This window comes from Coloeus monedula, assembly GCF_965178545.1.
Source record: "Coloeus monedula genome assembly, chromosome: 1".
Taxonomy (NCBI): Eukaryota; Metazoa; Chordata; class Aves; order Passeriformes; family Corvidae; genus Coloeus; species Coloeus monedula.
The window spans coordinates 47,865,867-48,010,045 of record NC_138781.1 but is presented as its reverse complement, the minus strand read 5'-3'; the positions used below and the strand labels follow the sequence as shown (position 1 = coordinate 48,010,045).

The 144,179-nt window shown below is 40.7% G+C and overlaps 2 protein-coding genes across 3 annotated transcripts; one reads left to right on the top strand and one right to left on the bottom strand.

Moving 5' to 3' along the window:
- Window positions 1-31,457: 31,457 nt before the first annotated feature.
- On the bottom strand, window positions 31,458-94,993 carry SEPTIN7 (septin 7). 2 transcript variants are annotated; one of them, XM_082290151.1, is made up of 14 exons: window positions 94,975-94,993; window positions 92,179-92,281; window positions 58,630-58,736; window positions 52,718-52,818; window positions 51,964-52,098; window positions 48,896-49,013; window positions 47,101-47,193; window positions 45,785-45,881; window positions 43,682-43,733; window positions 42,652-42,777; window positions 38,540-38,560; window positions 35,665-35,800; window positions 32,975-33,114; window positions 31,458-32,425 (listed from the first exon to the last, which is right to left on the bottom strand). In XM_082290151.1, the coding sequence occupies exons 2-14, from the start codon at window positions 92,186-92,188 to the stop codon at window positions 32,386-32,388; spliced, it is 1,176 nt and encodes a 391-aa protein (XP_082146277.1). In that variant the 5' UTR covers window positions 92,189-92,281; window positions 94,975-94,993; the 3' UTR covers window positions 31,458-32,385. The 2 variants fall into 2 exon arrangements, with proteins under 2 accessions (XP_082146277.1, XP_082146278.1); XM_082290152.1 differs by lacking the exon at window positions 38,540-38,560.
- LOC309570468 (uncharacterized protein) lies at window positions 92,170-111,730 on the top strand (the record flags this gene model as incomplete). The annotated part of the gene is made up of 2 exons (XM_082277297.1): window positions 92,170-92,277; window positions 110,844-111,730. Exon 2 carries the CDS (start codon window positions 110,852-110,854, stop codon window positions 111,728-111,730), a length of 879 nt encoding a protein of 292 aa, XP_082133423.1. The 5' UTR covers window positions 92,170-92,277; window positions 110,844-110,851.
- Between the last annotated feature and the right edge of the window lie 32,449 nt (window positions 111,731-144,179).

Below are 144,179 nucleotides of genomic sequence, written 5' to 3'. Positions count from 1 at the left end.
TTTAATTTCTCTAATTCAAGGGTACTAGGGATGCTCAGGTGAACAAGGTATGCTGCTAGAGAACAGACTTCAGCGGGGAAGATTAAAGTGCCCAGCTAATGTCCCAATGGGTCTGTTCCTCGCAAAGTGTTCATTGCAATTAGAAACCTCATCTTCAGAGTGTCCAGAGATAAAAAGTATTGCAAGTGTCAAGTTTCCTCCAGCACATGCCCTGGACGGCACCATTTATCTCTCTTTCTATGCAATTTACTTCACTTAACATACATTACATTTTGCCTCCTGATTTTTGCAGACCTTATACAGACTAAGAGTCTCTTTAGAGAACAATGGATTTGTTGTGCTGGATTTATAGATCAGTACTGATATGATCACTGAAGAGTACCAAATTCAGAAGTCAATTATTATTAGATGATGTACACACAGAGCTACATTTTGCTCAGATCACTTATAAACTCTTAAGAGACATTTTTATCTGTGTACATCTGCAGGTATGTCTACATGTAGATCTCTGCATATATTTGTCTACTTGGCACCTCCATTAGCCTCACCTTAAAGTGTGGTATGCAGCTCCAGCTTCCCCATTTGTTTATCCACCTACCCACATCTCCTTCCCTTTCTCTTCACCTGCCTATCCTCATTCCCGAGTTTCTCTCATTCCCTCCCTGCCTAGGCACCTCTCATACCCCTCTGGACACAACTCTCAGGGGTGCTGTGTCTCCCAAAGCAGGTCTCTACACCTGTGGCACAGGCAGCAGGCATAGAAGAAAGGGAAAATAAAGATATTGCCTCCTGCCAGCTCGCTGCAGTAGCTAACCCACTTCTCACTGGTAGGAACAAAACACAGGCTCTCCCACCTGGTTCAGAACCCTTAGGAAAAACCACATTTTGTTATTTTTTTTCTCCCTATATACAAAGCATATAGTCTCAGAAAGGCCAACAAAAGCAGAGCAGGCAAGCATGAAATGTCTAAGCCAAGCCAAAAATACAGTTGAGCCAAATAAGCTCCCAAATATAACAACGTAAGGAACAGTTTTGTGGGTTTTTTTTCAATCATTATAAGTTTAAAGTGCCTTCCATAAATTTTAATAAAAAACACAGATCAACCTGCGTGGGTGAAGTAAAGAGAAAGAACATATCTATTATTGGCAGACAGCTTTGACTTCAGCTATAGAAGAGCTTGTATCTTTTAACATCCTCCAAAACAGTCACTGAGAGTACAGAGAAGGGGGGAGGGCAGTGAAACAGCTCTGGATTTTCTTCCACATGACTCACTTGCCATTGAATTTCCCCCCTCCCTATCCTGCACCAGTGGTGGTGGGGATACTGCTGCTGCTTCCCTGTGATCCTCTTCAGACACCCCAAAAGCCACAAGCCAGGAAGAAGCAGGGTGTGTAGGAGGACACCACAGCTTCAGCCTTTGCTTCTAAAACTAAAACCTGGCAAGTAAAACTTTAAGTGTAACAGGCCCTTGCTGGCAGAGAGCAGCCAGAGCCAGCTGTGTGCTAGGATGAAGTCCTGGCACTCGGTGGTAACAGATATGGGTAAGCCTTCCCTGCAGCTCGCTGGGAGGCCGGCATAGCTCAGCAGGGCAGGGGGAAAGGTCTGCCTCCTGGCTATAATTAGCAAGTAATTCAGCATGCTAGGAATGGATCGGTGGACCAAAGCGGCTGGTGCCCCTGCACTATAAGCCGTTCAAAGGTTTTATTTCAGAGGAGGTCTGGTCTGGTCACCCTGACAGTGTCCCTGTCACAAGGACTTAGAATTGGTCTGGGCCACCCCGGTTTTGATGTGAACATGAAGGCAGCTTCTGGTTTGGCTTCCTTCCCAGGCACCTGAGACAAGTGAGCCAAAATACCCGGCAGGTGCATCCAGCCCTCACATCCCGGCACACAACTGTTCCGGGTGAGCGGGAGGCGAGAAGGCACAGACTCAGACTCTCAGACTTGCATCTCTGTGCTGAAGGAAAAAGAGGGTCGAGTACAAAGACAGCACACCTGGCTCTGTACCGTTGCTAATAAGCATCTTGGGCAGATAATGGTTCCTGCAGGCTTGGATCTACCCTCTCCCAGGACCTGGTCCCTCAGTCCCATCATCTCACAGATAAAGCAGGTCTCATTGGGATGGTTCTGCAGCTCCTTGCATTCCTGAGACCAACTGGTACCACTGGTACAGTGATGGGGGTTGCTACAGACCACCACATCCTTTAAATGGAAATGGGAGAAGGAAAAAGGAAAAGCAGGCAAATTTCACACCATGCTGCAAACCCAGGACTTGCTATTGACTTTTACCAGGGAAATGTCACTGCTCTGGATAGCCTCACATCCAAGGTGACAAATAGACACATTCATCACAGCTTGTGGCATTGCTTGACCTTTGGGGGAGGCTTCAAGGAATTTTCTTTTCTTTTTTTTTTTTCTTTCTTGCTTGGGAAGCAAGCTATCTGCATGGGAGGGTTTTAATTAGCTCAAAAATGTAATTAAGAAGTAAAGCAGGCCAAGTTTGTCAAGGGAATAAGTCTCATGAAGTCAGCCATATCGAACTCAAGGGGTCAACATTCTTTCTGCATATTTTGTGACCATGTTATGAAATATTCAGAGCAACAAATAGATGTTTTGACTGGAAATAGATTTCACCAAAGAAACATTTCCCCATTTTCGCACCCACTTCACCTAGGACTAAACCAGCAGCAGTTGTGGCTCCCCATCAACTGCAGAGCAAAGCAGAGCCTGAGCAAATTCTTGTACCAGTTTGCATAGCAGAGGCCCCAGATGGCCACTGCCATCCATGGGCTATTAATAAGGACTGTTTTAGAACAAATTATCATTTCACAAGCAACCAGTCTATTTATTAGCCTTATTATCATTACTGCCAGCTGCAAGGTGTTTCAAGTCTGTCATGCATTGCAGATGTGGCCTGACCAAAAGACGCAATGGTGCCAGTGTGGGTGACGAGCTGGTCTCTGTGTGCAGCTTTGGCACTTGGAAAGCTGATGGCACCTGTTTGCCTGCTTGGTTCTTTACAGTAATGACCTGCAGCAGGCATTCTTTGTTGCTAGAAGCAAAAGAGACGGTGCTGTTCAAATTATCTGGGTTAGTCCCTTCAGGTATTGCTCCTTCCCTTCCCAGCACACACTCTGCAAATGGAGCTTGATAACTCAGAGTGTCAGAGCTGCTCCCAGCTGAGGCAAGGCTCCAACTTACTTGTTGCTTTTTATAGATTGAGCTCTTCAAAGTAATGTGTTCTGCATGCTGAAGAATAAAACCACATTAAAAAATAAAGAAGGGAAATTAGGAAGGTATGGCGAGGCAGCATCAGCACAATGTAGAACCTCAAAGGGACCCCTGCTTGGAAGCCACCTTGAAAATTTTTCTTTCAAACTCCTATCACATGAAAAGGCAACAATGGATTGGGTGGGGATTTTTACTATGTGACTTTGGTTAAATGCTAATTCTGTCTTTAACTTCTATTCCCAATTTAGTGTCTTCTGCAAAAGGCTCTCTTGTCCCACCAGCCCCTTAATCCTCTTCACCAGCATTAGGAGGACAAAGGTAGGACAAAAAGCTTTGATAGGACAAAGCCCAGTTTTCAGACAAGTGTTTCTGCCATCGTGGTTCTGCACAGTGAGGGGTGTAATGTGGGATAGGTGAATTCCACCCTTCATTACAGTGACAACAACCTCCTTCCAAGCCAAGGTGGTCAACAGCAGCTGTTCCTCATTCCAGTGACCAGGGCATGATGCTCCCAATAGCCAGGCTGCTCCACATACCCCACTTCGAAATTTGCTGGAGAAAGCAAAGCAACTCCCTTATATCTACCCCTTCATCCTAAAGGCTTCCTACCTACAGATTTTACATCCTTATATGAAGCTTTTCAAAGTTTGGGGGAGAAGCCAAAAAGCAGACTTATAATAGAAGCTCAGCCACAGCCTTTGGCATAGTTTGGCAGCTCTAATCCTATAATAAACCCAAAGCACACGTGAATCTGAAAAACAGAGTGGTGAATTCTCTATTCCTGTCCTCAGTATTTTTAGCAACCAGGGTAATTTTTAGCCTGTGCTTTTCTGTTGGTTTTTTCCCCCCTCTCTTTCGGTGTAAAGATGTTGTCAAAATACAGGCATCGCTAGCAGTGCAAACTGCAGTCACTTGATTCAGACAGACATGCCTGACATTTCAAAACACAAAATGCTCAGCAACCAAATTCCTGGCATGCTGTGAAATGCAAAAATGTGAAACTGTTACCTATGGCAAACATTTTTCCATTTAATGTATCACAGGACAGCAGTGAGGAAATCAATGGGAGAAAAGAGAAAAAGTCAGAGTTTATGTTTTGCAGATAGCTTAACGGAAAGGAATCCTAAATCTTGAGCAAATGTTTGGTTTTGCATTGTGGCAAAAGTGTTTGTTTCCTTAACATGGGGTGATTACAATGCAATCTGCATTTTTGTTTAAAAATACTTCTCCTGCTGTCTGGGCTGCAGTGTAAACAGGATGCACTGAAATGTCAGCCCATCCGTGGGCTCTGCTGTGGCAGACGCATGCAGAGAACCAACGCACTCACACTCAAATCTGACCTGCTTCCCCAAAATAGATCTTCACCACCCTTACAGAGCCACCATTGTCTGATTACAGTTCCCCAGGCATGGGGGAATGTGGGGATGGGCAACTCGACGGTCGTAGTTAGTGTGACCAGAGGGAAAGGCTGGGGGATGAGCCTGAGGGATACACATCCATAACCAAACTGTGCAGGAGGGCATCCTCAGCAAGGAGCCCAAACCTCACTGTCCATGCTACCTCCTCTCATCATGCCATTGGATTAAATCCGTGCGGGCTGGCTACTAGCAGTTGCCCACCCCTGCAGGGTCAACTGACATGGGACTGGATTTGTTCCTTGAACTCCCCACCACAAGTGTCAGGAAGAGATCAAGATGTTTGTCTTTGTTATTCACATTGGTACAAACTTAAGAAATAGAGATTGTCTTGTTTGTAAATTTTTCTCCTTGAAAAAAAAAGTAAGATAGGAATCCTGCAAAGCCCTCATGCACAAGACTGTCTTTGCCAGACTCTAGGCAACAGTTAAGACACTTATAGTTTCCCAGAATCACAGAAATTAAAATTTGCACAGAGAAATGCTGCTAGTGCTGGATCCGGCCTTTCTTTTCTGCTCTCCTCCATTAAAAATTGCAAACATCTAATCTTCTTTAAAAGACAGATATGTGAGTTCAGTAGGAAGCCTCAGCTAATACACAATCAATATTCGACAGACTGCCTGTGACAAGGCCACTATCCCTTAGGTGGCACCAGTGTCTGGCCTGCAAGATCTAACATTTTCCTTGCCATAAACATGGTTTTCAAACAACACACATTTCTCAGGGAAAGCATCATCCCCACAACTTCTCCTGTAACAGATCTTCAGTAATAAAAATGTTCTTTCCTTTGTGTTTTCCTGAGCCCTGATCCAACACAACACTTCAACACCAGGCTGCCTTTAAGAATGCCTCTGATCGAGAGACTATAACCAAGAGGACTGAAAGTGGCCTCCCTGTGACAGGGACTCTGGGCTTCCAAAGGTCCCTTTCAGGTTTCTTAGAAATAAATGTTTCTTGGAGCCTTGACACTAAACACAACCTTACATATTTTGACTAATAAAACTTGGGTTTATGAATTTGCTCAAGTGCTTCAGTATTCCAAGACTTTATTCAGTGCAGGAGTTACACTCGGGTTAACAAACCCCAAATCTTTTCCTACATCTCAAAGGTCTGACAAGAATAGCAGTAGTTTTGATGGGTGCAACCATGTTAAACTGACTCATTATCCCACAAGCTCGTGTCTGCAGGGATTCTTAAAACCACAATGATAACAATCTGGTCTCCAGCAATGGTGTCCAACCAAGCTAACACTGGAAAAGGGGTTTGGGGAAGCCCGTTTCACTCAACTGCCACCTCTTCTCAAAACAAAATTCCCAGAAGACCAGCTGAGTTTTTATGGAAAAGTCAGTTGCAGTTCTCTTAGCTGTGGAAAAATATTTGTCAGCATATCACAGCTACAAGGGGTAAGGATGAAACTAATTGCTTAGAAAATTACTTCATAAAATTAAGTAAGGTCATTTGTTTCAACTCAGTGGGCATAAACTGTCTCTTGAATGAACCATCTTCTGTTTTCTTCTTTCTGGTTAATGACTGACAAAACAGGCTTATTTTTCAGTATGTAGCCAATGACTACAATCATCATGGTCCCTTGAACCAAGTCTTTGCTCTCTGTATTTCAGCCCAGAAATCAATGACCAATGTAAAACTATCACTGATTTTGTTACAGGTGGCTGCAAGTCCTTTGAAAAGAGATTTATCACTGAGATATTCTTGGTCTCTCTCCAAAGCTGCTTTAGACTCTGGTAGTATGAGGGCCTGCTTAACAGATCTGTTTTATTGTGTGCTGCTTGGTTCCATATGCAAAAGTGGTTTGTAACATGCAAATGCATCTGCTAAAATGCAGCACACGCTGAAGGAGGTGAAAAGACCCACACAGAAACAGCTATAACATCAAAAAAGTTTAATGTGCAGGTGGGACACATTCCATTTGAGAGTTGAGAGCCCTCCTGACTTGTCTCTGCTGGCAGGGAGTGGGAAAGGGTGATGACAGGCACTGTTAACAACCCTGTGCTGGGGTCACAAATTTGACCATTCATGTCTCTTCCAAACAGGGAGTGTTGCAATGCTAGACTGTCCTGGAATTACCAATAAACCCCTTTTCTCCCAGTGGCCAACACAGGTTTAGGGGTTTTTTGGTCATAATTTTAAGGTGTGCACAGATGACCCATATAGACATAGATGCCTTGTCATCAACAGAAAAAGATTTATCTGATCTGGTAAGCGCTGTGTGAAGGTCGAGGAAAGCCAGCTGGGATGGCTAAGATGTTTTGGGTGGGCTGGCAAGTCAGGAAGTGCACTTGGACTTCTGCTGACAGATTTCGGCTGAGCTGACAGGTGCTAGCAACATAAGATGAGGAGGTGGCAGCAGCCAGGAACAGTTGATCAAGCAGTGTTTACTGCTTAGAAAGAAAATACAACAGGGGAGGTAGGCCCAAACACATGAAAACCCCAATCTTCTCTTTAACTTTCATTGGGAAAAAAGATAAATTTTAATAAAAAGCCAAACCCACAACCCAGTCAGAACTTGTGTTGGTGTTACTAACACCAAAGTGAATCGACATTTCTCCCACTCAGTCCTGCTTGGAGTACACGACAGGAGTTTTACCATGCCAGACTTTTGGGTTGGGGCCATCCAAACCTAAAACATCCCTACAAAGTGTGAGGGATCTGGACACTGATGGAACGCATACTGCCCAAAATCTCTGCTGCCTCCGCAGCTGACAGGCAGCATCCCAGCAGTGGCAGCTCAGTCCCCATGACCACTGTGGGAGGGCATCAGCTCTCCCTCATCACCCCTGCCTTTCTGGCCCTCCTGCTTGCAGAGCAGTGCTTGAAAACATGCCCTTACCCGCACTCCAGAAAGAGCCAGGCATTCAGTATTGTTTTCTTGCTGAGATTAGGATATTTTCACGGTGTAACAACAAGTCATAGTTTCAGGCAAAGGATGGGCTGCCTCACGACTTTGAACTCTGGGAGCTGGCAAGGCGGCGAAGGTGAGGAAGCTGGCAGCTAACTCTGAGGAATCAGGCTGCCTTTTCCCCTCCTCCCCTCCCACTCATTCCCTGCACCAGATGCTGACTGGTACATGCCAAAATGCCTGCCATCCTCCCAACTCCCTGCCTGCTGGCTAAGGGTACAGCCTTATCAGCTTCCCAGAACTACCTGCCAGCAGGTCTACTCCAGAGACAGCACTCAGCGCATGCTGAAAAGGCATCTGTGCTCGTTCCTCTCCATCCTCCTCCTCCACCTGCCTGTTATATATTGCAGAGGTGACTTTCAGATATACAAAGAGTGCATTAAAAACACACTAAATGAAAATCCTGACAGGGAAGAAGAGCCCCAGAGGAGCTATGGCAACATGGGAATATTAATCATTTCCAATTAAATAAAGCCCAGCAGAACTCTGCCTTCCTGGCAAAGCAGCAGGGCTTCCCCTTTTCTCCTTCCTGCTTTCAACATTGCACAGTTGGGTTGCTTTCCTGCCAATAGAAGTGCTGTGCTCAAGGACACCTTCAAACTATCCCCAGCCCACATGAAGGCAGGCATGTTCAACAGCTTTATAGGGCAGCCCATGACAGCCTGATACTTATTGGGAAGACTTCAGCCAAACAGTGAGACTTCTGTGCTCTTTTGGACGCAGAGAGCCTCAGCAGCAGTTTTGTACAGAGCCCGTTCAGCCCCACCAGCCTTGTAGCATCCAGGGCTGAGCCCTTGCCATGCTTCATGGAGAGGAGCACAAAACCCACCAGCCTCAAGCATTCCCATGACCATGGGGACCACAGGTTAGTCACTGGTCTTAGACTGGGAAGGCTTGAAGGATTTTCTATGATGAACAGAGATACCCACAGTTAAGATAGTTCTAAAGGAGTGGGATTTTTCAAGACTTCTGGGCATTGGCCTAACACTGTCTCCAGGCAGGTCAGCTGGAGTTATGCACCTGACTCTGGTGGAACCAGCCAATGGTTTGTGCTTTCCAAACTCTTTTCTTGAGCTTAGAAACATGCTATCCTCCATCCCAAATATGTGGAACTCTGCACAGCATGGCATTCAGAGGATGGGATTTATTTCCTCCCTCCAAGCCAGGGAGATGTTAACTGCTGAATTCCTCTGGGACCAAAGCCTAGATTGAAACTTTGGCTTGTGAACCAGCTCAAACCCAATATTAGAAATACCAGCAGGGAAAAAAACCTGAGAATGACAGACTCTGTACATGGTCTGTGAGTGAGGAACTTTAGTTCCTTTGTCCTTTTGTTTCAAGGGAACAAGCCAGACTTAGTGCACAGCTCTGAAGAGACAAGGAAAGAAGGCAGCCTGAGCCTGCTGGTGTTCTGCACACAGGGAGTGCAAAAAAAAAAAAAAAAAACCAAAAAAAAAAAAAAAACAAAACAAAAAAAAAAAAAAAACAAAACAAAAACAAAAACCAAGAGGCAGAGCAGGGGGAGAAAGTCCATCTCTGAGCTTACCTGAGATGGGCGTTATGCTAAGGCACCTCTCAGCATTTTGTCTAGGTTTCCTACTCACTCTGAATTAAGTTGGAAGTCCAAGCCTGGATAGCAACACAGAATAAAGAAATAGATTCCCCACCAGACGTCAGAGCGTGACAGAAATGCAGAGAAGAGTCCAGTGTTTTGTCTCCAGCTGTCATCACTGGTGCCTAAAAACAAAGCTTCCCTGAGCTCTACAAACAGTTTTCAGAGTTTACTGCCGTGCAACCTATATCTCCACCTCCAGCTTCTTCAGCCATTCTTGCTATGCAGTTTTATCTGCACAGCAGCATCTCTGCCACCCCATACCAAAGGAGCCAAGTGGCTCCACTCTGTGCCACAGCCTCTGCTGCAATGACTTCCCGCCAGCACATCACAGGGATGGAATTACTAAAGGACACCTCCTGAATATATGGAGGCTGAATTTAGCCAAGGAGACCAAGACAATAATTAAACCAGTCTTGTTAGAGATTTGTTTTAATCATTATATTTATTAAAGATCATAATTTCTGAAGAGAAAATAGACCAGAATGTGATTTTGAGCAGGAATCATGTTCAGGGGGAACATTTCTCCATCAGCTACTGAGGTCACCTCAGTATGCCCTATACCTAAGGGCAACCTGAGACAAGCATTTGTCTGATAAATGCTTGCACAGAATGAGGAGCAGCTCAATTCACTCACACATGTAAGGGGTCAAGATCTGTCAGCCACAAAACGCCATTACACTGAAGGAATACCATATATACTGTTTGTTATCTAAATCCCTCACAAGGGAAAAACAACAGAGAGGGAGGAAGAAGGCCTCTCTGTGTTTTGCCCAGAAAGAGATAGCACAGCCTTGCTCCTGAGGTTGCTTTTCTCCACAAGCAGCAGATCAAGGGCTTTGCACCTCGTGCTCGGCAAAAGCCTGGTTCCAGCCATGCTGGGACATGGTGCAGGGGTGTGGGACAGGAACATGGTGCATGGACAGAAAGGTCCTGCATTGCACAGCTCTTCCTTTCACCAGGAGCAAATTGGCACATCAGAGAGTCACTCTGAGCAAGGATGTAATATTAAATGGATTACATCCACCTTCGCTTGCCTCCACCCCACCCTGCAGCAGCTGGTGGAGAAAAGCAAGGAGAAAGTGGGAGAAGCAGAGGGGCTCTGGAGGGAGGTTGGTACTTGTTACTGTGCCTGCCATCTCTGCCAACCACCACAGCTTGGCCTTCATGTTTCAAAGAGAGCTGTGATTTAAGATGATGCCATTTTGGGAGTGCCCAGCATAAACACTGCAAAAAGACCAAAGTTTCAGGGGGTTTTCAATGTTTTAAGAAAGCCTCCAGATGGCTACCCAAATGAGAAACTGCAGTGTTTTCTCTTTTCTTACTTCATCCTCACTCCTGGCTACCCAGCAAGATCATGCAAGGAACAGATGCACAGAAAAATGAAAAACAGTTGGGAAAACACATATAAAAATACGTGTATAAAAATAGCAGCAGTGTCCATTTTGCAATGCAGAGAGTACAGCTATGTGAGGAATACATTTTGATGCCAGCAAAGAAACTCAGACAATCCTGTTAATTGAGAAGCATCAATACCCTACCCCAGTCTCTTGCTCCCATGACAGGCAACAGCTGCTCTGGCTCCAGAGCAGCAGCCAGCACAGGAGCCCATCCAGCAGAGTAGAGAGACATGGGAAAGATGAGTTTAGTGGTCATTGAGCACCAGCATTCCTTGTGCTTCAGCTTTCCCATCTGTGAAAGGCTTCTCTCTGCTGCAGCACCTCTGAGCTCTGCTGCTGCAGAGCTACACACAGCTGGTAACTCTGGAGGATCACCGTAGTAGCAGTGGCAATACAGGTGGGTCTGATGAGTTCCTGGCTTATTTCTCAGACAGCACACTGTTTTTGAAATAATGACTCCTGAAACACAAGCTTGCTAAACCTTGCTACGGGAATCTGGCTTCTCTCATAGCTTTAAGTCAGCTTAGAAGGGCCTTTGCTTCCCCATATCATGTTTGCAAATCCAGTATCTCACTGCTTCTGATCCAGTCTGTTGGGAAGCACAGGCTGTCCAAGCTCTGCCAGCTGTGCTCAGACAGAAACGTCCTACAAGCAAAGCCAGAAGCTCTGCCTTTTGGGTCTGGCTGCCCCTGCGCTTTTGGTTATGCCAGTCATATACCACCTTCTGCAGGGCTGAGCTTTCCCTACATAAATGGTAAAGAACACTCTGGCCAGTCACCAAATGGCACATTTATCTCACTAAGAGCTCATTCATCAGCTGCAGCTGAGCACTGGCTCTGCTCCAGACCAAGGAGACATCAACCTCCCAGGTTACTGCAAGAGCACCAGCTCTCTGTTCACTGTAGGGTACCTCAAATGTGGGTTTGTAGGAGGTAGGAAGCACATCCCTGGCAAGCCCTGAGGTGCTAATAATGGCCTGAGCAACCACCTCTGTGCTCTCTGCCTCAGCCATTGATGGGGAACAAGGCTCAGCACCTGGAGTTTGTGGTCCTGGGGAGAGGGGACAGCCTAGGCTGGCTCTTGCTGCTGTCTCTACAGGAACCAGACCCCCCAGATGAATCACTGAACTTAACTTTTTGTATTGTTCTCTTAAAATCATGTAAGTTTTTCCTCTCTGAAAGAGCACTTCGAGATGCTGTTCCGTTTCCTACTCTGCAGAAGAAATAAACCACATCATGGTGCTGGCCGGATACCAGCAGCTCTGCTCATGAAGAGAAATGCCTCATTCCTCTTCCCAAATCACATCATAGCTTGGGTTTGTCGTATCCTTACACACAGGAAAATGTGAAGGATGAAATGACACTTCATTTCACCACCACTGCCACAGAGGATGTGACAAGGGAGGCAGGTGGAAGCAAAAATAGCAATTTTTCCTCAGCACAGCAAGCCTGGTGATGGTTGCTACTAAACCCCACACAATCAAAACAGCCTTGCTGACAGCCCTGCCAGTGCATGGCCCCATATACCACTCCACACTCCCTGCAAGGACTGCCTGGGGGTGGTGCGTGCGTGTCCCTGCATAGGGCTGGAGGCAGACAGGTGCACTCCAGCTCCCTCTCTCTTTTCCTAGAAAGGTCTTTAGAAGCCCCCAAATTCGATTTTGTCTGGAATGATTGAGGGCATGATGTGAGTCAACAAATGAGAGTGAAACAAGTAAATGAGATTTGTCAAGGAAAAGACAAGCCAGGAGGACAGGAACAAAGGGCTTGGTGGGAATCAAAAGAAAGCCTCATATCAGGCAATAAATTGATAAATGAGGCACAAAGGGCAGGGGAGAACAACAACTAACCTGTTGCTGCTAATCCAGTCATAGTTTTCAAAGCAGGATCATGAGTAACCAGGCCCGTCAAGGCTGGAACAGAAACCCCAGCTTACCACATGCAAGAACAGAGCATCTTATCTTTGGCAAAGCCAAGGGCTTCTGTTTGTGGCATGTGGGAGGCTGGAGGTCTGGAGTCAGGTGCTGCAGGTACATGCACATGATATGGAGACAGCAGGAAAACTGGCTGGACTCACCTGCAGGACCCTCACTGCCTAGAGGGATGCTCTGGGGGAAAGGGGCTCCCCTGCCAGTTTAGGGCTCGCTAATGCAGCGCTGGGCAGTGTGCCAGGTTGGGGCTGTGATCTGCATGTTGGGGTTTCAGTCTTGCTAGAAAAAAATCCGGGACTTTTTGTGGGGTTTTCAATGAGGTGAGTGTTCATGTCGTTTCCTTCTTGCCCCAGCAAGACTCAGCACAGCCTGAGCTCCCACCCAGCCAGTGGTCTGGACTGTTTCCACAGCTCCAAGTCGTGGTGGAGGCTCTGATCCTGCTATTGGTGGCATGGGGAGCTCTGTGCACACCCCAGCCCTGTCAAGGCCATCCCACAGGAGCCAGCAACATCTTCCAAATTCTTCTTTGCCCATCACAGGCATCTTACAGGCACTTCCAGGGAGCAAAGGGGCCTGTGCAGCTTCTGCCCTATTTTGACACATCCTTAAGGAAGTTTTGCCCCTGCTTTTGTGTTGTACCACGTGGAAAACCTGAAAACACATAGGCCATAAGACTGGAGATGGTACAAAGAGGTGCCTGCAAAGATGATGGCATTCCACTGCTTCAAGAACCCAAAAGGAAGCTGAACTGTGAGCACAGAGTGTTGGCCAGCTGGGAGGGTTTTACAGGCTCCAGGTTTGTTTCTCCCCTGCTGCGCACCGCAGGTTTTGGGTCCCCGAGCAGGACAGGGGAGCAGTGCTACCTGACCCAGTGCAAAGCAGAAGTTTTGGCTTGCTCCAACAAAAGCCAGAGCTCTGGCTCCAGGCCTCAACAGCCCAGGCTGCTGGGGTGCTTGCTGTTTTAGCTGGAGATGTGTCGTATTCATGTGGAAGTGTAGGCGTCTGAGAAAGCAGCCACCACAAGGAAATGAAACCTTAGAGATGCACTGAAGATATTTTTGGGAAGCCCAACATCCCCTTGTCATGCAAAGCAGTTGTGCAGCCTGGCAATGGTCAGGGCGGGTAGTCTTTCACTTTTCAGCCACAGAGTGCAGCTCCCAATTTGGGCTCTGCAGCGTGGCCGGGGTGCACAGGGGCTGCCAGCCTGGCAAACACCTCTTGCCAGCCAGCAAGTTGTACTGCACCATCAAAGCTGTGGGGATGGCTGCCCAACAGACCCTGCTAGCTTCAGGTGGATCCCTCTTATTTAAAGCCCTGAAGTCATCACCATCAGGGCTCTGCTAGCTATGAACTGGAAGCAAACAGGACTCCTGACTGTGTGCTCTGAGAGATGCTGTTGTGCTCTTTTTGGGGTGAAACAGCAGGACACCTCACCAGTTCTAAAGCTGCCTGAGCTCTAAGAATCAGTAAGAGTGCTCAGCAACATTATGCACCTATAGAGAGGGAACACGCCCCTGTGCTAGTTGGTGATATTTCCATTGCATGGACAAAGATGTTCCATTCGGTCTCTCACCCTGTGTCTCAAAAACCCCTGACCTGAGTATCTCTACGTATTTGGCAGAGGTTTTATTTCTGTCCTGAAGGATGGGATAAGAGAGATTTCCTCCAGATTTTAAAGGCTGCAGGGTGAGACAAGGAGAGCCTTGGGGAACAAGGCTGGGGAACAAGGAGAGAGATCCTCAGGTCATGGCTCTGGCACAAGCCTCTCCTGCCTGCAAGTATCCAATTGTGCTGTTTGTCACCATCTCTAAAGCAGTTTTATTTAGGATAAAAACACCCAACTGTTACAGAGCCTCTGGAGACAGGTCACCACCACAAACCCTTGTCCTTCCCTGGGACCCTAGGGCCAAATTATTTGTTTGCCCCATTGCTGCAGGGCAGGGATGGAGGCACAGCTCCTGCTGCCCAGGGAATGGGCAGGCCATGGAGACCAGCCTTCTTTTTAGAAGTCACCCCATATGTCAGGAGAGATACAGGGTTCATTGACTTGTTAAACAGGGTGAAGCTAAGCTCATTTTGCATCACCCACAGCTGGCCAATACCCGCTGGAAGCAAGAGTGGAGAGGCTGATGTTTATTCTCCAACCCCACAGCTATTCAGCTTTGAACAAATGACCCCTCTGAGCAACACGGCAGTAAATTGCTTAAACAAATGCAAAGTTCAGATAGCTGCAAAGAACTTGTCTCACTTGCCAGAAAAATTACAAAACACCAGTGTTTTCTGAAAAGCAAGGCTGTGCAGCTCACTTGCGAGAGAGGCGACAAGATGCCAGGAGCCAGTGAGCGGGGCAGATGCAGAAGGACTCAGACGAGACCAGGGCTGGCTTTGCTGTTATTACTCCCAAGAACAGATGCAAGGTCCCCCAGACCCCTGCATGTATTTGTAGGGAGCAGGGCAGCAGAGGTCCCCTGGGCACAGCAGGTGAGGCAATCATCAGAGTTTCCCTGACCAGATTTGAGGGCAGCTCATTCCATCGCCCTCTCAGTCAGGAAGGGACTCACCTCAGCACGGGGTCTTTCAAAGTCCCGTGTCCTCAAATCAGTAGCAACTTCCCCCACAGTGATCCCAAACCACCTGAAGGAAAGGGCCAGTAACCTGGCCAGCATCTCCAACCTGTATGAAGCCACCTGTATGTGCCCTTGTTCCCCAGTGGGCAGGCACACGAGCATCACCTACAGCAGCACCGAGTTTTGCCACTGCAGTCTTTGAATAGAGACAAACTGCTGCTCCCTTTTCTTTCCATGAAGACTGGGAAAGAGGCATTCTTTTTTTCCCCCTCTGCACAACACCCCAAGCACCTGGTAGCTGCTGATGTTCCAAAAGCATCTTAAAACCATCCCCCCAAGCCAGTGTCTAGGGGCTGTGTTGTGCACAAGCCCAGTAAGTGAAAACCTTGGTAGTCAAAGAGTCACAGCCATCAACACCAGCACAACTGCTTGTGTTCAAAGGCTCAAACCAGTAAGAGAATTTCACCCCAAAATCTCACCCACCCTTCATCATTCAAACTACTATGCTGGAAGCTGTTCTTTTACTGGTTTAATGGGAGGAAAGAAATAAAGAAGGGAATAATGAAGCCCCCAGAGGACAGAAAGCCACCAGGAGTTTGCACAGCCACATGAACCAGCTGGGCCAGATTCAGGTGAAACAGTGGCTTCCTGAGTTCAGCTGCACAGAATTGATCATTCAAGTGAACAGCTCTCACACACCCCTCACTCAGGAGTGCTGCCAAGCCCTCTTCAAATGCTCTTCCAGTCAGACTGTGTTCCCAAGGCTGTTTTTCTGAAAACTTCTTTTCAGCCCCTTTTGCTGGCAGAAAATTGTCACCTTTTACATCTTTCTGAAATGGTTTCTAGGTGAGCCACAAAGCATCTCACCCCACCATCCCTTCTTCACACTGAATAGCTACCCAGACAAACCCTTCTAGCCACATGCCAGCTAACCTACTAAAGGGGGGATTTAAAATCTTAGCGCTCACTGCTTTATTTTATCACTAAACCTCATAACCTGCTTCTTTTTTGGTTTCCATTGCAGGGATAACAACCCACAGGCATATTTAGGAGGTAAAGCATGTTGTGAGAGGAGCTTTAATACAACAGCTTACAGCCCAAATCTTTTACAAAGAAGCACTTGCAGTAAGAACATGAGCTCGTAAGATTTTAGGGTTTAATCTATGGGAAATAAAAATGGGAAGAAATATTCTTTGTTTAAAACCTTACTTTTCTTTCCTCTCTAGAGCATGACTTACCTGCCACCCCTGCTCTCAGATTCTGAAATGCCTTCTGAGGTCCCTGGTACAACAGTACATGGAACAGACCAGGAACACAAACTACAGCAACAAAACAACCTCAAACTTCTTGCCTGGGAAAGGGCCATCAGACTTTTATATTACCTGGCCCCATGACTGGCAGCTGCTGGGGATTCAGCCCCAGCTGATGGAAGTCAGCTCACTATTACCATACCAGGAAGGTGTTGGGATCTCTGTGCTAGGAGAGGATGGATGCCCTGAGCCAGAAAGCAGCAGGGGGACACCCTGGCCCGCCCAGAATGGGATGGGGTTGGGTTTCTCTGTGCCCTATGTCTGCCCATTCCATCTGTAGCCCCTAGAGCAAAGCCCATCAGGAGGCAAGGTCAGCCTGTGTTACCTGATCAGTAAAACCAGGCAGTTGGTAAAATGGCAAATCATGACTGACATCATGATACTCAGAAAGATCTGTGTGCTGGGCTGGGAGCAGGGCTGCCCTACTGCTGCCCTCCTGGGTTGAGGAGGAATTTGCATGTCCTGTCATCCCAAGGATGGGTGTAAATGGGTCTTCTAAGCCCTGCCAGAAAGTGAGAGGGGCAGCAGAAAGGGCTGGTAGAGCAGGAAGGCAAGGCTTGCTATTTCCTGTCAGTGTAGGGAAAGCAGGAACATCATCCTGCTGCCTGGTGTACTCCCTGCCAGCTCTTGGATCTAAAGGCCTTGTGGAGCCCAGAAAAGGTGATGTACAAGGCTTGTGAATGCCATCCTTTTCCCACTGCTGAGCAGGTGGGATAATTAAACAGGCTGTGCTGCTAAATGGTACTGAAGTTGCACGATCTGGAGCAGCGTGACAGACACCCAGCAGGGCCCAACACATCATAAAACTGCGATTGCTTTTTCCACTTCTGCCTGGAGAGAGCACCTTCATGGAGCATGCCCTGATGCCACCTGCCACCAGCACTGCTTTGGCTCGCTCCCTCTTACAGGCAGGTGGGGATGGAGATTTGGGAACATTTACAGTTTCAGAGGGTTGATTTGAACTCTTAGCAAGGTCTGACTTGAGGAAAGCATCGCCAAGGGTTAAGCCATTCAGGCTAAGCATGGGCACACCTCCCCACAGCCAGGCAAGGGCTTGATCTTTGCTTTGCATCTGTTTGTAGGTCGTGCTGACTGAAGCTGTAACATCACCGAGAAGGAAGTCAACAGGAACACAGAGGAAGAGCAGGAAACTCCCGTAAACACCACTGGCTAAAAATAAATGGGAAGGGTGCTGGTTCCTGATTTACTATTCCTTCCTGCGACTTCCCATCCTCCAGGATCATGCCTGCCCTGTGAGAGCGGCTCCCTAGGATGGACAACTTTCCACAGCAGCTGTTCCAAGACAGCAGCCAGCTGACATTGCACAGCATGTAGATGGATATTTTTAAAGTTATTTAAGTTTATTTTAAAGTTATAGTCCATGCATGATAGTTAAGATAACCCGGACGAGCACTGCCAAGAGACCTCACGTCTAAGCACAAAGCAAGGCTGTGGTGCTCTCTCCCCCTCACCCATTATGGGTATCTCAGCTGCCTCCACTGGGAAAAGAGACCTTTTTCCCTGCATGAGGAGCAGGAAGCTGGGCTCCTGAGGAGGTGTTGGAGAGCAGCAGCAGCACTGCTGGGATCTGGGCATCCCGCAACAGCGCCGGGTATGCCCCCAGCTCATGGAAGGGGAGCTGTGCACCTGCTGGGTGAGGGTGAACAGTGGAGAGCAGCTCTGGTACTCAGCCCAAAGACAAGTGACTCAAGCTACATCTTGCTTCACCCAATGATTATCTGGCAACTGGTTTCAAAGGCATTTTTCACAGGCTGTTGCCTCCCTGAGGTAGTAACTCAAAATCCAGAGTTGCTAAGAATATGGAATTCATCACATTGTTCCCTTGGCTGCAGCCCTGCTGACTGGGGAGAGGGACACACTCCTCTTCCAGGAGCTGATGAGAAGCTGACTACTAATAGCTCAACCTTCCAATACTTCTCATTGCTCCGTGCTCCCTGTCAAGCCTGGGCAGTGACCGCAGCAGGAGTTCAACAGCCATCACTGGTGTGGGGCAGCACCGGCGAGAGGCACCTCTTGCCCTTCTCCCAGCCACTGAGGTCTCAGCACAACCCTGCTGCTTCGGGGCTTATTTGGCTGAACACCTACCAAATCTGCTTGCATTATACTGGGGAGAAGCCCAGCTGCTGAGGGGCTCTGAGCAGCTGCACGCGGTGTTTGCAGGAAGCTGGGTTAAGTGATGCCAAGGCCACAGCAGGGTTCCTGCTCTATTTATGGGACTCATCCTACTCAACACAGGTGCCCAGCCTCCGTGCCACATCCAGCCCCTGGCCAAAGGCAGCTGCCCAAAGGTGCTGCCTGCAGCCAGGATCCTGCAAGCCTCCCAGTGCAGGGAAGTGCTGGTGAGACAAGGAGTTGCAGCCGCAGACTGCCTGTTTGCCTGGGACAGCTCCTGCAACTTGTTGGAATAGGATCACACAAGTCTTTTGCCTGCTCTTACCTCCCTGCTTATTCCAGGTTTCCTTCTCCTGCCATCTTTATTTTCTGTAATTTTAGAAAGCAGTTACAACTGAAATAAACTGGATGAAACTTGTGTTTTACAAAAGACTATTCATACCATAGCAAGGATATCCCACAGCTCTCTGGGTTTTCCATGTAAAAGATTTTCCCAATTTTTTACCATTGGTTTCCCTATAATGGGTGTAGCATCCCTCATTTTCCCTTATTTTAGGGAACATCCCAGAAATGTGCAACTTGCATTTGCCAAGCATCTTTCCTCCCAGGCAGGGCAAGTTCCTCTTCACCCCCAGGCTTCCCCTGGGAAGGTCCTGAATGGATGTGCTGCTTCAGAAAAGTGCAGCAGGTCTGGGAGGGCAGAGACTCCCCTACTCCCCTTGTGCTGTGGAGAAAAACCCAGCTTTTTCCTTGAGGATTTCCCTTTGTTATACACATGGGGTGAGTCTGTTCAGACCATGTCTGACCATTACAGTGCTTTTTCTCATATGACACTCACTGATGTTCTAAACCAGCAGGGGCTGGCCCAAGCCCTGTGTCTGCTCTGTTCCCAGCCAGCCTCATGATTTCAGGACATCCTTTTTTTTGGCTGTGAAGATCTTCTGTCAGGATGTATTAAGGCAGAAAGAAAGTTGGAAAAAGGCTGCTCCACCCATGCATCCTCCAACACACAACCCCAGGGCAGCGCTGCTTTCTCCCAGCCCTAGTCCCCCACACCTCCATTTCGGTGCAAGCCAGGAGGAGCCTAATTGCTGACAGCATTGCCAAGAAACCCAACATGTCCAAAACCATTGTGCTGTTTTTAGCATCTTCCATCCAGGAATCTCACAAGTGTGTGACTGAGGAGGTATTTTTACCTTCCTCCCTCAGCATTCCAGGTGGGACAGCTGGTGCCTCCACAGCGTGAGCCAGTCACTGGTGGCTGCCGTGAGCTAGGACCAGCAGCTGGGCCCACTGCCAGGATTGCTGGCTTCCAGGTCCCAGCAGCCCAGGACCCCACAGCTGAACCAACCACCCCATTTCCCCATGGGGTTTAGTCTTTGGGATCAGAGATGCAGCAGTATGCTTGAAATTGTCCCCCAGTGCTTCTGTAAACAACAGCAGAGAAGATTAGGAGGAACAGCAAATGTGGATTAAGGACAAAAATAGTGCAAAATCGTGTGGGTTTTTTTTCACATAAACAGTATGTGAAGGCTGGCCACAGCTCTCCTGCTGTGTAGAGCCCTTTCCCATATGTGCCTGAGCTCCCATACCCAGAGCTGGGCTCTTTTGGGCCCATCCAGATGCAGATCTGGCCAATAAAACAGCAAATGAGAGGCAGGGGTTTAGACCTCAGTAGGCATTCAGCACTCCAAATCCTCCAAATCCAGCCTCCCTGTCCCCATGCTGCTGCCCTTGGTGTGACAGAGAAAGCCATGTATTGCAAAGGTCCTGGCAAGGCTAATGCCTCACAGAAAAATCAGAATAGTATGGCAAGCAGGACCAGGGCAGTGATCACCCCCTGTACTCGGCACTGGTGAGGCCACACCTTGAGGGCTGTACCCAGTTCTGGGCCTCTCACTTTAAAAAGGACACTGAGGTGCTGGAGCATGTCCAGCAAAGGGCAACAAGGCTCTGGAAGGTTAGAAAACATATCTATGAGGAACAGCTGAGGGAGCTGAGCTTTAGCCTTAAGAAGAGGAGGCTCAGGGGGTCCTCATTGCTCTCTACAAGTACCTGAAAGGAGGCTGTGGCCAGGTGAGGGCCGGTCTCTTCTACCGGGCCTGCAGTGAGAGGACAAGAGGAAATGGCCTTAAAATGAGAGTGAGGAGATTCAGATTAGAAAAAAAAATTACTGTTAGGGTGGTCTGGCATTGGAATAGGCTGCCCAGGGAGGTGGTGGAGTCACCATCCCTGGGGTGTTTACGAGGCCTCTGGCTCTGGCTGTGGGTGATGTGGTTTAGGTGTTACAGTGGCAGTGCTGGATGAACACCTGGATTGGATGATCTTAAAGGTCTCTTTCAACCTTGATGATGATTTTGTGATCCTATGAGAGTGTCCCTGCACACCTATTCCTTGGTAGGTACTGCCCAGCCCAGGCTGGATGCCACTTCATTCAGACTGATGTGTAGGGGAACAGAGGGGTGTAACTCATTGGCTTTCTTGAAAAGCATCAAAACAAAGCCAAGTTCTGTGAAAACCCGTGGGGTTTCAATCAGCCCAAACTCTTCTTTGACAAAGTAATGATCCTGAGGAAAAGGATGCAACCTCCTGACTCTCCTCTGGACAAAGCCAAATGCCAGCAAGGCTGTGGCAGGAAGGATGATGCTTTATGCAAGGGTGACTACATAGTTTTGCTGGAGAACAAGAACCTTTCAGTCTTTGGGATATATTAATAAGGATATCTCTATTTTTAAGACATCAGTAAGAGCCACTCGAAGCACTCAGCTTGAACCAGCAGGGAGTTAATGTCCCTGACAGAAATCCCTCCTCTGGGAAATCAGCCCTCAATGAAAACCCAGCACGCCATCCTTTCACGGCGCGCCGCAAATCGGCTCAGCGCGCTGAAAGCCAAGGCGTGTGCCCGTCCTGCGGCGCCCGTGCGGGGCTGGAGCACAGCTGACACCGCAGCCGGGATGCTGCCGGCGGCACTACAGCGATGCCCCGGGACAAGGTGCGCTGCAGGGGCCTGAACCTGCGGTGATCGCTCCTGCCTCTGGCTGCTGCTGCTCCAGGGCGCTGGGAGATGTGGCAGGAAGGGCAGGCGCCAGCCCCTCGATCCCGAATTAGGTCAGTGGAGTTGTAACATCTGGCCCCGCAGCTGCCTTTCTGCGGGGATTAGGCACCGGCGCCACTCAGGCACCGTGACGTAAATAGCCCGGGATGCGGCTTGTGGGGGTCTGCACATCTGTGCTCTCCCCGTGGCCGAGGGGCTCGGGGCTGCTCCGCAGAGGAGGGAGGCTGCACGCGCCTGTCCCATGGCCCTGTCCCAGCCATGGCCCCACGCTCCCCGCAGGGCACTGCCCTCCCTCGGGCTGGCGGCCGGGTCGGTCACCTGTGAGCCATTGCAGCACCATGGGAGGAGTTGCAAACGTGAGCAAATATTCCCGGGAAACTGGGAGAAACTGCCAGTAAGGAGGCATTATCCAAAGAAGCTACACAGGAGATCAGGAAACCGGCTTAGTCACGGGACAAGGCTATGGGCAGGGGGGACACCAGCTGCTGAGGGACATTCCCATTCACCATGCAAAACCACGGCCAACTTTTTACATCCCATCTATAAACATACAGCATCTCTATAAACTCACATAAATAAAGACATACAGGACATTGCTCTTGATTAGCATTTTAAGCAGCATCAAATTTCCTCGTTTCTCAGTCATGAGAAGGCAATTAGGTTTTCCATGTGGTTTTTATTATTTTTTTTAACTGCAGAGCAGCAGTAAGCACACTGTCAGGTGGTCCCTTCTTGACATTTCACAATGCTCCTGCCAGCCTGGGCTGCTCCGTGTGGCTGTGGAGTTCAGACCACTTTAGTTCAGGGTTTTGTCTTTGCCACTCCCATTGGAGCAACCTGAGGGGCACAGAGTAAGATAGGCGGCAGGATCATGACGGGTTTGTATTTCAACCCCCTGCTCCAAGCTCAGAACAGGGTACTCGGGATGCTGTATCCAGCTGGGCTGTAAAACCTCCAGGGATGGAGCCCTCCCAGCCTCCAGAGCACCTGCACAGCCACCGTGGGGCCTCCCTGAACTCACTGCAGTTCACTGACATCCATCAGGGACCAGGGGGAATGTGGTATCCACACGTGGTCTAACAAGTGCCAAGTGGAGGAAGAGAGCTACGGCGTCGACCTACGGCCGTGCACACGGCCGTGCTTCTGCCCAGAGGCGTGGGAGGTGCTGCTCTCCATCGTTGCCAGGGCACCCTGGGGGCTCACACTGCTCCTATCCCACCCCCAGGCCTTTTTTACACCGCTGCTTCCTGGCCAGTCCCTCTCCAGGTTTGCTCTCAGGAGTTAGTCCTTCCCCCTTGCAGCAAGTAGGAAGGAGCAGGTTTAACACCTGCTCCTGCCTTTTCTGTGGCAAAAAATACACTTCTAAGTACACAGAACCATTTTTTTTTGCATGCGTTTTCCATGGAACTGCATTTCTCTAGCTTCATGTGGCTAGGGATTGTCCCTGTAAATCGAAAGACCGGAAGACATATAAACCTGGAATTTAGGAAGAACAATGGTTGGAGGAGGTTTTAAAAGGAAAAGTTTAAGGCAAGTGGAAAAGAGCTGTATGAATCACACACCAGAAATACAACAACAACAAAAGCAGAAGGTAAAATAGAAAGTGGAAGCAGGTCTATTTCCAATGCCCATAGCGATCCTCACTGCTTACAATCACTTTGTGACTTCATAAGTTGGCCTCCTCACCCAGATCAAATGAAATCCCCATAGCTTTCAGGCATCTATTGTTGATCATCTGTCTTTATGGACAGAAATATTTTAGTATCTCTTAAATCAGTGTCATGTGTGTCTCTTCCACAATTTCTGGGAATTTCTGGGCTGCCTTTACTGTCTGCAGAGTTACAGACACAATCTTTGTTGTACCACGATCTTGTGATCTGACATAATTTTCTGGCTGCTTCTTTCTCCATAATAGACTCACTTCATTTTTTAGTTCCTCTGTGTTTAAAATAATATATAACTTTACCTCTGGCCCTCAAGATTATCCATCAATAATAAGAGTTTGAAAGTAGAGACTGAGTATGCTTCAGAAGAACACAGACGTAAGGTGAAGATGGCACAGAAGAAATTACTGGGGTTCTCTGATTAATTAGAAATCGTACCATTAAACCACCCTGTCTGGACTCTGGGCCCTTTGCCTGTATCCTTCTATGCCAGGAGTATCATAATTTTAGACCTCTTCAAGCAGCTTTAATTTAAAAATTAGCTTTAGCCTCTTCTCCTTAGAGATAAACCCCAAGTGTCTTCCCCATCCCACCAGACTGAGACTAAGCAATGTGGTGGATGAAGCTCACAGAAACAAACAGTGAATTGGGTCAGTGAGTCTACAGAAGGTTTTTGAGAAGCTGAGGTTCAAAGATGACTGAGTTGCTGTGGACTATTTACAAGTCTGTGGTCCCAAGGATTGTGATAAAGCCGCTGTATCTTAGGCCTAACCCCTGTGATATCAGAGAGGTGCCAGGATATTTCAAGTTAGGGCTTGAATTCATATTTACAGGTTTTGTTTGTGGCCCACTAAGGCCCACACTTTAGACTTCAGGAGGATGCTGAGATTCAGCAGTGGGAGCAGAAAGCACAGCAGCAGCAACACGCTTTAAACAAGAGACTTGATGCATCATTGAAGGCAGTGTGAACAAGACACACAGAGTCATGCTTTGAAATGTCATCCAGGATGGGTGCCCAGCTTGCATCCCGAACACGTCCCGAACTGCTACCTCCCATCTCAGCTTCGGGACACCTCTCCCTGCAGGGCAGAGCCAGCCTTGGGGCAGCTGAGCAGTCAGCAGTCCCTGTGCCCAACAGGAAAAAGAAGGTGGAGAGCTGGAGCACATGAGGAGGAACCCTGAACAGAGCCCATGAGTCTGAGCCCTGCTCGCCCAGCACAGCAGTCCACTCCCAAGTGGCTTTCCCTTATTATCCCCTTGCTCACTGGAGCAACAAAACCCTCAGTACAAGGAGCTGTTGCAGGCACAGTGAGGAGAGATGAGGGAATGGCAGGAGAGGACAATGGGGAGGTGGAGGAGAAGAGCAGGATGGGTGAGGAGGAGGCAGCTTTTTCACCATCCCACGTGATGTGGGATCATCAGACACATCAGTCACTGTAGGAGCAGGAGAAGAAGAGGCCAGAGCAGGAGGATCAGGGCATGAACACAGGGAAGGCAAGCAGGAGGCTGGGGAAATAAGGGCAGGATGAGGAAGAGGAAAGTCCTGGGGTCACCAAGAGCCTTTGCAGGGAAATGCTGGAAATAGGAAAGTGGAGATGTTTTTCTCAATTGCTAGTTTGAGAAGCCATTAAAACACACTCCTGTGCACATCCTTGTATTTAGGGAAATATTTTTTTCTGCATCTTTCCCAAACCTACTAAAGCCACCATGTAGGGAAAGCATTTGTCAGTACACACGGAGGCATTCCTGTGTGCCCTTGCACACACCACCGATTGACTTCAGGTTACGCTCAGTGACGGACATTCAACCCCCAGGGGAAGGAACACCTTCTCTGAAACAGGAACTATAGCACTAAAGACACTTTCCTACTGTGCTTCTGCAGACTTTCCTTCGGAGGCACTGGCAAGGTTCTCCCAAGAAAGGCAGAGGCTGCAAACAAAGCCTGAGGTTTCTCTTGGTCCAAAAGAAGGAATAATAAACCCTTCATAAAAACCTAAGATGAATTTCATCAGGCAGAGGATGTTGCCACCTGCTGCTTAAATAAGGGCAGACATCAGTTCCCTGTGGTTTGGGTCATTGCTGCGATTTGACTTTTTGTGCATCTTCCAGGGACTAACAAATTTTTTTTTCTGCTCGTAACTCAGGTGCCAGCAACTCCTCTTCCACTGTACTGCTGGCAAACACAACAGACCATGAAGCACTCCCTTCTCTGCAGTCTCTTCACTGTAATCAGGTGAGCTACTGCAGCAAGCAAACATCACCTTAAAAGCCTCCAGATGAGCCCAGCCGTGTACTTAGCTGCCATTTTTTCCCTGGCGCCTCTTAGCATGAGGTGTAAAACCTTTGGAGAGAGCCAAATTTTGAGCACCCAAAAGCAAATTAAAGACAGAAGAGACTTTTTAAATGATTTTCGAAGAACTGTTAAAAAGTGTATGGTCTACACACACTAGGAATAGGAGTGGAACTGCTGCCCTTATTTGCAATTCAAAGAATTAGGTTGTAATGTTGAGAATTAGAGCACACATTCTTTGTGCAGGATTAAATAAAAAGGCTGATGTTCCTGTGAGACAGTAGCTTGGCAGACAATGAGAAATAAAATAAAATGAGCCTGCGTTGCTCTGCAGTCAGAGCTGATGAAACAGCAGCATTGGATTGCTATTCCCCCCGGTGAAACGCCTCTGGGGAAAGATCTATTAATCACAACCATCTGGAAGGGAGCCTCAGCTGGAGATGCAGTTGGGATACTGGCAACAGTGCTGAGCAGCCAGACCAGTGGCTGTGGCCAGGAAGGAACAGCAGAGACTACATCCATCTGTGGGGACAGGGGAGAAATGCCACCAGGGTCCAGTGCAGAGGAACGGAGAACAAAGTCTTGGGAATCATGCTGATTTAATCTGAACTTAATTTCTGTAAGGTTTCCAGACATGATGAAATTACTCTGCAACTGGTTGGTTTTCTGGGGGCTCAACCAGTTCCATGCAGGATCTAAAATTACCAACACAGCAGCAGAAAGGGACAGGAGCTCACACCATGCCAGGTGGCAGGGCAGTCAGTCACTGGAGCTGGCCAAATTAGCTTCATCCACTTTGCCAAGGCCCATTGCCCTGCCTACATCTCCTGCAGGTAAAGAAAATGCTGCTTCTGCAGGGAGGCACAAATCTATGTTTCCAGAAGGAAAACTGAGGAAAACTACAATTTTAGGTGACTTTCCAAAGTTCTCGGAGGCCTTTACTAGCTATGCAAAGGCCTGAATATTGTCAATACAGTTCTCAGGCATGGCACAAAGTAAAGCCTTCCTCTTCACCAGGAACCATAGAATAGTTTGGGTTGGAAGGAAACTCAAAGTCCATCTAGTTCATCACCCCCCTTCCACAGGAAGGGCCACTTTCCACTAGGCCAGGTTGCTCAGAGCCCCATCCAACCTGGCCTTGAACACTTCCAGAGATTGGGTACCCACAACTTCCTTGGGCAACCTGTGCCAATGCCTCACCACCTGCACAGCAAAGAATTTCTCCCTAATACCTAATCTAAACGTACTGTTTGTCAGTTTAAAACCATTATTACCTCTTGTCTCTGTGCCCTTGTTAAAAATCCCTCTCCAGCTCTCTTATAGGGCCCCTATGGGTACTGGAAGGTGCTCTAAGGTCTTCCTGGAACCTCCAGGCTGAACGTCCCCAACTCCCTCAGCCTATCTTCGCAGGAGAGGTGCTCCATCTCTCTGATCATCTTTGTGGCCTCCTCTGGACTTCCTCCAACAGGTCCTTTTCCTTCCTGTGCAGGGGACCCCAGAGCTGGATGCAGCACTGCAGGTGGGGTCTCACCAGAGCAAAGGAACAGAATCCTCTCCCTCTCCCTGCTGGCCATGCTGCTTTGGATGCAGTCTTTTGCTTTCTGGTTTCGCAAGGGCACATTGCTGGATCATACCCAGCTTCTCATCCATCAGCACCCCCAAATCCTTCTCCTTAGGGCTGCTCTTCTGCCCAGCCTGTATTTTGCTTGGGATTGCCCCAACACATGCAGGACCCCAGATGAGTAAAGTCTGGGAAGAAGTGGTTCAGCAGCTCCCAAAGGAGAGAAGGAAATTCTGAAGGTTACCAAATGAGAAGGTCCAGAGAGCAGAAAAGGGATTCCTCTTGCCTCTCCGTACTCTTGCTACACTACAAAAACCTGGTCACCGTGACATGACTGCTTTTTCCATTTCCTTTCATTGTGAAGATTATTGCTGGCAGACCGGGGCAGGACGCATCCGAGAAAACAGAGGAATTATATTCCCTTAGTAAAGCAAAAGCACAAGTTTTATCTCGACCTATGTGGTCGAGCTGTCCCAGAGCAAGCTGAAATATGATCGCCTTCATTAAAAAACTGCCCTGCCTGCACAAAGCAAGCATCTTGGCTGCCTCAGAGACCACTCCAGATGACAGTGCAGAGGTGATATATTACAGAACCAGAGCTGCTTTTCCAATCATGAGGGGAATGGATAAAATTTTTGACTTCTTTTCCTGTCAGTCAGCAGTTCCTTCTCATGATATTGCTCAAAAATCTGTTCCAGTGGTCATCCACTTTTAATAGCGCAAGGGAAGAGACCAGGATGCAGCACGCAGGGATTATTTGCAGCTGCAGCCACAGCAGCAGCACTGCCTGGCACCACAGGCCACTTGCAGGACCCCCAGTGCTGCTGCTGGGTCCCCACATGTAGTCTCAGATGCCCTCGTGCATCCCATCCTGCTCATGCAGAGATGCCCAGGCAGCTGTGCATACCTGATGAATGGACCAAACTCTCCAGTCTCACAGCTATATATTCCTGGGACCACAGGAAGGGAAGGCCTTCTGTTCACTGGGCTTCCTCCCTGCTGCCCAGAGCCAAAGAGAGCCAATATCCTCCATCAAGCCAGTAGCATGGGAACAGTGCTTTTTTCCAGCACCAGCAGGTGTTTAGATCTGGATGTGGGGGAGGAATCCCACTGGCACCCCCTGAAGTTGACTTCTGCCATTCCAAGATAAAAGACACACTTCTAACAATGAACACTTGTGACTAGTTACAAGCAAGGGAAGCTGCCAAGAGGAACAAGCTGAGTAGTTCCGAGCTGAGAAGTAACCATGTGGCAACAGGAAGGCAGGGGTGGGCAAACCCACAGCGTGGAGCAAAGCTCCCTAGGTGCTCCATTCCTGAAGGTGCTGGCACAGGCAGCCCATTTTCAGGAGGAGTAGCGCAGCAGAACCTGGTGTGAGGAGCAGGCTATCCTGATGGCTGACCACCAAACCCAGCAGCCACCCCACAGAACAGGATACTCACCAGAATGTGGGATGAGGCAGGTGTAGGTTGTGAAAAAGGGAGCAACTGCCTTTGCTGAGCCTTCAACAGGGTAAGGTCAGGAAACACAGATGCTGGCAGTGGAGAAACATCAACTGCATTGAGAAAGGCTTGTAAACATTAAGAGCTGGGAAGCCGAGAACAGTGTGCGCAAAAGCAACATCATCAGGTAATTCACAGGGAAAAGTACATCCTTACCTTGGGCACTAACACAGCCTGCCCTCACTACCCACAGAAAAATCAGCCTGACAATGCTGCACAAACAGAAAGATGAACCCTTCATGTATTGGCTTGCCCTACAACTTCAGCTACACTTTCTTCATATTGTCAAAGCATGAACCAGTGACCCAGCCCAATTCTTGATTTCCATATTGATTTATTTGTATTGAAACCTTTAAAAGAATTATTTTAAGCCATTTACATTTAAATCATATAGAGGGGCTTCTCAGGTCAATGAAGACAAAAGCAATCCTCAAACAATTAAGAATCTCTTATGCTTACTGTGGAAATTGTGAAGGGGAAACATAGATCGTTCCCTGAGGTGCCCAACTGAGGAACGGTTTTGGCAGCCTGACCACAAGAATACTCTGGTGACACAGTGTCACCCAAACCAAAGAAGTCCAACATGTGGCCTTTTGAGGAGTCAGGGCATCAACAGCTCACTGCCTACCAAATGGGAAAACTGTAGTGAAAACCAAGAGAACTACATCACTCCCTCAAAACTTTGTATTTTGTGCTGGAAACAGCAGTTATCAGGATGCTGAACCTTAATTGTGGTCAGCCAGATAAGCTACCCAATATGGCAATGTATTTTATATGAGAAGAAAATCCCAAGTTTGCAGTCTTTACTCCTTCATATATAAAAAGATAGATGCATTTTCATACCTATCTGTATATAAAATGAAATATACCTATCCCCCCATATTTAAGTGCAATTGCACATTCAACAGGGCTGTTTGCAGTGCCATGCTTGGCAGGAGCAGGATCATTTTCTCTCCCTCACTACCTCTTTCACAGAACACACACAATGCTGAATAGAGATCTTAATTCTCATACAAGAGCAGCAAAAATTCCAGCCCCACAAGTGCCTGGAGCCTGGACCATGTTGTTGTAGCAACACCTGTTACAGAAACGCTCAGCAGATGCACAGAACTGCTCCTTAACACCTCCTGTTTTGTGCCTCTGCAGAGCAGGTGGTGTTTCCCTACACACTTTAAAGGAAACAGGAGACAAGTCTAGTACTATCCAGTGACACCTGGATGCAACAGGTTCCTGGCCAAGCAGCACACACACCACAAAACCTCTGCTGCATGTTCTCTGAATTGTGACAACTAATTCAGGGAAATTTAAGTACCCAAATATTAGCAAGTTAAATGAGTTTTGGCTTTACAGAAATAACGTATTTAAATTATGTTTTATTCAGTGGAAGAAAAAAGTTACAAACCTGGGCTCTCTCACAGTACCTCTTTAGCTTATAGGTTTTGTACTGGCTACACAGCTACTGTATTGCACAGGTTCACACATCATTCTCAATTTTACTTTTTCAATAAAGAAGTCCTGGAGCAGCCCAAACTTACCACAAAAAGCCAAAGCATTTAAAAAACAAATTAAGACATAACAGAAGACTTCCCCAAAAGGGCAATGCTCTATTTCACAAGAGAAATCCAAACAGATGCTCTGCATTTTCATTAAAATACAAATGCAGTATAATAGACTACGTTGCCCAGAGAAGATGTGGATGCCCCATCCCTGGCAGTGTTCAAGGCCAGGTTGGATGAGGCTTTGAGCAACCTGGTCTAGTCATGATGAGGTGGCTGGAACTAGACCTTAAGAACCCTTCCAACCCAAACCATTCCATGATTCTATGATTAATACAAAAGATCCAATAAGCTTTTACAAGTTTCTGATCATCTTCTGTGTGTGAGAGGCTAGAGAGTAACAGTGGGAAGAATGAAAACAAGCATAGTGAAACCAGGTTTCCTGATATATGAAATCTCTATTTCAGAGCAAATGGGGATGCTAAAGCACCAGCATACACCCACACAGATTGCATCCTCAGTTTTGATGAGTCCAAAAAGCACTTCAGAATCTGCAGCTTCTGTCTTAGATGGTAAATGTTGCCTGGTTATTACTTTATTCAATTTATTGAATTAAACTGAAACTTGAGGGGCAGATGCAGGCAGTGTACATCCTCTGTGATGTATCACAGACCAGACTGTGCAATTCTCTTTACTTGCAAGGGAAAGTGATGTCCACTTACTGATACTCAGTGTCTTCTCTGAAAAACAGATAGGCAGAATATTTGAAATTAGTTACAAGGAGGCCTTTATGCAGACTACTGAGAATGCAATTTCTTTGAGAAGCTAGCTGAGTAAATCATATTTCTGTAATCATAACTCCTGTAAAAGAAAAAATGAGCAGAAACACAGTGATAGCAGGGATAATACAGAGAACATCTGCAAAAAAGAAGAGATATTCTTCATTATTCCATAGGCAAACACAGACATAAGAAGTCCCCATCAGTTTTTAACAACTTACAAATGTGTTGTTTCCCACCCATTCACCAGATACTCATAAAAGCTTGCAGAAGGCAGTAGGGACAGCGGGAAAAGCAGAACTGCCAGAAGGGGAGCTGGTGGGACACAGCATAGGGTGTGCAGGCACTTGGTGCCCTCTCCTGGGCACGACAGAAAGATCCTTGTTCAGCCAAGTCAGAGCATGGCCATGGAAATGGGGTCTCCTACACCTTAAACTGATTCTTCAGATGAATCAAAGACGCAGGTCAATCAGAGAAAAAGTTCACACATTTCCCAGAGAAGTCCTCAGCTGTTCAACTCCATTAAAATTCCTGACACAGCAGCGTGTTACATCACAACATTGTTTATTATGTAACTTTTTACAATACAAACAAAAATACAGAAATGCAGTATATGAATACAGCTAAATGCAAAATGGTGATGTTTTTCTTGAGGCCATATTCCCATTTCTAGTAAAATAAAGAAAGACTGCACACAGGTAGAAACAGGTTGGTAGTTAACTCCACAATTTTGCCTAGAAATGACCTATAAATGCGTTTTCCTGCTACTTACCATAAAATGTAAAAAGGGAGTTAAAGGAAAGTTTTACTCACTGGTTCCTACCATATGAAAGAAGCTATATTCTATTTAGGAGGGCCAATATATGGAAAAATATCTAAATTAAATGTTATTACAAAAAATGAAGCAGTAATGAAATCCTTCTGGCTAAAGAAGTTACTAAATGAGAATAGCATATATTTAAAGAATCCAAAACATAAAAGGGTTGTTATAAAAAGCTTAGGTGCACTGTAAGCTTACAACTTTTGTTTTCCATGTGTCCTTTTAAACAATGGAAGTGTCAAAAATAGGGTCAACTGTGTTAGACTAAATTACATTACTGTATATGCTGCACTGAATGGAATTCTTGTATTATAATAATAGAGAAGCATTGTTTGCATCATATTATGGCAATTTATCCTCACTAAAAACCGTCTAGAGTCCTGCATTTTTAGATATCCTGTAAACCGTCAAACCACCAGAACATGATTGTACAACAGTAAAATGTTTTCTTTTGCATTAAAATGACACCTGTTTAAAAAAAAATGAAAGAAGGTACTTAGAGCTGTTATTTTTCCAAGTACACAACACCCTAGACAACTCAAGGCATCTCATTCTCCATCAAAATTAACAAAAATTTGTCATGCTGTTAAATCCATTATTATGGATACAACTGGTGCAAAATTGGTCAAACGGATCCAACAAACACTGATGTCCAGGCTGGCATATTGGCAACTAATACATAACTGGTGGTCAAAATGATGCACTTAAAATATCTTCCCTTTCTTCTTATTCTTTTCCAAGGTTCTAAAATGACATGAAAAAAAAAAGTTTGTTAAATAATGCATACATGTTCTGATTTTTTCTTTTAATTACTAATATACACCTTTTAAAACAGGCATTTTAATGAGGCCTTACTGGTTGCAACACAATGGATGAAACTTGCTATGTACACAGTACTTGTACTGTGTGAATCAAACAATGCAGTTATCACCAGATTTTCCCTCCCAAGGACTAGGGGAATTAAACATTTTAATTCTCAAAGCTTTAATTCTTCATCCCCCAGAAGTCTGATGCAATCTAGCAAGACAAACACTTATTTTTCACATAGATGTATTTATGTGTGAGTACCATGTTTTTGCAGCTAAAATCTGCTTTAGAAGCAAATAATCTTCCCACTGTTGCTGAAATATGGTCATTTGTAACTAAAAGCAGTTCAAGATTTTTCTTGGCTTTTAAGTGACACCTCCACAGTGGTCAACAACCATGGATGGACCATTATTATCTCAGAAATTGCCTTTTAGCAGAAAGCTACAGAACTTTTACCATGAACTGCAGGACAAGACTCCAATTTACCTGGAAGAATTCTGTTGTTCCAAAATACGTTGTTGAGCCTCCCAGTTTGCTTTCTCGTCCTCAAACTGACGACGCTTTTCCTCCAATTCTTTGTGTTGTGCTTCCAAATTCTTTTTCATTTGCTCATGGCGTCGCTGCAGCTGTAGAAGATTATGAACAGAGTCAGTAAGTGCAGAAAACACAGCAACTTTTGGAACTGTAATAACAATATCAGTAGCTAAACTTACTAATGCAGCAAAATTATATATTATATTTTTCTTTAGAGAAAGTAGCTCAGACTGAAAACTCTAAGGTGATAGGTACTGCCAATAACAGAAACCAAAAGGTTATTAATCCCATAACTTCATTTTACAGTTAACAGAAAATGCCCCAAATGCTGCCCAAGTTACAAATAGGATTTGTAAGCAGCTATGTTTGGCAAATAAAAGGAAATTTTAAAATACTTAGGTATTTGATGCAAACATTAAGCAGCAAATTGCAGAGCATTTGAGTATCAGTAATGCATAAAAGAGCAGCATCTTCGACTTTCTGTGCGGGGTAAAAACCCCAAACATTGATTTCATCCTGCAGCATTAACTATATTGTGGATCTATCTGGAAAAAAAAATTAAGTGGATTAATTTATTCACTAATTAAATGAATCAGTATTATTGAAGAAATGAATAGGCTACACTCCAAAACAGAATAAGAAGTCTCTCCTGCAAGTTGATGGGACAGACTGACAATCAAACGTGTTGTATGTGAGGATGGAAATACTTCTCAGGAAAAGTGATTCCTTTTGTGTGGTGTAATGTTTTGCTGAACTGAGTTAAATCATAGAATGGTTTGGGTTGGAAGGGACCTTAAGGATCATCTAATTCCAACCCTCCCGCCAAGGGCAGGGACATATTTTAATACACCCAGTTGCTCAAAGTACCATCCAACCTGGCCTTGAACATGTCCAGGGATGGGGCATCCACAACTTCTCTGGACAACCTGTTCCAGTGCCTCACCACTTTCATAATAAAGAACTTTCTCCTAATACCTGATCTAAACCTACTTTCTTTCAGTTCAGAGCCATTCCCCTTGTCCTGTCACTCCACACTCTTGTAAATAGTCTCTTTCCATCTTTCTTGTAGGGTCCCTTCAGTACTGGAAGGCCACAACTGGGTCACCACAAAGCCTCCTCTTTTCCAAGCAAAGCAATTCCAATTCTCTCAGCCTTCACTCATACAAGAGGTGCTCCATTCCTGTAATTGTGTTGGAGCAAGTCCAGAGGAGGCCACCAAGACACCGATGTCCTTTCTGTGCTGGGGACCTCAGAGCTGGATGCAGCACTCCAGGTGGGGTTTTACCACAGTGGAAAAGAGGGGCAGAATCACCTCCCTTGACCTGATGTCCACACTTCAGAGAAAGTGATATAAAACTTCCTCTTTCTTTTACACAAACCCTTGAAAACACATTTCCTTTTACACATTTTCACATGGCACTGTCTATTCCTACTTTTCTACATTTAGATAAATACAACTGGAGCTTACAAAGCCATGAATGGTGACGAAAAAAGAAGAATGAATCGCATGAACATAAAGAGCTGGTATCACAGGATACACTCAGTCAAAAAGTCATGAGATAGTACATGAAAGCCAGAAATAATTTTGTTTTTCACATCATAAGGAGAATGTTCAGGCCAGAAGTATAAAAGGGTTCAAAAAGATTCAAGACAGAAATTGAGGAAGGATAAATCCAGTGAATACAAAACCATGATCCTGATAAAACATCTAGCTTTAAAATCCTCAAATTGCTGACTGGTGTAACTTACTATTTATATTCCCCCAAATCTATTCAGTTCTCAAAAAAAAAAAAAAAGAAAAAAGAAACAAACCTAGATTGATTGTTTTTCTCCTCTGATCCAGTATGCCTTGGCTCCCTGCAGTGCCTAAGCTGCCAAGCATTCCAACTACCCTTCCAAGTTTCCCCCTTTTTCCTCAAATATGGAGCCAAACTTTCTTTAGGAACTTTGACAGTTCTGAACTTCTCTATTAGGATTCTTGTGAAAAACTGTTTTCCCAAAACTAAGAGAATTAGTTTTGCTTAAACTTCTAATTATAATAGTCCCTTTAAAAAAATCACTTTCAGAACCCCTTGAAGCCCGTATGAAACCAGTTTCACTGTGAGGGCTTCATCTGGAGATGACAGAAATCAGAGCTAAGTATCCATAAAGTTTGTTCAAATGATACCAGAACACTGACAAAACCATATCCCTGACTCTTCCTTCATCTAGTAATTCTCATTTAGTTGATTTCCTATAGGCATTGTGTCCAATTCCTGAAATACTTTTTCAATACACACAGCAAATTATCATTACTGCATTAGCTTATGTAAGCCATAAAAGTCTCAAGAACTTTTAAAATCACATGGAAGAGTAAGCACAAAATATTCCAAAGAAAAGGGAGAAAAAGAGGGTAAGGAAGTTAAGGAGTATTTTAACAGGCTGTAACTGAAAATAAAAATAGAACGCATGTGAACATTAAAATTACATTTTAAGTTCAGACTTATTTCAGCAAATACAACATGCTGAGAAAGGAGAATGGTGTTGTCTTTACACATAAAGCCAAGTATGGAATCAATTCTGTTGCAAAGTCTTGGCAAAAAGTTCCATCTCTACACTTGTTTGGCCTCAAGTTATATTGGTGTTTAAAACATTTTGATTACCTCAGCTTCAGAGTCCTTCAGTTTCTGAACTTTTTCTTTAACTTTCATCTCGAACACCTGTTCCATTTCCATTTCCATTTTTTTCATTTTGGCTACATGCTCCCTCCTTTCCTCCTCCATCTGTGCCAATGGGCTCCTGCCATAAATCCAGAAGAAGTAGTTAGCTAGTAAGAACTTTTTTCCCTGTCTGTTACATTAGGGCATCTGGAAAAAGCAAGATAAAAATGCTGAAGCAGTAAGATAAATACATCGCCGTAGGCACTGCTAGCTTAAATTCAATTTGCATTGTTACATTAACTGTTTAGATAAGCTTTACTCCAAAAGACATTTCATACAATGTCTTTTCCTCCCCCACAATTGATTTACATTACATTTGGGTTAACAGAAACTCTTGACTTTCTATCTGTAGAACCACCTGGTCATGGGAAGAGAGGAAATCAATGTTATAACAAGAATAAGAAAATTAGCATCTTCCAAGTGATCTTCAGGCATCTTTTCCTTCCCCATAATTCAAATATATACAAAAATTAATGGACGTAACAAGAAAATTAAGAGCGCTGCAGACTAAAGTCCTATTTTCTCCCTAGATCTTCATTGTTCCAAGTGAGGCCAAGAGTCATTTAACATTACAACTGTGTTGAATGCTCTGGTCATAGTTTTGAAGAGAGATCAGTGTCAAAAAAAAAGTTTGGGCAACTGAACATCGGTACTTCAAAGTGTTAGTTGGAAGATTTTCCTTTAGAAATCTATTAATAAACATAATGCATAAAAATAATGTACATTATTTTAAATTTTTCCTATTGTATCTTTTCCTGGATTCTACTGGATTTTTAAAGCTGTATAAGCCTGATATCCGTGTTATGGTGAAATGGGTTTTAAATAGCAAGTTTCACTGTAAGTATCTAATAAAGCAGGATGATTGTGATCTAGTGATGATTGCTACACAGAGTTTTGTTAAAACTCTGCTGTTCCACAAAGAGCAATCAAAACAAATCACTGGCCTCTTGTTTCAGTTTTGGCTTAAAATGGCAAAGTTTTAACTATTGTGTTGGCAAAAATTAAGACCTGATTATATTTGGAATCGTTACAATCAACAAGCAGAGGATATCTAATGTAATGTATGCAAAAGTCACTCAGACCAGCAAATTGTAAAACAGAGGTGGCAAGCCTCAGTCCTACTAAAAATAAGATTTTTATTTTCATTTTCAAAAAAAACCAAACAAAAGACAAAAACCCCAAAGAAATCCTGTTCTGATTCAAATCATGCAGAAAAAGCATTTTGAAACGAGAAAAATATTGGCTAACTTTCAGTGATAACTGAAGCATAGTTAGCAGTATTGCTTTTAATTCAGAATTTGCCACGCATTCTGAAGGGAATGGAGGTTACATATCAAACATAGTTAAGGTCTACTTTGACCATTACTGGCTCATTTTGTCCTTCCTGCTCACCCATTTTCACCATCTAACCATGCAGTGAAAGCAAGCAATGTCATATGAACTCAGGGCTGTATGAATTTTTTTCTTAAATATCAGTATTTTTAAAGCTAATAATTGGAGGGGGACAAGGAGGAAGAAAATGGCATTTCCATTAAAAAAAATTAATATGAATCTGAATTAATAGTTGCAACATTTGGATTTGTGACTAAAATGCTGTATAATATACAGAACTGAAACTAATCTTCAGTTTAATTTTTATTTCAGCCCTTCAAAAGGCCAACTGCTAGCAACTTTTTTCAAGGAAAAAATTAATGGTTAAGCACAGGTGAGGTATGATAATGCACAAAAATACTAAGAAAGTGAAGGAAGAGGTGAGAGGTGAGTAGCAGTACTTGTGGAAGCTAAGCAGCTGTCAAAACAAGACTATTTTCTTTTAGAAATGTAAAGTTCTCAAATGCAACTGCTCTTCAAAAATTAATCTACAAAGTAGAGTAAATACTGACAAATCATTGCTGCAGTTTTAACTTGAAAAGGGAGCAGAACAGTCCTTTGATTGACAACTTAGTAATCCAATGGGTATGTCATGCAAGCTGTGTTTGAGAAAGCGGTAAAAGTCTGGACAGAAAATTTGATTAACTGACAAGAGAGCATTTACAGCTGAGAGCTTTACAAGATAGGACACAACTGGCTTTGTTAGGTCTTAAGTATGTGACACGGGTAAAAGCACATCACCCTGTACTTGAGGACAAAATTATACAAGAGACTTAAACAAAAAAAACCAAAAAAACACAAAAAAAACCCCAAGTTTTTTCACTGAAGGGGAAAAAACCCCACAAACCACTAAATAAAGATGTAAAACCTTTAACTGATTTCAGAGGACATGTGCTCTAGTAACAGTCCTCTAAGTTATTCTGCAAAAATTAAAAATTATTCTAGATATGTGCAAAGTGGAATCTCTGCAAGCAGGTCATAAGATAAAATCATAGTCAGAAATTACTGAAGTTATTAAATCCCCAATTCAATGAAGAATTGTAAATTTACAGGTAAGGATGAAAATTCCACTAATTCTTTATAAGTATCTATATAAAGATGACTAAGCTATGGATAGGAACTGGGGGAATTCCATAATTTATGCACTTCTATTGATTTTTGAAATTTGACCAAATTTGACTTGAATCTTAGCTAAAAGGCTTCTAAAGAGGATGGGTTTTTACAGAGGTATTTGTCCCTGTAAGCATTTATAAATTCCTAAAATTTATGGCAGCACAGCTTTAGGGGAAAAAAAAAATAAACAAACCAACTGCTAGGGGAAAAAACAATGCCAAGAGCAGGATACGAGGAAACTGTTCTAAATTTGAAACATCAAACAGTGAAATCCTTTTTGTGTTTATAGAATTTTTGTCTTAAGTTTTTTGGAAAAATTTAAATGACCACTTACATGCCTTCAACTGTGTCAAATCTAAAAAACAAAAAATACAGAGGCTTAGCTTAGCATGCTTAAATAAAACCACAAAACCAAAAAGCAATAATTAAAAAAGTAAATTCAATATTAATAGATTCCTAAAGCTAATTATGTGCTTCCCCCAAAAGCAAATTTTTCATACTAAAAGGAAAAACTGTTAGTTAAAGCTTGTTATATTTATTTCAAATTCAGCTAGTTAATCACTACACCATGTCAATGCTAACACAGGTTTGATGTGCAGATGCTTTCAGGAATAGCTTTCCTACAACATCTATGCTTTTAAAGAGATTTTAAATATTTTAGTGACATGAACCACCACTTGCTCTAAACAAGTTTTCGGAAACCAATGCCACCTGGAGGCTTATCTCCTCGTTTAGAATTTGTCAGCTAGCAGAGGCCGCCCGGGAATGTTCTGGCGCTGCAGGAAGAGCACTTGGCTCCCACGGCCAGCAGAGGTCTCAGCGGCGGCTCGGCTGCAGTGCCACCTCCTCCGGGCACCGGGATGCTTCACCCAGGGTGCCTCGGCTCAGGGCAAAACGGGCTGAAAACAAGCTCTGATCTCACCATCCTGTCAGATGGGCTTCATGACATTAGAGCTGTTTCACAGAACTCGCCAAGAATACAGGCAAAAGGAGCTGGAAGTGGTCCGGGTTTAGCAGTCAGAAGGACCTGAGCACTGTGTAATTTGTTACCCTGGATCGATGATGGATAAGGCCCATCTTTACAATGTACAATATGACATATAAAAGATGTCATTTCAATAAAAAATATACGATTTTCACTGACGATAGCAACTTCATACAGCAAACCAAAACTATTTCCCAAATTACAACTTCTAAATTTCAGAGCAAATGCCAATTTTCTCACATCACATAGTACAGATGCAAAATTACAATTGCCACATAATTTAAAGAGACAAGTTATCTACATATGTGAAGACTACCCTTGACATCTTATTTTTTTAATGGTTAGGATGATATTGAAAATTGGAAAAATCAGACTAAACCTAAAATACAAAAAAGGTCCATAACCATGGAAAACACATGCTTTGGATCCCTCTTAGGTTAACAAGTTACCTACAGAACAGTCAAGTTTCACCAAATCAAAGGAGGCAAATCAGAGACAAAATTATTAACTGGATAGAAAAAACCTATCTCAATTCATCTGCACAGTATTATTAAAACTTCTAACACATACTAGTATTTGTTTTCACATTTGCATTTTTGTCTAAAGAAATATGTTAACAGCTGCATGAAAAACTGAGATCTGCTAAGATCATAAAAATACAGCTGTTTTAAAGGTACAAAAGGTCAATCCAGCCTCCAACAGCTGCCAGCAGGAGATACTTTTGGAAAAGTACAAGCACCACTGCCTGTATGTATATCTCCTGGTATGTCTGTCCTCCCAGTCTCCAAAAAACCAGCAGCTTAGAGTTTCCAGAGGCAGGGGGTGTATCTGTGTTTAACCATATGCTTGTAATACCAGCAGGCAGCATCAGAGCACGTCTCCATCCTCACACAGAGACACAGGATCTGTCTCCCATGAAAGAATCGACACTGCCCCATTTTGAGACACAGATACTTCTTCCAAAAGGCAAGCAGGCAAGCATAAAATTCCTAAGGGGAGGCACAGATAAACTGTTAATATCTGTTCATCCCCCTCAATTTCCAGGAGGCACACGGTTATCAGGAAAATTCCTTTTATGCTGCTTCAACTATACTAGATTAAAAAACCAAAACTGCAAAAACACACTGAAGCCTAAAAAGCATGTTAAAGCTTAAAAAAAATTGCTGCAACTCAACATACAGTTAAGGTGAAAACAGAAAAATAGCATCAGCTGCTTCAAAACCAGCACATGCATTCAAGAATTTCATGTATTTACTTATTAAGTCACCCTGTGTTCTGGGGAACAAACTCTTACAAAATGTTCAAAATACTCTTTGTAAGTTTGCAAATAGACTTTGCCATCTTTAAGATGGCTGAATCAAACTGCAATAATTTACTGATTCTCTTGAACAAAAAAAAAAACCCTGACAGCAAAGAGCATCAGTTGTATTTATTCATGTCTGAGCTACAGTACTGCAGTGTTCCAAGTAACAGATTTCTAATGAAGAAAATAGTTCCAGAAGGCACATTCACCTGGAAATATTCAGGTGGGACAGCACAGTGATCTGAAGTGACAGGAGATGCAAAATAAGCATGCTTCAGAAAGCAAAATAATTCCAGATTCTCTTAGTGTAGGTTCTGGCTCCAATAAAAAGGATCAGCAATGCTATCAGAAAGTGAGTGGGGTGGAAGGGTGAACGAAGGTCACAAAGAGTTTTAAAACCTACTCATAGATGCATTTTTGTATAAAATAACATCTTATTGTGTCTGCAACATGGGAATAAAAAAATTATTAAAAAAAAAAGTCACTGTTCTTTCTAAGAATGCAGAATAACCAGTCCTTACTTGGATGAGGTAACAGACTGAGTTTGTAGGTGCAGACTAACACAAAACAAAAAACGGTGAAAGTGTTATCACTGAAATTCAGATTTTTCAAAGTCTAAGGAAAACAAACTAAGATTTTGAAAGGTATATAAGAGACCCCAGTATTTAACAACACAGAGAAAAATGTAAACAACTTCCTTTGATAATCCCAAATAACAATGGGGAAAAAAGTTAATAATAGTACAGTAAAAAGCATAGTAATAGCAAGTTAGAAGTCCTGGAGGAAATGCAGAATCTTCTCTTCTGCACTTCTATTACTACATTTTCACCTGACATACTTGCTATGTGCACTCAGAAGCCTTGAGATATGAGTCAGGGATAACATGATGGCAAGAAACATAACAGTGAGAAGAAGTAACCACAGTGTTATGGACACACATATTTGAAAACCAGTATTTTTAAGACTTGACCTCATTAGAAACTCTACTTAAATTCAAGTACACTTCTGAAGAGTTGCTATAACTGACATAAACTATTACATTTTTTGTCAGTGCTGAGCAGTGAAGTCTCATGTAAGCTCACACTAGATGAAACTAAGTCATGTCCACTTAAATCATTCCCTCCTAGCCACTTTCAAAGCATTAACAGAGTGTAGAATAGACATTTCTTTAGTGAAAAATGGCTCTGTAGCTGTCATATGGATGAAAATAGCAGGTATTTCCAACTAATTTCAGGAATCTTTTTCAGGAAGAAGAGTTGTAACTTTGCATACCAAGCTGATAAGAATAGTACCCTATATTTCCATAGAGAAATTTGCACTTAAATATAGTACAACAAATAAGAGCATCACTAATCATTAATTATTTAATCACTAATTGCTATTGCTACAGTTACTACATGCAGAGCAGGACATTTAAAAGTGTAGCTATTCTCAAACAGCACTATACAATTCAGAATACAGTAGAGCCTACTTTTAAATCTTTCAACAACTTCATCAGGTTGGCAAATAACTTCTTGTGAGAGGTTAATAAAAATGACATATCAGGGTTTGAAAACAGCAGCTAAAAAAGTGCCCAAACACTGCGTTGCAACTCACTTCTCACAAAAGATAATGATGTCGCAATAATTTCCCTGCCATGGTAAGCAGCCACATGAGTAGCCAGAGCAGCATTTCAAAGATGACAGTAGCAGGTCTGCATTTTCAGAGTTTCTAAACAAATATGAACCCATTCTTCTCAAAAATACCCTTGACACTGAGTATTGATCATTCACGCAGAAGAACCAATAATTCCAAAAGTAACATGTAAACCAAAATAGAAACACTAATGCACAAAAACTTAGCAGTACCAGAGAAATAAAACTCCACGTAAATGTAAGGGTTCTCTTCAAAACTGAATCTATTAATTAACATGTTCAGTGAAACTAGTGTAAACCTCAGTGAAGGAGGAAAAACACCCAAATTACAAGTAAACAAGAGGCATATAGTTTCAGACACAGCAAAGAGACAACTGACTGAAGGCTACAGACATACAAACCCACCACCACCTCTCCCCAAAAAACCCAAAACTGAAAATACCACCACACATTCACAAAACCAATCCAACAAGAAGAGGAGAGTAAAAAGATTAAAGTGCAATACAGACTTAACAGGAACTTACTTTGTTAGCTGCCCCTTATTTTTGTTGTTGTCAACACCGTTGTATGTAACAGCTGCCAGTTTTCTGCTTCTGTAGTTCTCATAATGTACATTGTTAGTGACATCCTTCAAGTCCTGCATATGAGTTCTGTCAATAAGTGTAATTTATCAGCTTAGTGCACAAATACAAAACACTATCCGAAAAATCAGTCCATGTTCATTTTGCAGATTGACTTGAATTGAATTATATCCCTCCATTAACATCCCATTCCTCATGATGTTGTTACTCTACTATTTGAACCACAGCTGTCAAGACAGCAAAGGCACAGAAATTCCACATTATTTTGCACTGAACTATCTAAAGCTTGCAATATTCCAAACACTAACTTACAGGGCCAGTCTTTGGAAAGTTTGAGTTCTGTGGATAAACTTGCAGGTATTTGATAGGCAGATAAGAAAACTGTGTATTACTACTGCAGTAGGTGAGAAAAAGCATGCCAGGCAAGAAACAACAAGCCAAAACTTCCTAGTTCCTATCTTTTAATTCTACAAAAGCTAAAAATGTTAAGCTCAAGACTAAGCTAAAAGCATTAGTTTCTTTTCACAATTTTCCATTGTCAGCCTGGAGAAAAGCAAAGCTCAGTAATCAAACCAACAGTTGTTACAGCAGATGTCTAGTGGACTACTGGGAGCACAGGACTCAGGACCTAACACAACAAAGCACAGGTAGTCTTGCTTTAGGTAAATTTTCAGTACTAAATCTTTTAGAAAATGCCTACAACTAAGTACAAATCAGCACTAACACGTAACTCAGGTTCCTATGGACTATCACAATATTCCAGAACAAGTAATCACAAAAAATTCACTATCAACATCACTGCTTGCTAAATATGTGGTTAAACAAGATACCATAAAATGTAAGATAACTGTTTGCAATTAAAAAAATGGGAATTCATATGAACTCACTATCTCAAATTCTTTTTTCTCCAATATACGATTTCCCAATCTCTCAGGCATACCAGAGAACTTAATGTTACCTGTCAGTTACTTACCTTATCAACATGTTCCTCAGAATTGTGAAGTCACAGTGTTCACCATTTTCAACTGCAAGAAGACATAAGCTTTTGTTGAGATGTCAACCAAAATCTGTGCCTTACACAGAGGTAAAATGTCATCCATCTACATTCATTCCACCAACAAATTACTTCTACAGCCTTTCCTTACTCAAACATGTGTTAGCAGAAGGAAAGCATTAACAATATAACTGTATTAATGTGTCTAACTAGCAGAATTCCTATGCTCCCCTAAGCCATACTGGCAAACTGTACTCTGAGTCAGTGCAGCAGAATAAGCTACCACAACAGAAACACAGTTTTGCCAGGTTAACTGTTGATCACTTGGATGCCTACTAGTACAGCTGTGCAAGGATCAGACACTAAGTGAAGACCTCAGTCTAGATACAGCTATACCCAAAAACCTTTAAAAGACAGACTTAACCTGTTTCTCCCTGTGCAATAAGTTGCAGAAGTCTTTATTTTAATTTTAATATAGCTTTAGCTCTTTATTAATGAAGCAAAGGAAGGTTGTGTGTACTGTGAATTTGATGCACCTACCTACAGATCAAGAGAGAACTGGCAGCTGTCATTAGATGCCACCTATTCCACTGAGCCTATCATCCCACTAATGTAGAAGAGGCTGATGCTGTGAGTGGCATTTCCCTGAGAGATCATGAAATGACACTGGATAAAAATGCACATTCCAGAACTCCCTGATGTGCAGACAGAGAAGGCAACACACAAAGCTCTTAGTGCACACAAAATAAAGGCACAGGGCAGGTTCCAATGTGCCTCTGAAGTTAAGACAAACATTTTCACGGGGAGGAGAGAAAAAAAACAGGATGAAGGAATTAAAATAGCCCAAGTAAATTCAGTGAGTCCTACAGAAAAATGCAGAACATTGCCACTTTGTGTGTTCATTATTGCATTATTTTAATCCATGGTGTTACAGAGAGTGGTAAATTCCGCTCAGATGGTACATGAAGTCATACTCTCAAAAAAGCAGCATCTTGGTCCTTAGCTGACAGACTGCAAGCCACTCCAAGAGGTTCCTTTTAGTTAGGCTAGCTCTTCCCTTCCAAAAGTCATACAGTCGCGAACATGAAACCTTTCAGAAATTTGTTTTGAAATAAAGAAAAGCAGCACTATTTTGCACATCTCCAAATGCCAACACAAGAGCCTGAAATAAAGCTTGATCCTCTGTGATGCAGCTGGTTTTTACTTTCTGCCAAACCTCATTTCCTGCCAGACATGTACTTCAAAGTGTTACAGCATTCCTTTTTAAAGTACTGGTCCATACACTACTTGTTGGCTGGGGTTTTCTTCTGTTTTATACTGCATCCAATTTATAGTCCATTGCCCTTGGAAGGCAGAAATAGCGAGGAAAAAAATATTCTCCTTATTCAATACATGCACACCAAAGGAAAAAACTCAATGATCATGGAAAAACAGTCTAAGAGTGATTGTTTTACTACAGAGCATGGTGCAAGTCATGCCATGTGCCATTTGAAATATATGAATGGCATTAAAGCACAAGAAATGGTTGCCAGAACATGCAGTAATCTTCAAGTCTCTATAGCAGTAGAAAGTAAGTTTTAAACAAATTAAAAAAAAAAGAGAGAGAAAAAGAAAGAAAAAAGTATTCTATTCATTACCAGGTACCTTTCTGTTGCTACACCCCAGCACTTAAGACTCAGATGTTTTAGGGAAAACTGAATTTGAATTTATGACAATAGAACTGATCAAATTAATATTTATAATGTGACTACTGTAGAAAGAATAATTTAATACACAAGTTTTAGATGAAGATAATTAAGGTAAGAAAGCTAGAAAATAACTGTAATTTAAGCCACATCATCACCTGCAGTGAATTACTACAGGTTTTACAATTCCTCACTGAGGCTTCAACAGAAATCTGCTTGCAAAGTTACGCGTTGCCAAAACCTTTACCTTGTTCCAATAGTGTCAGAATAACAAAATGATATATTAAATTCATTTCCAGATCAAAGACCATTCAAATTAAGCATTTCAAACATTTAAAATACAGGCTCATGTCTAGTAAGTTTTAAATGGATTAAAAAAATCACAAGAAAGCCTTACCTTCTGCAACACCCCATGGGTACTGCCTTCCTCTAACTCTCTTGCCATTGACTTCAATGATCGTATTACTACCTACCACAGCAAGAGGTAAACGGTCCTACAAGATAAAGTACGACTTTAAAAATCAAAATCTACTGCCAAAAGATACTGAAAGCATGCCCATGTATCAACTTGACATAAGCCAGGTCAGTGCTGTAACACTGCAACGCAGCTACCCCAGAAGTGCAAGAATAGTGATGTTTATTGACCTCTGCCCAGTTGAATGACTTATATATACACACACTCCCCTTCTGAATTCCTTATGCTGCTGGATTCTGTAAATCTAGTTAAGAAACAGACACCACTGTTAGTAAGCTAAGCAAGAGGCAAACCATTTCCTATTTACTCAACTGCACCATTATTTACCAATTCATATTCCCACTGGCTACTAGGGCTGCTACTTTAACTAGATCTTGTACCCAGTTTTCAAAGGTTTGGCAAATAACTAAATCAAGTTCTTGTTCTCAGCTAAACCAAGAATGCCTCCAGTCTAACAAGCAACAAAGGAGCCAAGAGCAGCTTCAAGGGGCAGAAAGGGACACGGTACAAAGCTAAGTACTCTGCACTTCTGCCTTTGCTTTTATTCTGCTCTTCTCTAGGCTTAGTCCCAGAACATCTTCCATTTTTGTGCTATTTGTGTTTATCTATCCTATGAGATTTCCCCAGTAACAAAAAAATTTAAAAGATCTTACAAGCTGTTACAGCTACTGAACAAACAGAAGCAAGGCTCAAGAAACATATACAACATGGACTCCAACATGAAAGAACAAACTGAAAACATGAGTAAACTAAGAAAAGCCTTTCAACATCCTGACAGTCCTTTTGATTTTCTTTAGCCATTCATCTCCATTAAGGTTACAGTGTATCAATCAGCCAGAGTGCTATTAGCTGTAATGCACACACTTCATGCCACTGCACACCTCCGTCTGAAAGACAACCCTTGCCTCCTTCAAAGCTCAGAACCAAAAAAAAAATGTGGTAGGCGGATAGAAGTCAAATTAGGATGAATTTTAAAAAGTCATCTTTAAGAGCTCATTAATGAACATGTCATCTAGTGCTCTCATTCTGAATTTTAGCCATTGAAGGACTTAGACAGATGACTTGATAATGTCATTCATTGCTTCTGATAAGGAACAATGACCCCCTTAGGACAGCTTTACATCTGATTTCTATCTTCTAAACATTTTGGTGGGTTCTTCATTAACAACAGAATGCTTTTCAAACTCAACCCCCCCTTGCCCCTCCATAAGCACTTCTTCAAAAGAAAATTAGTTTACCTTTATCTTTTTAACAATCTTATTTTCTTCTTCATCATCTGTTTCTGGAAATTCATATATTTTAATTTTGTGTTCTTGAATTTCTTTCATTATCTAGAAACAAAATTATTATTTGTTTGAGGATTTCATATTCCATAACAGCTTGATTTTTTTGCTGCAGTCTGCTTCTCCTCCTTCTGTCAGATATGTAAAATCCTTTAGATTTAGGTGACTTAAATTACAACATAGAACTTACACATGTTTACACCCAAGGGGTTCACAGTATGACCATCTCTTCTTAGCCAGGAGAAGACATAATCAGAGCTAGAGCCTCCTAGCTACCAGAATATTATCCACCAGTACAAGACAGCAAAAATTAATACTGGTTTTCTACAACGGGACAAGTAAGAGGTTTACCCTAACGGGAATTCTACCTGCATAGAATTAGGTGCAGAACCTAATACAACACAAATTGTCAGACTAGTCTCACAATTGAGTCCCTTAAAAAACCCAAATATTTGAATGGATAGTCACAGGCACACTTTATCCCTTTGAGGTCCCACAATGGCTACTGCTGTCACTCCTATTCTTTTCTGTTTCTAGCACACCTGACCATCAGGTGCTTGAAGCAGGATCACCTGCCTATTTTAATAGAGCTTGTGACTGATAGACTAACTAGCAGTTAGTAGTGTTGAAAAACACTTGCAAGCACTAATGGAAATTTAAGAATAACTGAGAGCATCATCAAAAAAATGACTACTGTTTTGATGCTCTATTTGTCTGAAGGGTATTTTTAAAAACAAGCTGATTAGTTTTGCAGAATTTTAGAATGGAAAAATATTAGACCATTTAGCTGACAGCTGCACTGCAGAGCCCTGGGGAATATTTCTGGCTCATGGGCTTGCAGTCTTAAGAGAACTTAAGTTTCCAAATCATGCAAGGACTTATTTTCAAAGTTTGGTTTGGGAAAGTCTCCCCTATTTAACATCCACTCATTGATAAAGCTGCTTATACGTTTAGAAATATTCAGCGTTCTACTATTTTTTACTTCCATTTTGTAATCTAATTTTTAATCTAACGTAATTAAATCAAGAGTTTTACACACAACATCTCTAAATGCCACCTTCTTTTCAGAACTCTGTGTTCTTCTAAACTAGGACTTGACAGAGTTCAGTAAAACAAACTTTATGTCCTCCTTGTCCTCTTCATACAATACTACAAAACTTAACTATTCTACTCTGATTAAGTAGCTGAAAATAAAACATAAACCACTTGTAGACACTCACAGCAAATATATTCTACAAGTACAAAGACATTGTATCAGTTGTATCAATGTTATAATTATCTCACCATCTTTAAAATGCATCACCACACCCAAGAGTGAACAGGTTTACTGATTCTCATCTAGTACCTGACGTATCTTTAATAAATGCACTGCATCAATGTGGAAGTGAACACCACAGTGCAATCAGTAGTACTGTGATACTGCTGAATACCTTCTTTTTTTTTAAACACACTTCTGTTAGGCACCTAAATCTTGAAAGCTTTTTTCCTCCCTTACTGATTTTTATCTCAGCAGTGAATTATTTCGCTTGCCAAGAAACACACTATACTTGAAACCTCTTCCCCTGAGGACAGAAACAAGATTATTTCACCAAGAATTATAATTAAATCTAGAGATATAAATTACTTAGCTTTGCTGTCTCAAGTTATTGCTTCAGGGTTTAAACTTTGCATGCAAGTCAAATCTCACCATTTCCATAGATATCAGCTTACTAAATTATCCTATGTTGTCAATATTAATTTTTCAACTCACCTGTTTTTTAAATTGTTGGCATTCCTCAGGTGTAAGTGTGTCTGCTTTGGCAATAAGTGGAATGATATTCACTTTTTCATGCAGGCGCTTCATAAACTCTATATCCAAAGGCTTAAGTCTGAAATACAGCATTAGAGCTTTGCAATTTATATTAATTAAACAAGATTGTACAGATGATGAGATTTGTCCTGACAACTACTCTTAAGACACTGATTTATGAGTGACAGATGACTGAAAATGAAAAGGCTACCTGCAATTATTACAGGAAATCCCCTAGATTGTATAATATTAATATTACTAGCAGTCATGAGACTTCTGCTAGCTGAAATTACTCTCATTTAAGCAAGTGATAAGAACTCTCTTACGAAGGTAGTAAAGTTTGTGTTATTAGCTGGAAGATAATCCCACTTAAAGCCTGACTGATAAGAGTTCACAGTTCTGAATTATGCTCTGTTCACACACAGCTGCAGGTTCTGAAAGCCATGTCTTAGTATGCTTCTTCTTGAGAGTGGGCTAGGAAGCTTTTTTTTTTAAGACCTTAAGATCGCTGAAGACAGTAACCTCTGTGACCTATGTACAAATGAATTAGAAATATCTCATCTCTAAACTGCTATATAAAACAAAAAACAGTTATGAAAGTAGATGACAGTGACAAAAACCAAACCACCATACAGGTATTGGATGGCTCGGTGGTAGTATATTCACCATCTATATGGATCAAAGTGGTTGGTATTTCCTGTTTTACGAGGTAAAACTAGAGAAGTTTCGATACATTACTACTTCAGAATTATAGCAAGCTTAGTCAGGCTTAAAGGATTCACTTAAAAGATTTAACAAGATTATTCTTCATATAAAAGAAATTAGTATTAGGAACATTAAAACCAGATTCATTTGGTAACGAAATTTCTGAAAACCATACATAAAAGAATGAAGAAGATATTTTAACATTTAGTAACTTAATTTTAACATTTTCTACTTGTCACTGAATTTCACCAGTTCTCAACATGTTTCCATTAAATATCTAACATTAAAGCACATCCATATTATAAGCACTTTTTTGGTTATCCATTCACCTTAATATGCTTTCCCTCTACTTGCTTCATAAAGCTATCTAGGGCAGCAACACTGGGTTTGGGCAGCTGCCAAAGCAGAGTTGATCAAAACAACAGTGAACACGTAAGGACCTGGGAGTTTACAGTGGAGACTGAGGCAGGAAAGCTTTACGTAAAGATCCCAGAACTGCAGAAAGATGGTGAATTCCATCAATGCCCCATTCACTTACCTGGAAGGCTCCTCCTGCCCCTCCGCCCTCTCCCCCTGCTCCCACAGAAACCAATTCAATCAGTTCAGGTGTTTATGGGAATACTAGCTAAAAACAGTGGGCTGCATTAAATGGAAGGACTTAAACTGTTGATTTTTAATTTCTATATTTCTAAAGAAGGCTTTTACAAATGTAAAAGGACAAGTAGAAGTAAGTTCACCTATAAATGCTTTTAATTCAACGTAAATATAATCATGCATTAAGAGTGAAGAGGACACTACTTGGTGGGTTAGATGTGCTGCTGTCTGCATAGGAAACAGGAGCAAAGACTGCATCACCACAAAAACCAGGTAGGAAGTGAGCTCTGTCCTTTCAGAGAGGGCAGCATCTTAAAAGAGGAAATGAATTGCTAAAAGCAGCACCAATTTTCTTCATTAACTTCCTTACTTAGATGACAATTCTAAGCATTTATTACAGTAATTGAAAAACAGTATGCAAACCTAGCAAAATTTTACACCTTTTTCTCCCCTAAAAATAACATGAAATACCTGTAACAAGGAATATACTTCTACAGCTTTTAGCCTCACAGATTTAGTGACCAAATGTTAGTCTATCAGAAACACTACCTTTCTCTTTCCTTAGGAACAATTTGTACCTCCCACTGATTTAGGAAGTTCTAACACATAAGTGTGTGGAGACGAGACATGTTTTTTGAAGAATCTGAAAATTAGCTCAGAATCAACTGGCTAACACAAGGAATCATCCTCCCTTTATTTAAATTACATTTTGGATTTTGCATACTAGTAAAACAACATGCCAAGAATTCAGTATTTACATTTAAAACTGACATGAATGTTCAGCAAAACTGGCATTACAAACATGGCTGTTAAACAACAAGAAAATACTTAATAAAGGCAAGTCTACATAAGAAACTCCACCCTCTGACATTTCTTTCCATATTTGGAAGTATCTGTACAGTTCAAAATTATTAGAACCATTCCAATGCTAGCTACAGAAGCTAAGTGTAATAGCTGGCATTTTTTACTGCCTGAGGAATACTCTTTAAATTCCTTCATCACTCCCTTCAACAAGTTTTACTACTTCTGACCTACACAATAGAATAGACTTACACTTATCTTCGTCTACTTCTGGTTTTGAAGGTATAACTCAAGAGTCTCTGACAAATTTCATCATGATACCATAATAAAATGTTAAGCAACCAGTTTCAGACAGTCAATCTGTACCTAACAAACCCTGGAAATGCAGTTCTCCCTGTCTACCACTAGATAGAAGTCTGATCAAGTTAAACACCAAGCAGAGGTGGAAGATAACATAATAACTGAAAAAAAATCTGCAATGTCTACACTGGAATTGCCACTGGACAAAATACTACACACCAAGTGAACTAAAGCATGCTTACAGGGGTGCATGAAACTTCCCATCTATAATTTAGCATTAAAGGGAGTGAGGAAGAGTGGAAACGAAAAATCTTGTTGCTTGACATGTGAACCAGTTTCTCCTTCTAATGTGGTCTAAAGACATAGATATCCACAGACCTGGCACTTGTCAATGTCTTTGTATTTTTCATTGCTAGAATTCTGTTTTTCTTGTTATGCAATTAATGTGCAATCTTATTTTCTGGTGTTTGGCTTGCTAATGTTCAACAAGCCAAAGTAAACTCCTCTTTGAAATGAGGCATGATCTTGCAGGCCATTAAGAAAATCCTATCTGGAACTCAGATTGCCAAATTTGGATACTTATATGAGATAGGAGACAGAATGAAAACATAAAATACATTAATACAAACCCATGTCCTGAAGGAGCAATGAAGTATAAACAACACTGCACTCTATTATCTGGCATCTGGCGTCTGTTCACTCGAGATTCTGCATTCAGGTAGTCCTCAAACTTACTGTCAATGTAGTCGATAACTGGCTGCCAGCTGTAGAGATTATATGAATAAAAACCTGTAAGTTACATTATTTACGTAAAGAAATCTGGTTTTGCTGAGAAATAGATGGTCACCATTTCCCCACAGCTTGGGTTGATTTTTTTTTTTGTTTCACTTTTCATTTGCTTTTTAAAATTAAGATTCTTCTACACTGCAATTCAAGAGACTGGCTCCTCAACTTAAAATTGAGTTACATAGTTCCGAAGATACAATGTGTGAGTCCACTGAAAAAACCTTTCAAACACAATCACCGTCATCGTAAAAGCATAAACCAGAATACTTAAGAACAGTAGCCAAAGGAATATGCTTCACTGAACACATCTTGTGACAGCATGGAAGATGGTTCAGCACACTGCATAAAGAGCATAAAGAGCCAAATGCACCATTCAGTTTAAGGGGAAAAGATGGCAGCATTTCAACCAAGTTATAAAGGTACTTGGAATTACAGTAGTTAGAAGTTTTCAGCTAAAGGAAAAGTTTAAGAGTGTTAATATTTTAACTGAATACTGAAGCCTGCATTTTAAAATATGTCACAAAGTATTATCTCTCACACACATGCACCAAATGCAATGCAGAATTGTCATGGGAGAACATACAAAGAATGTCTTACCAATTACTATTATCCACAGCATCTCCAAATCCTGGTGTGTCAACTATTGTAAGTAGTAACTGAACACCACCCTCTTTGATTAAAACTTTTGACTGCTCAACCTAAATGAAATAAGGTAAGGTGAATAAGGTAAGATAAAATTCTTAGCAATTTAGTCACCTATCTTAAACACTGGGAAAAGCATTCAATGAGTAAGAAGTCTAACAAAGAATTGCTGACTTTTCTGCTTCAGAGGTACGCTGTGTCTGTGTTTTGCTCATAAAACCTCAATTATTTTACAATAATTAATAATTTTTTAAAAGAAAAAGATCATTATTTAAATAAAGTCAGTGATAAAAAACCCCTTTAAGTATATGGGATAGCTTAATATTTTAATTCCTGATTAAACAGGAAAAACCTTAACCAGGCATTAAACTTGATGAAGTTGCAAACTTCGGTCAGTTCAAAGAAAATGACACTTTTCAAAACTCATCCTCCCCCCAAGCACCTTAAACATTTCTAGTCCTGTTACTGTATTTTTAAGAATACATTTATTCTCCACAATGGTTGGGAATGGAATCACAAAGTGAGGGTTTCCTGTTACAGACAGAATTATATTGGAAAGTAATACAATCTGGCTGCAATCTGCTGAGCTAGACCTCATGTGACTGGATGTAATGGATTGGGTTCCTGTTCACTCAGGTCACTGATGGAAACCCGTCTCAGAAGGCAAATGCATCAGCACAAGGAATGATGCAACATTTGGGTGTGGGAATTCATGCCTCCAGTTATGACCAGCGATCTGCAGCATAGCTCAAGCAGCTTGCAGGGAACATGTCATCAAACAGATTAAGCATGTCATGACAGAGAAGATCGAGGCCAAACAGCACATGGACTGCTACCCCCTTCTTCCTACTTATATCTCAGTAATTATTGATATTGCCAACGTCAGGTCCATCTGCATGAGAAAGTGCTGTACACCACTGTCCTATCAGTAAGATGCACAGCAGTACGAAATGACAAACTCAAGCTGGCTTCTTTCCAATTGCTCAGACATTTAATCATCTTTTTTTCTCCCTGATATTAAAACAATTCCTCTTAAATCACTAGTGACACTGTTTTCCAGACATGGATTCAAGAAACCAACCATGCAAGCCATTTTTGCATGTGAACCACGCGAGAGCTGGCAGACTCAAGGTGATGCCACCTTGTTGCTCATGGCTTAACATTCATTAAGCCACTCAAACGCTAACTGGGGAAAGAAAAGAAAGTTCTATTTATAATAAGCCCTTTCTGGATGGTCTCTTGACTAGTTCAAGATTTGAGAAATATCATATTAATGCTTCTTAAGCTCTTGCACATCCCTAATTGTTATATAAATGAAACAGACTCTCACAGCCACACCTGAACATTGTTGCAAACGCTCTGCAATCACTGCTTATGTGATGCAATGTAAATCCACAAGATAAATTAACACTGCAGAAAGTCGAACTAAATACCTCTTGCACAAGCAAAACACTGATTACAATTCAGAAGAAAATATACAGAAACACAGAAAACAGTAACTACCTACAAAGAAAGCTTCATATTTAACCTCTGAGTATGCAGGATGCTGTTTTTATCTACTCATCAGTAGGGATCCTACCCAAGTCAGATCAATCCCTTTCGCTGATAGCTCTCAAAGAGTTAACAGCTACCAGGGAGCTAGTCACAGAAGTATCCAGGTTGGGCTGGACTTTAAGACCACCCAATTCAAACTCCAACATGAACAGGCCTGACTGCAAGGTTAGGAAGGTGTAAACAACCAGGAATTAAAATCAACCAAACAAAACCATACACACACCAGCCTAAGACACCACCAAGTTACTCTTTCACAATCTATACAACTCTCATCCCTCCAAAAGTGTGCAGCTGAAAGCCATGAGAGCCTAGGAGTATATGCACTGCTTTAGAAACTTACATTTTAATTATGGTGAGCGTACTTCCCCCCATCCTCAAGAGTTCTATAAAGAAATTTTATTGTACACAATTGATACCAGAACTCAAGACAGTAATCCCCAGCCACAGCCAACTCAGCCAAGAGTTTACTACTCACAAGCTTTAACACACAAGAGATTAACTTCTGATTCCTTGCATTCTTTTGGCTATCTTGCATATAGTAACCACACAGCCCTCCTATTACCAAGCTCTCTGCAAGTATAAGAAACCCACAACACTTGCAAAATACTAGAGAAGATAATGCTAAGAGATGTACTCTTGCCAAGAGCTACAAGGTATCAGCTTCATTTTCCAGCACAAAAATTCCCAGCAAGAACCATTAAATTATTATGGGCTCACAGTGGAATGCTTTTACAAAAGAAGCAATTAACAAAACATTATCTTGAACATACATTTATAACAAAGGAAAAAAGAAAGGTCAGGAGAGCCTCAGAAATGTCACGCCAAACATTTCCCCTGATTCCATATGCTTGTAAAATCTAAGTGTGGCTGAATTTGTGAAGTCACCTTCTGACAAATGGTCTGCAGCAACTGAATCTCTGCTGCGGACAATCAGACCACATCCACTATATCTTGTAAGCAGTAGATTCTACTGGCAGGAAACAGTAGATGAAGACCCTGCCACAACGCCTCTGCAAAACTGCATTTTTCTAACCTAAATGGATGTGTCCATACATGGTCAAAGGCACAGAAAGCAGCAACATCTGGAAAAGATCCAAAAAATCACTGTAAACTAGTGTCATTCATAGTTAAACATCCAACTGCATCCTATCATCTGATTTACAAGTATTCCCAAGGGATTCATGGAAAACATTAGTTCAAGTCTTGGAATTTAAGACTTTTTAAGAAAAGTCTCCTCCAAACAGCCATTTTCCCATGCACTACAATCAGCTGGGTCACACGGGTCTCCTTGGCAGTTACTACACAGCGTTCATGACTCGGTGCTTGTTACAGCTTTTTATTGGATGAAACACTCCTTTAACATCCTGCATTCAAGGCAGTCAGATAATGATCAGAGTAAACACCTTTAATAGCCCCTCATTTCTGAATATGTTTCCTTTGAATTCATCTGACATCAAATCACTTACTCTTAACTGTTTTTCTGCATTTTTTATGGGACTATTACAAAGGACCTGCCTCACAAAACAACTCCAAACTGCAATGGTTTTCAAGCCAAACCACAGTTTGTGCTCATCTATGTGAGAGCCTCTTAGACAACTCCTGATCAGTAAGTTGTTCCCACCATACAAGAACAGGTGATTATTACAACCAAGATTTGAGGATGCTCAAATGAGGTGGTTTCCTCTCATCCCTACCCTACAAAACCCTCAACTTAAAAAGGTTTTCACTGGCAGAGTACAAATCCAGTAGATCCAAACAGCAGCTCCCATTGCTTATTCTTCAATATTTGACAGGAAACACCTCCAGATCATACACATAGCTGCTAGCACATACAGATTTTCAAGCTTGTAGGGGAAACAATTTTATCCTCACACTGAAATAAGATACTTCCCAGTTTCTTTCTTAAAACACTACACTGAGTTTTCATTCATCCCAAGGAACTGAAAGCAAAGTTGCATTGCAAGTAAACAAAAAAAGTACTTATTAGATAAAGTAAACAGTAGTTTCTAGAGGGGAAGATGGTCTTTAAATCTACTTCATTCCCACCATATTATTTTCCAAGTCGTGTCAGAACCCAATTTACTATTGAATATAGTTTTGGCAAGCTCTTGGCCTCAAGCTTTAGCCCACACAGTGGAAGTAGGAAAAAAATGCAATGGCTTATCAGCCTGAGCTCTGTTCAAGCCTTTCCCCCCCCTTCCTTTCCAGCTTTACAAAGTAAAAAAAAAAAAAAAATCATTAAGTGAGGCTTTCTGAAAAAAGAAGATCTTTTTCTTCAACCAGTAAATCACTACAAATCAAACCACCCCTGATGGTCAGAATGAACGGGGTCATCTAATCTTGTCACCTAACAGATGAAAGTACTTAACTCAAATTCCAGAAATTCCACACAGTTTCATATTATTTTTTCTTATACTGATGCACCTTTAACTAGGGTGGGAGCGAGTTATCTTTGAAAGATGTCTTGGTCTGGGTTTTCTTCTTGTTAGCTTGTGTACAAATTCTTCCAAAGATTTTTCCCAACTGAAAAAACCAAAAATCTTCCAATGACAGGGAATCCATCCCACAATTATTTAAACTAAAATTCTATTAACATAACCTGAATTGGTTTAACTTCTGCTAAACCAGTGTGTAATCATCAGTAATGAAATCACGCTACATCTCTCTTCCTATAAAAAAAGTCACCCTTCTATTTGGTTTTTGAACAGTCACTGATTAGTTCAGTAATAAGCATATTATATGAGAGTTTAACTCTTTGAAGACCTCTTTTCCACTTAACATCTCAGTCAACCTTTCTAATACAAATAATGGTCTGATGCCCCTGCTAACAAGCTTTCAAGTCCATTTTGTCAGTCACTATGGTTCTACATTAAACTTATAAGATACCCTAACAGAAATGATCAAAGCTTAGAAAGTATTAATGTATTGGTAATCAAACTCAGGACGTTCAAAAGCTTTCCTCCAAATTAAAAAATCTGTATTCCGCAATGACTTCATTTTGTCATAGCATTCAAGTTTTCACTGACAAGCATCGCCATTCAAACTTCTCAATACAGGCATAACTAACTTCTTCCTTGTAATAATTACCTTGCAGTAATTATTCAGTGTTCTGACATTGGATTAGAAAATGTCTTACCTAAAATCCTGAACAAAAAAAAAGAGGTCCCACAAAGCAGTAAGGTCAGTGGTTCACGGCATTGAAGCTGAATCACTTAATTTCAATGAGTAAAAAAGCACTTGTTTTACAACTTCTGTTTAGCACCGTGCACACCCTCCTAACTCAACACAGGGCTTAATCACTTTATGACAACTCTGCAATTGCCCAGTCACTTCAGCCACAGCTGAATTTGGCAGCTGGAGGAACTCTGTTGGACAACAGCAGCAATGGTGAGCACCCTTGGTCCTCACCTGTACGAAGTTAGATTATCATAACGTATCTTCACCAAAGTCTTAAACAAGGGCAAATCAAACCAGATAAGCAGAGTTCATGCAACCTTATTCAGCTGGTCAGCTGTGGAGGCAGAAAACACCCCACGAACACAATGATTTCCTAAACTACCCATAACATTATTATTTCTTAGCATTAGGTAATTGTTATTTCTAATAATCCTTTTGTAACACAGGAAACATGCTCCTTTTTTTGAGAGAAAATATAATTGATCAGTAGCAAGTTATTACACAAAACAAATGCATCAACTTCAGTCTTCCAGTCTTCGACCAAATATTCCAGTTGCATCATGCACTTGCAGGAACATCATCTTTGCCCATGTAAGTCTAGTGCTTAAAGTCAGACAGGTTCATCCTAGTCCCTGATGTTTCAGAATAACAACTTGTAACAGGTAAACAAGGTACCACAAACAGTACAGTCTGCAGAAGACTCACAGATACTTTTATACCCCAGGTCCCCGCACTTCTGTGAAATCATTTAATATTTGGCCTCTTAAAGCCTGCCTTCAACAGTCACACAGGTTTTACTGCACATCTATGTATTTCTACAGATTTACTCACTATTTTAATTGATAATAAACACTACATTTTCAAAAATTTCTGCACGCACATGTGTTTTCTAATCTACAGGCAAAACACAAAACGCTTCAGGGTTCCCACATTTCTACAGGCTACAGGTTTGAGAACCTGGAAGTTTTGTATAGCAAAGATAGACTGAAAGACACACAAGAGTATTTCTTAGTGGTTCACATCATGACTGAATGCATCCTGGAACTCAGGTGCTTATGTAATAACTGTGTATCACCTTACATTACTAAATTGCAAGTTACAATGTTCAGGCTGTACCTTTTTTACCCCAGACATACCTGTACAGTCTTTTTAATTCTGTGTGAAGGACCTGGATACTCTGGGGAATACAATTCTGTTAAGAATAATGAGTTGATTAATGTTGATTTTCCCAGTCCAGATTCACCTAGAAGAAAACAGAACAGTTTCAGTAAAACCAGGAGTATCATGTAAAATATAAACATTTAGATCTACATTTCAAACACTCCTGAAACATAGTACCTGAAAACATGGACTGCACTCTAAGAGTTTGAGAATCTATCATCTTTTCAAATTTCAAGGAAAACCTTTCAAATCCCACTGTCACTGCTGGATTCTATAAACATTTATTTTTCTGATCATACTGAGTGCATTCAGCACATTTGTCCATTGTTCCCATTACAACACACGAAGATGATATTACATTAAATTTTATACACTAGCTATCTTCCTGGTAAAACTAATCATAGTGCCAAAGCAGATTATGTTGTCTCCTTTATTTCAAATATTTGAGTGTCTTTATTATCAGGAAGGGGAAAAAAGAAGCAGGGGTGGGAGTGGGGGGAGGGAGAAAGACTGAAATTAGTCTGCTATAACTATTAAAGCCACAAGAGATAAAATGAAGTTTCAAACTATGTGGTTTGCCTGGGAATTTTGTTGTTGGGGCACAGAAGGGGGCTGGATTTTATTTGGGCTTTTTTGGTAATTTGTGCATGAGCAACAATAAGTCAGCCTTGCTGAAGAATCTGGAGACACTACTGCCATGACAATCCAAGCAAATACAGTTAAACACGCCACAGCAAATATTACCTTCCATTTACAGCTCTACAGAGACAAGGGCAAGAATTTCAGATCAACTACTTAGAGTATTTTAAAAGAAAAGTAATTTGTTTAATTTTTTATTGTAAAGAAACTACTTCAACACAACAATTCACGCTGGCATGAGAACTAAGGATAAAGGTATAAAAAAATGATGCTTTCTTTCTGTTCAAATTTCATATGCAGTCTGTTAATACACTTACCTAAACAGAAACAGACACAGAGAAATTTGCTTTCAAGCTAACAAATTTGAGGGCAAACTATATACTTTCACTGAAAGAGGAGAATGAACTGCACTGCACCCATACTTGAAAGGAAAAATTTAACTAAAGTACTAATCACTCTAACCCCAACAAATATTGTGTTGATTTAGAGACTGAACTCAGAAAATTTCCAAGCCTGTCTTGAGATAAATGTCCTGGGTTAACGCAAGAGTTACAGAACAGAAAGTAGTTACTAATTGTCTCCTCTGCAATAGGTATCTGGGTTTCCTACAGGAGCTGGCTCACACACACCAGCCATCTCGATTACAGTGGTGTAGCACAGAGTGTCTGCAGCACCAAGCAGAGCAATCTCATTAGCTACAAGGTAAACGGATTAGCAGCTGATGAAACACTGCAACCAGAGCTCCCGCCGGCTGTCTGCGCTCTCAGTAGAGCTTGTTCTTCAAACCCCACCCTCTCGGACAGATGAGCTAAGCCGGGCTGGGAGCAGCGGCTGGCCACAGCCAGGCTGATGGGCTGCGGCAGCCAAGGAAAAGGGAGATACTCAAGTTACGGTCTCAAGATAGCAGATAACCCCACCAGGACAGGTTTATGCAAGACAGCAGGGACATGCTTGCTGACAAGATTTCACCAGTATCCTGCAGATTTTGCCTTTTTCCGTGGTTAGATTCATGAGGAACTTAGGAACTACGCAGTAAACACAGTGCCTCCTAGTCTGGTTATAAAGGACCCAAGTTTTCTACTCTGCATTTGCAAGACTTTAAGGGCAGGGTCAGCTGCAGCCGAGGGGCCTCCCTACCAATCCTGCAACACAAAGAAGCTCCTGAAATGCACAACTTTCCAATCTCATAGATGCACCCTGGTTAAAGCTTAACTGTCTCCATCTCACAGCCCTGCTCAAGAAATGCATACCATTCCATTTAAATTGAAGGTTTTTGTCCACCCTACTGAAGCCCTCAAGAGGGTGGCTCTGATTTTTAAATGTACAATTCATATCCTTTCAGTGACCTCTGCTTTTTAACTTGAATCTTGCAAAAGTCACCCTATTACAGTATTGAAGAAAGAATTTAACATCAGATTCTACTTCATTATACAAAAAGGGTTGCCCCTTCTTCTCCCTTCTGTTAGGGTTACTGCTGGTCTTAATATGCTAAAGAATTTAAGGTGAAAAACACTGAGAACAACCATTTCTCTTGAAAATGAGTGCCTGTCAAGTTGTCATTAAAATTCAACATATGGAAGTAAGGTTTTCAGCTTCAAAAGAATGTGATGGAAAACCAGCAGTTTGCCCTAGATAGCTTGGGCAGTTCTGGCACTCCGTACCAAGCAGACCCTGAACTGCTGAAGCATTACACCCTGGGAAATCTGAGGTTTGTTCCCCTCCTCACCCTTTGCCCCCCTTACAGCTGCAAAGTTATGACGACAATTTTGAGCTGAAATCAGTGAAAAGAAAGTATGCTAAGGATATTTATGCACGATCTTGTTCCCAAAGGTGCCCAGCTTTCTAGATATCCTTACCCACCATGCTAACTGTAATCAGCCAGTGCAGATTATAACAGTTTAAACTGCTTAACTGCTACCAGTAATTGAGGTACTACATGTAAGAGCTTGCCTCAGTGCACCAATCCTGGATGCAGTTGTGCCTTAGACGATGCAAGGGTCAACATCTACAATGGTAGTAAAAGGCTAAAATATCAAATAAAACAATTGCACTGAAACTGTAGGCAAAACCCCTAACTGTAACATTTAATATTGTACTATGGGGAATTATGCTGCTTCCACTGTAATAAAACAAGAATTTCTCTGCTGACTACAGAGAAAGCAAGATTAGAGAAATCAACTGTAATTGAACAGTTCTAGTAGCCTTTCTGGACACATTTAAATAATCTGATCTTCACGAAAAAGATTGTAAAAAGTGGAAAAAAAAAAAAAATTCAACCCCCCCCCCCCCCAAATCCCCAAAACAAACAAACAAAATCACACAAAGCCCCCTTAAGTCCACACCCAAACAAAACCCTCTGTCTTTCCCATGCTCAAACCTTGCTCAACCCACATTCACCTGAAAGGATTGCCTACTGGAAAGGCTGGGAAATCAGCTTCCAAGGATGCAACAGGCTATGAATACTACTAACAAAACCGCAAGGGAGAAGGGAAAACAAGTGAGTTTCATTTGCCTTTGCAGAAACAAAAAGATACATCCCAAATAAAATGTATCTTCCCGCTTTCAGTAAGCACTTCTGATGAGATTTTTCCCTTTGACCATTACATGAACTGGCCAAAGGGTGCAATGTAATAGAACCTTTTCAACAGTAATAACTTCTAATCACTTAATGAATTATGATGTCGTTAGACCTAGGAGCCCAACTTAGAGTGAGCGATTTTTAGAAATTTACTTTAAAAAGAAGAAAAGAAGGAAAACATTCTGCAGGGTAATCCTGAATTCAAAAGGTTAATTATTTCTGGTATCCAGGTCCTGCTTTTACCTTGCCCTCTCTCCCCCACTAAGTATTTCACATAGGCTTCAAGTTCTTCTGAATATTGTTCTTTTTTTTTCTTCATTATTTTGTGTCTCTTGTTTATCAGCAACTTAGTGTTTCAAAATGTTAGCATTTTATCAAGCTGTTTTTATAGTCACAACCAAACACATGGAGCTGGCCACTCCGGGTAGAAATGCATGTGCTTTTACTAACATACTTCTGTCAGTCTTGTGAATGAAGAGCTTTTGTGAGCCCTTACAGGACTAGTAAAAGTTCCAACTCTTCTCAAGTCCATGAATTTCTAAATGGCTGTACAAAGAGTGGAACTCTTCTTATACACTTAGGTTAACAATTACCTTCTGACCATTAGCATCTTTATAAAGATGGCCCATAGCACATCATTTAAAATTAACCTTGGATAGCAAAATTTTTTCTTCTGTGAACAAAACACTGATCAAGTACTTCCCTTTTTTCTACACATGTAAGACTAGCTGTAACATGAGAAGGGAGACCAAGAAAAAAATAAAACCAACACATTCAGTTTCCTCTTTTATATCTCAAGCATATGCATCTCAAACATATCTCTGGGGGTCAGAGGAGACCACTGGCAACTACTGGAATAGTTTGCAAACCAAGTAAATAGTCTCCAGAACAATACTAAAGCAAGTAAGTAAAGGGAATGAACAACTAAAAAACTTGAACAATGGTGTGCAATCCATGTGAACGGGGGAAAGCAGTGCTCAGGTAAAAAAATAAGTAACTAGCTCAACGGAGCTACATAAATCTTTCACCTTCATTTCTAAATCCCTCCCTGTAAATGAACCAGAAATCCTAATCCGTGATAATCAGCTTGAAAATCTATTCACATCTAACTTGTTTCCATCAGTTCTTGCTATGACTTTATTACCACAAAAAACCTCAAACCGCCAGCATCTCCTCCCTGTGATGATGGAAGTGAATTGTTACCCTTAATGATGCTTTTTTCACCATACATTGCTGTGGCACATTGAGAATGTGGCGTATTTCCAACCTCCCCCAACTTTTCAGCCTCTGCCATTCATACTCAAAAATCTATGACAAAAATGGGCAAGAAGACCAGCCCAACCCAGCCTTCTTCCAGCTTTATCTGTAACTTCTGGTGGAGACTGCTGTTTTCTCATTCATAAATTGCCCCTCTCAATAATGCATCACACTACCTCTTCTAGATACCATATCATTCTGAAAATCCAGGATCAGTTTTCTTCTATATTTTCAGGATCTTGTTTTCTAAAATCCAAGCCCTGAACTTAAAAGCATGACTTGCATTCTTAGGTTTATGACCTCATGTGAGAGCTCATTAAACATATCAAGCGATCAAGGTAAGCAACCAATCTTGAACATATTCAGCGTGCTTTCTGCATGTTTTATTTCCTACCTCTTCATCACAAGTTACTCTTGCAGAAATCACCAGAAGTTTTCTACTCTTCAGTATCATTACTTGGCTATCTACCAGTGAAACAGTATTTCATGCTTACACTCTGTGACAGTCAGCTGCACCACTGGGAACATGACCACAAGTGCTATGTGTACTTAAGAATTTCAAGCTGCTTTCCTAAACTCCAGGTGGGACTACAAGACTGCCAAGGAACCACCCACCAGCAAGAAAAATGCTTTGCAGCACCATAAACCAAGACTTCAATTAAATTGCTCAAAGTTATTTGCTTCATGTATCATCACCAAGGAGATGACCCAGTCTCTGTCACTGTCTCTATTAACTGGACACAGCAGGAACTGCAGATTCAAAACATGCACTAACTGCTAACTCTGATGGCTGAGAGAAGGTAACTCATCCCTGTGGGACTTGTAGATTATTCAAGATAAACCACCAATAAAGCCCCAAGGCAACCAGGTTTCTACAAATTGCACAGGGTTTTTGGAAGCTTCCGCTGTATTCTAAATAAAAACGTGTATTTAGAGTTCCTTGATACAGTCAAGCATAAGCTGCAGTTGCTTCACTGTTTCTTCACAATAAAGATATCCAAAAATACTTACTTCTGTGATGAAGTGCATTTGATAGCACATTTGATAGCCACAAGGAGTTACAAAGGGATCAAATTCAATAGAAAAATGTTGTACTTCTCCACAGCCTACTTACACAGAATGTTTACATCAAAGCATATTTTATTTTCAGCTGGTGAGCAAGTTTTTTCATGGAATTTTTCCATTTTATAAATTCTTATTATTGTGACAGTTTTTGCTTAAAATAGTATCCCATTAGTTTGATGCTGGTGACTCAAAGAAGGGTAAAAAGCTTGTCAGAAGGCATGAAAAATAATGCATTTCATCTTCTTTCATCCTTGTACAATTCACAGTTTATGTGCACGACAGCACCTGCAGCTTTATGCAAATGTGAAATAGCTTTGACGACACTGTAACACGCAGGTTTTTGCTTTTATACAGAAGGGAAGTTACATGAATAATCAAAGAGCCTGAACTATGCTGAATGACATGATGGAACCACCCTCTTGCCGAGGGGGAATGGTACTCTGCCATGTCATTATAGACAACCACAAAAACGGAGCCTGCAAGATGCTTTTAATTTCAAGTCTGATTTTAGAAGCTTTCGTAAAAGCTAGTTCCTGCCTTCAGTGCTCTACAAAATACAAACCAACATTCAATAAACATGTAAGAACATCCAGATGAAAACCGTCAGGAGGAGGATGGGAGCAGGACCATGCTGCTGCCATATATCTACTACTCCATGTAGGATGGTGTCATGTGAAATCTTGCAAATGATCAACTTTGTCTTTTATAGACATTTATAAGGGGAAGAAAGCCAAAGCTCCACCATTTCACAACTTGAATGTGAAGCATAAATTATGGAAGCAACATATGCTAGAGCCACAAAGATGCTCCTAGCAAAACAGAGGAACGAGGAAGTCTAGCAGCAATAAATTCATTTCTGCCTATCAGCAACTGCATCAACAGCAATAAAAATTCAGCATTCAGGATACAGTAAGACAATTTAATCAATTTTCTTAGAGCAGAACTTGAAGTGCAATAACTGAAGGCAGACTCTTGGCATATCATTCTTGTCATAGATGACATTTAAATAATTCAGAAAAGCCATTAGCAGGGATGGGAAATACTTCAGAAGAATATTGCAACAGATTCTACATACCATTTTTCAAGTACTATTGTTTCCTCTCAAAGAAGAAGCAGGTCTAGCTTTCTACAAGTGACAGATTAAAACAGTCATGAAACAATGGTTTAACTTCACAGGTGAAATTTTGGCTACTGCCAAAAGCAATGGTCCCCTACTCCCAGCCCAACTCTTGCACTAGAATTCACAATGCAGCATGTGAGGCAAGAAGCGATCCAGCAAACTAGGGCACATAGGGCTTCAGGACAGGAAAATGAGGGGAAGATGACATCAGATCAGCTAAGTCAAATACTCTCCTCTCTTTCTGGAAACAAGAATAAATGTAAAAAATCTGCATTTAAAACTAGACCTCTTCTCTGTCACAAAAGAATCACCAACAATTCACAAGTCAAAGAATTTGTGGCACTTCCTGAAGAAAGTCGTATTTCCTCTAACTGCATATACAGGCTTTGCTCCTGATAAACAGCGTGTCTGCAAAGTAGCCATTGAAAATAGGACATTACCTAATTTAACATAAGGCACAGGAAGCAATCTTTCAGCATTTTGAGCAAAGGCTTGTAGTCCAGTAAAACCAAGGAATCAAAGCCACAAGTTTCTCTTCACTTTTAGTTCTTCAACACTACAGCAGATGAAAAAAACACTCCATGGCATCGGGCTGCTCATATGTAGTACCAAGAACAGCTGAAAGGCAACAATCTGAGCTTCAGTATCCAAGCTTGCATGGAATTACAAGCCCACAGTTAGCAGCTGCAGTCCAGGCTCACCAAAGCTTACCTTGCTTTGTTTTCTGTGTTAGATGAAATAAAACTCCTATGTCTGATTAAGCTGTAGTCATACTGCAATGCAGCTTTAGAGAGAGACATTACAAGCAACAAGAAGTTGACAAAACTGACCTACATGGAAAATCTGAATGCACAAGCTGTGAAGTAACTGGGTTAAAGAATTCAACTGGAAATGACAGAAGCTGCAGAGTTCCATGACAAATCGTCTACAGTTAAACCTCATAACCAGGATATACCTCAAATTTTCACAGGCTTTGACAAAGCCAAAATAAAGAGCCTTCAGAAGAGAAGAAAAAAACCATATTGCTTCAAAAATCAAAGCAAGAGGAACAGAAACCGTTGTGAAAAATGCTAAAGCACAATGCTCTGTTTAAGGCTAAGAAAGCAAACATGTGAGACCACCACTGCTGGATCTGAAAGAATTATGCATCCAGAGAAAGCTGCAGAGCTGGGCTTACTCTCTGGAGGGAAATACAGGGATAAATATAATTGATTGAATTCCCTGATGATATGAATTACTTAAAAAAAGAAAAGAGAAAGATTTTAAGAACATGAAATTTGTCATCTTTACTGCTGACAACCAATTGTACAGCATTTGCAGTACGTAACTGCTAACATTTGCTGACTAAAGAATGAAAGGTATATTAATGAACACAGATTGCAGATTAGTCAGGCTCTTTCATTACTTGGACAGAAACAAAACCGACACAGCTATCGAAATGCTAATGAAAAAAATAAGAAAGAGTGATGAGGTTTACTTAATCTTTAAGACTAGAACACTTGGTACAGATACAGGGTCAACATCTCAGACAGTCTGGCACGCATGCAACTTAAAAACAAGAAGCTCTACACATCAACTTGAGGAAAAGGAGAGAAAGGTGAGCACTTTAGGCAGCATCTTCCTCAGAACCCCACCCAAGTGATACATCTAAGGCATGAGTATCACAGAAAATTTTAAAAGGACAAAAACCAAAATTATTTTTATTTACATGGAACCTAATGAGTCTCTACAGAAGAGTACAAAGAGCACTTAGACTGACTTACTGAACACTCCATCAGCTCTTCCCCTGAATATTTACACTAGAACAGAATAAAAGCTACTGGAAGTATATTGAGTGCTCTCAAAATATCCCAGGTGGGACACTCTGCTATTAAGCAAATCCACAAAAATTTGTCAGAAGACTTAACTTTGAATATTTCTAGTGGTAGTAAAAATTTCTTTCAATACCTTATACCTTCCCTCTTGATGCCTTCTCTCTTTAATGTCCTTGGAAGCACTTTTAATAGCAGGCAGCACAAACAAAGCTATGTTATGACAAAACCCTTAACTGGCACAAGTGGCAAGAGGAAGATACACATAGCTAGACAGAATTCTGCAAATTCACTCCAGTGATATGATTTTTGTGGCAATAAGGAATGAGAAATTAGGGCAATGTTGTTTGCAAGTTGGGATAATTCTGCTTCTTCGGTCTGGTGTTAGCCAGCCAAGGAGCAAGAGGATCACAGCAATGTGCTATCCCAGATACACCGCTGCCACTTTTAAGCAACCCTGGCAAAATACACTAATTTGATACCTCAGTTATGTGGGGGTGGTTACATGCTTCTGTTTCCATAAGACAGCCTCCACGGGAATTGTAAAAGTGGGTATTTTAGCTCTGAAAAAGGGTGAGAAAGGTTGGAATAAGCTTGTGTTGTCAAGACTACACCCCTTTTAATATGGTAACAGCTGTTTTGCTCAAGTGCTAAGCCATTGTTTCCAAATTGCTGCCACCACTGTTCAGTTTTCTAATAATGACTTAGAAGAAAACTGAGCTGCTTTTGTAGCCAACAACAGAAACATCCGTTCACAAAGTGGAAAAGAAAACAGACAGGTCTGATAAGGTGGTATCCTAAGACCTGTCCAGAGTGCTTGCTATGTTTTGCAGTGGGTAAGTCTGAAAGACAGTCACAGGAGGTGGACCAGAACTCCTTCTGGAATTCCTGCCAGCTACAGAGGACACAGCCCAGAGCCAAGGACACTGAATCAGGAAAGTCATAGGCTTGTCCTTTACAGAAGGTGAGAATGATAAAGAATGAGTTTAATCAAGAGAGACACAAAACATAATTCTTAAAATACTTTTTCATATAAATTCCTAAACCATTCAGTCAAATACAATGCCAAAAAAAAAAATCTAACTTTGTAAATAAGTGAAAATCTGACATGCTCTTTTCTGTCTCAGTGCCTGCTGAGTTGCAGCTATTGTTTTCTGCTCTGCCTGGCACTGATGTAGCAGAAAAGTGGTAAATAAATACTTGTCAATAGTCAGTTTCCTCTAAATTAGCAACTTTATATATATATTCTACACTTTTACCTGCATCTTCAAGACCTAAAAAATAAAGAAATCTTGCAATTTCTTCTCCACTACAGTGTAATGGTATCCCTTCAACTTTTTAATACAAAACACAACAGTTTCACCTCATCTTCTATTTCAATATTTATGCTACACTAAGGATGGGTTTCACTATGGACTTCAAAGTTAAGTGCCTTTATAGGGCTAGAAGGACATGAAATAGTCTAATAATTTCTACATTCCTTAAATTGCAACATGAGGATATCACCTTTGCAGTACTATGGATTTTCATTTCCTCTGAACTTCAAAATGTGAATTGAAGAAGTCTAATGTTGCTCTCCCACAGCATAAGTCTTCCCACACCTCTGCCATCTTTAAAAATTCATTTGAGCAATTATCATATTCCTATTCAAGTTTGTTGCCCAAAATGATATCTCAGATACATATTTCTCCTGAAATAGTCATTTTAGTAATGAGACAAAAAAAAAAAAATTCAGTTAAACTTCAGTGAGGCATGGAAGTCCAAGTGAAATAGACCTGATTAACATGTAGTTATTTATTGACAGCTTATATGTGAAAGCTCCCCATTTGATAAAAACTTGGAGTCATCTGAAAATTCATACTACTAAGATTTCCACACTCCACAAATGTTTCATTTGGAAACACACACCCTGATTCAGAAACACACAACTATTTAAAGCTAAGATTGCACTATGCTAAAGAATGTGTCATTTATAAACATTTAAGTTGTACTTTCAAAACCACGAACAAATACTTGCCTTCATCCTACACCACACTGGGCAGCAGCTGCAACAACTAATGCTTAAAAGAAGTGTCAACTCTAAAGCATGTCACCAAAGTACAGTTATGTACATCCACTAATATTAGCTGATCTGATGCAGGATTTAAGCTGAGCAGTGCTACAGGTTGTGCTCTTCCCTTGAGCTCTCAAAAATTTCAGATACATACAGAATTCAAAAAATACAGTTTTTAAACATTTATCTAGGAATATTTTTCAGTTCCACCCTACAAGACTGACTTATGCATAGCCTCATTTAGTATTTTTAGTAGGAAGTTATCCATAGGATAAGCTGCTCTTCCAATTAGAGAAGTCAAAATTCTTCAGGGAAAAATATCTCAGACATAAACACAGATCCTTTTTACAACCACAACATTACATAATGCTCAAAATTTTTACTCAAAACATTAGTCCAATGCAACCAAGGCACATTTTGACAACTTTCTGAAACAAATGCCTCACAACTGTCATATCAACCAGTACTGCCACCGCAAAAAAAAAAAATTAAATCCCAGCCTCCAAGCCACTCCTCCTTTGTGGTGACACAAGATTTTCCTTCGCCCTGCTGCAAGCAGACCGAAAAATAACCTTCCTTGAAGCTTCCAGAAAACACTCCAGCTGGATTTGCACACTAATCCAATTCAGGCCAAGTGCTATTAGTTCTTTCAGCAGCAGCATAGACTTAGGCCAGGTTAAAATCTGAACTTCAGCCTATAGGCACAGCTGCTATTGTTGGATCACAGTTTTTCTAATTAAACCAGAAGGACTTTAAAGTTTATAAATGCCACTGAGGATATTATGATTTTTCAAGTGCTTAAAAATTATGAAGAATCATTTGCATTCTCTTACTCATGCCACTGACACCCTCTACCTCAACCAAATATTCCCATCCAAGCATCTTTAAAGGGCTGTCCACTACATTAATAAACAGCATGAAAAGAGAACTCCAGCATCTGTAAAAAACATCAGGGACTCAGGGAAAAAAAAAGCTCTACAGAAAAACTAGTCAAAAAGAGGCTGGCCACATATGGAATGCACTGTACAATTTTTTTTCCCCCCTCACTTTGTTCTGTTTTTCATTAAACAAGCAAACCTTTTAAGTTTTGGGATTTTTTTTGGTGTTTTTTTGTTTGGTTTTGTTTGTGTGTGTTTGTAATTTTTGTGTGTTTGTAATTTTTGTGTGTTTGGGTTTTGGTTTTTTTGGCAACATAAAGTACTCAAGTCTCGTTTTCCTAAAAGCCACCATAACCTGGTCTAGGAAAAACAACTGACAAGTGCACAACACTTAAATGAAAATATGCATTCAAGTTTGACAGTTTTTAAAGATGTGCAATTATTGAAAAGCTAGAAGAAAATGAGAAGAACACAAACCTTGATATAAACAAGTCTAATAGTGAACCCAGAACCATAATAAATAATGTGGTTTTCTGCACAGTGTTTCATCCATTAACATCTGTGATGCTCATCATCCATGCCATGTTCTCATGGGAAACCTCTCAAAGGACCCAGCAGTCTTGGAGACAGCAGCTCTAGTTATTTTCCAGTAGTAACTTTATGCTGGTCATGTTACAGATCTACAAACATTAAAGTGATCTAAGGAAGACTAGAAAAAGACAGTTTGCCACCATCACATTCGTTGGTGGAAAAAACAGCCATGTGAAAAAAATCCACTGGTTTTGATATTGAAAAAAAAAAAAAAAAAAGCAGCCAGATGACGTACAGAACTCCAAAGCAGAGTTGTATCTAAGGCACTGACTGACAAGGAATTTCCACTGATTCTAATAGTTTTGAAAAGGGAGATGCAAGTCTGGGTTTCTCCTAGCCATTTCCAAACGCTATGACTTGTATAACAGCCTTATAAAAAGAGGGGGGAACAGGGGAACTTTTACAATTTCAGTAACATCAGCTATTGTTCAAACTTACTATGATGAAAAAAACAGGGTGCTTTTTTGTACTTGAATACCTGTAAGTGTTACTGAAAACTCTGTTCCCAAAAGTACAGGCAAGACAACAGCCAAGTCAAGATCACAAAAATGAAGACATAACAAAGCAACCTAAAGCACAGGGAATTAAAAGGATGAAGCCAGCAGATTCAGTCATTATGCTGCACTGTATGGTGCCTCAAACATCAATACCCATCCAAAGGTAAACCAGCATGCAGTCAAACACCAGAATCAACAGAAAACCTGGGGCTGGAATGAGAACTGTGAGAAGAGAAAGTTGTAAGTCTTCAAAAGGTACAAGACAGTTTGAATAAAACTGAAAAATAAACTGCTAACTGTATCTGAAAACAGCAGCTACACACAGGCAGCCCAAACCTATGCTGCTTCTGAACAAGACATCTCAACAGTGAGGCACCTAAATCACGCACACTGGTCCGAGAAAAAACAAGGACAAAGTCCCAAAATGAGTATAATACTGGGAGAGCAGCAACAGTCACCCCAGCATCCAGTTACATGCTGCAGAGAAAACAGTCCTGCAGAAAAATCAATTGGAAAGCTGTGGAAAATGGTTTTAGGCAAGATTTGAACTTCAGCAAAAATACATTGTGCTGAGCTGTGTTACAGGGTACATCAATAAGCACTCTGCTCTTCGAAAAATAAACTCACCATGGAGAACCACAACAAACTTCCTCTTTGTATCATGTGCTTCAGGTTAACTACTTTTTACAGTTTGATCTTAATTCTTCTATTCTGTAAAGATCAAGGCTGGCGCTATCACCCCTGCAATACATTATCTTTCCTCCCAGATTTCCATTAAGATTTATTTTTACCTCCCCACTCATCTGTGATAATGCTTCATTTGAATTATAGGCCTACATTTCTCCTGAGGTAATTCAGGTACTGAAGACAACAGAAATTATTTGTAATTGGACCCAACTTACTACCTGTACACCAGTTACAATTCACAACACGTTCCACCCCCTCAATCGGAAATGCAGGGCTGTAATCTCTATCACAATGCTGTACTGTTTCTTTCAACCACATCAGTAAATTCAAAAAGAAATAAAAATTATCCTTCTCTGTTAGTTGACTGCTCAATTACTGGAAAAGGAGTATCCAGGGGGCCCCTAGTCCCCTGCAAAAAGAATATGAGATGTGTATTCCTGTCTTGTCTAAGATTTAAGGGTTTCCTCTTTCCCCATCATGACCTCAAGCTGTGCCTTTTCTGCTGCTTGAAACAATCCTAAAGGACTGGATGCAAAGCTGGCATATTTCTGGGTCAAAGTTTTTCCAAAAACTTACCCAGCTCTGATTCTGAAAGGAGCCATTTAAAAGTAAACAATGAAGATTTAAATGGGAACATTTCTTGAAAAATAAAGTACTTCAACTACCACTCCTGAAGTCCTTGTACCAAGTGTACTAAAGGTACTCCAACAAAATACACATTCCCAGGTTGGGTTTTTTGGTTTCATTTTTTCTTGGTGGGAGGGGCCCACAGTGTTTAACTTGAAAGACATTTCAATGATTAAAAGAGATAATTACCATGACTGGGGAAACCACAAAGTGACCTGGATGCCATCTTTCAGTCCCAAAGTATGTCTTTTTAAAATTTCTTATTTAAGTATAAATAGCCCACAAAGAGCTACATTAAGATCTCTAATGTGATAAACAACTGTAATGGCTGCAGCACAGGAAGAAACAGAAAAGCCATTTTCAGCTATAGTGACTCTGATACAAGATACGCTTTTAGCATTAAATTTGTTATTTCAAATTGGGTCAGATCTGCTCCATGCAACATTCATTTCACAGCATTTGTACAGTAGCACAAAAAAATTGGTCACATTTTTAACACCAACTAGATTTTTAAGAGATTTTCACTGACTTCTCTTTGCTGTCAGAATCAATTTCCTTATCTTAAGGATCATTATGACAATAGGCCTTTACTTAACAAATATTTGCAAGCTCGTGAAGTCTATTACAGGACATACCACACCTGTGTTCCTGCATCCATCTTCACGCTTACTCGACCGTCTTGAGATGGCACAAACGGGAACAAACTGGGGTTGGGGGAATCATTAAAATCCCACCATCCATCAGAAAGGAAACAGGACTATCTGCTAATTTCCTCATTAGGAAAAGCAAATGCAGCAAACCCACAGCAAGTCTTGAAGTGTTACCTGTTTATGTTAAGCACCTTGCTATTTATGGAATTAAGATGAATAAGTTTGAAGCTTTTACCACTGAGAAGTTTGCAACACTTGACAAAGTAATCTATCAATAAAATGCAGTCAGAACTGCTCTGGCTAATTCAATCTAATTTGAAATGCTTATGTTACAGCTTACACCCTGTATGTTAAATGTGTCATGTGCTTTTATGGTTTCTCAGAGTTTTCATACACAAAAATCCCCCAAACTTCTAAAGCTTGCACTAGACACCTTGCTTCCTTTTATCCTTTCAAAGAAATCAGCCTCACCTAACAGAAAATATGAACTACTTCCTACATACAAGAAAAGCCAAACACTACAAAATCTGCATACAAAGTTGTACTACAGGAACTAAGACTTTACTACTACACCTAAGGCCACACTTACACTTTTACTGGAAACAGCTACGCTCAGAAAAATTGCCCTCATTTGTAAGCAGTTATTATGGGCTTAACTGCAAGTATAGACTTATAAAAAGGTTTATAAATTGTATTATTGCACACGTTATTCCACAACTCACAAAACCAAGTTTGGTTTTCTAGACACCAGTGGCCATCCCTTCCTACCAGACAGCACAGGTTCCTCCTTCAGCCCTCTTGACTCTCTCTTCCTGGATGAAAGCCTCAAGGCAGATGAACTGAATGCTCATCAGCAAATGGACCCTCTTAGCTGTAATCTTTGACAGGATCTTCTGATTTAGTATTTTTTCTGAAAGAAATCGAATTCACATGCTGCCAGACTGTCCCATGATATGAATGAAAGCCCAGTAAATGGGCATAACTGGGAGATCTACTTCAAAAACTGAATTGCAAATGCAACCATCTAGCACACAAGTGAGACTTGCTAGCCAGTAACACTTGTGCTAACAAATTGTCCAACTAACACCAAATGTAGAATAGAACAAGCTTATTTATATTCTCTCCCAGGGAGAGAAAGTCACACAATTCTACAAAAAATGTGCAGCAACAGCATCTATATAATTACCTGACATTTCTAGTCTTCAGCACCTTTTAAAATACTGCAAGAGTCATTGAGAGATGGTAGAATAGAAGGGATCTGAGAACAGACACCTTGATCACTGTGACTTCCATCCAAAAGGAATAACAAGTATTCTGGTACCAGACAAAACGTATGGGGACAAAACAGCTCCAGTACTTAACACAAACATCTATAATCCTGAGTTTGGCTGTCAAAGGAGTAATTTTAAAACCTGAATGCAGAATACCTCCCCAGTCGCAAGGGGCTGTTTTGCATGATCACTGTTGCTGGCCTTAATTATCTCAAAGTTTTTTCCTAGATAAAGTATCTAATTATAGGGGTATAATTTATATTCTGTCCAGAAAGGAAACAAACCTCCCTTCTTCCCTTTTCCTCAAAACTTTAGGGTCTGTCTTCCCACACCCAGAATTGGGAGTGAGGAAGTAAGCTTTGTTCAACCAAACAGGAACACACCCAAAACAGTTTTTTCCTTATATTCTATTTTATATGTATCTATATTAATGCTTTTGACTCCAGCTTCCTTACACAGAGCTTTGCTGTTGCTCTGTTTACTCCTTTTCCCTTCAGGTGCAGAAGCATTGTTTCATCTACAGCAGAACAGCACTCTCTAGTCCTCATCCCCTCAGACAGCTTCAAGCAGCCACCAGCGAGTCAAGAGACATTCCACCGACCCCACCAAAACACGGTGCTTGGTTTGCACAAAACCACAAAATATTCACACAAAATAGAAGAGATGCTCCCCCTGCCAGAGCCAAAGCTGAGAACCCTAATAGCTTTGGTGCCTTGGAGCATAATTACTGGGAGCAACCCATTGACTCTGCTATTAGGGAGGGACTAGAAATTAGTTCTATTCAATTCTATTAATGAATCCCACTCAAGAAAATAAACCTGAAAGAGTCTACATAAAATCATGCAATTTTTGCAACCTCACTTCTACCCTCAGAGATTTTATAGCCCACTGAATACATTTTATTTACAATTCTAACATTGGTCCATTGATCCAGGCAGCAATATGCTGCAGAATATGGTTAGGCTATTTTAAGTAGTATTTTGGCAAATGTACATGAATGTCTTAAAAGAAACTGCATTTAGTACCTCTGGATCTTAAAATTCTGAAAATGATGGATGACACAGTACATAGCAAACATACTCCTACATGAAATGCGTCATTATATAACAGATCTCATGGACTTGATAAAAAACACATTTGAGCACATTTTTGCATATAAGTCTTATATAAAAGTAAATATATTGGTACTACTGAAAAATAAAATAAAAAAGCCCCACAACATTGCAGCTTTTTAGTCATCTTTATCTTTTTCATTTACTTCTTTCCACAATCACTAGTGGACCTAGAGCATAGGAGAAACACTGTTTTACAACTTCAGTGTGTTTAACCGAGAAGGATCAACATTAGACAACTACTACATTTCATATATAATCCAACAAGAAGTGCCAAGAAAAACATGCCTGTGACAAGGCAGAGACCTTTTTTAATTCATCCTGTTCAGAGCACACACAACAGTGCTTAGTTTTGATTTATGGTCAATGCTGACTACTAATTAACAGGATTACAACTGAGATATTAAGAAGCCTGTTCTGAAAGGCAAGCTGGAGTAGTTTCAACAAGCTTGAGTAGATAAATTATCAACATAGTACAAGTCATAGTCATTATGCATAAACTCAAATATGGCCAAGAGCAAATAGAGACATGCTGAAAATAAATCCCAAAAAACACCCAAAAACCTTTCAAAAACAGCATTACACAACAACTTATATAAGCAAATAAAACAGGGAAGGTTTTCCTGCATTTTAGCAAAACTTATTCTTTATATTAAAAAGGTTTCCAACAAAGTATTCAAAATTTTCTTTGCTACTCTGTAAGACTCTTAAACAGCCAAAACCCAGAACCATAATTTCCATATCTAGGTTTTGCTTATTAAAAAAAATACAAAACCCAGATCCTATACTCAAGGTCTCTATAACTAAATGTGATTGGGATTACATGTCTTAAAAGAGCTGATGAAGACAAAGAGCTTCAGAATAGCTTCCACAGATTCTTTTGCATTCTTTTCAGCCATCTGTAGTTTGAGATGGAGACTTCAGATTCAAGCACCCTTTGAAAGGGGTAAACTGAACCAACTTCTCAGTGAGTTACAAGGCAAAAAGCAAGAAAACCCTTCAGAACAGCAGCGGTCAACAGATCCATAGAATGATTCCGACCATGAGCAAATGGACGCTACATCTGTGCAAGAACCAATTCCACACAACCTTTTACAGTCCCTGTCTTTGTAAGACATGAATCATATGAGTCAGAAGAAGAGATACCCTGAGTATTACTGCATGTATTTAGTGATACTAGATGACAGAAAAGGCAGGACCAAAACACATTTAAGGCTTCAACAGCAAACACCCAATGAACTCACACATAACAGAAGTGGCAAAAAAAGCTTCTGATGACAGAGGTAGAAAGAATTCATGCTTTCAAAAATTCCCCATGATACAATAATCAGAGCACTTCCAAAAAGTTCAAGTGGAATATAGGGAATTGCATTGATTCTGAACAGTGCCTATGCACAATGTCCCAGGCACACCTGACGCAAGACAGACAACAAGCCTTCCCTAAAAAAAAAATCTGCTTTGTAACAAACTGTTAAGTGGCAACTCATTTATCCCAATCTTTTAGGGAAACATGGAACATACCACCTCTACTTCACAAGTTCGTGATTCTAAAACGGTCTCACCTCAAAGTTTGATCAAAAATGCTGCGGTATTCAGCAGATTCAAGATAAGCGAAATCCTTGTGGGGCATGGGGTACTACCATCTGACAACTGCTTTTGGCATACTGCAAGAGGCTGAACAGAAATTCACTTGTCAGCAGATCCAACCAAGGAAGAAGGTTCTCCATGAGCCACAGCTCTCTGCTGCTGCCCACCTTATCACCAGACAGTCACATGGTTTCCAGTTCTTCAGCAGCGCCCAGTGCTAAATCTGGATCATGGGATTCAAACCAAGAGGGCAGCACACAGCAGGTGTATCTGTCCTAGTCACATTTTTCCACCTTTTTATCCATGGAAATTCAATTACTAATTATTTTTGCAAATCAAAATTTACATCTCAACACTAAGAACAATACAAGAAGTTTCCTTTGTCCTGTTTTCACCTTCCCCTTCGGTACTTTCCCACCTTCACGCCCAGCATACCAAGTCCTCACTTTCTCCAAGAATAGCTTAAAGAACCACAGCTTTTGCTTGCTGCTAGAAGCAGATAACTCTGAAGCTATATGTATGTTTTGACATATGCAGTCACTTTGTCAGAATATGTGGAAAGAGCTAAAAACGTTTTTGAACAGTAAGTAATAAAAAGCCTTCCGGAAAGGGTTCAAGCGCATCAACAAAAAAGCTGCAGCCAGAAACACCAGAAACAAGATCACTACAATTTACTGGACATGAAAGAATGCTGAATACACTCAGCAGTACTGCTATGACACAGCAGCTTGAACTAAACAGGTAGAAAGGCATGCAAGATACAGCCTTTGATCTTCCAATCTCAGAAGCATAAATATATTCAAGATACAATTTAACCAAGAAGTCACATGTGAACATCTACAGAAACAAAAACAGTCTTTCTAGTTATCTTAGTCTCAGATGGAAAATAAAAATGCCTCAATTTTTTTTTAGGTTTATTTTTAATTATTTTAATGACACTTCATTTAGAAGCTTCTCATTGTATCAAGAAAACCCAGCTGAGTTTACATATTTTTGCATCTCTATGTAACAGAATCTACCATAAAACTTCCTCTACAAAGAGGCTTTATATAAAAACCAAAAAAGGGGGATCAGCGAATTGAGGCTGCAGCTTATTACAATTAAGAGAAACTGCACATTTCTGTTTCTTCATAATAAATAGGTAACGTTAACTGAGTTGTCCATGTCACTCAGATAATACTATCAGTATATGTGACAGCAATATCTGACATGAAAAAATCCAGATATTTTAACAGGATAGATACTTTATGGGGAAATATACAGCAATTACTGCCAATCTAAATTGGGCATATACACCCACCTCTCTAAAAGACACCACAATCTGCAATATTTCTGTGTCAAAGTTGATATTTTACCTTTCTGTTGAGTTAAAAGTGCTAAGAGGTTCTCTCTTCCTACCCAAGAAGAACCAGCCTCAAGTTTCATCTGAAGTTTATGGATAGTAGGTTTGTTAGAACAGTAGGTTTGGTTTTTTGCACAAACAAAAACAAGCAGCCTAAGATGTGACAGTTCTCTAGGATGTGACTCTTCTACTTACCTGCAAAGGTGTAGTTCCCAGCAGCTAGAGAATTAGAAAGCAATTTTCTGCTCCATACTAAAAACCTACAGATAACAACATGAAAAAAGCAAAGCAAAAAAAACCCCCATTGCTTTATTAATGTTTAGATATGGGCATTTTCTCAAGAAGGAGCATTTCATAAAGCACAAATATGAACAGCACATAGAAGTTATGAAAAGTCTCCTCAAAACCATCGAATGCAGTAAGAAAAAAATCATCTTTCCTGAGGCTAGAGCCCTAACCTGAGTGCTTATTTCTGCATTTGGCAAGCCGAGGATATCCTAACCTTAGTGTGATATATCTACACGAAACCACTTAGAAATACGCAGAAAAGTAAAACACTCAACATGTTTAGTGAAGTAGTGAAGCATGGTTACTGGGCTTTTCTTTAAATCATTATTATTTCATTGTAATAATTTACTTATTTAAATATTAATCATGTTCAACATGCTTTAAATTGTTGGGTGTTTTTTTTAAGCTGGCAGTTTTAAGGAAACTGGTAAATACACATATTGACAAACACAGGCTTATTTGAGTAAGCAGAAAAAGTTCTCTGTATCTGCCAGCAGTTCATCTTGCTAGTAACAGGGAAGCCTTTGTTTCCCTACTTTTCAGTGACAAAAAAAAAATCCAAAAAAGACACAATAACATGTCAGTTTTAAGATGCTAGAGAAATAATCAACAACAGGTTTACTCATTAATAGCATTATCTTTTCTGTAGCAGTATATTAAAAAGAAACACCAAAAAAAGGTCTTCACATTCTGCATATCGAAATTAGTGTAATTCAAGTATGAACTGTCATTTCATGCCATTAAATCAAATGCTAGTTTCTATTCATTTCTATCTATTTTGAGGCAACTCTATTTCATCTTTGGCTAAAAAAACCTACTTTTGAGTAAAGTATTTTCATTAACCAGATACTGTGAGTGGCCTAACTTCACCTGATTAGCACCTGCAAAGCATGTCAGGACACAAATTTAACCACAGATTCTAAAGAGCGTTAGATTCACAAAGCTTTCAGAGTCCTATAAGCTATCAACATCTTTCATCTTCCTGAGCTCTACTTCCGGTTGAAACAGTATAAAAGCATTTCTGCAGTTCAGCCTTTTTTGAGGCAAAACAAACAACCTCAATGGTAAAATGAGAAACCTGAATGGCAAAGATACCTTTGCAGCATCTTATGTAGAGATTTGTCGTGGGAATGAGATGCTGCAAAGGTATCTCTGGAAAGGCTTGGACTACTGAGTCCGTAAACGGATTTGACAGAAACATCTGTCAAGTAATTTTAATAATCAAACTGGAGAGCTTATGTTTCACCACAAGTTCAAGAATGCAACTGACACCAGATCACTATCATCAAATGTGACTCCAAAATGAGACCTTGCTTATTTTATCTAACCCAGTCTCCTGAGAGAGGACAAAAGCAGATGTTCAAGAAAAAGCACATCAAAGTGCTTTGAACAGGGGCTGGACCAGATGACTTTTGAGAGATTCCATCCAAATGAACTATTCCATGATTCTGTAAAAAGGCATGCAAGCAAACAGTGATGCTTCCTTGAAATATCACTTACCTCCCCCAAAGTTTATGGTGCTAGTTGACAGAAATCTTTATTTTGACCTTTTAACAACATGCGTTCTAGTAAAGTTATAAATAGTAAACAAGAAACCATTAACAGCCAGGCCCACACACTATTAAACTCAAAATTTATTTTACAAAAACCAAAGGCACAGACTTCATCGAGGCACAAACTTTAAGCAAGAAATGGCTGCTTCACACTTATTTGCAGGAGGGCTATTCTGAAGCCTTTTAAAAGAGCTCTATAGATAAAGAGTCAAACTGCAGGAGGCATGTAACTGGAGACCTCTTCATCTTTACAGAGAGTTGTTTTCTCCAAATTAGTACCATGTCATGATTTCAGCTACTGTCATTATGATGATCCCCCTTCTGATTTCCTACTTATCCTGCTGTCTGTATCTTTGTCTGGTCTTTGTCAGCCACTCAACACGATTTAAAAGGCACTAGAAATACAATTAGAGCATTCTACACTGTGCCCCAAAAGCAAATTACTTCTTAGAAATTAAGGTTATTTATAGAGGGAAAAAACCCAAAACAAAACCAAATAGAAAACTTCAGATGAAAGCCAAAATAGGGAAAAAGAATGAATACATATATACACACACACACACAATGCCTAGAAGTTTGTCTTCTGATTACATAGCACAGCTGCTGCCTTGCATGGTAGTCTCAACTCCTTTCTAATTAGACAGGTATCTAAAAATGTGATGCAATTAGCTGTAGAATAAATGCATGTACTGTTACTTAAAGCAAAAGCCGTTTTTGAGTAGAACCTCAAACAGTCCCAAGTATCTGCAAAGCTCATAAAATACTTCCACTGAGTCAGTTTTATTCTATTCAGCTGTCTGAATGCTTGCCATTTGACATAAGTCAACCAAAGCAGATAAACTGACAGTCAAATAAAAATTTGGACACTGTCCTCATTTCAAACCACAGTCAAGCACTACATAAAAATAACACCTTTTTACTTATTGTATAGACTGAAATAGCTGTGATAATTCAAGCCAAATTGTTTCAATTTGAGGAATATTTAAAGCTAAAATCTGGCCCAATCATCCAGGTCTCAACTCATTTCTCTGCATTCAGTCACTAAAAAGTATCTGATCATAGAATGACTTCATTATTAAACAAGAGTGGCTAAAAGGATCAAATTGCACAGAGCAAGAACAGTATTTCAGAAGCACACAGTGTTTTTTTTCTTAAGAATTCAGTTTTTCAACCACTAGACTGTGTTAGTCTATTAAGTGGATTAGTAAGTACCATGCATTATTGGATTAAGGCCTACCTGTATTGTAGCAGAAGTGGGTATTGATCTTACAAAATCACTGATAAAAGACATTGCCCTGCAGTGGTAATTGGCTTAGATTTTTAGTTTCAGTTACTCAGGAAGAAATAGGAGACAATATATATGCTTGAAATAATCATTCAAATAAAAATTTTACGTACTGTAAGATAACAGCAGAATAAAAACTGAAAAATTCCAGCACAACTTTACAGAATAAGTGAATGTAAAATGCTATTTTTATTGATACAGTAATCTACATATAGGAGGAGTTTTAAAAGAGCAACCAAGATCATGCTCTTCAAGGTTTGATTTTGCTGGAGTTTCACACAAGTTAATCAACAGGCCACAAATGGTGCTGCCATGGAACATAGGTGGGGTGTGGGACAAGCAGCTTCTTTTGTCCTGCTCAAACCAACCCTCTGCATCAGTTCCCTCACAAAGGCTTCAGAGTACATGGAAACAAGGTGGTTGTGATTTCATTTAAAGCTACTTCTCTCTCCATCAGAAGTTTCATATTAACAAAGTAACCTCTGCCTTCTTCAGAGCTGGGAGTGTCATACACTGGACCTATATAAAGACATTATATTATTTCTTTACATAAGTACCATTGCTGAGAGCACAGAAGAATGGTTAGTCACAAATCTGTGCAAACATCTCAAAAGGTTTCTACATTCCCCAAGTCTTTGGCCAGAAGTCTGGAGATACAAGGTTAGAATCTGGTGACCAAAATGTTCAGAAGGGACATCCCCTTAAAAATAATTACAATTAAACTTGAATATTACTTTATGTTGCTAACCTGTCAAGCAAAACACCATCACTCTTCTTCCAAGACCAAAGAAAACTTGTCTTCAGGTCCTTTAAAAAGCCCCTTCTGTTACATTTTTTTTGTGCAGTCCGATGTGAAGAGAGAATATTTTTACAGCAAGGTATTATGTGAATTGCTCAAAGGGCTCTTTGATAGACTGTGCCAATGTCATGAAAAACCTTTTCTGGGATGACAAAAAGAAAACAAACCAAATAATGTTCATCAATGGCACATGAAAATAGCTAATAAGGAAAACAGTGGGGCAACAAATAACTGGAAACTGACAAACTGTCTCATACATCAAACCAAGGAAGAACAGATGGTAAAAGAGAATTGCTGACTTTCAAGACAAAGAAGTTTACTCTCAAAAATTCTCCCTTTAAACCCTCTAACATGGGACAGAAACTTTAACAATATCCTGTTATCAGAAAAATCATGTAGATGTGAAGGCAAATTAATGGATCACAGTTTAAAACGGACAGAAAGTAAATGTTTTACAGATTTACATCATAGGGTTTAAGGAGACATTTACAGATGAAATATCAACTAGCTCTTTACCAGATTATTATATCACAGGTGAACCACTCATACCTTTCATGAGACAAACTCAGAATATTCCTGAAATTCCTCCCTACCATGCTTTTGAATACAACACATAGTATTTGTATCTTGAAAGATAGAAGACATAGGAACAATCAATGGATGTGTGCAGTGAATGCCCTATGTTACTTCATGCCACTTGATTTTAGCATCAACAACTGCTTATCTGATAATTATATACTTCAGCAGTGTTTTGTTTCACAGTTCTTCAGTTTAACACAGTGCTCATGATCCTGTACTGAGAAGTGTTCCACAGACATCCAACATCATCTTTCTACTTCAGACCATTGAATTACTATTTTTTCCACTATCTTGACAATAGAATATAGGCCCACAATTCTGGATTAGCCCATAAATTCAAAATTCAACATATAATGACCTCAGACTGCAAAACTGCTATTTTAAAAGGCACTGCTGTTTGCAGTTTAAGATGTCACCTGGGAATGCTCCAGATTATTTTCAAAAAAGCAAGCTGTCACCTTACACAGAAAGCAACACCACTTCACATATCCCAGGCACTAAAACAGCATAGCCAGATGTTGTCAGAACTGACACTTGATGTTTTTATCCAACCCACATTTATCCATGTCCTTCCACTGCATTGCTTCTTACTCTGCAGAAGGCAGAGTTTAATTCCCTTGAATCACAGACTATTTTTGCCTTTCTGAGGAAGCCTCTGCCGCATTAAACACATTTGTTTAGACTTCACAGGAGAAATTTCATGACCAGAAGGACCAGAATGATGCACTTTGTATTAACTTTGACAGACACGTGGTTCCAGTTACAAGGTATCAGCACAATTCTAGCTTAAGGTTCCGTCTATGACCAAAATCAAAGCTTCACTGATATAAAGCTAGAAGTGATAGTGAAATTAGGAAACCAGGACCCTCCAAAAAAACTTTCACTTCAAGTTTAACAGAGGGAAGGAACTACACAATGTCATCATTACAAACTTAACACAACTTAAATCAACACTGACAGAAACTTAGTACCGTTCCAAGGTAAGACTCTTCAGAGTTCTCAAATTTGTGCTCTTGGTAAACTACCTACAGTGAAAAATCAGGATGAAAGGATGAGAAGAACTCGAACACAAAAAAATAATCTGATGAAAAAGTCAGCTTTAGCAGTCTTTCTCCCCTCCAACCACTGATAAATCTAAATAGTCTGCCTTAATTATGGTAATGACTGGAAAATACCATCAGATGCACCATAGGAAGTGAGAAAAAATATTATTAGAAGATATTCATTCTCTTTAATAAGAGAAATTCAAGACAAGAGTATGGTATAAACTCTAATTTATTGGTAAATGTGCTCAGAACCTCAACAGAAAAATATCCCAAACCCAAAATGAAACAGTTGCATATGCCAGCCATAGTACATAAAGAAAAATAATAGAAAAGGAAGAAAAATTATGTGTTTCAAATGGACTGACAAGGAAGATCTGAACTGACCGTTGCAAAATCAGCCAGAGGGAAAACAATCATATTGAATCACATTTGATGGGTCACGTGGGCTTTACTATAACTGGATATTTAGACACAAATACTCCACCCAAGAATATCACTTTGGTTACAATATGAACCTATACTTTAATAAAGTTGTCAGCATTTCTTGACACAGCAGGTAAGACTAACATTTTCAGCCAACAAGAAAAGAGAAGCAGTTTTAAACACTTACAGCATATTTATCGATAAAAAAACTGATTCCTACTTTGAATCTCGCCCTAGGCTTGTAGCAATGATGGCTTCAAAATCCAGTGCTGCAGTATTGTGGCACCTGATTATCCAGGGCTAAGGAATTGGAAACAGTATTAATGTGATTTCTAACAGGTCACTGCTTACAAGACATGCAACATTTAGTTCACAACCTACCCATGCACATGACAGCTCAGGACAATCTGTTGAATAGCACCAAACAAGTGCCAGCCACCTGATAATTTAAGAAATAAAACCTATCCATTAGTTTGGTACCTTCTCTAAGATGAGTTCGCATTCACACATTACTAATTATCCTTACTCTAGTATCAAAATGCCAGACCCATTCATTTCAACTAAATTGTGACCTAAAAACCTGTCATAAACAGGAACAAGGACCAGGTTCAAATGCTGATCTCACCATAATGAACAAGCTTACTGCAAAAAATTAAGTATCACCAGCGTAAATGTGTGTTTGTGTGCATGTGCAGACGTATCTGGACATGTAAAATCAACAAGCACATTTTTATTTAGAAATAAACCAGAAAACTGGTAAGGTAGGAGAAGAAAAAAAAACCACCTGGAACAAAAATATTTATGCGGTTAGGAACACAGCACAAATGGCCTGAAGGCAGCTAATACTGTGACAGGATTGATTATGTAGGGAGCCACTGAAAAAACCCACAGAGCTTCAAAAGTGAAGATGACACCTACACAATGCAGAGCACAGTCTCTCATTAGATGGTTTTAATGAAATTTCCTGAATTCATCTATTAGAGACCCACTAAAGTAATTCCCAGCATTTGTTATGAGACTGACAAGAAAATGATATATGGAATAGAAAAAAGAAAATCTTTGCAACAGAATCATCACTTTTTTAAAAAAACAAAAGCCATTTAGATTACAGGCAGACTTTTGCCAAATTATGAGTTCACATCCACTTGGAACACTTGGAAGTAGAAGTCTCTTCCCACAAGAACCTCTGCCAGTAAACAAAGAATTTTAATAGAAAAATTAGGATCTGACCAAAATACTGGCATATGAGAAACAGACCAGTTACATTTACAGACAATCAATATACTAATACTCAGTACTTAAGGTTAGTTGTCAGAACTTGAGTCATGTAACAGCAAGTATCCAATAAGAAGTACCTTACTGTAGTTGGCTTTCATATAATCTACTCAAGAAGCTTTGCATCCAAACACTTAATAAGAAAATAAAAATCCAAAGGCTCTTTAGGAGTTATCCAGTAAGCACTACAACTCAAATAATGTTGTAATTGCAAACAATTGAAAAATGAGAATTGAAGACCAATCCTATTAAATGCCAACTTTAGTTCTGTTCATTAGAATCTTTAAGCTACTGCAGGGAGGAAAATGTTTAAAATGAGCTTAACAAAAATTAAGATCAGGGGTTTTTTTCCTACTGAGTGATCAAAAGCCACTATGCTGTAAGCAACTTGTGAAAGTATTTGAAAAGCTACAGTTTCTAGATAAGCTCAAACAGGTAGATTAACCAAATTTCCTTGACAATAAGTTTCAAGAATAATACACTGTAAAAATGTTTCTCTTCTCCATCAGGTTTTAGACTTTGTGCAGGTTTCTTTCCCCAGCACTAGAAAAAGGAACAGGAAAACTCCACAAAAGAGGTAAGAGCAGCAAGTTTGTTGCCAACTGTAGTTCACTGCATTACAAAAGAAAGAGGAGAGGAAAAAAAAAAAGAAAAAAATCCATCCATAAACCAACAAAAAAGTATGAGAGAAGATTTTCTAACTGAAGCCAACTATTCATATGAATATATACTTCAAACTCCCATCTGAAAGTGGAAAATCAGGCCAGTAAACTCACTGTTAGGTCACTGATCTTCCACATCTTGAAGAAACACTTATTTCTTCATGCAAGATTTTCAGAGTTCATCTATTCAGCCCTCTCAAAAAAATTTTATTAACCACTTTCCACAAAAAAAACCTGACAGGCTATTGATGAGGCATTACTCCAAAACAGATATTGCTCCAGAGGAGCATGTCATCTCTAGGCATGCACTGGCTGCATTCTGAGTTCCACCAGTTTCCAATTTCCTTGGGTTTTACCTCTGCCAATTCTCCTACATTCAACCTATTTTGCTTTGGCATCCCTATCAGGTACATGTTGAAGTACTCAGCCATCAGTTTTTATACTTTTTAGGCATCATCAGTGGAACACAATAAATTACTTCTTTGAAGAATTCTGTAACCTTAAAAACACTCTTTTCTATATCTATACTTCATGGAAACCTCATAATCCTGTCAACAGAATCCCTGCAACTTAATTTTATTTTTTATCTAGTTTTCCAAAGGAGCAGTATCTACTACACCACAACAGCTGAACCCAGACTTCAACATTTCTTTATAGAAAAAGTACCCCGAGAACTGGAAGAGTGCTGTCTAACCCAGCCCCAGCCCACAGGCATAGCAGTACCAGACAGGCAGTCACCACAAAAGTAGCCCAAAACAAGCTGCAGCCAAAGACGTACAATGGCACCCAGGACAGTTTTCAGAGAATGAGAGAACTAGAGGAATTCAGGTATTCTGAAGAAGTGAACTTACAGGGGAAAAGGAGGCAGGACACATGCAAGAAATCTTGCTAGTTCTTTTCCATCACATGCTCCTTCTCTGAAAAAAAAAAAAAAAAGGACTCTACTCCAGTCCTGTACACGAGATTGTACTCCCCTGACTGTATGCACAAGGCACTGTACACTCAGCAATGGCAGTTCGTGGATTCTAAACTGCCAGGTCACACCAAAGGACAAACACCTACTCAGATACCATGGTAGTAGAGAGACACAACTGAAACTTTAACTAGGAGCATTTCAAATCACAGCAGATCAACAAGAACGAGCAACATCCTGAAACAGTTCCTACTCAGTTGTACTGCCCACCCACACGCTGCTTTTCATTTACTTATTCCTCCTATCCTGCAATAAATGATTTTGTTCCTGGCATTAAAATTGAGGGAGAGTGAAGAATACGTATCTGTGAGTAGCTGAGTCTCTTGGTAGCACTGGTTGTCTTGATAAATAAACTACTCCAGAAAGGGAACAAGTGAAGGGGGTAATTCTAATCAGAACACGATGCATCAGCAGAAGATACCAGTATTAAACCAGTCCAAGCCTTCTTCAGTGAACGTTAATAGTGGTGAACAATGAAATCAGGGTGTGCTGCTTCTTTAATGTAACTTCAAGTCTTGCAAAATACAGTTCTTTTCTTTGCATCCATGCCAAAAAACCATGTTTAAACCAAAACACTTGAGCGTGCATATAATTACAAATGAAGCACTCCAACAATATTGCACGGCAATTTTCCTTTAAGTTGTAATCTACAGGTGATCTACAAGGCTAAAGCGACAATTTGAAAACAAAACCGACAATTTACTATAGCAGATGTTTCAAAACAGCTTTCCAAGTCAAAGCTACCAAACAGTTGCTCAAGAACTAGGAACTGCATAGAAAAGTCCTCTGGAAAGCCACTGAACTGTAAGTGTTCTATACTTTGGAAATCAGATGACTTTAAAAAAAATAAAACCTACAAGTCCAACTTCTAATGCGAACTCATGAAGCCTGAACATTTTGAAATATGTATCTCTAGGAAAAGTCACCACAGACATACATTAGTAAGTACATAAAGTCCATAGGAGAAAAGAATTTTTAAAAATTATTACTTTGTATCTACTTGGGTGTTGGTTCAAATCACGTTGCCATCGTCATTTCAATACAAGAAAAACAAAAGAGGGATTTCCTGACTCAGTGCTTAGAAGGAAGATACACTGAAAAGTAACTATTTGTTCCACACCTCATACACACTAAAACAAAAACACACACCCACTACTTAAGCAAGTGTAATTATACTAATAAACAGACAGAACTGCAATTCCACAATTAAGACTTTCTTTAATTGAGAGTTACTAACCACAGTATTACTTCTGGAAGTTTTCTTTTCTAAAGCATCTGACTTAAACATGTACTTTCTTCCAAAAAGTACAAACCATACAGCAGAGAAATACAGAGAATACTCTTCGGATTTCAGACAGACTAAATATTTATGTAAGGTTCTCAAGTGTTTCAGCAACTATCTTCTACTTGAAGAGATTACACAAGAGTATGAAGGAAGCAGGCTACCAAGGCAAACTTGACATTTTTTCCACTGCTGAGCTTTAATGCTTCAGATGTAGACTTAGTTGCTTTAAACCACTGCTTAAATGTCTTACTTTGAAAGACATCAGGAATGGAGCTCAGTTAAATGCATATTTCTGCCCACTTTGTTATATCCTCAGAGGAGGTGCATGTGAGTTTTTATTCTGCAAAATCAACTTGTTGCAAAAGCAGCATGATTGAAACTACGACTTGAGAATAACTAACATGAAATTGTCTCATGAAGATTAAAGACAAATCAACGAAAACTGATTAATAAGGAAAACAGAGGGCTATCTCAGTCTTCAGTTTCTCAAGGAAAGTTTATAAACACTAACAAAAGAACCAATACAACTGAGAGAAAACAAACACAGTTGGAGATAGAAATGTCAAAATGTTTATCATGGCTAAATAATACAGAGTAACACCAGTTTCTATTAAGGTTTACTTTTCAATGATTCTTAAAACATTTAATACAAAAAAGGTATTTTGACATCCACTTTTTATACCTGTATGTGTGCAGTTCATAATCACTTCAGCCCTTAGTTATATTTAATGTAAACATGTAACACCTGGAAATCAGCAACTACACTTAGAGAAAAGAGCTCACTAACATTACAACCCTCACATTAATCCTACCAAGTCCTGACTCAAAAGAGCAAGTTACAGGAGAGAACACTGTCCACATCAGTCCAAAGCAATGCCACCAACCAACTTAGCTCAGATAAGGAGGAGAAAACCTGTTCCAGAAACCATTCTCTAGGTAATTCAACTACTCAGCCTTATGCATGCCCACATTTAAATGCCCACTCTCCAACTTCACTGGCACAAAGAAGAGCAGAAAGTCACCACAGACTACTATGGGGCAGCTCCATCAACTCCAGGGCAATGACAGTAACTGGGGAAATACACATTTCATGGAGGACATTCACACTTTAGGCACAGGAAATGTTCTGCAAAACTCATCTACTTCCCTGCAAAAATTCTTACTGGAAACATCAGATCTGTTTGATGCTATACTTACTACTTGCTCAATCATAAAAATCTTACACTGTTAAACTGAAAACAGAATTGTTTCTACAGCAGTAGAAACACACGACAGCACAGCTGTACTGGCAAATCCCCCCAAACACTGCTCCGGTGAATACTCATGCTACAGATTCCAAAGACAAAAAAGCCAGATGTAACACTATGCATATCTATTAAGTTTAACTGATAATTCCAGACTAATTGTACAACGGGAAAACAGTTTCTATACAAATGCATTAGCCACGATATCAAGCCCCATGGACACCTGAAAATAGCTGGACACAGAGATCACAGATCCCAAACATGATTTGTTTTCTTCATTATACCTGTTTAGCAACCACAAGCATTGTTTTTCTCTTTCTTCCTTTCAGAACAAATGGGTAACACACTGACACTGAGTACCTCCAAACAAAGCATAGCCAGCAGATCAGTAGTTGTGCAATCTGCAACAAAAGGTAGCCATGCACACATGACTCTTAGCAGTAGAAAGAGCAAGAGAATGTTTTTTATAATCTCCAAGAGATAATACATCCAGTATTCTTATTTTTCCAGCAGTGACCATACACAGATAAGCACTACATTCTAACTTTTAAACTTCACCAAGCAGACTATAGATAATTCCATTTACTATTACAGAATTGTATCATTATGTCAGCTAAAGACTACACACCAAGTCACACCACACTATTTCACACGATGAATACAGCAATAAATAATTACAATTCTAGCAATCTACTTGCAGATTATATTACAGTGTTTACCAACACAAATGATCAGTAATACAAGAACTATTTCATCTTCATATTTAAAAACACATTTTTTCACGGCACACTATTACCAAGCACTTAATTTTGAAACAAAGTAATTTCTCTACCCCACCCCTTCTCAAATGTCCCCAGAATACCAAAAGATCAGCCATCATTTTGTTTAAACACTCACTGTCAAGTATCTGATTTCTATACTTGGTGATCAAAAGAAGAGAATTAGTGGGTTTTTTAATTTAGGAAAATACTGCCATGTCTCCTAGTAAGCTTCCAGACAGTGGCACAAATTTCCATGCAAACAAGTGAAGTCTCAGTAATAAGCACAAAAATAGTAAAACTAGTCAACATCTCATCTTCAATCTAATTTTGGACCAATTTTTCTTCTTGAGGGTCACAATCTTCTACAGCTTTCCTAAATATAATTGCTTTAAACTATACTACAAGGTAATTTTACAGACTTTCTCCAGTTCTAACACATCCCTACATCTACCACTTATGAAGACAGTTTCATCCCTTCCTCCTTCCTCTTACCTATCTGTAGATAGCAGAAAAACAAATTTTACTTTAGACTTAACAGTTTTGTACCAAATAATGGTATGTACTTGGATGCTAGACTATAAAGGAACCTGTCATCAAGTTCCATAAGAAAAATTTTAAAATTCTAGCTCACTTTCATAATGAAGAGATCTACAATGAGCTTTCACCAATTTGCCCTTGATTTCTAATTCTGTCAACAGTATTATTATGTTACATGCTACATGTACATAAAGTCTGCACAAGATATCCATTGTGCTGATGACAAAACAAAGCACTATCAAGCTAGCCAAATTACAAAAGATAAAGCCAGATAACAAAGTGACAGATGGCTATTATAAACCACTTCTTAAACTATTAGTATTATTTTGCTCATTAGCATGTCAAAACAGGGCCACATACCCAGTAGCATCAGTTACACACAAATGTACCCAACTTTACTAACAGTCTATTATCATAAAAGTACTCAAAAGAGCAAGAAAAAATAAAGACATGAGATGTCCTAGCAGGAAAGATGACAAATTTGGGTCATCACTGAAGCCTAAATGACCTGTTCTGAATGGTATTACTCATTCCTACTAAGGATAATTTCCTATTTTCTGTAGTCCATAGGGAACAAACTGTTTACATTTGGTTTTCTTTGCAACCAAACTAGAAAGGTTTGTTTAAATAAAGCTTTGATTTTTGGTCTGTGGCCACAGAAATGCAGGATATACAGGATCCTACTGCCTGGTTATGTACAAGGTTTGCTGTGTTGCACTCAACCACAAAACCAGCTCTTTTATTCAAATGAAAATCAAGTTCAAATTACTTCTGTCATACTTGCAAGTAGCATTTTAGACAAGATCCACACCAAACTGTTTTCTTACGACTGCATGAACTGTACAGTTCTCATAATTTACTCATCTCCTCATCAACTTGCAGACCAGACATGTTCTTTCTAATCAACCTAGATTTATCAGTCTAGCAGGGGAAGATCCATGTTTTCTCATGAGATCATGCAAAACATACTTACATCATTATCACAGATTTTAAGAACTATGTCAAAACATTTCTAATGATCAACACTCAAAACAAAGAAACAAACTTACCTACTACCATGAGAGTGAATTCAAATCCTCTCTTCACAGACTTTCGGTAAACTTGATTTGGAAGATTTGCAAACCCCACATATCCTTCAAGGTTCTTCTGTTGCTAAAGCAAGAGATATTCAGGAAAGAAAAAGTTAAAAGGAAAGCACGTAATTTCTTAGTTGGCTTGTATTCTTAGTTATTGAAATGTTCACTTCATTTTCACATTCGTAGAAAAGTGCTATCTACCCAACCTCTGAACAACCCAAGCTGTCTACATTCAAGGCAGTGAAATGAATTGCAACAAAAAGTAAGAAAAAAAAATTTTTTGACTGGATAACCAAAAAAAATAGCACAGAAAGTCAACTATACAAAGAGTATTTTGAGCAAATACAATTGTCGTATTATGACTGTTTGTACAGGCACAAAAGTGTGCACGTGCAAACAAATTAAAACAATCAACTTGGTACCAATGCCCATTTGAAACACAGGCCAGCAGTATGAATGCACCTTTCCTGTACTTCCAAGTCATGGTGGTACTGCCTCAGCACGATGGGAACCAACCTGACACCTCTGCTTCTGAGTCACACATCTGGAGGCCTTCAACATTAAACCCAGACCTACGCTAAAGCAGCATGCCTTGCAACAAACTCTCCATAAAGGCAAAACTTCAGCTGCCTTGTACTCAGAAAAACCTACCCAAAGTAGTGCCTACTGGGAAACAAGGGAAGAATTTTGAATGTTAGCCATTACTTCTTCCCACCACACTACTGAAAATGCTGGAGGTGCTTAAAATGCCTCCTCCTCACTGTACTAGACCCAGCAATCTTTCAAAGATCAACTCTGCTACCTTTGCACTACTCTTCCAGCACAATCCTGCAACTGTTTGTTTATTAATGCAGCAGGTCTGAGGATTGTCTTATGAGATTGGACAGTTCAGACATTTTCCAAAGAATCTGAAAACACTTTCTTGAGACAAACGTCTACTTAAAGCAACACAAGGCAATGCTTGTCATGGAGCAATGATTTCAGCCTTTAGGCTTTATGTCCATGCAAAGCTGAGAGGATGTCATGTGATGGTGATACTGCCTCAGTTTCAGAGTTTAAGAGAGCTGTATATATCCACACAGAAGAAGTCCTGTCTACAAGTTTAAATTCCACTCCCTAAAATTATCTTCATGAGCATAGAGGAATTCTAAAAAATAATTTGTAAAAAAATTTTTTATTACAGGCCCTATTGCCTCAGAACTTCTCTGTATGGGATACAGTATGGTTAATTTAAGTTTGGTATATGGTTGACTCATGCTTATTTTGAAATTTTTTCTTTCTAAAACTGACAGAGTAAGCAATGCAGCAATAACTCATAGAATTTTCAAATAAAAAAATTTTGTTTAACTAAAGCAAGGATATAAAACCACTATTACCTTTGAAGTATTGAATGCAAGAAGAACTAACCTCTTGGCAATCCAACAGCACTAGTCAATGAATGGACTCTCTGCTTTAAGCCACACAACTGATTTCTCCATTTGGCAGATACACTATTAATCTCAAACAAAGCTACACCACTGCAAAGATTAAGTTAGAGGTTCAAATTTAAATATACAGAATGCAACAAATGTTATTACTTCTCTAGATGTAGGGATCTTTGCACTGTATCATCAAAGAGCTTTTTTAAAGCAGTTTTTTTTTCAATATAGCCTTTGGTGTAGCTATAATCTCATCTGAAAGGTTTTAAAATATTTTAAAAATCAGCTAGGAATTTAAAATCCAAATATTTGTTTTAATCTTCCAATCTATTACTACATGTAAGGAATGGAATTTATCACAATCTAAAGACCTGAGCAGAAGCCAATGCTTCAGAGATATTACATGACATGCAGGTCAGTGCTTTTTAAGATATTAAAGAGCTGCTTAACAGTGCAGGTCCTTAATAACCATTAAGGATATGGAACTGCTATTCATCCTACCACATATTAAATATGTGATCACAGTCAGACACTCCTAATAGTTCTATTTGTCAATCACCTGCATTTTTCAGTATCTACATAGCTTTTAATGTGTGTCACGCTTACCAGAAACAGCTCACCCCCTTGTTAGTGAATTTTTCTTTTGTTTAAAAGAATGGGTTTCCATATAATTCTTGTCTTGAACAAAAGTTATTTCTTTTCCCTTCCTCCTTATATAGACCTCCACATTTAGGATAGTTCTACTCCTAAGAACTTTTAGATCACTGAGTATGAAACGCTAAAAAAGAACAGATGGGATTTTTTGGGTTGTTTGCTCTATTAAGTGGGTCTACAGTAATTACACCCACAATTTTAGATAATGAAATATAAATGGTACTAACCAGAAAGATCAAGATATACTGGACATTAATGCTATGTTTAATGTGAGCATTTGTCATCAATAGGAAAGAGCCTTTTAAAAAACTGCAGCTGGATGCCAGAGTCAGATTTCTGGTATACCAACTCAAACTGAAGATTTCAACATGCTGGTTTTTAAATGGTTATATTTGTTCATAACTTGCTACTTCTAAAGAGACCAAAACAAATTAGGAATTGAGTTTCTTTAATTCCTGCAACAGCTTTTAAAAGAACTCAGTACCTTTTTTGTAAAAGAATTGACTTCCACTGTCTTGAACATGGTGCCAAATGAGATTTCATGTTTCTAATACTTATACCTTCCCCTTAACTTTCATCCCCTCCTGATTTTCAACCAGCTGCTACCTAAGATCAATTTTAGTTAATCTAATAAAAAACTAGTGCTGCTTCTATCTCCACATTAGCTGTAAAACATCCACACCAAAGTAATACTTACAGCTACTTTGTAAACAACACATTTCCAACATTTTCAGGATCGAAGATGTCAATAGAATACATCCAGAAGTAGTCCAGTAAAATGATGAATTTGAACCATAGCAGCGAGTCCATACAGGTGCAGCCACAATCCAGAGAAGAAACAGGGGCAGTGTGAGAAAGAAAAGAAAAAGTTACTTACATTTGATCAAAGTAACCCACAATATTTTCCATCTAGTATGCTCAGTATACAGCATTTTAAGCAGAATCACAGAATGGTTTGGTTTGGAAGGGATCTTGAGGAACATTGGCTTCTCAACCCCCAGTCACGGGCACAAACACCTTCTGTTAGATCAGTCTGCTCTAAGCCCCATCCCACCTGACCTTGAACTCTTCCAGGGATGGGGCATCCACAATTCCTCTGGACAACTGGTTCCAGTGCCTCACCACCCTCACAATAAAGAATTTCTTCCTAATAGCTAATCTGAACCTATCCTCTGTCAGTTTAAGGCCATTCCCCCTTGTCCTCTCACTTCATGCCTTTGTTAAAATTCCCTCTTCAGTCTTCTTGTAGGTCTCCTTAATTTACTTTGTTAGTAACCTTAATTTACTTTGGATTATACATAAAACAACCTAATTTCATGGTAATGTACTACATGAACTCCAGACATTTAATGAGCAATACAGGTAGTTATACAATAGCTCTTTTTACTTCAGTTATTCAACAAGGTTTTTGTTTGCCATATACTATCTGAACCTGCAATGGGTTCAAGAGTGTTTCTTCTTCTGAGGTGTTCACCAGAATACATAATCTCATTTCACCACACTACTCCATAGTATTTTAGTGTGGAAAAGGTAGAAAGAGCAAAGCCATCATCACAGCAAATGTCTCCCAGGATTCTGTATTTCTAAGTCACTTTATACATTCAGTGAACAGCACTGATTCACTTCATTTGCAGCACTGAGCACCACAGCACTGTTGCAACCTTGGGCACAACTGTCATGGTTCAACAGCCAGAAAATAAAGAACAAAGTAGGGTGCACAAGTTAAAGTGTCTGTTCAACAACATCTAACCCTGTGCATGACAAGAGGTCTACAACAGTTCTCCAACGCACCACTTACAATACCTTAACTACAAAGCTGTATCACAAAGATCCTTTAAGTTTGTTTGTCACTAAACATCTTCCCATGCTTGAGTATTTCAAGATATTGATACCAAAAAATAAGTGAAAAAAAAAAATCTTTATAGCAGATCTGGCCAGCAGTTAAGAAGCTTCTGCACCTTAACATCTAATTTTTTAATCAATCCCTTAGTCCCAGAGTCTGAACCCATTTTTAGAAAATTTACACTGTGATGGAGACTGCAGTTCAAAGTGGCGCTGAAGTCCCCTTCTGCTTTTCTACCTAATGCAATATAAGCCCTCTGTTTTTACAGCTCACTTCATGTTCTATCAGCATCCAGAGCCGTAACAGCTCAGCACATTGGGTACGCTGCTGCTGCACTCTTCTGAGAGGACAAAAAAAGCAAAGCACTGCTGATCAATGCCAGTCCTTCTCTGTGCCCTGCAGAAGGGTGGCACAAGATGCTCTGGAAGGAAGGCAGATGCATACGCAGCAGAAATGGAGCATGCTGTACAAGCTGGAATACAACTGATAACTGCAAATCCTGCGGCAGTCCCACTACTCAAAGATTTTAATATCAGCCACCTTAAGTACTATATTACTATCAGGTATCATGTTGCACATCACTGCTTCCATCTGCGAAACAAGGTAACATTGTCAAGCACCAATTCACCAAGCACACAGAAGGGCCTCCTTCACCAGACAAAAGCAGTACTGTTTCAAAACCTATCATCCAGCAAGAACAGCCACATGGGTCACACCAAAGTTGCTGCCTTCAACAGTGGCCAGAAACATACATCTAAGGTAGCACATACAGCAGGATAAACAGAGCAGTGTTTCTCTAACCACCTCCACAGTCACCAAAGATCTATCTCACAAGCATTTAAGATGGGGTTATTTCTTCACTTAAACAGCATTTGACCAATTTCTCTTCCACGCACATTCTTCTTATCATCACAAAAAACAGCATCCACAAGAGTCCCTGTAGCAAGCACTCCCTCTGTACATTGTTAAAAAGGAGAACTTTATCATTTCAAAATTACATCCTGTTAACTTAACTGCTGCACAGTAGTATCTTCATTGGAAAACAGCCCCAATCATCCATCATACTGCATATAAAAGAAGCCATTTCATGTCTCCTGCTGCTCTTATGTAACTCTAGCTCTGTACTCTTCTGGAGAGGCCAGGGCAAGAGCTGCACACACAGCATCCAAGAGGCAAAACACTCACAGATCCAGTGTCTGATCATGTGCTATCTCTTACTCTCTGATCCTTTCTTACCAATTCCCAACATGTAACGAGTACTGAGCTGATGACACTGAACTGTACACAAGATCTCACTCCTGAGCTTTAAAAAATGTTCACAGCTTATCACTGAGCATGCAGCACAGCAGTCCATATCTATCACTTTACATTCACTCATGCTGCATTCCAGCTATCATTTTATATCAAGTCTTCTAATATTTGTATGTTCTTGTAGTTGTCAGCCATCTCGGATCTAAGCTAGCACAAACGAAGGCAAGCCATACAATTATCAATTTGGCCTTAGCTGACTTCCAATGCATCCACTCTGTGTACTCCATGTTGCTTTAATGGAAGTTTCCCTCAAGCAAAATGTCACAGCCTGCATAAACCAGCTGCATAGCTGATGTTTTTGGATACATCATCTGAATCAATGAATTAACAGTCAGAAGCAAACTGCTCTAACTATGCAAATGAGTGAAAAGAGAAACAAGGCATCAGTGGCTTCCCAAGCAGTTCTAAGGGAGAACACCGATAAAAAAAAAAACCCTCTTTTTTTTTTAAATGCGTCTATCATCTTTATCATTGCTCAGACACTGTAATTTACATTTCTCCTTTATTCTCGGATGATTGTGTCCAGGAATGCTAAATTTAAAGTCATTCTTCAGGTATTACCATCTGGGCCAAAAGATGACAGTCTCTGGCCTAAGGTCCTGTGCCTGACAAAAGAGCATACCTTATCCTTCTGGTCAAGAGGAGATGGACTTCCAAGGTGAGCTAAAGCCATTTTTTACCTCTGTGATGTGCAACCTGACAGTTCAGCTCACACTCAATATGCTTAAGTGCAGCTGCTGTGCACTGGTAGCAACCAGCAGCCTGTAATATGATGTTATGAAAACTCTTCAAGGATTTATGACATAGCCAAACTAGCAGCAAATATTAATGAAGACAGATGGAGAGAAAAGAGAAGACCAAACAGAAAAGCAGTGTGACATCGGAGAGTCACTGTCCTTTCCAAGCAAAGCTGGCTTTAGCACTACTCAATCAACTTGTTCTAAGAGAAATAAATACTTTTTTTTCCTCCAGTGACCTCCTAGGGAATACTGTTTTTTAAAGTACCCAGAAGTGTCACAGAAAACCCAAAAATTGTTGAAATCTGACCACAACATAAAATATTAAAAAGGGAAGATATCCCCTACATTTGGCATATGATAGCAGTGTTTGTTGTCATCAGCAATGAAAAGATGATCATTTCAAACTCATTTCACACAGCTGGAACCAGGAGCACCTTCTGAACACAGTATTTTTTTCTACAATTTACATTTGTTATGGTGTCAATTTATTCTGATAAGGTATCTAGATGTAGGGCAAGTTTTCTTCATACACAGTTTACTTTGAAAATATGTCAGTGCTGCTAAAACACAAGAATTTGCACCTGCTCTAACAATGATTTCAATAATTAAAATAATCTTTTTAGAACTTTTAGCTAAATTTCTGCAAACTCTTTAGCCACAGTATTTCTATGCAATGTCCTACTACCATGCTGTGAGTGACCAGTTTGATAGTTCCTAGTTTTAGGCAGAAAGACTATAAACACTGTTTACTTCTATTTCCTCCACTATCCCTGACATAGCAACTTTTTATTGTCTTCTTTCTAACATTGCTAGTTGTTTGAAGTCTCTACATCAATAAAGAGAAGCCCCCCAAACTTGCAAGAAGGCCTTACCAACATCTTCAAAACTCCTTTAAATTTTCTAAAGTTTATCAAACTTTGCATTTTTTTCACTTCTCAATATGGAGGCAATACATAAAGAAAACAAGTGAGACATCTTCCTATCTTGTCCTCCCACATCCCAGAGACAGACGGCAACTGCACATCTTGCAACTTACAGTTTTTGTTACTGCATTCTTAAAATAGAGGCTTCAGGTAGCAGTATTTAGTGTAATAATGCTCCTACAATCCATGAGCACTTGTTAAGACAATATGTAGTACCTCAGCTTTGACTTTTTTCTCTACAAAAATCCTTAAGATAAACACAATCCATATTAAAAAGAACAACCAACAGAAAAAAACCCAAACGACAAAAGAACAAAGTATGGAAATAACAATATAAAAGGGAAACTCATCAGATCTATTTGCAAAGTTAAACTTAAGCTGAACATCTATGAACACATTTTGTCCTTTCATTATTCAGAGTAAAGTAAAAATATTTGCTGGATCAGTAACATCTGCTGTAATCTGCATGATGGCAGTCTAGCACTGATGGAAAGGAAATGAGCACTTCTATTCCCTCAAACAGACATCAGCTGCAGTCTTCCTTTGCAAGACAACAACTTGATTTCCGACTGTGAACTGAGGGTATGGCCTACATTAGAGAAAACAAAAAAAATATTTTCATAAAGGATTGATAAAAAAGAAAATCCTTTCAATGCATAACCACAAATAAGAAATGAGGCTCTCTTTCAGTGTCTAGCAGCAATCTGAAAAAGTCAATAATTAATAACTTCAAGCACTGATCCGCTGAATGCACTAATTCAACTGTTCCTCAAAATGTCACTAGGCATAGTGAGTGAGTACAAGTGAAAAACGAGCTTCAGGATTCTCTCTTTTTTCCATACCAGACACTATCATTTGGTTTATTAAAAATAGTGCTGAAACATGTGTGATGTCTAAGAGCAAAAGGATTCTGCAAGAAGGATTCTGCACTGTAAAGACCAGAGAGTAGACAGCATAATCTGTCTGTTGAGCTGGGCACAGCAGCATATCCAGGAGGAAAGCAGAAAACTCCAAAGGAAAACAAACAGGATGTAGCAGGCACACTGCTAAGCCTTAAGTTGTCTACTAAAAAGAAATCTGAGAGACTTCAGAGACAGTGTACAATAAGCGTGCACAGCAACTATAGCCAACACGGCCAGTGCTGCACTTCTTTGGGCAGCCAAAGTGCAAGAAAGCAGACAACTACAGAAAAATGAAGCAAGTATTTAGAAAAATAAAACTAATTATAGATAAATGGGGGGAGTGAAGGGGCAGAGAGGGAGGAAGGTTATCCAACTATAAAAGCAGGCCTGTATAACTAAAACATACAATATTAAAAGTTCTACCCATGATGACCCTACAAAATATTCAGGCCAGCCACACATATTGACAACTGTTTTGTAATATTTCAACCTCCACTGGAATTAGCTATACAATGAATTCCTGGAAAATAAAGTAAACCATTTTTGCAATTTAAATGAAATTTTTAAGTACAAGAATACAGTTTGAAAGCTTCTTGAGTTTTTGTGCATTTTCCCCTTTACTCTGGCTTTAAAAAAACCCTCAGTTTGCCTGCAGAGAGCAGCACATAAACCACCATCACACAGCAACTTGCATCCAACTGAAATGACCAACTCAGAATCACATTTGACAGTGAAGTGACTGATTATCTTCCACTCTATAAAGTAGGGGTCGAAATGAAATGGCAGCTGGGGACCTGGTGTCAAGAACAGCATCAGATCATGCATCAACCACACATCACTCAGTGCGTCGATCACCACTGTTAACCTCCGTATCTCCTCCTCCTCAGTTTTGCTATCCTTGAATGTTTATTCCAATACAAACACTGAACCAAGGTCTCAAGATGAAAGCTACAAAAGAAAAAGAAATTTAAAAACCGAACCAAACTAACTGTGGAAGATCCCTGGATACAAAGCCTCCAAGGCAAAGAACACACTAAACACAAACAACCAACTCCAACAAGAATGAAAATGAACTATCCGTTATTACACTTCATATTTAACATGTTTCTTGCCTATTCAGCTTGCAGGTATTTCCCAAAAGACATATAAATAAAAGATTTTAAATTAATTTTAAAAATAACAAACCCCAAACCAAAAAACCCCCCCCCAACAACCAATACCAAAATGGTGGCACCTTTCAGTTTTATCTCACACTATTTTCATCTCCTATGACCTCAACTAAACCATGGGTTTGAAAAGAGCCATCTTTAGGGAAATGGAAATTCTCTCCCAAGTAAATTAGTGCCTCTTACATGGAGACCATTTCAAGAGTCTCACTTAGCACTGGAAACACAGTAGGAAAAAAGCAACAAAGCACAGTAAGTATTAAGAAACATAGTAACATGTCATGCTTTGACATATCCTTTTCACCTAAGGCACTGCCAAGCATTTTTCAGTTCCTTCAGGTTCACCTTAACATCACATTTTCCTTCAAAATTTGCATACAGATCGATCAGTTAACTCAAAGATTCAGCAGGTGGTGATCAAAAAACCAAAAAAGAAAAAAGAAAAAAAAAAACAAAAACCAAAACCTCAAGAACAAACCCAAACTGATTCCCACACCAAATCCCTGGGTGAAGCAGCAGCAACAGCACAGGCATCTCATATACGCCCAAGCACAGAAGTCAACTGCTCAGAACGGCAGACTGCTGCAATCCAACTGGCAGTATTTCAACCAAGGCACTCTGAAAAAGGCATTTGCAGGTGTGCACTTTGCACTTCCTTCTGTTTGATGCCTTGAATCCTCAGAGAAATGAACTTCCCAGCAGCACATCCCATTCTCCCTCTTCATCAAGCAGCTGTAAGGATGGCAGGACAAGAAATTGCATTATTACATTTCTAGCCCAAAGGGCTACTATCAGATCTAGTAAAATTTCTTGAACATGTAGGTGCAGAAATGCTAATGAGAGGTGAATCATTCATGCAAAAATACTCAAGTACATTCAACATAGTCTAAATGAAGCATGTTCCCCTTAAAGAGACAAATTACAGTATTTCATCCTGATTCTTCTGTTAACATGGACAATTCTCATTTGAAAAGTAACTAGGGTGAAGGGCTTTTACCATACATTTCTGTAGAGCGGATGCAACTCATTCCAATATGGAAGTCATCTGGTTTTCTGTATATTCATATTTTCCTATACTAGTATCTATGCTTAACTCCTTACCCTCTGCCATAGAGAAGCTTTCAAAAGTCCTGCAGGTTTCACCAAAACAGACATTTCGACCTAAAATTCTAAGGCACATAACCCTGTCCCTCGTTTTTTGAAGTTTACTGCAGCTTTGTGCAGTAGCAAACTACCACCACAGAACAGTGAAACACAAATACTTCTGAAAACACCAACTCCTCCGTCTCAAACAATTTCTTTGGACAAAATTAAAACATATCTTGCGACTACCTCAATTAGCAAGGTGTCACCAATGAATCGTTTAAAAATGTATTTTATGAAAAGAAGCATAGTGCTAGTTTAAAGTTAAGTTACAGTATTTATTATGACTTGAAGCAGGGTAGGTATTTCTCCACAGCACCCATTTTCCCCCCATGAGAGCATATTTTAATGACACCAAAATACAGAATTGAGGCTTTTTAATTATAAATTGAGTTTTCATGATATGCTGAAATCATGTTCATTTTTGTGTTTCAATACTTCTACTACAAGGTTCATCAAACCTTGAGAGTGGTCCTGAGGGGTATTACTACATTACTAATAGTTAGAGAATTTTACCTTTTAACTATTTCCACACTGAGTTCTCTATTTAGAATATAAAGAATTCTAATGAGACCAAGATGATTTAAAAAAGACACAGGTGTTATTTCAAAGAATTATGCCAAGTCAAGTATTAAAAACCTCTCCATGTGTTAAATTTAGATGTTATGAAACACAGCTGGCTGGCTGCATTGTTTTTAATTATCTTTATTTTTAAGCTAGAGAGATACCACAGAAAGATAGCTCCCATTATAATTACTATGTATGGAAGATAGTAAGTAAAAGTTAAGATTGTTTCCCTGTGGGTTGCAATAGCAACTGATAAAAAGAATGGTCCATATCTACAGTAAAATTTATCATCCAGGTTTAATATTAAGACTGTAACAATATAGAACTGGTGTAACTGCTATTCACCTGTAGAATAGTTTGGCATTTAGAAACCCTAAAGTTTTATTTCATTTATTCTATGTCAAAAATTTGATTTTTAACTTGGTGTTTACTGCACACGTTTTTAAAAGAGGAAAGCAACACATCTGAGAGCAACCAAATCACCAGCAGTCAAACTATTTTGGGTGACAAAACTAAAGACTGTAAGGAGTGAAGCCACAGCTGGATTGTAAACCATCCCAGTGATTAACAGCACCAAAGCTGTTGGTTTCTCAACTTCCCAAGTCCTTTTGTTTTTGGCTTTAGTGAGGAAGCTGGCTATGAAGAGCATGCATTACATGGTCCAACATGTATACCAGCAGAGCAGCTATCCTGCATGATTAGCCCTGCCAAATTTTCGAGTGGGAGTTAAATCCTCTCCACACCTTGCTGCCACACCAGAAACACAATTCAAAGCAACAGGAAACCCGGGCTCATTGCTGATGCCCACAGCGACAAAGAACTGAACATACCAAAAAAGAGTCACGTTTACCTAGGGGGACACTGGATGCCTTGCAGGCAGATCACAAGGTGAGAAGCCAGAGACACAAAGCCGGGGCAAGTGAAAATCATTAAGCGACCAGGTTAGAGGCCATCCATTGAACACTTCTTCACAGAAGCTGTGTCTTAAGCACTTTCAAAGTCTTCTCCAAATCAACTCTTGCATGTCTTTGGACAAAGAAGATGTCAGTGACCCTTCATTACTAACATACTAACATTCAAATAACTTAACTTGGTCTGCATAAAATACTGAGTATTAATATAATTTTGAACTGACCAGCTGAAAGTTTCAACTGTTCAAGAATTCTGAACACAACAAACCTCAAAAGACCTTCTACAGAGTCCCTGTTATTAAATACATGAAAGGAACACCACCACCCAGCTCAAAAATTAACTTGCTCAATTTGAAACTGCTGGTAAGGAAAAACTCCCTGCTGAAAATCCCAGCTTTCGTTGCCAAATTTTTATGGGATGGGGGCTCATTACCCCTACTTTCTCCTCCTTTCAAGCATCTAGTCTTCAGCATTGTTTTGAACTTGTAACATTCAGGCATTTTTTCTTTAACTGACTGAAAAGCAGATTCCTTTTATCCACAATCCTCAACTGTACAACAAACAACCACATACTATGGGTTTTGCCCCAGTCTCCTGAAGGTCTTGTTCCTCATTGCTTCAGTCTCTCACACAGAAACTTTCAGTTCTTTCCACTGCACTGAGAACTTACTGGTTTGCAGATGTCCACCGAACTGCAAATAAGAGCACTGAAGGGCACTATTTGGCACAGCTGAACAGTAGGAGGTGACTGCCAACTTCAGTACCATACTGCAGCAGTTTGCAGCCTATTCTCCGCTAAGTTCTCCCTCAACTAAGTGCTACAAAAATAAAGAACACAGAAGGCAACAGGACCAGCTTCTCTTTACCCATCATCAAGAGATTACTCAGACCTTGATTTCACACCATCTGGCAAAGCCTCCCAAGAGGAAACTAAGATAATCTTGAATCTCTTGGTTTGTTAGTATACTTTTACTGACTACAATTAGGATGTGTTTGTTTCCAGAAGCAAGGGATGAGGAGAATTAAGAGAGAAGATTTCTTGTCATCAGTCTACTTTGGAATTTTTCACTGTACCAAATGTGAAAGCATTATACTACATTTGAGCCAGCATCTGGAATTTTACTACAGTATATACTGGTAAGATCACAGATTCAGAAAAGCCTCTGCTGTCAGAAAGCTTCCACAGAATTACGTTTCTCCAGCAACAGCTTTTAATGCCTCACAACTGCCTTTTTTTTTTTTTCTTTTATAACAGGAAGCCAGCTAAAACTGGTATCTCAACTTAAGATACCATCACAGTCAGGATCTCGTCACAACTACAAGACCCTCTGCACTGGAAGACTTCTCCAGCCATCGCTAATGAGGGCCTTAGTTTTGCAAATCACCAGAAAAGTCCTAATTCTAATATACTATTACCATAAACGTCATAGGCAATGATTCAACAGCCAGTAATAAAAAGCCAGGCACCTCACCCCATTCACTGATCAAGGAGTAAGCGACAGGAGCTGAAACAAAAGCCATTAAACTTTGCCCACTTGTGTTTATCCTCAGATAAGTCACCAGCTCTCACCAAGGGGAGAGTACTACATTCTCAACCACTAGCACTAATTCCTCCAACAGGATACAGTCTTCCTCCTTCCCTATCTCAACCACTGACAGAGTGGAAATAAACAAGTTGTACAACTAGATCAACTACCACGTATCTCTGTGCCTTGGGCACACTAACACAGCAACTGTCAGCCTACGTTAAGATTCAGCGTTTGGGTGGGAACAGAAAATCAAGCTCTCTTCTCTTTGCAGCAGCGCCATGTTACACCAGTCTAAAGCACACGCTAAACCGAGGCTGTATCTCACTAAACCAAGATGATCAGCTGAAGTTCCATCTCTTGCCTTGAGCTCACTTGCATTTCTTTTTCCATGCCAACACTTCTGCAATCACATAGTATGAAAGGTTCAGGGAACTCAACTAATAGAAAGAAAAATCGTCTTGAAGAAGAAAAAACAGGCAGACCCTGTGAGCTGAGCTCCATGAACTGACTCACTACTGGGTTGAGGGGCACGAGGGTGGGCAGAGCAGAATTGCCTCCTTTCAAGCAGCTGGCCAACAGATTCACGCAGGAACTGCACCACCAGGGGTGAGCTCAGGCTGCCCTCCTATCAGTTCTGATAACTGCACAATATGGAACAAGTGAGATTAGCTCACACGCCCAGCTGAAAACTACTCTAAGGTTAACTTTCCATTACATCAGCAAGCTCATCTAATCACACCACTATATGAACACTGGAAGCTTTTCTACACTGTGTGTAGAAAAAACATACAATCAAGACAGGATTTTTCAACTGCAGTCCAGTTATGTATCAGTGTAAGCTATAAAACCACATGGTAAGGTTCTTACAAAAGAACAAAAAGGAAAGCAGAGGACACTGACGGGCACACTAGAATTTCCTGCACACTGTGACAGAATTACACATAAATGAAATTAAAACATTGCAACTGGCCCACACTGGAATAGGCTCCACTTAAGCTTTATGTTAACGTTAACATAACCATTCTTGGCAGTTTTGACCACCTCACTAGGTCAAGTTTAATTTTATTTAGAGTTCAACTTGAATCATTACATGAATAGTGCTTTAAATGTACAGTATATAAAAATACACAATATTTAATGCATTGTTCTTCTAAGAATGTACCTGCCCATAATTCAGTGACAACCACTGGCAGCAGTACCAAGCTTCATGCCATCTTAAATTTCTCTCAGCATCAACTCCAATGACCCACAATGCCTTCTCAGACAAATGTCACTCCAGAAATTCTGCCATCAAGGACTTCAGCTGCCTTTCTGAAAGGTTTCTTTGGAATAACAGCACTGTATGACTGACTGATTTCTGCATATATTGACTGTTTTGATTGGAATTTGATACACTACTACTTTGTAGCTCAACACTCACCAACAATGTTGAAGAGCACACCTCATATACCTAGTTTGTACTTCTATTTTTCTGGTCGTTCTCCTGTCATGCTTTACCCCACAGCACTGGAAAAAAAGCCTCATATGGGCTATTCTCTGCTTTAAGAGCACACTTCTAAAGACCACTGTCATCCTTTGATCTTTTTCATGGTCAAACAAAAGAGCAGTCTAAAGTAATTTTTCTTTTCTTCAGGTTTCACGTATTTTGTGAGTATGATGCAATCTTTCCATTTAAAAAGCTCTATTTTACAAATGCCAGACCAAAACTATGTGCTGTATCTTAATATTGATCCCCCTAGAGCTACAATGGGTCATGGGAGGAAGAAATCTACCTAATGTTTTAATCAATCCTTCCCCTGGTTGTCAACACCTTAAGTATCCAGATTAAAAAATATGAAGCACACAACTATTAATAGTTGTAAGTAATAAGAGTAATAGTAATAATAAGCAAAAAAAAAAGCAATTAAGAAAAGCTGTATCTAGAGGTGTTATTTTCAATGTTGACCAAAAAAAACCTCTAAATCTTCTGTGCCACTAAGAAATAATTCAGTTCTACTTTAGTTTCTCAAGTGCTTCTGAATGAAACACCCAAAGTGATATTGTACAGCAATACCGCTTCCAAAATTATTTTCAAATCTGTACTGAATGTGTCACTACATTAAATGACAGAAATGTGGTGTGAAAACAGCCACATAAAGAGCCATTTGAAAATAAGATACAGAACTATTCTGTTCCCCATGAGTGGCCCTAAGAAGGGCTGCTGGGCAGTAGCTCTGAGCAGCAGCCCTGCCAGCCCATGCGACCAGCAGGTTCCTGTAAGGCACATTTGAAGCGTGGAACAGCACAGATGCACAAAAAGCAGAAGATTAAGTGGCTGTTGGGGGAAGGAAGTCCAGGATGCACATCAGAACAAGGTTTAGTCAGGCGTGTGTTTTACATTGCTCTAACTCAAACTCTGTCAAAAGGAAAGTGGATACACATTGGCCTCTGAAGTGCTTATGAACCTACTGGCTACATTTTGATTTTTAATGTACCTAAGGATGTTGCGGCTTACAGGAGTTTCACAGCCATGTCCACGCAATGAAGGCAATACCTGTTTTTTGCAGGGCTGCTGCATTAAACTGAAGTTATGTAAGTAAATGCTGACTTAGTTCTTTCCTATTAAAAAACCCCACAGAATAGAAAAGAGCTACCTGATGACATTACAGAGCTATCAGTATGCAACCATTAAAACAGGGCTGGGAAAAAAATTGACTCATCCCTGACATACATGAAACTCACTCTGGCAAGGTGAACAGGAAGTCACTGGTTTCTGTGAACTGAGTTCCTGGCCCTTGCAGTTGAGAAATGCCTTCACCTCACTCATGCCACCCTCCCCACCTCTGCAAGACATCTATTCCACAAACATCAGCTCAAGACATTCAAAGGCTCCTAGGGAATAGTTTGTGACCGCCTACAGTTTAACACTACCCCAAATCTGAATTACTAATTTAAACGAGGCTTAACTAAACTACTTAAATGGTGACTAAATGCCATTCTAATTACAGAGCACACATTTGCAATTAACTAGCTCAATTTCAGGAGCTGGAGCACCAACTTACAGAAAACAGAACTGTCGCTCATACATACACATCTCTGGTCTAGACAGGTTAAGTGAATAGTCTGGCAATAAACTGAAGCTAAAATTGTGTGTCATACTACAGTTCTACATACCACAGTTCTCTCTCCTACACCTTCTCTGAGGCAAATTTTCCTTCACTGACTGTGTTTAAAACGAGGTTTTGAATCTGCAGCCATTATATTTCGTAACTATTGTTGTCTTAATGGGTATTCTAAGGTAGTAATAAAAACACCACCGCAGCAGCACTGAGCTACTAGAACTGCACAATGTAGAGCACACGAAGTATGAACCTGCCCCATGGAAGAGACTAAGTACCACTAAGTTGACAGCCAGTTAAAGAAAAAAAACCAATTCTGCTGTGCACATTTAGACATTTCTATGAAAGAAAAAAAGCAAAAAACTATTGTATTTTAGCTTATAAAGCAGACAAATCCGATCCTTTATTTCCGTACAAGATAAAGAGTCAAGTTTTTATCCATATACACAGAAACACACATGCACTAAGTATATATCTGAAGTACTGTTTTAACTGAGACCAGTTGCTTGTCCGGATGGGTAAACAGAAGGAAATGCTGTATTGTGTACTGTGCATGGATGATATGCACAGTTCTTGTTACATCTGCTTCAATATCAAAATGACTTGAGTAACAACCCCCTCTTCCATAGCAGCAAACACAAAACAGGTAATGCTTTTGGATTCCAATTCAGGTTCCAACACAGACAAGGTAGTAATTGACCTTTAAAGCAATGGCTTCTTGAAGCCCACTCTGCTAAGGTAAAAAATTTCTACTTATTGATTTTTGCTATTCGCGAGTCAGCTTAAAAAAAAATATGGAGTCATGCAAAGTCAGACTGAACAACTGCTCCTATGTTCACAAATCAACAGCCAAAGATGCTAGTAATTCCACCAACTAAGCAGGTATGAAGTGAAAGATGCTAAACACTACACAGAAATACATCTTCCCTTATGTCCTAACATTTCAGCAGGCAAAAGCTTTACAATGTATTTAGAATTATAAAGAAAAAATAATATTAGCTTGATATCTCAGTGAAAGTTCTAGTCATAAATTAAATTATCATTTAGCACTGGAAAGATATTACTACAAAAAACCTCACTTCCATAAGAAGGTATGGTCTACCTTTTAAGCCCAGCTATATAGCAGTGGCCCATCTAACTTTCATGGGAGCTGAACCTGCATAATTTACATGAATTGATATTTTTTTGGTCATGATATTAATACAGACCATAGGTATTTCTGCATATGGAAGCATTTCTTTCACTGAACATAACCTGAAGCCACTGCCAATCAGAGGGAGATTACAATGGCCACGAAAAAACATTCAGTGAATGGGTAGTTGTGACAGTCTTCTGTTCATATTTCATCTGCAGGAGGCGGCACACAAACGCAGAAGATTCCTGAACGCTGTCTTGTCTCGGAATTACATTTGCACATAACTGGTTCAGCGTGAACAACTTCACGCTAAAATAAGTTTAGCTGCTTTTCCTTAAGTCGCCCATTAAAAAAATCTTCGTACATAATCGCCCCTTTTCCCAGCCACCCTCCTGAAACACTAAGCACTCCTCCAATTGATTCTGCAAGACTAGTTCGCTAAGCGAGCGGATCAAACAGAAACTGCTCAAAAAGGCGTTTCATACAGACTCCCGGGACAGCTGTTCGTAAATTGTAATTTCTACTTTCTCTTTTTTAGAAACGATCGGCCGAGGCCCCGTCGGGCTGCAGGGGCAGGGCCGGCGGGGCAGCGCGGGCGGGCGCCCGCGCAGCGGCCAGTAAAAGCCAGATCCAAGAGACATATAGCCCTCCAAAAACGCCCTAAAGGGAAAAAAAAAATTCCAAAAAAAAAAAAAAAAAAAAAAAAAGCAGGAGAAGCCAGAAAGCGAGGCGGGCAGGCGGCTGGCGGGCTCCCGCTGCCACACACGCTCCCACCCGCGCACGGGCGCCCCCTTCCTTCCTTCCCCCTCCTCCCGCGATTCCAGTCCCACCCGCTCCTCTCCCGCATATTTGAAAGGCTGCTTTAATTCCTGCAGCAGCAAATTCCTCCCTCCCAAATTTGGGCGCAAAAGGAGAAAAAGGGGAGGAGGGACCAGGATGGAGGGGGAAGGGAAGAAAAGCGAGGGAGAAGAAATATCTCCGGCATTCTCGCCGCCCGGCTCCCCAAGCCCCGCGCACGCATTATACAATTTCGGCGAGGCAGGAAGTGACTGAGAGGGGGGTGGGGGGGGAGAGGCGGTGGTGAGGGGGGCTGGAGCCGCATCTGAGGAGGAGGAGGAAGGCGGGGGGCGGCCAGAGGGACGGGGGGCCCCGCGGCGGGGCCACCGGGATGGGAGCCTCGGCGGTGCCCGCTGTATCCCCCCCCCGCGCTGCCTCTCAGCCCACCCATCGCGGAGACCCCACGGCCGCAGGCTCGCACTGTCACGGCCCCTCTGCCGCGCCTCGGCCCCGGGTTGGAGACTCACCCATGGCGCTGGCCGGCGGCGGTGCGGCTGCCGCTGCTGACGCTGGGCTCCGGCTGGCTGCTTGTCCTCCCGCCCTGCCTCCCTCAGCCGCGGCGGCACCGAGCGGGCCGCCCCCTCCTCCCCGAGCGCCTCCCGCCAGCCAACCCGGCGGCGATTCTCCAACGCCCCCTACGCCGATTCCGCCGAGGGGCCACGGCCCTTCCGCACACAGCGCCTACGCGCTCCCGCAGCCGGACGGACTTAGCGGCTCCGCTCCCGCCGCCGCCTCCGCCTGCTCCTCCTCCTTCTCCCTCGCCGCCTCCGCCCAGCTCCTCACACGCTCCCCGCCCGCCTCTCCGAGCACGCAGCGGCTTCCGGCTCGGCCCCTCCGCCCGGTGCGGTCCCCACGTCTCTCCCCCGCCCCTCCCAGCCCGGGGTCGGTCTCGCTGTTACTTCCTCCCGCGCCGCGCCGGAGAACAGAGGGACCGCTCGGAGGCCATTTTGAAGCCGGGCGCACGCTGCGGGAGCGCGAAGGCCGCACGGCGGGCGGGTCGGCTCTGCCCGGATCAAAGATGTCCGCCGGGCTTAGCGCGCCGGGCAAGGCGGTGGCACCGCCCCCTGCCCGCGCCGGGGCCGCGCTCGGGGCCGCGCTCGGGGCCGCGCTCGGGGCCGCGCTGCTCCGTGCGCGCCTGGCGGGGAGCGGGGCCGCTGCGCCCCGTGCGGCTGCCCGCCCATGCAGGTGGCGTGGGGAGAGGCCGGCTGGAGAGGGACACCGGCATGGGCAGGGCGAGCGAGGCCCTCCAGCCGCCCTCATCCCTGGGGAGCCTCGGGCTGCGGCACTGCGGCGCTCGACTGTCTGCTCCCCCCACGGAGTCCTGACTGGGTGCTCAAGTACCTCGTAATGAATGAGGACTCATTGAAAAACAAACAAACCCACAACCAAACCCACAACCAAACCATTTGAAGGCAGCTGGTGGCAGGCACTAGGTAAAATCCTTCTAGGGGGCCGGAGAGATGCTTGTGTGCCCTGGGAATCCCACTGCCAAGCCCTACTGCCTAGGCTGGTCTAGCACGTCCCTGAGACGCTGAATTGGCTCCTCGGAAATGCTGTTGCCAGCCGGGATAAACGTCCACTGCAGTACAGAAGTGACATGGGAAAACATGGACTCCAAGAGAGGCAGAAAAATGCCTTTTGCCTTTCCTATTCCAATAAAGCTCTCAATGTTGTATTTCCATTATATGTTTTGGACAGGTATCTGTCCAAAGGCTCCAAGAGACTCTGGGGTTATTTTATGCCCATACTGGAATACTGGAGACCTGTACTTATGATGTGCGATTTGAAACTTAACATACTTTCTTTTGTGTTAGGGATTTTCAAGTATGGCCCTTTCCTGGCCTTTTCTTTCACATGAGGCACAGTGCAGTTCTCTAATAGGGAAAGGTGGTTGGCAAAAAGGTAAAATTTACTGTTGATAAATGAATGAATTTACTGTTTATTTTATAATTTCTTGCTGCCGTTATTAAAAGTACGCCTTAACAACATGTCCAGGTACTAGGAGGATGAAAATAGCAATTTTCATTTCAGCAGCATACAGAAATTTATCAATAATGCAATATTTCTGTACATAGAGTCATAGCCAGGCAGGCAGGAGCAACAATGCAGACACTAAGTTTGCCTTTGTTTCTCACAGAATTCCATCCATTTCTTTCCTAAGGTACAATTTTTTTTTTCTTTTTGGTACATTTGATAAACAAATACTTTTTATGACAACAAGGAAAATGCATATTCTTTTCAGAAAGGTATGCAGCCCTGCACAATGTGGTTCAGCACTGTTTAAGAACTGGAAGTGTTACAATATATTGTGGTTCTTGGGTGCCCAAGGGAAAGAGATTTTTGTTATGGTTGGTCACAGGACTGCCAAATGTTATCTCATAAATCCATGTCTTTCACAATGGATGAGGTAAGAAATAACCTTTTTTTTCATTCTGGTTGCTTTAGGTGGTAATGTCTATGGCAATGAGATGTAGCTACATTGCTTTTGTGGTTATTTGAATACCAAAAAGAGACATTTTACACCACAGAAGTTGTTCACTGAATGCAAAATATGGTCCCCGCAGCTCTCCCATAAAAATACATTGTGGGAAAACAAACAATACAAATAATACTTGTTTTCTCTCTTGTAGTAAGGGCTTCAAATTGCTTAAAAACATTTATCTTGGTTTTCAAATATGTAATGTTGAAAAAATAGCATGTAACTGATGGGGATATCTTCAAGTAGGAAATCAGGATTTTGGGGAATTCTCTTTTAAGTTAAATGTTACTTTGTGGATTGATTGTTGGAAAAACAAAAGCGAACTTGCACCTTTGAAATCTACTGCAAAAGTGGCACAGGCTTAATGAGGAAGCAAGATGCAAGCCAGTGGGTTTTATGTGAGGTTAATGTCCCATTTTTCTGGGTTGTGAATAGCGGGGGGGGGGTGTGTGTGTCTCTTTTCATACAGCAATTCACAGGCTTCAGAAGATTCTGCAAAATTGTGTTCATTTTGAGAAATAAATGCAAATGGGTCCTTGAGGTTTGAAAAATACTGTGTTCTGTGTACAATATAATAAATCCAAACTTCTTCCATTCCTGTAGTGATCTTCAAAAGCAAACGCTTCACTAAATATGTCACTGAACTTTAAAAAACTGAACTTGACAAGTAAATTTCAGGGTTCTGTAGATTCTATTTATTTGATTCAAAGATGGAAGATACAATTTTGTGACTGCTTTTTGTGAAATTAATAAAGAACTTTGCAAACTTAAATTTAGGACGCTACCTGCCCCCATCTCTGTCCCTCTTGTCTTCAGATACAGAAACAAAAAACACTCACCTTATTTAGAAAATCTGCTAACTAGGGTTGCCTCCAGGTTAGTTCCCAACCAGCCTAGCCAGTTTCAGTCTCTTCTTGCCAGTGAGACATAGGAAGAGTATTTTGTTTTTGTATTTCTTTTAATGCAAGCAGACGTGACTCACTAGGTGAATTTGCAAACAGCATTAGCTCCAGCATGGGATGCAGTGGAATTACTGCTCCTGTAGTCTGCTGACTTGCTCCTGCATGGCAACTCCAATCCCTCCTGGCTTTGTAGGGCACATGGTGCATCTCCAGACTGAATCATGCTTGCTCTGTCAATCCAAAGTATGCAGCATCCTTTGGAGCTGCTGTGCAAGTGTAATAGATCTCTGTGTACCAGGCAATGTCTTGCTGAAACAATCAGTTTTGTTGGGTTTTTTTTACACCAACTGGGTGAAATCCTAAATTCCCACCCCTGTCTACAGTCTAACTCTTGCAAAATAGGAGGCTGAGGATGCTCAACAGTGAATAATGAGCACAGTATCCTCCTTCAAATGCACCCTTAAATCTTAGATTTGTAATAATGCCTACCAGCATCTTGGCCACTCTTTGAGCCCAGCTTGTCATGTCATGTTGGCCGAAGCATCTCTTGTTCTTGTACTGTGTTGCCTCTTGGACACCTGTTGCCCCTTACATTGGATGACCTCTGTGTAAATGCTGCTTTGTTCTCTAGCACAAGAAACAGCTGTAATACAAATGCTAACAGTAATATGAGGCACCAGGTGCCACACCTGTCTTGTCCATCGACCCTGTCCTTTGGGGACATATCAAGTCAGTACGGTCACTTGTCTGAATAAAGGTTTCCAGAGTCAGGCCTGTATTTGGGGCACTTTTCTGTATCCAGAGAAGGGCTGTCATGAAACAAACCTTGCAAACTCACAAGCAGCACAGTAACCAACTAGAGTGATGGAGCACCTCTCCTGTGAGGGAAGGCTGAGAGAATTGGGATTGTTCAGCTTGGAGAAGAAAAGGCTTCAGGGTGACCTGAATTCAGCCTTCCAGTACCTGAAGGGAACCTACAAGGAAGAAGATGGACTTTTCACTGGAGCATGTAGTGATACGATGAGGGGGAATGGCTTCAAACTGAAAGAGAGTAGGTTTAGTTTAGATACATGAAAAAAATTCTTTACTGTGAGGGTGGTAAGGCACTGGAACAGGCTGCCCAGGGAAGTTGTGGCTGCCCCATCCCTGGAAGTGTTCAAAGCCAGATTGGATGGGGGCTCTGAGCAACCCAGTCTAGGGGAAGGAGTCCCTGCCCATGGCAGGGAGTCTAGAACTAGATGATCTTTAAAAGCCTCTTCTAACCCAGGCCATTCTGTTATTCCATCCTAACTATTATTGTTGCTGCATCATGACTGTCGTCTTTGGCTGCCACCTACAAGATTATTCTACAGGTATGCAAATGAAGCAAGATAAAATGTTCACCTCTTGGCCCCCTTTTAAGTTTTACCACATGCTTTTTTTAAAAGTGCTCTGCAGCAATAAGAAAGAGCCACATTCACCAGCAAATGCTTATAAAATGCTGTAAAAGTTATGAACACAGGCTTCCATTGAACAATTGCTACGGGAAAAATACAGCATCTCTTGTTTTGTAGTGTGTTTACTGTATTGTCCTGGTATACATCCATTACTTCAATTATCTAAAGAAAGAGGCTTTGATAGATTACAACCCAATGATGTGATCCTTGTGAGAGGCACACACATGCACTTATTGTTTAAGGTAGAAAATGGTTGCTTTGTGCAGTTATAGTCGTGTAGCAGGGAATATAGATCAGTAGAAGCAGGAAGGCAGCCTAACCCTTAGCCCTTCACTCATACCAGCAATGATTACTTCCTTAAGTGAGGTGAGATACAACCTTCATGGCAGTTTCCTTCATCCATGTGAAAGACTCGTGTCTTGGGAGACACAGGAGGTTTCCAGGAGTGTTAAGCTATTTGAAAAATGCACCATCTAATGCGTTGTTTGTACAAGAGTCACAGATGCAAGCTGCTGAGCTGAGAGATTGAAAAATACATTTCCTATGCCAGGGAATCAGAGCCTTGAGCAAAGGCCCCTCTCGCCCTTCCACCCTTCCGCTTGCAGGCATTAGCAGTGACTGCTGGGATGACCAGGAGCAAGGCAATGATGTGTGCCACGTGTCCTGTAATTCCAGTTCTCCGTTTGATTATTTGTTAATAAGTAAACCCCACTGGGGTTGGGCAGGTCTCGGTAAATCCTTACCAGGCTTTCCCTATAGCCAGATGTGTACCTGTTTATGAGCAGTGCTGCAGCTGAACATGCACTGATGAGCTGTTGTGGTCTAAGCAGGGCACCATAGGCATGAAGGGGCTGTTCAGGCTGCCACTGCTGAGAGAGCAAGCCTTTGGGAGCTGAGCTTGCTGCCTATTTACATTAGCAAGTGCTTCCTAGCCTAGAATAAGGTACTGCTGTCATACTTTGCATATTAGATTAGGGAAAAAAAATACTTAGACATGTAATGCAATGTGACATTTTATTGCTGCTTTTTTTTTTTTTATTATTTTATTTTATTATTTCAGGAAAGGAGTTATGAGTTATGCTTTCCCAAAGAAAAATGTTTTTTCTTAAAATGAATTGTTGAGCTTAAAATTAATTTCCTGCTACACTGTGTTTTTTTTTTTTTTAATTGCAGAAGGAAAATATTAGAGAATAAATCAAATATTACAGAATGAATTAAACATCAGTTCAGTATGTACAGTACTCAGCTCTTTATTCTCTTTACTCATATCAGGACATTCTTTCTATAAAAAGTAAAGTCAATGACAGGTTCTGATGGGAAACAAGTACTGTGTACCCTGTGCCACTGTGGCCCCAGCAGTCTCCCTTTGTATGTTCCAGTTGTCCCCTTTTGATTAAAGGACATCTACAGCAGCCTAGGAACATGGACTCGGGCTTTGTCTGTGCACATACTAAAGCAACAGCACATCTAGTACTTGACATTAGACTTGAGGTAGCAGTATGCACATCAGGGCCTTGGGAACAAATGCTGAACAGCTGAAGCCAAGTGTTGCAGATTGTGCCACTTACTGGCATTTAAATCACTTTGTCACTTCGTTCTGTTTCCTTTACCTGTAAAAATGTGACTCTAGCTTCTGTTAAAGTTACTGGCATGCCTACAATCTGGAATCCTCTCCAAATTCATTCCAAAGTGACGAGTCTCTCCCTTTGTGCCTCAAGTTGGACCAGCCTGGACTCTGCTCTCTCTGGGTAGGCAGGTCCTGAGTCCACCACTGCACTTACCCTTCTGCCACTGGGCTTACTCAGCACGTGACTTGGCTCCCAGATCTGCCCTTGGAGGCTGCACCTGGCACTTAAATGAATTGATTAAGCAAGATTAAGGAGCAACCTTAAGGAGCAAGGATTTCACACAGAGAAGGACTTGTACCACCAACTCCTGTCTAATCTACCACAAAACCACATGTAACTTGTCCAAAGTAGTTAGACCATCCTTCCTGGTTTTTCTGAGAAGCTGCTCTGTATGAACAAAATTGTTGGTGTCTCGGCACCAAAACATCAACCATAAACCTCCTGAAAGTCACTTTTCAGACATTCAGTTGCAATTTTCAATTTCAGGTACTCCTTGTGCATTTGATCTTTAGGTTCCAGTCTAAACCCAGTCGTTGAACCCCTGGGCTAGAATCAATGAATACAAGCTTTTACAGTTCACTGCTTGGTTTTGACTCCTGCTTTTGTCAGAGGATGACTTATGTGTCCCTGTCTTTTGGGCTTTGCTGATAGTTTATCTAGTGGCAGTCATTAAGCTGAACACACCTATGCATATAGCTCCAGTTACTCCAGTAAAGCTACTCACTTGTCTTTTGCAACAAAAGGTGATTTGAAATACTTATCAGTAAGTAAAAATCAAACTCTTTTACTTAAGCCATGTGTGAGGGTTGACATCTGATTACACATAGGACTGACTGAATGCTACTGCCATTGCTGACAGTGGGAATTTTGCAATTTAAGGGTTATACAATCTTGAACAGTCAAAGCTCTCTATTAACAGAAAAAAAAAATCTCAAAACTGTATTTCGTAAGAAAACAACAAACTGCTAAAATACGATTATAACAGTATAAAAATACTCAAAATACATTATGGTTCAGTCCAGTTAGTTAAATTATTAGTGCATAATGTGGGAAAAAACCCTGGAAACATAGAAAAGGAAAATGCTGAAACTTAATTCAGATTACTTCTTTGTATTTGTATTCTGAATTACATCATTCTGAACTTCTATTTTACATTAGGAGATAAGTACTTAGTGATTTTGCTGTGATGACTGAGCAATACTAGAAATAGAGCACAGTTCTGTAAGAATCAGTTATAAAGACATTTAGGATTCATAATGCGAGATAATGGTCTTTTTGATGATGAATCCACTATATAAGCCAAGAATATTTCAAGAGCTTGTTTCAAAGTAGATCCATTAGCATAATCCGAAACTTTTCCTTAGTCCTCCAGATAAGGAAAGTTCTTGTGTTGTTGTAATAACAGAAAGTTAGAGTGTTAGAGAGTTTTTGAAAAAATTATGTGCTTGTTACAAAGCCAAACTTCATACACACTCCTTACAGTGTGTAAATTTTAATGCAAAACACATAATCTGCATGGAAGTGTGGAAAAATAAGGGTTGGGGTTATTTGCATCATATCATAAATATGTTTTTTGAAACAGCTTCTGGGTCATGACATCATTAAGTGTCCTTCTTGGATAAACTGGCAGCATGGACTCTTCCTACACAGGATGTCTCTAAACTCCTTGCCAACAATTTCTTTTTTTCCTCCTTAACAGTCCAATGTAATGCCCAAAGTCCTGTAAAAAACATGGTTAAAAACTATGGTCAAATATATGGAAAGCATGTACTGTTTGGTTATACATTGATAGCACTTTTTGATAGTTAATCTTGTGCTCATGGAGTCCATGGGAACACCTCTGTTAGATAATATACTAAATATAAAAGATAGATAGATAGATAGATAGATAGATAGACCTGAAATGCCTAGATGTATGACTTCATGTTTTATGAATTTACTAGTGTTTGTAATGCCCTGTTTTCAGGTATTACTCACCTTCACCAAAGACACTGTGATTGAAATAGTCTATTGGACATGACACTTATATGCTGTTTCTGTGTGTTCTTTATTTCCTTGAAATACCTAGCTGGAAAATTGAATGTTATCGAAAGAGGGTTCAGTTGTGTAGGAAGCAAATACTTGTCTACATTACTTGTCTTTAAAAAGTGTTTTGACTACTTTATTGCAAAAATAATGTAGTATTGTTCTACCTGTAGTGTATTATTAAGCAACGTGTGCAGTTACTGTTGAGTTGGCTAGCTGGTTCAAAAATTCAGTGTACTTCATTGCAGTTTGTGAGCAGTGATCTCCCATTTTTTATCAATTTATTTCTCTGTGGTTTTTCTAGTTTATTGTACTTATCTCAACTATTTAAAATGTCTGCAAATGTCCCCATGGTAATGGAATTCGCTTGGCAGCACTATATAGTTACATGAATCATTGTGAGACAGTAAATAAATGGTTTAAGGCATAACTAAATACCAAATGGAAGTCAATAGGTTTGGTAACAGCAGAAAGAGTTTATTGCGAAGATACCTCAACACCATGAATGTTTTTTACTGGAATCCCTACTTCTTGAAAAAGTTGGTTTGGATAGACCTGAAAGTTTGGTCCTGACGTTTTGGGGGATGTCCCCCAAAAGAAAACCTTTCCCTGCAGATGGATGGATCACCCTATAACTCTGTTATGCCTGAGTCCAGAGAACAAAGGTGGCTGTTGGAACCTGTATGAAAGAATTGGGGATCACTGAATTTTTGGGGTCATGCATCTATTAGTGCTATGGGCTGTCCATACTGGACAAATGGAGAAGTAATCCTTTAGAAGAGTTCTTAGCTTGAGCCTGTGCCTTTGACAGTAAACAGGCTAAAGCAGTATTTATGGACTGTCAAAAGATGTAGTGTATGTGCATGAACTTCCAATGAATAAACAAGTCACTGTTTTTTGTAATGGCATGTAATGGAATAAGATGGCTGAATACTTGCAGAGCATTTTTTGCAAGAGAACAGTATTCAATTTTCTTGGGCTACAACTGGCAAAGCAGCCTTTTTCAGAGTATTCGTGATTACCACAGCTATGAAAAAATTGTCCATTCAACTCAATGTCTTAGATGGACCCATTAGCTACTGTTGTCTTCTTGCATAAATGCAGTTGCAAAAGTAACAGGGTTTTAATGTAGGATGTCTTAATCCATTGTGATAGCTACATGGCTTCTTCTTTGAATATAAAGGAAGACTGTGCAGTCAAGCATGTTTTAATTCCATATCTAAAGTTCAGCAAATGGAAGAGAGAGTATTGAAAGCCTTAAATAAACCACAATGTGATAAATCATAACAAAGTATAAAATGAAAACATTCAGTTTATTTAGAGAATGTTCTCAAAGAATGGAATACATCAGTCTCGAACCAAAGCATACATTTATGTAGACCGTTGTTAACTCACAGTTTATTTATAAAATGATTCCTTTTTTTGATAACATCTCTGTATGGCAAGGTGCCTAACCTCTGGGGCACAATGGGGAGAAGTTATGAAGTTAGCATCGTCCTTCCTCTCGATGTACAAGCAAAGAAGCTGGAAGGAATCACAGTGTTACTCTGCTGACTGAACTCAGGCAGCAGCATCTGCTGGGTCTTACTAACTTCCACTCATTGGAGAAAAGACAGAGCTCCTCTAAAATGGAGGCAACAGGAAATCTTGGTAGGAGGCTCTCAGAACAGCCAACCAAGGCAAGCTAGGTACAAGGCTGTAGACCTGTTGTGTACAGAGTCAACACTGACTTCAGTCATGGTGTAAAATAAACAAAATCACACAAAATGACAAAAATAAATTAGAAATTACCTAACTCCAGCTGTTTACACAAAGCACAAAACTCATGGCTATTATAATTCTGCTTTTCTCTCTGGTTACTTGACTGGGAAGCTACTAAAACATAATTTTTATTTGTGCAAATTTTTGAAAGAGCAGTGAGTACTTTTGAATAATGCACCTATTAGGTAAAGTACTGATCTGGATGGAAACAAAGCTCCTAAAACACATCTCTGTGTACAGAAATTCCACTTGCTGTACATCACTGAAAAATTTAGTATGGCAGAAAAAATAAATCTGATTGCCCATAAAATGTTTTTTCTATAATAGTTATGACCCAAAATATATTTTTAATGTTGGAAAAAATAACACATTGTTCATTTTGTCTGATGGATTTTACCACTTCCTTCCTGATTATTGAGGAATTCAGAATGTGTTTTGGCCAACAAGAAGTATGTCCACACTAGGGAATGTATTGCTCTCTTTTCAGGAAACACAGCTACAGTACTGCTATTAATGCAGGCTTTCTCATCACCATTTATCTAATGCTGTCTGACCTCTGTCATTTTTCTAGATCCCTCTTATCTGCTTCACACTTGGCCTCTATCCTGCAATTAATTCCATTTAGTGCAGAGGTTGGCAGTGTTCAGTGTGGGGTCCCAGCCATTACAAATACCTGCAGTAAACACATTGGAGATTGCAATACCTGTGCTGGCAAATACCAAGCCAGCAGCTCTCTCACATTTGTCTGGAGATCAGACTGAGCTCCTTCAGATAGGTTACACAAAGTGACCGTTCACCCTTCAGCATGTGAGCCTTTGGAGCAGGGACCACACACTCCCAGGGCAACGGTGGCCCCATCCTTGGTGGGGCAAATAATTAAAAACAAGAAGATGAGACCTGGCTGACCTGCTGCCTGCTGCCATCTTCTCTCTCAGCTTGAGCTATCCACCCTCACTTGTTTGTTTCTTTTTTTTTTTAATGAAGGTTAAATTTTCTAAAAAAAAAAAAAAAATCTGTTCAATAAGAAAAATACATTAGCAAATTGAAGGGTGTTTTAAAGACTTTTGTGCTCAGCAAACTGGCTTTCATTGAGCATTATATACATCTCTGGTAAATAAATTAGAAGATAAATAGCATTAAACTCATAAAACAATTGCTGTATTTTGCTGATGGTTGGCATCTCTGCAGTACAGCTGCTTCTCCCAGCCTCCTGGGAGTAGAAAAAGGGACAATAGAGAGCTATGCAGTGTGGAATCCACACCACCAATCTAAAGGCACACACACACATATTTACCAATACTCACCATCAGATCAGGGTAATTTCTATCGGTTTGGTAGCATATTGAAAGGCTTTCTGTCACCCAACGAGGAGCCAGCAGATGGTCAATGCAGGAGGTCACACAGGATGGTCTTAACAAAGTCTTTTGCCCTTGCAATCCATCACGGATCGGACAATGCCTTTGTATCTCTCAGAACACATCTCTTTTCTTAGCATCTATTCCAGCAGGTGCAGCTCTGCGTGTCAGCCACCCCAAACAGCCAGCTGTGCTTGCAGTGGAACATTACAGTCTGCAACCATCAGAGGAGAGGACTTGTCACTGAAGGCTGTAAATAAAAGGGGGAATGTAGTGGCTTTGGGACTTCTGCCCAAACAGATAAACCTTGACTGCTGTTGTGCCTTTGCTTTCTTAAGAAGCCCCAAGTGCTGTTTCTGATCAGAGAAGAAAGACTGCCATGACCCTCATCAGGGTCAGCTGTTCCAAGCTGGAGTTCACACTCCAGCACAGCCAGGACTGTGTTGCTCAACTCCAAGTGCAATCCCCCATGCTGTATTCCACATGGGGCCCCTGACTCCTCTAGTGGGTCCTATATGTTTCCACCTCCTCTGCTGATTTATGCGAGTTTTTCATTAGTTCCCTGTTCCCCAGTGCCTGTGTCCAATGAGGAGTCCTCTGCATTAAAGTAGGTGTTGAAAATGCAAGAGGGAGCAGGAAGGTGATAAGTAACTGGGTAATGGGTAATTCAGTTAGTCTTCCAGGGGCTGAGAGACAAGAAATCTTACTCTAAGGAGAAGTCACTCCTCAGGAAATCCTTATGGATCATTGTTCCTATGGAGCAGGAAAACAAGCCTCTCACAATAGAAAATATCTTCCCATCAGCAGCATTAGAAAAGGATAGAGCAACCAAGCTCTGGTAGAGTGAGTCATCACTCAGCAATTTTTCTTCAGTGCTTTCCCACTGATTGCTAGCAAAGGTCATGGGTTGCTAAGGCAGAGTCTGGAGGCTCTAAGATGGGAAGGGCCATCAGGAAGCCCTGATGCTGACAAAGATGTCTGCTTCTACATTTCAGTCAAGCTCAGAATTAGAGTATGGGGGGAAGATCCATCTTTCATCTAAATTCAAGATTTGCATTTTAGCAAATCTGAGGGAAGTGTTGTGGTTGCTATGGATAAGATATATGTAGGGTCCAAAACTCAGAATTCATTCTTTTAGTAGACAGAGAGCAAAGGAGACAGGAGAAATTAAGGGTGCAGTGCTGTCAGGTCCCCCGCTGAGACATCCAGTTCGGGGTTAGCTCCAGATTATGACACAGAAAGTAGCTTTGACTGCAGTGTTCCCCTATTTGTTATAATAGAAGTGATTCACCTCTGAAAGGTCTTCAAGCCATCATTCATCTCCTTCTCCATTCCTGATTTGTACTGCCCAAGTAATTAATTTACTGCCTGTAAATCTGTGATAGGAGGAGGAATTATGTTTGAAAAAGGAAAATCATTGCTTTCTGCTTCATTTATCTTAAAACTAAATCTGTAACGAGGTGTCACATTCCCTTCCTTCCTGCAGATGTAGGCTTGTCTAAAATAGCCACCCTCCCCTAACATTCAGTTATCTCTGGTGTAGCACCATTGCCTGTAGCAACACTGAGAACAGTTAAGATAAGACATCAGTGTTTTATCACTGTTTGGTCTAACCTTACTTAAAGCAACTCTGGATGATGGAATAATAATAAAAATACCAACACCTTAAAGGACGTCTCCTGCTTTAAAGCTATTATTTCTATCAACAATCCAGCCAGAAGAGAAGTCCCAGCAATGGAAGATATAGAGGAAGGACCCAGGTTTTATGGTTACACTGGAGGAGCAGGTATAAGGAGAGGTAAAAGACTGGAGCCAGAATTCATGTCCATTGTATTCTCATGTTTCTGCAATATCACTGTGAAAAAATAGAGGAAAGTGCTTCAGTAGTTTCAATCAACCATTAGTGACCTCCTGAGCTCTACAAAATTTATGGCCTTCATGGAGGTCTCTGGCTCTTTTTTTTAAGATTGCCAGGAGACTGTTTAATTTTTGCATTTCATGGTGGTTTGGTTCCCTGTGATTTCTCCCTGCAAAGGTAAAGCAACAGGCTGTGCTTGGGTAGAGCTTCTGTCCTGAGGATGTCCAGACGTGCCCCATTCCCCTAATGAGATTATTTTTACTCTGTCTTAAGGGTATTTTAGGTCTTCAGAGAAATACCTTAGAGGCATAAAGACTGATGTTGGCTGCATACAGTACTGCTCAAAGTATGTCAGAAATATGTAATGTATGATAAACAGAAAGATGTGCTTGGGGTTTCAATCATCTTTCTTCTAAGTGAGGTATTTCAGGACTTCAATGAAATGCACATGTCTTACATTAGAGAAGCTTAGCAGGCTCAGAATATGTATATCCCCATTTTCCTTCAGCCTGTGAAGCTGCCTTACTACCAAAGCTGAGTAAAGTATCTTCATTGAGTCAGCATAAACAGCTCCTATTCAGCTCTCAGCCCTGCAATCACATAGTGGGTGATTTTTTTTGTTGTTTTTTTTCCCCTGCAGCTTTTTTCTTTTTCAGAAATAAGAACTTTCTCATGCCTGTTGATTTAATCATACAGGAATTTAATTCAGCAGTCACCTTAAAAGGCCATTCATTTAGATTTAGGGAGGAGCACATTTGCTTCCTTTGCAAAATGTGATGTCAAGGCTTAGATTTTTGTCTCCTCAATTCATCTTAAAAGAGGCAATGCAGAAAGAGGAGGGTCCGTAGTAGAACACAGCACACATTTATATGGTCACCTAAATGAACAGAGCTGAAGGACTCCTATGCCAAGCCTTTTTCATGGAACGTGAGTACACTGGTTGTTCTTTCTGAGGGTCACAGGTATGGAAAAAAGGCACAACCTATTTTGGCAGGGTTCTGATTCAAGCTTCATAATTAGCCAGCTAAAAGATCAAAGAGCAGAAAGAAGTCAGATGAAAGCTAGGTGCTGGTGTGGCTGCAATTCCTTTCCTAACTATCTGTTTCCCAGATTACAATGATGTCAGGCTGTATCTGTCACAATTAACATGGGGAGGAGGAGGATAAAACAAAAGCTTGTTTACTGTAGGCTGTGCCAAAACAGTTTTTGTATAGATTTCTCCAAATGAAATCAGTTATTGTAGGTGAGGCTGGTGTCTCCAGGTACTATTAAAATTGTCTGCACACCTCACAAAACCCTGTTTACAACCAGTTACAATTTCTTCTGAATTCAGCTCCTAGAGTTGAGCTGTTCAGAGCTGTCTGGCTCTACTAGGTACACCTATGTAGTCGTGGCTGTACTTTCCAGACACAGCCTAAAAGGCTTCTTCAGGTCAAAGGCGTTTGGAGTGGAGATTTGGCCTTTGCAGCCAGGAGGGCTGGGGGGAGGAGGGAGGAGGGAGAAGGGGTCTTGCTGAAAGAGCTCTCTCTTTTACACTCCTTCAGCAAATGCAGCTACAGTTCACTCAGTCAGAGGGAGGCCCTTGAAGGTTTGTCACTCACAAATGTTCAACAGAAACCTTCACAGTTTTAGCAGCAAACCTCCCTGATGACTTGTCTTCCCTGAGCACACTCCAGTCCAAATTTAAGATAACTTTTTCCCCCATACGGTTGTTACAAGGCTGGCTCTGTGGCAGGTCACACCTAATGTTGAGATCTGGACTGAGAGAGGGGCACAGCCTGGTTTTCAGCCAGCTTCCCCTGGCTAGCACTATGGAGGAAAGGGGAAGCTGCTGCACAGCAGGAGACTCAGAATAGTGGAAACTGGTCCTGGAGGTGGCAGGAGGAAGGATGAAAGTTTTAAACAAGAATCAGGGATGAGGGAGAACACTGGTGATGAAGTGAAGTGCAAGGCAGAAGCTGGAAGGGACCATCAGAGCTGGGGAGTACCCACAAGGAGAACTTGGGGTAGAACCTGGCTGAGATGACACAGGAGAAAGGGAGAAAGGCAGTGGGAACACTGATGCTAAGACAGGGAGAGGGGTAACAGTGCTGGTCCAAGAAACAAGCAGTACATGGGGCTGATGCCTGTGGTCCACTTATCTTGGATTTACTAGGGCCTAGGTTTTGCTGTGCAAGAAGATTAGGACTGGGAGGGAAGTTTACAGAGTGGAGGTAAAGACTGGATCAATCAGAAGTACAGGACTTAAAGCTGAAGGCAAAGAGAAGATGTGGTATGGATAAATGGCCCCTGGGGTTTAAATGCTGCCTTGGACTCTGTCCCACTGCTCAAGAACTCCTGGCATACCAGGCAAACCTTGTATACATTTACCCGGAAGCTCCTCATTTCCTTGGTAATCAGTGTGACTCCTGATGTGAGAAACTGCTGTGTTAGAGCTGTAACTGAAGTCAATGTGGGCTATGTTTTTTGTATATGCAAAAAAAAAAAAAAAAATCCCAAACATCAAGTGCTTAAAAGGATCAGGTTTTAATATTTCACACTGGTTGCCAAGATTATTTTTTCTCCCCATTTTTTATCCATTAACTTCACAGGTTTCCTTAAAAAAAAAAAAAATTGTGAAATACTCAGGTTTTATACTGTTAAATGCCAATAAACAAGCATCTTGGGGAACAAAAAATTCTTCCTTCACTACAAAAGAATTCAGTAAAGGGTGAAGCCCCATTAAACAACCAGTAGAACACAAATCATTTAACAGTTGCTAATTACATAACCAGGTCTTGTTTTGTGTACTGGCTGAAGCAAAGATACTCTGAAAATATAGTTATGTATCATGCTAGTAGTAGCTGAGTCATCCATGGAAGTACAACTTGGAAAAATACCATCCATTTCTTCTCATGTAAGAGTAATAGTAATAGTAATAGTGTAAATGCAATGATTTTGCATTTGCAATGATTTCTTTCTCCACCTCTGGCCCCTATAAACTTTACTGGAGACATATAGTAAATATCTCCCTTGAATAGTGAGATTGCTTGAATAGCAACTAGACAACAGCTTGTTCTTTAGTTATTTTGGCTGCAGCCCTTGAAAGTGATCTGTGGAACCCTGTGAGTCTGCAGACCCCATGTTGTAAACTGCTATGACTGCATAGCTCACAAAAGCAAAAAAAAACCCCAAGAATCGTTTCTTCAGTCTGTCCAGTAACATGCTCTTTGTAATAAGAAAGTGTATGAAACATTCGACGCCCTCGCTCCCAGCAGTCATCTTGAAAGAAAGGAACAAGTTTGTTCTGATTTTGCCATATCAGATGTTCTGCCTAGGACTTGTCTGCTGGTTTTCTTTGTTTTCTCTCTCTCCAGTGCCACTGACAAATCTTGCATTTCTCTAGCTGACCATTGTTGTTGTACCCAAGACCAAGTTAAGACCCCAGCACACTAACTCACCTCTGCCAATGCAGTCCAGATCCTAACATGCATCATGTAGGGCTGCAATCCAATTTTAAGCTTACATACTTGAACGTTTCTATTCCACTGCAAACTGAGAATGGTATTTGATTCTGCAGAAACAAACATTATGAAGGTGTTTCCCCTTGGAGTTTGGGAACTTCTGTCACTGGTGTGTAAGGATCTGTAATTACAGCAGTGTTCCCTTCCATCCACCACAGCTGTCTCCAGCAATGTTCCCCCTCATTAGGAAACTATCCTATAATTTAAGATTAGAGCTGGAGCATAAGGCAGTAATTGCCCCTTTCTGTTTGAGCCCTTACAGAATTTACGTTGTCAAGCTGAGGAGTCTGTTGTGCTTAGACCTTTCCACCTTTCTGAAACAGACCATTACTTGAACTTCATTTTGCTTTGCCTCGTTTGCACCAGCAGTTCCCCCAGTGCAAATGCCATGAGAGCTGGTTGTAGATAGCCCTGGCTTCAGGAAAGCCAAGCCTCTGATACTCTTGATAGTGTTGCAGCCACTGAGGATTTTTTCTCACTGTCTGACATTCGGCTTTTTATTACATCAGTGACCTGTGTCACTTTCCCATTAAGTTATTCTGGCTGGGAAAATTATGGTAGAATAATTGAAAGTGATGTGAAACGATAGGTTTATTCAGTTCCCCATTCTGAGTATCTGCTCATTTCTGGAGTATGGAACAAAACACATTTATCTTTATTCATTACCCTTTAAAATGGCACATATTTTAAAATTTTGTTAGTTCCATCTATGTGATATATGAGATATTCCTGAGCTCATAATTTGTCACTGCTGCCTTTGTATGACTTAGTAATAAAAATCTTAGTAATGGATGCTGGGCTGGTGGCAAAGGATGTAGCTCCTTGCTCCCTTATTTCAGCTTTTTGATCTTTTAAGCCCTGAGCCCTGGCTGTTCTCCTTTGAAAAACTTGGTGTTTGCTAGCTGAATTATAACAACACATAGATAAAATAAATTTGCCAGCAAGCTCCTTTTAGCTATTTATTTATTTTTAATTCAATTTGCAAAACACAAAAAGGATGAATTCTGAGCTGCGATCAAATTTAACAAAGGATTAAAAGAGCAGACCAACCCCCGAGAGCTTTAGCAAACCACTAGCTTTTTCCCAGGGTTCTTCATCACATTTTTCAAGACTAGAAAAGTGAACAAAAAGGGCTCAGTGTGGGTGGGCTTGGGACAGAGGTCTAACGTGTGAACATGGGCTCAGAGCACTTAAGCTGATTGCTGCTTCAGTCCTTCTTCCCCTTGCCTCAGTGTCTGTGTGGCAGAGGTGTGTCTGTGTATACACACATGTGAGTACCTGTGCACATCTTGCTCCAGGAGCATGTGTAACATCCACATATTGTAAATTATGCTGTGAGTAGCTACTCACTGCATTAGCTTTTCCTGATGTTTCCTGTTGCAGCTTTCTTCCTGAACTGCCAGCATTAACTTACTTTCACTTTACTGCCAGAACATGACACAATGCAAAAGATAAATTTCAAAGTTCCACAGATAATTTATAATGATTCATTTACAATTACCCCAGTTAGTGTGGATAAACATTTCCCCAGAAGACAAAACACTAAACAACATTCTGGTATTCGCCTTGGCTTTTTGGAGAGATTGACTTTTAAAAAGCGATCTGCTGCTTCATGGGTAGAAGAAAATTCCATTTCTGAAAATCAAGCCTTTGTTTTCAGAGAAACCCATACAGCTTGCATTTACTGACTCTCTTCATGTGTTGCCAATGAGTGGGGATGGCCTGAGCCTGACTTTTCCTTCCTCATTATAGTTGGTGCGTGTTTGCTTCTCTCGTGGGCTGTGTTTTCAGTGTGTTTGTTTAGTTTCTCACTGTTTGCCATACTGACTTCTTTATTCTTTCACTTCTGAATTTGCTGCATATTTTATTTCTGTCTTGCATCTGCACTCTGCTTGCTTTGCTCAGCTGGATTTAGCATCCTGATTATATGAGGATGTGCCTTTTTTTGTCAATTTAACCTCTTCAGCCTTAGTGCTCTGTTGGAGAGACTGCAGAGGGGAAGGAAAAAAATTAAAACCCTAAAATAAAGTCCTACTAACAGCAAGAAGAAAATTTAGAAGCCAAAAAACAGTCCTTGCAAGGTTAAAATTAATAGAACAGACACAGAGTTTTAAAAGATACATAATTTCTTCCCACATACATGATCCAGATGTTACTCAATAAAAGAATCACATTTAAATATAAAAGAATCATACTTAATTGCATTGTTTAATCACTGTGTTTTTTAAGTTCAGGGAAAGTATGAAAAAGCCAGGTTCAGTAATTCACAGCTTTCGCAGGAACACAAACCTTTCTTAGCATGGTTTATGGCCATTGCCCTCTTATCTTTGGTAAAAGTCTGCAAGGTTTATCAGCAGCTCTTGACACAAGTGAACTTCAGATCTGACTGCTTTTCTACAGAAGCTATCTGGGATCAATGGGGTCATGCTGTATCTGCACTCCCTGCAGAAATACCTGAGAGAATCATATTGGTTATCTTCCTCGCTTCACATCCCCTCGTGGAAAACTAGTTGTCAACATTTGTGTCAATGGGATGTCACTTGATGAGATCCCTCAGATTTCTAAAGTGAACAGTTACATGTATCTCATAATCTGTAACTGAACATAACAATCATCCAACTATAGCCAAGCCTGGGAATAGAGAATGTCAGAAGGAGAAAAGAAGCTATCTCAAAATAAGTTTGAAGAAAAGATGAGTAGAGCTGACAGATGGTGCAGCACTTCAAGGAAATCACGACTTTCCCCTTCTTCCATCAGTTGCTAAGGAGAGATTATGTATAAGAGAGTATGAAGAATATCAGCACCCAGGTAATACTTAATTCCGGTAAGTGTTTGAACATCCATGGAGCCATCTTACACACCTTCCATCTTAATCCAGCCTGCTTCTTGGGGCTGGGGCATCCATCCCTGTGCCTATTTCTAAAATGGAAGATGGGAGTATTCCATCTTTCAAACTGTCCAGAAAGCTGTTCAGAAGCATTAACCAGTCCACTGTACAGCTATGCATTTCTTGAGCTGCAGAGGCAAATACTTACAGCTCAGAACATATCTCCCTGCAGTTTAGTGATTCCCCATTCAGTACCTGCTTTAAACCAGAACAATGATCTTTTTTTTTGTCTTTCTGCAGGAAAGGGTTTAACCCCATTAATGACTGTATTTCCCTCCTTACCACTCCAAGGATACTTGGCTCAAAGGGGATGATGCAATTGTCATGACTGAAGTGAAACTCAGATCAGCTGAGGAGACAGAGTGGGAAGAACACACATTTGCTGCAGAAATTAATCTGGCAAACAAAAAAACCTGCAGATCATTGCTTTCTTTTTTAGAAAAGATTGCAAGGTGCATATTGTTTACTTGGGCTTTAACTGACTGGAGGGCAGAACTGAAAGTGTTGTAGGGAGTGAGGCTATGTCTGGATGGAGATCAGTCACCAGCAGTGTTCCTCAGGGCTTCATCCTGAGGACAGTTCTGTTCAATATATTTATAAATGATTTGGGTGCAGGAGTTGAAAGCACCATTAACAAGTTTGCTGATGATATTGAACTGGGAAGTGTTGTTGACTGTTTTGAAGGACAAGAGGCCTTGAAGAGGGATATGGATAGATTGGAACATTGGGTTATGATTAATGGGATGAAATTTAGCCAGCTGAAATGCCAGATTCTCCATCTAGGACAGAGTGCTGCTGGGTACAAGTATGAACTAGGAGAGGAGGGGCTGGAGAGCAGCCCCATGGAAAGGGGCCTGGGGGTGCCAGTTGACAGGAGGCTCAAAAGGAGTCAGCAGTGTGTGTCCTGGCAGCCAAGAGGGCAAACCTCATCCTGGAGTGCATCAAACACAGCACAACTGACCAGTCAAGAGGGACAATTATCCCACTGTATTGAGCTGGTGCAACCTAATTTTGAGTATATTGTGTAGTTCTAGGCCCCAAAAGGACCCTTAAAAAGGATGTGAAGATCCTTGGATGTGCCCAGAGGACAGGAAAGATGATGAAGGGGCAGGAAGGCATATCCTTTGAGTTGCTGATATCTTCTCCTTGGGATCCAGTGATAGGACGCATGGGAATGATTCAAAGTTGCACCAGGGAAGGTTTAGACTGGACATTGGGAAGCATTTCTTTACCAAGAGGGTGGTCAAACACTGGAGTAGGCTTTCTAGAGAGATGGTTGATGCGCCACAGTTTTCAGTGTTCAAGAGACATTTATTTGGACAAAACCCTTGATACCATGCTTTAACTTGGTCAGCCCTGAAGTGGTCAGGCAGTTGAACTAGATGATCATTTTAGATCCCATCCAGCTGAACTATCCTATATTCTACATTCTATATGCTATATTCTATATTCTATATTCTATATTCTATATCCCGTATTCCGTTCTAAGCTTTCCTTCAACAGAAGTAGGGATATATTTCCTGCTAAATTATCTCCCTTGTCTCTTATTTTAACTACCTTATATCTATTAATTTCTCAAAAGACAAAAGCTATTGGAGAGACATTCCAGCTGAGGATGAAACCACATAATTCTTTGATGTAGGAGAAGCCATGTTTACAACATCATCCTGAATAGCCCACTTGTTTTAGTAGGGCAGAAAATTTTATGTAGTGGCCACACACAATAATGACAATTATGAGGGAATGCATACGAGTTAATGAGGAGCACTCTTACTTGAGAACCAAGGCCCACTAATGGAACAGGATCTGCAGGTGTACAGGATGGAGTCACTCAGCATCTCAGAGAAGGAAACTTGTATTTCATGAAGGGCCTTCAGGGAAGGGAAAAGGACCAGGCTTCTACGTTTTTGAAATGAAAAGCACCGAGGAGAGCCCAAAGCACCCTTAAGTGTTACTGGGAGAATCCCTTGGGCTGTAGTGTAGGTGAGGTTTGGGTGATTGGCAGCAAAACGTGCTGAAGATTAAGCACACATGATGATGATATCCAGAATGGGAGGCAGAGAAAAACCAAGGGACTGGTAAAGCTAGTAAGGGGACAGGGCCAGTGGTGGTATCTGGCGGTATTCATAAATTTTATGTCTGGAAAAGAAGATGATGAGAAGCAAAGGCTGTAAAAGTGACTCGTATGATTTAAGACCAGTAGGAGAGGGATGAAGCAGTCACTGGAGGCAAAGTGTTTTGGTCAGAGCACAGCACTGGGGGTGAGGATAGCCAAACATCTCTCAGGCTCATTTCCCAGACCTTCCTCAGGTGCATCTCTTATTCCACATAATGAAGACTTAAGAACCTCCTCAAGACTCCTCTTTTTTTGGCTTGACTTAGACTTGACTTTAATGAACTAGCTTTCATACTGGTGCTGTTCAGCATTGGTCTTTCCCTTGGTTTTTGCTGTGTGGTCTACAACTATCTCAGTCAGACTGCAGGCTCCATAGTAAGTCATTATAGTACTAAAGTATAAATCACAGAGAAATACAGCACCTATAGGGTAGCTAAATTACACCTGTGGTGTTCTGTAAATAATAAACTACCCAGGAGTAAAAATTACAAAAGGGTAAGATGCAGAACTTGAACCAGTTGTGCTGTAGCTCTGGTCAAATTAAGATGCAGTCAAGAATTTTAAACATTACACTACATATTTTATTTAAGAGTTTAGTAGCACACAGAAAACCTCTTCACTTGGGGAGAAGCTGTGATGTATTTCTAACCCAAGAAATACCACAGACAGAGTTGTCACCAGTGAAAACCAATTTGGACTCAAGTGAAAGAAAGGATAAAAAAATGACAATAGGAAGCCATTATAGGACAGTGGGGGAGAATGAGAAAGCAGAACAGGAAATGTTTATGTAGATAAAGGAAGCCTGCAAAATAGCTACAACAGGAATGATAGGAATTTCAATCATCCTGTCACTGAGGGGAATTGTAATTAGGAAATATCAAATAAGTGTGAAAAGCTGAAGAGTAACATAGCCCTGAATTGTCTTTAGAAAGTTTGTGAACACGCTCTACATACAGAAGCAACAGCCTCAGAAAGTTCACATCCTGGCTTTTATCTCCAAATCCAAAATAGTGCAGATATGAAAGCATCAGTTTATTGACCTTCTGGGTTATACTACTAGCTCTATTTTCTCAAGCCTTCTGCAGATGGTTGGGGGCTGGTATATTCACAGAGGATGTGGTTCATTTAACTTCTGGGGATTGACTCTTGCCATGTTTGTGGAGGACATGAACTATAAATTGTTGGGAAGACAACTTTGCAAGCTATGAGATGGTTAAGTGGCTATATGTTTTTACTACCTGAGTTATTCTTAATTAAAAATGGTATAAAAGATAGGCAATTTCTAGAAATCTAGTCATTTCTGGAAATCACAGTATACAATAGAAAAAGCTTAGTTCAATCTGCATTTAAAAAAAATTATGTGCAAAATCCATTCTTCTGCTAGCAGTACCATATTGGCTTCTGTGAGGTTTAAATTCTCCGCTGCAAAAGTGCAGTTAAGAATGGGAGGCATTGGCAAAGCTTCTTTGTGCTGCAGTTGTAAGAAAGAGCAGTTAAGTGAAAATTACTTGATATTACTCAGGTGATGTTAAAGCATCTGGTAGCGTTAGTCTTCTGTCCATCCCGAGCTTTTTTTCTTGCCGTCTACTCAGACTCTTTGTGTCTGCTGCACCGCTGCAAGCTTTCCTTTGCCCAGGGTTTCCACCCGGTCCTTCCAGTTGACATTCAAATGCCCTTGATGCTTGCCTCATCCAAAACCAGTTTGTTCTGCCATGGGGCCAGCATAAAACAGATGGCAGTCCCCTCTGATACTGGACTTCAAGAGACTCAAGGATCATCTCATACTAACGGGACTGCATTCAGGAAGTAAGAAGAGTTGCAAGACTCTTATCATTTATGAGAGGTAGTTCAAAGTTCTTCTGAGAAGCTGAAATTCTGAAATTTATTTCACTGGACTTAACTTTTGCAAAGATTCATCTGAGCAAGCATCTGGTATGTTCCGATTCATTGCACATATGTCTGCCATTGTATCACTCTGCACAACAATAACCACTTTAGTATTTAGCCCTGACTTAATTCAGTATTGCTACTATAACACAGAATTTTCTTCGACATCTGCTGAAAAGGATAACATGATTTCACAGTATTTTATCTTTTCTGGCCTTTATTTGCTCTGGTGAAAGATGATCTAGCTTGATATTTCTCAAGACATAACTGTTGTGTCTGGAGTCATCCTTGTTTGTATAACAGGGATAGCAATTGTGAGACTTGCAGGGGATTAAAATGAGCATTTATTTTATAATGTGATTATAATGTGATTCACTAAGGTTTTGATGAATCTGTGGGAGGAAGTGCGTAGTTAATCCTACTTTTCTCTGGCTCTGTGTGCATTCTGGCCTCCAAAAGTTGTGCAGAGAGGTTTTGAAGAACAAACTCCAATCAAACCTTTTCATAGGAAATTTTTGCTAGCAGTCTGCATAAATGCCCACTTTATTTTAATGAGCACTTTCAGTAGTATCACACGACTGTTTTCATGATCTCAAAACTTGTATTTAAAGAACTGTGACAATTAATGTCAAGCCAATTATGCTCCCATGGACCAATTTTTATTTATCTTTGGTCAGCTTCCACCAAAAACATATCTGTGTCCCCTTGCTGTCAGCTGAAATATTTTTTTGGAAGTCAGTATTATTTATCTCACTAATTACCCTTTAACTTGCTTTTGCTTATTTTTACAAATTTTCTTTTTCTCCCCTCTACTAGATTATTTATTTTTTTAAGGCTTACTACTTATTGTTTCTGCTGACCTTTGGATCCCTGAGCCTAGGAGGCTCTGGGATATTTTTTCCTATTTAAAATATGAAAATGGACATTTTAGTTTCCTTTTCTTTTTTTTTTTTTTTCCCCAAATATTTTCTGCCAGCAATTCCCTTTCATATGACTGCTTGATTTAGTTTCCCCAACTCATAGAAATTCACATTAAAATAGGAGTAGAAGACATTCTTTTGGCAGCCTGCCTGCTGAACTCTAGAAATGCCACTTTACATAGTCCATGCTTTGGATGGTTGAGTGAGCTCCAGAGAATATAGCTTGGAAGAAAAACGTGCAGACTGAAGCCTGTTAATCTGAGGAGAGGGCAAACTATCCTGTAAATTACTTCATCCTGATCATCACATGTCGGTTTTCTTCTCAGCCCTTCATGTTGGCAAAGTAATTAATTCTCTTCACTGCTTCACTAGTTGGTCACTGTGAGAAGTCAGCCAGCAGGCACTAGTGGTGCCTGTGAATTTTGTGACACTGACACCCATTTATTGACAAGCACATTAAGATATGGCACACAGACAACCATACAGTTATGAGATAGCAATGACTTTAGACCTGTGCTTACCTGAGCGTCCTGTAGGACAGGAATCTGGCAGGGAAAGGATGGCTCTGTTGTCACTTCATGGTCATCTTCCAAACAAGACAATCCTAATTATATAACTAGGAAGTCCTAACAGCATTTTGGTCCTTCATAAGTGAAATTAAACTGCCAGCTTACACTCAATCTTTGCATGGAAAACGTTAAAATTCACAGCAGATTTCCAGACGTCTGCTTCCCAACTGTTTTTAAAATCTAGGTCATTATATATAGGTGGCATCAGATATGTCTCCATGGAAGTCTCAGAATATTTTAAACAGCAAAATGGGTCAGCCTGCTTTAAAGCTTGTAACCATCTAACACAAGTTTTTGTACGTGTACAGTCCAAGAAAGGTTAAATATCTCCCTTCACCCCTCACTGAATATGGATTTTTAACGTTCCATGTTCTCATAGCTCTGTAAGGCTGCATTTTCTAGATAAATTCCTCTGTTATTTCAATCTGTTTTATGTTTTTTGCCATCCAATGTGAAACCTATGGCAGTATAAATACTATCTTGTTCCAGACGTTGGCCATTCATTTCCACATGCTGTGTAGCCATTCCTTGACTGCAGGCATTTTCCACAAGTTGAAAATTTGATGGGCCTCAGCTACTACTGTTTCTTTGATTTAGTGATTATTATTGTCTTCATTATATTGCCCCAGACTGGGAATGAAACAGTGATTCCAAAAGGTGCCACACTCCCTGTGTGCAATTTTACACATGCTTGCAAACAATTTTCAGACTAGCAGGCAACACACATTACTCTAAGCCATGCAGAGCAGAGGTGTGGGGTAGTGCAGTGCTGGAGAGGGCTACTTCATGGATGCTGCTGGGAAGTAGCAAGGGGATTGATGGGAAGAGATGGTCGCCAAGGCTGACAGTACCATCAGGAGGGAAGCACAGAGAACATCAGACCCATGTGGTTTCAGTGCAGGAGGATGATGAATGAGTAAGATATTGCTGGGTGAGAAAAGCAGTGGATGCTCTGACTTGGACTTTCTAGAGGTAGAAGCTACTTTACCTGTTGAGCAAAATGTTGGGGGTCCTGCCATCACTGATGACAGATGTGTCAGCTTGGGAACCTTTATCCTGGTACCCTTGCCCTGGATCAGGTCCCCTGCTTAGGGCCACACTCCAGTTACAGACAGGTCATGATTACATAGGAATAGAGCCATGGGGGCCCCTAACAGTCCAAAGACAGAACTACAAGCCAAAATCCTGACACATTTTCCCACTGCCAGCCTGAATGCCTGAGAAACCAGCTGAAAGCCAGGCCAGCGTGAGAAGGTCCTCACTAGCCTGAGTGAAATGCATGACATTTGGCAGCTCTATGGGCTATTGAAACCCATAAAAACATTTCCAGTACTTTCAGAGGACAGCAGATCCTGCCTACAGGATCTGCTTTCCTTGCTCCAGGAACTCAGATAATATTACCACCTTCTGAACATTATTCTACCTGCATCTGAAAGTGTTTACTATTTTTTTCCTGAACTTTTAACATCTGCTGCTAGTTTTGATGCATTTTCCCACAGCTGCCAAAGAATAAACTTGTCTCCTTTTTCATTTCTTTCCACTGCAGCCAATACGATCTCATTTTTCCCATTGCAAATTCTGCCACCAATGAGCTCTTCTGGCTTCATGCTGGCTTGTGTTTTTAGGACAGAGGGGAAGAGGGTTTTGTGTGGTCATTTAATGCATGAGAAAACTCATTAATAGATTTTCTGGGTAACTGAAATGTTGTTTTTAACTGCAGAATAGAGAGAGTCTAACACTGCAAGCTTCCTCCTGATGCCCTGGCAGTCTCCTGCAATTCCAATTTGGTGTGACTGTTTCTTTGGAAGGGAAGAGTAGCTTGAACTCTGTGCTTATTCATTCTCACTACTGGGACTAATCAATGAAGCAATTGTAATTTTTTGGTGAGGTAAGTGTTGCCATGTTTTAAGCTGACAGGAAACTCATCACTCGCACAATTGCTAGGCCACAAGGTGAGAATGAGAAGGAACCAGGACAGTGACTATGAATACACAACTGAAGAAACTCACAGCCCACTTCCAAACAGTTGAAACAACCAGTTCCTTCACAGTGGGGCATTTGTAGTCTGTTGCTGTGAAATTATGGTGATGTCAAGAGCAGATGATAATTACTTAAGCTAAGCTGTATAAAACAGCAATGGATAGACTGCTCAACCAGAGAGTTACAAAGATTTTGTGGAACTAACAAATATCTTCATAAAAATAAATAGATGAACAATATTGTCTGCAAACTGAACCATTTGGAAACAACAAAGTGGAAAGGTCTGTGTGCACTGTCAGTGGCTCCTTGCATCCCTGGGGAAGGGCGCGCTCCTTGGCCATAGCAATGCAGAGTTGTTCCCTGAAGATGGCTAGAAGCAACAGAGCCATCTACTGACTGACAAGGTTAACCACAGCATCTTTATGTGCTGCTCATTTAACGCACCGTTTCCATCCTAAAATTATGGCCTGTGGAGAACTGGTTTTCAGCAGAGACTAATTACTGAAGCACACAATTAATAGTTGATTAGCAACTTGCTGAGTCTCCCTATTACTCATCGCTTTGACATCTGGTTAGGTACCTGTGTGAATAAGCACTCCTAAGCATGTGCCATATATTTTTCCCAGCATGAGGTAGCATCACATCTCGTGGTTAAGAAGCAAGGTTGGTGTTTGCTGAACACTGACTACTTTGAAGAAGGCAGAGGAGCACTCTGGACATCAACACAATGTTATTGGAGCAACTGGAAAAATAAGGGGATGGGAATCTTTGACCTGGGAATTATTGAGGATAGTTAATTGTGTTTAGGAGCTGTTGTGTCCTGATGCAGATGTTTGAAAATGGAGCCTGACATGCAACACCTTGTGTGCTATGTGACCTGAGGGCTCACATGTCCTGGGACCATGGAGTCTTACAGGAAGTCCATGTCTTGCCAAAGACTCTCAGTAAAGCAAGCAAACAAAGAACCTTTCAAGTTCATGCACAATGACAGATGTAAAAACGGAGTGGAAAGTGCATGAAATACTGATTTTAAAGACCATTTGTGTTATGGTAACACCTAGATTCTGGATAGATGTCAAGAAACTCCCTCTTACCAACCTTCTGTTGGTTAATAATCATGTAAGGTTCCACAGGAAAAATGTCTGTGCCAGCAAACAGAAAATACCTGGCATACTTGCTGCACAAGTAGCTGTCTGAACAGTCCAAAAGGCACTCAGGAAAACTTAGTCAAACAGCAGACTGTCAATATAAAAAGTCTAGCATTTTTATGAAATGACTGTAGGGATCAAGACTGGCCAGAGCAACTGACTCTGCCCAATAACCCTCCCAAGAGCTTGCAGAACCTGGTCTTCACAAATGGTGAGTGAAGTCCCATGATCCCCCTTGGTGTTGGAGGAGCTGTGTAACCTGTAGTGCTGCCATGGAAGCTCTAAGTGCTCTGTTAGGCAGAAGGCTGATTACATACACACAGAGGATTCCTACCCTTGCTAGAACTGGAGTATCCAGATTTACACGACTTAAGACTTCTCTTTGAAGTGTCACTATGAGGAAATCGTGTCTTTCTTCCTCTTGCAACCACTTCAGCATGGTTTGAATTAAATCATAACTAGGTTTAATCCCTATTGCTTACAAAACCTACAGGCTGAATTCACCCTTTGCAATTTTTAGAAAAAACAAAAGCCAAAGCATCAAGAAGTGCAGGCAAAATGCCCCTCCTAGGTTATTTCATTGTATCTTGCTATTGTAAATGAGATGTGACTGTAGATTCTCAGAACACAGAGTAAAGCTCCACATATATGGGCAACAAGTTTTTGAGCTTTTAAACTGAGACTCCAGACTCTTCTTATGATACTCAAGAACTTGTAAAATCTTTCTTTAAATAAGAGTATGATGTTTAGTGGACAGAGGTAAATGTTATTATAAAATCTTTTAGCAGCAAGAACAGCATTTCAGACTGAGAAGGTTATATTTTTCAGAGTACAGATGTCAGGATGACACCTAAAAAGACAAACAAGAATAGAGAAGCATTTGGAAACAAAATATTTGGAAGGAAAATCTAAACCAGCTTGTTTCCACTCAAAAATAAATGAGAGTGTCATCACAACAGACATGAGACAATGGCTCAGACATAATGAATTATAAATAAACAAAATACATGGATTTCCAGGACAATTGGACCTTGTTTCTGTAGATACCCATGCACTGAAATGAATGCATGAAGTATGCTGGGACTGCTCATGAGTAAAATTATTAGTTAGAGTCTGTCAGTCTCCAGTCATGTGCAGTGACATTTGCAAACCTGTAAAACTAGAACTTCAAAAATGATAAATTGTTCTGAAGAGCAATGGTTTCTTTTCTATGGACTGGATAAAACTTAGCAAGCATTTGGTCATTTTTGTTATAAATAATAATAAGGCATATAAAGACAAGAATGAGGAAAGATAGATATTTTATAATCATTAGACTGGCAGTTTTTAAAGGTTTTCCTCTGCCCCTTCACAAAGGCACATTCTCAGCATTTCATGCTCTCCTGCCAATTAATGAGTTATTTGTGTGGCCATTTTCACCTGTGTAGTGCTGACACACAGGGTGTATGGCACATGGGAAGACAGAAATCCCAAGGGAATTGCTTCGAGGGATACTGCCAGGAGGAAATGGCTACACCAGAGCAGAAAGCAGGGAGGAGCTGCCTTGCTAATTCCAAGCATTTTCATCACTGTGTCCCTGGTGCCTTGTTCTCATCCAGACAATTCTGCCATAGCCACACTCCTAACTCTGTTCCTTGTCCCACAGATGCCACTGGGAGAAGGTGCTGGGCCATACCATGCATGGAGCATGGTGAAGAAGGCTTGGAACTGGCAGTGCTGCACGGCTCTGCCCTTGTGCCATGTCCCAGGGGCTGGAGAGGCACTCAGTGACAAACAGCACTCTAGTGGTTAGTGGAGGAGCAATCCCTTCTTTCATAAAAAGCTGGGTGTTCACTCACATATCTTAATTCTTTCCATGCATGTCCTTTCTTGCCCTCACCCCCTAAATTTTGTTGACACAGAAAACCAGGAATTTGGTCTCTTGTCTGGGATTTCTGGGTAGCTAGAGACCTGAGTGGATGTGCAGTAGAGCAGATCAAGTGATGTCTGTCCTGATAACTTGACATACTTGATAACACACATACTTGATCAACTGTACTTGAAGTGAATAAAAATCTGAGGTATCTGGAGCATGTCACGCTTACTCTGCAGGTGCCAGTTACCTGAGCATATGCCAGGAGATGCTTCCATCCCTTTTTCTGCCTGTATTGTCCTGAGCTGGAATTAGAGATGCTGACAAAAACTTTACACAAGAAAAGATAAAACAATTTAAAAATATCTGACAGAGCCCCTGTAATGTAAATCAGGAACCTATCAGGTTTCAGAGGAACTTCTTCTTTGAGCATGAAAAGTTCTGGCTACCATCAAGTCTCTTCGGTTTTTTTCTTAGGTTTTTAGCCCTGAACACACTCAAAGAAAAAAATAAGACTCTAGGAAGAAATGATCTTTCCAGTCACAGTAAATTTACATTGCCATTGATCCAGATGACTCCATTACTGCTTCCTGGAGGTGAAAGGGATGATACTCTTATTGGCAATGCTTCAACATAGCTTGTATGCTATAGAGAATGAAACAGGCACCTTTTCAGTCTGCACTTGGTCTGTTCTTAGCTAGGGGACAAGTTACTCCATTCCTACCATGAACTATGCCCATCCCTAATCCAACGCTTCCTGACACTGCCCTCAAAACTGGGGCTTGGGAGTATCTTTAGATAGCAAGTTCCACAGACTAATTATACACTGTTGTAAAAAGAACTATGAAAAAAAGGGTCACACTTTGTTTCTTCTTCTTTTAATTAAGTATCACTTTGTTCTCAAATTGTGAGAGATCCTTTAGAGTTTATTGCTTCTATGGTTATAGACCCAGAACTGTGGGGCAGCATGATGTGATGCACAAAGAAGCCCCAGTTCCTGCAGACAGTTATGCACCTCCCACATTTCATACATGTCCATAAAGCACAACCAGCTCGTTGCTTGGTCTACAGCCAGGCATTGTGGAAAACAGTCTCTGCTCCAAAGGGCTTATAAACATCAAAAGAAAATCGAGCAAGTAGCAGAAAACAAGGAAACATTTAGAGTGAGAAACACTGTTTCAGGTCTCAGTGCTATTTTATCATACACTACCCTCTCAGTGTCTTTGTGGGAGCTGACTGCAATTTCTTTCATGAGGGCAGACTGATAGGTCTCTTAATGTTAATGGGGCGTCACATGAGTAAAGAATGCTACTGATGGAAGCAGAAGTTGGATCACAGCACTGATCTCATCAGTAGCCTCTTGTAGGCAGTAAGGTCAAAGGCTTTTTGAAAGTTAAAAATCAATTATATCAGTAGACTTTCCTGTATTCAGTGCTTTGAAAGAGATCTTTCTTCATAGAAATACTGATTTGTCTCAATTTTTTCTTCATAGTGTCTTAGAATTATTTGAAATTTAAAAAGACAAGGAATTTGCTAAATGGAAACAGTATTTTTTACAAAAACAAATGCTCTTCTAAAAAAAATCATTATGATAGCCAGTTTTGATAGATTTCCCATGGCCATTTTAGCAATGTTTTAAATTAAGTATTTGAAATAATTTTTCTTTAGCATTCTGCAACAAAAAAATTTTAGCAACGTTTTCATAATGTCTAGAATGGATGACAAGTTATTGAAAATACAGGTCTAATTTGAAACCTTGCTAGGAATAATTAATTATTAGCACACAAAAATTTCAAATAAAACATAAAAATAAAACAAGATGCTAGATCTGCAAGTAAAAAGCCATTCTATACAACCTTACTCCATGTCTGAGATCAAATCAGAGATCTGATGTGACACCATATAACACAGAGGTCTAGTTCTTTTATACTGCAGTTTTACAGGAAAAGGAAGGGTCCATTCAAGCCCTGTTCCAGAAAGCTACTGCTCACCTAAAACTTTTCTATCCCTGCAGCTGTTTAACTGCCATATTTACTGTTAGATTTTCCTTGCAAACAATAAAATACCAGGACATTCTCTTACCTGTCTGTCTCTTTTGGAGTACCTGACATGTAAGAAGGAAATGCATAGGTAACTTTTACTCCTCTTCAGTCATGGAGATGCCACTAGGACAAAAATGTTTGCCAATGAATCACATTTTCATTTAACCAGTTCAAGAAGTTATGCCTTAGACATGTGTCTGCAACTGCATCACCGCTGCTAGTTGCATTGCACACAGTAAAAAGTGTGTTCAAGAATGGCCAATAAAGCCATCTTCCCACCCCTGTTAGAAACCAGATCTTGGTCTTGTAGGACTTTATTCCAGCAGTTACTGTTGAAACTGCATAGCCCAGCTGAATGCATTAGAATCCCATTTCCATGTTGCCATATGTTCGCCAGCCACCCCTTGCAGACTCGTGGGGCCTTAAACTGTCTCGTTCTTTACATGATTTGCAAGTGAAAACAAGTAGTTCTGTATTTCCCTCTCAGTCTGCTCCATTTGAATTCTCTGGTGGCTAGAAAGGAGAATTATTAGCTTTCTTATCAGTGAACACGTATGTAAGGTCTCTCTCTCTCTCTTTTAATAGTTCTGTAGTTCTACTCCTTGTGACATTTGATGGAAATTGGCCACTGAGCTCAAAGATTAGGGGGAGGATCAACTGGTACATATAAAAAACATAAGCATGTAAGTCCAGACAAAAAACCAAGAAGCCCATTATTATATTTAAAGACATGAATTTCAGCTTGTTTGCTTACAGAAATATCAGAAATATCACTGACAAATAATATACTTCTTGTCCAAAGACATGTAGAAAAACCTGTTTGTCAGTGTTGTTAATATGGCAACAAAAAGGCTTACAGCGAGATTTTTCCTGATGGAAATCCATTACAGAAATTCCTATAGTACTGTTGGGAACTGCAATATTTCTAGTACTGAGGAGATTATACACACTTCCAGAGTGATAAAACCCATGTGAACATGACCTTTCCCTTAGTTTTCTTAAGGAATAAACCACTCTGGCTGCATGTATACAACTGAAGAGAGCACAAACAGCAAAAACCCTCTCCTTCTACCTCGTCAATCGAGTTTTCCAAATCATTAATTGAAATGTAAATTCTCTGATTTTTAAGGAAAAATTTTTGCAAGGCCTGAAATACTGATTTTCTCAAAGTCATTTGTTCTGGAGAAGGAATGTGGGAATCCTTGTGATTGTTTCATGGTAAGGCAGAGTTTTTAAAAAAGTCTTGGAGAAAACTGATGTGTGTGAGCATAGAGATTCTTAAGTTCTTTCTGGTTGTCATCCCACATACAGGTCAGACATTTCACATGACCCCTACTATTAGTATAAATAACAGAAGAGGCTGAATTTGTTAGTTGCAACTCAGCTTGTAACTCAGCTTGCAATTGCTGTGATTTTACTTCATGTCACAATGCCTAAGCTGCACCCTGC

Excerpts from the sequence above, each read along its gene's own strand:
- SEPTIN7 (XM_082290151.1), bottom strand. Across the intron at positions 49,014-51,963 it reads ATTGCTCCTTCAGGACATGG|ACTTAAGCCTTTGGATATAG; the intron begins GTTTGTATTAAT and ends GCTGTATTTCAG. Across the intron at positions 35,801-38,539 it reads TTTGACACAGTTGAAGGCAT|GAGCCCATTGGCACAGATGG; the intron begins GTAAGTGGTCAT and ends GATTTATGGCAG.